Source organism: Anabas testudineus, chromosome 11, assembly GCF_900324465.2.
Source record: "Anabas testudineus chromosome 11, fAnaTes1.2, whole genome shotgun sequence".
NCBI lineage: Eukaryota > Metazoa > Chordata > Actinopteri > Anabantiformes > Anabantidae > Anabas > Anabas testudineus.
Genome location: NC_046620.1, coordinates 2,145,847 through 2,249,707, shown reverse-complemented (window position 1 = coordinate 2,249,707; position 103,861 = coordinate 2,145,847). Strand labels below are relative to the sequence as shown.

The window sequence follows — 103,861 nt, the reverse complement described above, 5'->3', positions numbered from 1 at the left end:
GCCTCGATGGGTCAACGCTGTTTGGCAGCGTGAGGGGGACTTAGACTCTGTGCAGGTGGTTTTCATGAATATAAATGGACTATAAAGACATGCCACGAGGTCCAGCTGGAACTGTAAGCAGATCATCTGCAGCCGCCCCCCTGTAGATCCACCCTGGTCCAATACCACAACTGTAATCACCACATACACAGAAACACACACAAAGTCCAGAGCACTTACCCTTTGAAAAAGGCTGTGTTTTATTGAAGTACAGCAGACATCAACAGGTTGTTTTGCTGACCTGGGCGACAGAAACAGAGCTTGAATACTTTTCAAACAAAGAAAAACAAAACCAACGGCTTTTTTTTTTGTCATTTGTCCAAAAACTCCAGAGACACTTTCAACCTGGGGCCCAAACTGAGGAAACGCAGCCTCATCCTCGGCACCAAGCTTTGTCGTGTCGGAAACGTTACGAAAACAAGCCCAGTCATAACCCACGCGTCCCACTTCGGGTTATGAGTCGAGAGTCAAAAATGCTGGTTTTTAAAGTTCAAAATCAGAATGCACCTCGAGTACTGGAGCGAGGGTTTGAAACAGTGCTCAGGCCTGTTTTTGTGCCCAGGGCTGGTTGTTTGATAGTAGCAGTAGTAGAAGAAGCAGAACCTCAGTTATGAAGCAGGGCTGGCCTCAACTCCCCATAAAAAGACACACAGCACACCTGGTTTCCCCAAAAATAAAAACCCTTAAGTTGTCCTCCTACACACAGAAACATCCACGAACTCTTAGCAGCTAAACATTATTTAAATTTCTGCTGCCTGTGTGCATAAAGACTTGTTTTTCTTCTTCTGTTTTCCTACTGTTAATATTCATGAGACCTTTGGAACAGTCGGAGCTGTCTGATAGAACTTTTTGTGCATTTCGGTCGGGCTATTTGTCTATGATAATTATAATTTGGCTAAATATTATACTTCAGTTATCTCTATTGTTTTGCTTCTTTTCTCAATCGAGCTGAGATAGTTTGATTTGAAAGTGCAGCTTGTGAGAACCCTGTCAGTACCTACAGCATTTTGATTTGCATTGCAGACACTTTGTGTTTAGCTTGACAGCCTAAACGCAGAGTCTCCTCTCTAATGAGGGAAAACTTCTGCGTAAGTCACATCTTGATTGTCTCGATCTATTAAAATCCAATTTCAGGCTTTTAAAATGACTGAAAATGTTGAAATCCCCAAACGATCAGAGCTTTCACCTGCTTGGTCTACGGGGCTTTTCCACATTTAAACGTTTAAGTGCCAAAGTGCGATTAAAAACTGACAACAGCTGAAGACTGAGGACGGATAAAGACCCTTGAAGTTTACTCAACGACTGAGATTGATGCTGTTTTACATTAGAGTAGTAGTAGAAAGTATATACGGTATTACTGTGTTATTTGGAATATACTGTGAGCTTATTGTTTGGGCTATTAGTAGTACAAGACTTTCCCACAGGAGTCCAGTATAAAACAACTGTTGCATCACGTAAAGTGAAGTCTAATGTTTTGCTCATCGTGGCCTCACCCGGACGTCTTTGTGCTTAAATCCCAACCAAATAATGTGATGCAGTTCAGGAAGCAGCGGTTTTTATTGCAAACTTTCACTTTTACAGGTTTATTCTGAGCCTAAACCTAACCAAGGTGTGTTTGTTCCTAGTCTTAACCAGTCTGCTTTGTTTGCACAGATGCTGTCCAGCACTTATGACAGTTTGGGACAAATGAACTGTTACACCTGCCTGACTTTGCAGACTTAAACTAAAAGGGGTGAAGTTTTAACAAACACTCAACAAATGTTCAAAAATTCTTACAGCTGGAAATGACCAATCACCTACTCTCAGTCCCTTGGGTGTTGACCACTGTACAATCAGAATCACTTTCAGGGTATCATCATGGTTCAGTCATCACTCAGTTTGTCGGGATCTGATCAATTCTGGATCCCGTTGGTCTTTCAAACCTTTCAAATTGCATATAGGGATTTTGGAGAAACCAGGTGCACGGAACACATGTCAACATGAGCAAACAGAGCAAGTTTAAACGGAAATAAGGAAGGAATCGTGCACACTAGTCATTCTGTGTATTCAGTTTCACTGTAGTGTGAGTAAACCTGCAGGTTTCATTTACCCAAAACCTGCGACTTCGAGTCATTTTAGTGTCTTGCTGGTCTCCAATCGTGCTGGTGTGACCTTTAAAAGATGAACCATCTTCTAAAATATGAGCTGTTTCAAAGTGAAAGACTAAAGACAGCTTACATGTCGCAGTTTTGGACGGTTGCTATTTTTCAGACCTTCCAGAAAAAAGGTTGAACATTCACTTTCCATGTTCGTCGTTCGTCAACGTCTGACGAAGACTCTGACAGATGTTTCCTCCACCTCACTGGTACCAGTGTGCTCGACTCCATCCTCTTCAAACATTCAAGCAGTAAACCCACAACACTGAACTCCCCAAAGCAAATACATTCAATCATTCATCAGAAAAATATTCAGTTAAAACTATACACTTGCAAAAATAAAAGTCTCTTGGAAGCTTTCTAAGTAGGAGCCTCTCTTTACAGCGCTGCTGTCTTTTTCGGGTTTCTGCAGAAGGACGTGAAGCAGCGCGGCGGAGAGCTTTGACGACGCTGAACGCTACAAGTTTAAAAAACTATCAAGACTTTAAGCAAAGACACAGAAGCATTTCGGTCGAGTCGTTCCAGCAGCCAGAGTTTCACTTACAACCTCCGACTGCTACCGATCAGTAGCCCAGTGGACGGAGTCAACATCCCTCCCCATGTGGTTGTAGTTTGTTTGTTGAGGCCAGCCCTGGTATGCATTTGTAAATACAGTATTTCAGATATATGTAGTCTTATCATCTTTAAATCTGACCAGGACACTACAGCGGCAGAAGCAATACATAAAGAAGCTCATATTTTCTTTTTACTATTATTCTTTTTTCGTCGGAATGGAACTAGTTTCAACTAAGCCTACCAAGCCAACATGTAGTTATGTATTGAATAAAAGGCTATTTATCTTTTTTTGTTTGTTTTTCTTTATCACAGGCGTGTATGATGGTGTGCAGGACGACGATACGAGAGAACAAAAAAGATGGGAAGAAGACAAGAACAGGGAAGAAAGGCGAGAGAGAGAGAGAGAGAGAGAGAGAGACAGACGGAGAAAGGATGAAAAGGACGAGTAAGGACGAAGTGACAGAAGCGAGGAAGAAATAAAAAAAACTAGATTAAAGTATGATTCAGGCAGCATGATTCTGGATTGTGGGTTTTCACTGTCAAGAGTGTGTGTTGTGAGATCGTTACCGTTGAATCCTTCTGCGTTTGCCACCGTTTTGACAGAATCTCAACTGCTTTTTTTGTAGTTTTTTCATCATGTTTGTTCCTTATCGGTTTTAAACAAAGATCCACGACAGTCACTTTGTCATACAAGCATGTTCGTCGGAACAAGAAGTGCAGATTGGCTTAAGTTTCTTTTTTTCTGTGTTTTTTTCCTTTGCTTTTCTTCAAAAAAGGGTTCCAGACAGAGTGGCTACAATAATAATATTAATAATAATAGAATAATAATAGAATAATAGCACTTGACTTCACTTCAGCACAGTAAAAAAAAAGAAAAAAGGTCCAAAGGTGCTTTTTTTGTGTTTTGTTTTTTAAATCAGATTTGATGTGAAGTGAAGTCCCCCCTCTTCCTCCCTCTTTACCCTCCTCCTCCTCCTCTTCCCACCTCTCCTCTCCTCTCAGCGGGGAAGTGGCGGGCGGAAGTCCAGTGCCGGTGAGATGAAGAAGAACTGACTGAAGTATTGCCAACTGGTCCGTCTATTTTTTTTTCTTCTTGTGTGTGTGTGTTTTTGTTTTTTTGTAGTGTTTCCACTCTGGTTCAGTACAAAAAGAGAAAGAGAGACGGAGAATGAAAGAAAGAAAGACAAAAAAAAAAAAAAAAAAAACGTTGCACGCACACACACATACCACTGCTGGCACCGTTTTCTTTTCCCCAAGAAAGTCCATCAACAGAAAAACCAGAAAAACCGAACGAGCTGAGAGGAACCGAGAAGAGGTTTAAAAAAACGAAACAAAAGGAGGTTTCAGGGGGGACGAGTTGCTCCCATTTTACAAAATGTAACAAAATGTTTCCGCAAAATTTTACAAATCTGTAGCAATACAGGAAAACAAAACGAAACAAACATATATATCATATTTACAACAAGAAGAAGAAGAACCCTTTTTTTAAAAGTGTAGTGAGAATGCAGCAGATCCCAGCTTTGGCACTCGGCGATTTGTGTTTTTTTCTTGTTTGTTTGTTTGTTTTAAATCCACCCTGTCGGTCGGTCGGTCGGTCGTGGGTGTGTACAGTCAGACTGCTGCTGCAGGCACACATTCAGTGCTCCGGTTCACCCTCCGTCTCCTCATCCTCACGTCTCCACGGCAACACAGGTCACGCACAACATCACCTCAGCCACAAGCCTCCATCCGTCCATCCGAGTTCACAACCCGTTAATCTCCCTCTCACGAGACGGGCTCTGCTTCCTTCAGAGTGCCTTAAAGGAGAAGTTCAGGGGGGTTTACGGTAAAGTGCTCATCATCAAACGAGTTTCTTCTTAAGAAAAGGAAAGTTCAAAATGTTAAGAAACAGATCTTATTGATCATTAAAGTTCAGGGTGTTAACAAAGCCGAGCTTCTTGCTGAGGGGGAGCTTTAGAAAAGGTACAAATCTTTTTGATCATCAATCTAACTCCTACTTAAAGGGCACGTTTGGGCCGTTAAAGGGAAGGTTTACGATGTTATGTTGTCTTCAACCAGACTGCAACATATTTAAAATTTAGTTTCACCAAAGTTGCACTCATTAAACATTGGATTCAAGACGTCTGGCTGAGTTCAGGGACTGTAAGGACCAGAGCTACTGATTAAAATCCAATCCACATCTCTATAAATCAAAAACCTAATTCAACCTCAAATCAGCCTGAACATGCTGAGAATCCTGTCGAACCAGTGATTGTTTACAGCATTTTGGAAACCAGCCTCGCCCATACACTGCACCTCTGATGGCGTGCGAGCACTGAGCCTTGTCTCTGAATATACAGGGGGAGGATTTGCTCCTGTATTGTATTGTAATACTATTGTACGACTCACATCACTGTGTAAAATGAAAAGAAAGCAGCAATTTGAGCTTCACTGTAAGGGAGGGCAATTTCAATTATCTTTACAGATCGTGACCCTGAATTTCTCCTTGCACTCTTCACTCTTCAGATTTCAATTTGGGAGCGTGTTTACACCTCGCCAAAATAAAATCTGCCACCAAAGAACCCCCGTCTTATTTAAACCCATCCTTTTGTTGGGAACATCACATCTGTGGAGGGGTCACTTCAGGTCACAAACGCTGATGGGATTACCTCCAACATGACGGAGGAGGATGGTGTGCGTGATCTGGGATGTGACAATCAAAAGAAAAAAAAAATCAGTAAAAAATAAAAGGAAAAAATACAATATCTAATAATTAAAAACTCTTCTTTTGTAGCTCCATTCTTCATTTTCCTTCCTCCTCTATGTTTTCAGCAGCAGCGGTGGCAGCGATGGCGAGAAATCTTATTCGCACCTGAAATGGACAGAATACAGGAGACAGAGAGAGAGAAAGACATTAAAAACTGTTTCATAGCACAAGAGAAATGTCAGTTTCACAAGAACTCAGATGATTCCCACTCAAAATACGAGGAAAATGAGGAAAAAAACAAAACAGAGGGGGATTAAAAAGCAATTGTTGTGCCAGGAGCCGGTGTTCCTGGTCGCCTGGTGCTGCTGGGAACTGGGACACGTTGTGAAATAACGGCTTTCTCATCGACGGCAGACCTGACCGGCTCCGCGCTCTCCTAATCCACGAAAGAGGGAAACTGTGTTAAAGTTGTGTTTTGTATGGAGGTGATTAAACGAGGCCTTGCAGTTGCTGTGATTACAGAACAGTACAATGGACAGTAACACACACACACACACACACACATAAAAACACACGGATTCATCCTTTACACAAAAGCGACAGTGAATTCCTGAGAACTGCAGAACAAACGTGCATTTACTCCTCATTCCCTCTGATTCTAATGTACATTTGAACATATTTTAACACAAAGAACAGAAACTGCTGCGTCTCTTTGGAACATGAGGAACATACATATTGCTCCGAGTCTTTTCATGAAAACAAAATTTGAACAGAACTGAGATAATAAGTTTCCACAAGAAGAGAAGAGAGTCCTGAAAGAGAAAAACACGACGTTCCCGATAACTAAACCTACCCTAAGTATCCCCTCCACGTTTGGGTAAATGTGAAAAGGTTAAAAGTTAATCCACAGTTTTTCGTCTCTGGACAAAACTTCTTTTCTGTTGTGTTCACGTAATTTGCTGTTAATGCAAACTCAACATTTCAAGAAGACGCGACCATCTTACTCCTCACAGTTTTACAGAGCTCACATGGTTTTAGCTCGCTGGCCTCAAGGAGCCTAACGGATCAGAACAGTTCAAATCACGTCTTACTCGACGGTCATCTGATCTGATCGAGGGTTTATAAGCCTGCGTTTGCTGCCTAACCACGACCTGGATGACTGAGAATCTTCACTTAGCTTCCACTCTGCTGCCGCTCCTATGAGTTCCTGTACATTATAGGAAAGTCTCTGCCGTGATGTAGTGAGCATGTGGTCACAGCATCAAGAAAGCCGTTGACCACTCCCTGCAGCAGCTGCAAACAGCAGTACGGCACAATTAGAGCCAAGCTGCTGAACAAAGTGCAGCATTTAGCAGCTGAAGAGCCAGATATTTCCCCGAGGAGTTGGTGGAAACCAAAAACAGCGAAGACAGAGCAAATATTGGACGATCATTCCTCAGGTGGACACAAACACGGCTCTGAATGAACGACTGTGCTTCTCACATCAATTTAAAGTAAAGTTGCTGCAACAAGCTGAAATGTGATGTAATGTTACGTCCAAAGCACTAATTCGATTAGTTAGACAGACTCGTGTCAAACTTATCCCCTAGTTTCTATTTCCCAACAGAAATATTGTTTCTACTTTGCTGCTTTTTCAGTCGCTGTCAATACACCTCATCACTTCCTGCAGATGTTTCCAATCAAAGCCTGTCAGGAAAAGGACTCATTATGGCCTTTCAGTCAGCGCAGGGCTTTGAAGGACGTGTTTAGTTGCACACTGTAATAAACTCAATACGGAGGAATTCATCCATGTCTTCCTGCTCCAATCACCTCGTTCTCACGCTGTCAGAGTCTCTGCCTTCTGATGTGACCATATCTGACCAATGATCTCTGAGCCCGCATCCTCGAGTCAAGTTTATCTGCAGCTAGTTTCTGTCTTCACACAGTGTTGATGTTTTGAAACCCAACGCTGTGCTGACATCATCACCGCCAAGTTAAAAGGAAGAATGAAAGAAGTGTTTCAGCTGGAGAACCAGTAAATCCTACGTTCAGTCAGCAACAGAAGGTTCATTTCAACATCGTCCGGATCTGATCTGATCCTCATGTGTTGATGGTTGTGACGTACAGAACATATCGCTCAACGCCAAACTGCAGATCTAACAGAAATGTGAGGACCAGCTGATACTCTGACCACGTGTCCGCTACGGATCCATGACCTGAATTTGCACAAACCAGCTGCTGGTTTCATACATCAAGTGTATTTGACACTGAAGCAGGTAGAACAGGCTAAAGAGAAGCACCAGGTAAAAAAGAAAACGTGCAACAAACACAATGAACAAAAAGAAGATAAAAAACACATCTCACTAGAACAACCTCAATTAGTCCGAACAGGAAGACGCTGCTAACAGAAACTTCATTTAACAATTTCAGCCAGTTTATTTTATTTTTCCTTCTTCACTTAATTTGCCTGAAAATTACACAAAAATCACAATAAAAATACACAATGCATTAAAAACTAATTAGCGTGCTACTATTAGCTAGCAGCATTTGCTGCAGTGCCACCTAACGTGAAGCTAAAGGTCAGTTAGGAAATCTGAATCCGTCCCAAATTAAAGTTGGAGATACAAAGAACCTGGCAGCAACATTTCTCCGGGAGCAGAGAGGTTCTGCAGAATAACAAGTCGATTTGTTGAACTAATTAGGACGCAATTATCTGTTCAGTCCAGATTTCAACAAGAACTTTGGACGAGTGTTTGGTGCAGCAGGTTTTTTAAAGCCGCACAGGGACATTGGATATTTTTAAATATCACATATGACAATTTTCTACTGAGCTGATTTGTCTGTGATGCAAATAAAGAAAGAAAGGAAATGTTTAGATTTGAGAACAGGTTGAAGGACGAAGCGACGCTGGATCAAACATCAGAGTGTGTTTTTTGATTAACAGCAATTTACAACGGCTCAAAAAACAGATTTATTAACATTTATTACATTTGGAGCGCTGTGCAACCTTGTACCAAGTATGAGCTCTTTACACTTTACATGGTGATTATCTTCCTGCACTACATTTATATTTACATTACAAGAAAATAAAGGCTTGATGTGACATTAGGACTGTAGATTTGTGTGATTGCGCCCTGGAAATTAGTTTCCAGGCTCAAATCAAAGATCCTTCACTGGGGAACAGCCTTAAAAACCTCCCTTTTTATTACAGCAGAGATTAAGTAAAATTAAAACAAATTATGATTTTCATTTTATGACCGCAGTTACCTGGAAACAGGTAACTTTCAGTGTCTGCTGCCTCTGTGTTTTACATTATGATAATGACAGGCAGAAAAGAAGCACTGCAGCATTTTGGCAATTAAGCCTTCATCTATGTATAAGCTACGACTGTTGATAAGTTATTATGGGACGCTGCGGCGCGCTCTGCTGATTAAATGAAGCCCCGAGCTGCAGTGATTAGTGAGACAGGACAATGGATGGCACACACACACAAACCATTAACACGCACAGACGAGCTGGAGACATCCGGCGCCGCAGGAATTTGTTTTTTCTCCATCAATCGTTACAACTCCTTAATCTGGGTGAAGCGGTCACTCTTCATCGGACCCGTCCAACGTGCAACAGCAGCTTCTCTACACTGAGGTGACATTTCACAGAGAAACCAAACAACGCTGGTTATTTTATGACTTTTTTCTCAAATCACCGAGTTGCTCTTTCCTTTCTCTTCATTTTTAAAATGTATGAACATTTTTTTGTTGGCAAATCTTGGTAATTAGTTTCACAGCTGTTATTCTTAATGTTCTCGGCAGATATTTGTCTCTTTTATCCCTCGTTTACCTTGGCCTTCTCACGAAAAGAACAAAATTATGATTAATTCAGAATAACACTGAGGGATGTATATTTAATTTGGATGTTTCGCTTAATGGTTGAATAACTTTTTCATCTAGATGACTTTAATTCATATTATGACAGCTGAATATGAGATGATCTTTCCCTTTGTATTGTGACAGGAGACGCAGATTGATTTCTGACTAAATCCGCTTTTAATTTCTCACTCGTTAATGTTTTTGACAGTTTGTGATGCCTGCTTCGCTTCATTTGGGTTTTTTATTGTATTTTATCTAGATGTATTTTCTATATTTTGACTTCTGTCTGTTCATTTCAGGATGTGAACTGGTCTCGCGTTGTTGTGATTTGACCTCTTGTGTTAGTTGGCTCTTGCTTGTTGTTGGTGTTTGCAGATGCTGCCAAGTGTTAAAGCTGCACTAATTCATATTTTTATATTAACAATTGATCAAATGATAGTTTGTATTGTGAAAGACATCTTTCTTAGCGACAAAGCCACAGAGAATTTTCTTTTTTCCAGCACGTTCATGTCTTTCAGCTCATTAATTTGGTTTTCTGGTCGACAAACTCTTTTCTTCAACCTCATTTCCAACAACAACAGGCAACTGTTTTCAAGTGTACACTACCTTCTCCAGATAGCAGACCAAAAACAGAACAACATGGGAAAAAGACCAACTATTGGACTGTGGGATGGAAACAAACAAAACTCATATCGCTCCATAAGTGCTGGATGTGCTTTGAACTTTATACAATGATGACATTTGCATTTCGATGTTAGATTTGTGCTAAATAGGGGGGTGAGGGTTTTTAGTCAGTGTTTATCAGCACAAGAGACCCTGCTTCGTGCAACACACATATCTAGGATTCTGCTAGACAGGAAACTGGACTGGACCAAACTGGATCAAACTGATCACTGTCAAGTCCTCGAAAAAACCTGATCACAACGTCCTGGTCTCCTTATGTATGTTTGTTTAGTATTTATTCTGTTTAATTATTTATTCTGTCATTCTGTCATTATCTTTTATGCACATTTGGGAACCAAACACTGAAACACATTCTTTGTTTGTGTGCACAGATTCTGAATCTGATGACCACCATGTGGAAACTTCCAGTCTCAACTCCACAGTGGGGTCCATACTTTACAGGTCACCAGTCTATCACAGGGCCACTATATAGAGACAGACACACATTCGCACTCTCATTCACTCTTATGGGCAATAAGAGTCCCCAGTCAACTAAATGCATGTCTTTGGACTGTGGGAAGAAGCTGGAGTATAGTTAATTTTGATTTGATTTACTACTGTTCCCTATGTTGTAGCATGAAAAAGCAGAAACAAACTCTCTGAGCGTCCATGTGAAGTCAGAAAGGGTTAAATGTAACTAGAAACTAAACACACACACACATTCTCGTGTTTTTCTTTTTAGTGGTGCAGGGAGATGCACAAGTTAAAAAAATGCATTTTATGTTTAAAAGAGAAAGAGCAGAGCTGAAAAGAGTTTAGTGAGAAACATCTTTTTCATCTTTCCACAAATTTGATCTTGGTTGTGGCAAAAGATGAGGTTGGTGTAGCAATCTGAGGTCACACACACACACAAACATACAGAAAAAATTCATTTAATCACATCTAAATACAAAAATGCGTCACATTTCACCTCTGATGCTGGAATCTCAGCCGAGTGTGAGGTGAATAGAAGTTCAGAATACCTGATGTTTGAGTTATTCTCCCTGGTGTATCACCGGGGTGGGGCTCAACAACATCAGAGCTGATAGACACACAAGCAGGAATGAAAAACATACTTTAAAATACACTAACTGACCTCCGTATCTTCAGATACCGACACAAAGTGTGACAAACCCCATTAAACTGGCAGGAGAAGAGAGTTTAAAACAAACCTGAGTCAAGTGATAGAGAAACTCAGAAACCAGGAACCAGGTTTGATTAATTAGTTTTTTATTGTTTAACAAAGAAACATCATTTATGTCAGAGTTATCAGCAGTAAAAGAATGTTTAAACAAAATGCTAATTTACAGCTGTTCTTTAAATTTTACGTCATAATTTAATAATGTTGTCTAAAGTTGCGTTGTGTGGAGCTCATTTATAGACGTGTCAGTGTATTTCATCTATAACTGTAGTAGGAATAGAAACACCAAGTATCTGTCTCAGGGTAAACAGCCACCATTACAGTGGAGTTGACTGGTTAATGTGGTGACATTAACCAGTCATTAACATATTAGGTCCAGATCTGTACAGATCACTGTTATCCATCCAGCATGAACTCCCTATGCTGACTTATACTACATCAACTGATCTGCTGCTTACATAACTCGACTGCTAAAGGTTGTTCTAGACTGCAGCCAGGACAGTTAATCCTACGCAGCTTCTGGCCTACTGGTCGGACTGATACTACCCATTAATTGCCACACCTACAGCCACAATGGTTATATATTTGATTAATATGTACCGAAAATGTAGAAACCATGTGGTTATAAAGGATCACATTCAACAAAACGTTGCTCCGACTCCTGAGATAATTAGCTTGATGGTAGATGTAAATGTAATCTAATGGAATTTGTTAAAGGACCTCTTTCTGATTAGGAAAAAAAACCCACATATTGCAATTTCACAGAGTTCAAGTGTGACTTCTAACTGGAGCAGATTTTCCATCAACAGTTTTTGATGGATTCCAACATTCACCTGCCACAGTCAGTAATCTGTGAGCCAAACTGATTTGGAGAGCAGGATTCAGCCTCCGATAATAACTGGCACTTGAACTGAGCGTCTGGCAGAGCAGACGAGTGTGTGGCCGCAGTCACAAACTGCCAGAGTTTAGATAGCAGCCCATGTTAATTTATCATCCAGCTCCCAAACTGAATCTCACATCTACCAAAACACCTCACTGAGCCTTTCTGCTGTTCAGTATTATCAAGCTATCTCTCTGCTGCTACGGCAAACGCATGGATAAAAGTGACAGTTTGATTCCGACTTTAACATGTTTGACATTAAAAGTTAAATTCTCTGATTTCTGTATAAGAATGGCCTCTATGCAAATCCACCACACTGATGTTGTGTTTGGTGTTTTTCAGTCTGATGTGTGGGTTGGAGCACAGAGGTGGAAAGTGGAGGAGTTTATGAGAGCAGCTGCTGCCGACTGAAGAAAACCTCCACAAAACAGCAGCACATAAATATACTCAGCTTTTGTGTGGTTGTTTGGTAGTAAAGGATAATTTTTATATATTATATTAAGATTATTATGTACTCTTTTTTATCTCTCTGAACTCAGAGAAAACAACCCTAATGACAATTCATCTGAATGCCAGATGAAGTGGATCCTACAGGACGGGGTGGAGGACACAGCCATGGAGAAGGACTTCTGGGCTTCGTAACTCAGCTTGTTGTCGTGTGACTTGGACCAGCATGATCAATGGAAAATGGACGGATGAATAGAATGCTAAATAATACTGGGGTGCTGATTTAATCATTCTGCATTTAAATCTGAAATTGCACTTCCTTCCCATAGGTTTGGTATTAATAAACCTTTTTTTGTCTTTACGTGTGTGATAGAACTGGTTTGTTTATTTATTTTGGGAATTCAACTGAACAACAAACATCAATTTTAGATTTTACTCACATGAAGCTTTTTTATTCACAAATCGAGGTTATTTAAAACACTGCATAGTGATTATTGATTTTAGCTGTCAAGTGTTGATTATGAAGACGTCCAAAAGTACAGTAGTGACAATCTTTCAAAAGTGACAATGTAAGAAGTTGATTCTGCGCCTTGTGTACAGCTGTTTATCTTCAGGAAATCATTTGAACAGATTCTATTTTGATAAGTAAAAGCCATGAGGAGACATTAAAACTTTCAATCTTCTGTCAGAACAGACAGAACAGGGAAGAGGCAGCAGACTCTGTCGTCACACTTTGCCCCAGGCAGAGCCTTTTATCTATCAAACTTTACCACACCAGGGGGTCTGCTGCTATTTTAGGCGTCCAATAATGCTTTTTTCCCCCTAAATTTTCCTGAAGTTACTGTTTGTTGCTGAGCAGTTGTAGCCAAAACTCACACAGCTACACACACAGACGGCGACTGGCTGGAGTAGTTCTGTTTGTTGCCTGGGATCGAGGTGTTGGCTTCAACATTAACAGACTGGGGAGTGGAAGAGGGGGCCCTGGGGACCAACGGGGGCCTTGCTGAGTTAAATTACTTCACTTCACTGAACCTGCGGCCTCAGATCCAGCAGGGCCGCATTCATACAGACATTTGCCCTGCGTAAAAACAACGCAGGTGGCCGGGGGCGGGGGTTAGTGTGTTGTTTCGTTGAACCAGTAAGACAAAGAAATATGATGCATGGCGTCCAGTTGGAGAACTGGAGTGTGTGTTTAAATAGGTGATTAGATGCCAAAACACAGCACATAGCAGTCAAACAAACAGGATTCTACAAATCTGGAAAGTTGTTCGAACCATTTCATCTTTGGTCGTAACAACCTTGATAAGCAGCAGAAATACTTTTACGTGTTTATGTACTCCACCAGTAATGTGCACTTGCATGTACATGATTACATATGCAAGTACATGAGGTTCCAGGGCGTTGCACCTTGCAGAGAACAGTTGAACCAGATCCAGCCCTTTCTCTGCACGAAGCTGCATTGTTTTGACAGGACCCCCTGTAGTGCTGGTCCCCGCTGCATTAATCGCACTTCCCCATTCAAATGAATAAGGTGCGTGTGCTTTTTCATGCTAAGTGAAACTCTTTGTGAACGTGTCCTAAACTTGTTATTGCACTATGTGAAGCGTCCCCATTTGTACGTGCACACTGCTGATGAGATCCACAGTTCTGCCAATAGATTCTGGGGTACTACTGGGGAAACCATGAATGTGCCACAGAACGTAGAAACTATGGTAACGTTTGGCTGGTGTAATCTACAAGACTTTCATTTAAGTGGATGGGCACTGTCCTGGAGTCCAGTGTCTAGTTCTGATATTACCTCGAGGACCTCAAGGATAAACACATTGTAAAAACTGAATGTCAACAAGAAAATTCCACAGCGCACTTTTTAAAATCATGCTTTTTTCACTGAAAAATGCAATTCATGCTTTCCTTATCTGCTTGAGAGGAGGTTGTTTGTCAATGTTGACATTTTCTGGAATATGTGATCAATCATTTAACTAAGAAATAATTAACACTTGTATTGACTGAGAATGTAATTCAGTTGCAGGTCTAAATAAAAGACATTGCCCTTTTAACATAGACAAAATATTTCATTCTTGACATGAATGTAGCTTTTTAAGGAGCTGTCTGTGTTCATTGAACTCAGGGCTTTCTCTCAAAAGACTTAAACTACAAAAAATGTAAAACATCAAACTTATCAAAGAAGTAGAGGAAACCAAACCAAGGACGGCTGTCGGTAACCAGACAATGCACCAAGATGGCATCCATCAAACAATGATGGCTATTCTCTCACCGTTTATCCAGTCAGCCTCCCAGACGTGTCCTCCGCTATCTTCCTCTCTCTGTCCAGGAGCAGGTCCCGTCCTCTCCTTGAGTGTCCTTCCTCCAGCCAGCTCCCGAACATGTCCCGCGCTCCTCCCATGACTCCCCCGTTCTGTCCCCCATTCTTTAACTCCGCCATGTTTTGCTGCCTCAGTCTGTTTAGGTTAAAAAAGGTTACTTAGACTAAACTGCATTTTCAGGTATACTGACAACTCATTACTGGTGTTTGCAAAAAATCTTCAAAGCAAATTTGTCATGACTTTAAGACTTTGTTGGCAAAAAATTATCACATTTCACGTGAAATAAAAACAGATCCAGTCTGAACCCTACTGCAAAAAAATGACCACAGCTTTGCATCACCGTATCAATCATCTTGGAATTTACCATATGTTTGCACCACTGTGCCATTATTTCTCCCATTGTCTGTACATTGTGCGAGTTTAAAAAGACAATAAGAACCAGAAGGATTTCAAAGTGCAGTAAGGGCAGGTTCATACTGTGGTGCTTTTCAAAAATTGAGCCTGAGCCCAGAGATGACTCATGGGAAGAATAAAACTCTTGCCCAAATTATTGTGGAGATATTGGTTTTCACCCTAATGGCTCCATTATTTGACCAAAGATGTCCCAAGCTCCTGGAATGGAAGGCAGACTAAATAAAGTCCTCTAAATTTGGAGGTTAATGCCCTGAAAACAATGATAATATAGAAGCTACAAAACAACACCATAAACTCATTGAAGCGAAGCAGAAATTTATTTTGGCTGTATAGGTCACCACAAAGGTGCAAAGGATTAGAAAATGATGCTGAGACCACCAGTGAAGATTCCCCATTGTTCACCAGTGAACAGTGAACGCACAAAACAATGGGAAGATGCTGCTTTCAGCATTTAGTACTTAGATGTGCAGGAACAGCAGCAAACTTTAGAAGTAATATTCCACTGATTTTTGTGGGTTCAAACATTCACGTTAACTCTAATCACAGCAGACAGCTCAGTCTGTCCAGATGAGGTCTACTGCACTTAAGCACATGCCCATTATAAACTATCTAACTAGTGTTAATTTGAAAGAAATTTTAACAATTAATCCTGCTCCTGATAAGCATTCTGAATAGCTGTGGGTAACACCTTACAAAAAGTAGACATGACAAAAAGTACTGTAGGCAATTCATTTTATAGAATTTAAAAAATATTGTATGAATTCAGTACCTGCTAGCGAACCGGTCATGGAGATCATCATGCTGTTGACTGTTGAGGCTGTTGGCGCGCTGCTCCATTAGCCAGCCCAACTCAACCTCCAGCACCTTACTGTTGTTGTTGTTTGTTATGGCTCCTTCCTGACAGCGCTGGATAATGCTAGATGCATTTTCAGGGGAGCACACTGGTGGCCCCTGACCTCCATTGACTCCATTGTTGTGAAAAAGTTCTGTTAGTTCCATGGTACCGCTCTGAAGCCGGCTGTCGTTGAACCAACGGGTAAGGTCGGTACGAGCCAGTCCTGTCCGACACTCCAGTTGGCTGAACTCCTCAGGGGAAGGCCACCGTGTTTGAGCAAAATCGTCCTTGAGGAGCACCAGGGATCGGCTGTCAGGAGGCACTGAGCAGGAGTTTGGGTTAGGGACGGAGGGTGCAATGGTGCCGGGAGCAAGAATGGGTAGAGTGAGCGTAGGGGGTGGAGGGCTTTTAAGATGACCCACCCCGATGCTTGGCTTGTGAATCCCATTCAGCTGCAGAATTTGATGTTGCTGATGTAGTCGTTTGTCAGTGATGGCAGAGATGCCACTCACACCAATCCTCTTAGTGCCCATGGAGTTGAGAAGGGCTTGTTCCAGGTTGTCACGCAGTGCTCGGCGCTCCACAAACCAGCTGTCGATTTCCTGGTGAGACAGGTGGGTAGTGGTTGACAGATTGTCCACATCACTGGGCGTGGGGAAGCTATTTCTCAAGAAGTTCTCCTCCAAGATCTTCAGCTGCTCTGCTGTCTTTCCTTTCATCCTCTCCAGGAGGGGGAATTGTGTCAGCACTGAAGATTTTTGCTGAAAATCCGGTTTCTGAGCTGCTGGTGGCTCCCCACCATCCAAATGTATGACTCCGTTGTTATGAACAGGGGAGGTCTGATTTTGGGGCCACTTACCATCTGTGCGAGAGGTCCCATTGGACTCTGCCAGAGGAGTAAGTACCTTGTCTCCTCTGGGATAGCTGGTTTTCAGATCTACTCCTTGCTGTTCTTTTAGCTTCTTGCCATCTAAGGGGAATCCTGGAATCTGGGATTGGGCTTTAGCTGGAGTGCGAATGGACTGAATAATGGTTGGCCTTTTTATCGGTGGGCTAATGAGTGGAGGGGAATTCTGAAGCTTCAAATCAGCAGCTGGCATAGTAAAGGTACTGGGGTGCTTTTCTTTGGAAGGGATGGTCTTGCGAGGAATAAGTAATGAGTTTTTAAATGGCGGGGCACAGATTGGCGGGGGCGCTATCATTGGTCTAGTTAATGACTCTGGAAAGACTATGGAGGGCAATGACACCACTGGCTTTGTTTTGGGAATTCCTAATGTTGACAGAATCTTCCCTTTGGATGACAGAGATGGTGATGATGACAATGATGGCGGTGGCATTAAAGGCACAGCAGTGGATGGTCTCTTCATCTCAGTGGTGACTAGAGGAACTGCTACAGATCTCTTCATCTCCATGGGAACAGGAGGTGGAGCCATTGGGAGGCGATCTTTGTGGGGAGGAGGGGGTGGAGGAGGCGCCATGAGACCCCTGTCTTTAGGATCACCAGAATGGGGGGCAACTGCCATGATGGGCCTTTTGGACTCTGGGCCAAACACAGTCGTCAGGTGTGTTGGCAGGGATCGTTTAAGGGTGTGGCTGGACCTTGTGGTGGTGACTATACTTAACCCATTTGAAGCAGCTGTCCGAACATGACCTGGATGCTCAACTGTGGTGTGAACGGTGGGTTGCTGGGAGACTTTGGCAGGTGACTGAGACATAGGGCTTGTAGGCAGGACAGTGAACGTATGATGGGCAGGAGGGATGGAACCATTAAACATTTTCTTCCTAGCTTCCTCCACCTCCTCTGGGGACCAGGTGATGCCTTGCTTCAGCCGCTGGGTGGTGAACCAGACTTTGATCTGTTCCTCCGGGTGCTTGGAGGCAGCTGTGAGCCACGACAGCTCAGCATGTGTTGGGTAAGGAAACTTGTTGAAGGATGCAATCAATGTCAGGTTGTCATCTAAAGAAGGGTTATATTTGGTGGTGTTCAAAGGAACAGCTATTTTTGGTACAGAATTAAAGTTGGGAGGGCGCTGGAGCATGGGAGTGACATGGGAGAGCCCTTGGAGGATGGTGGGTTCGGGGATGATGACTGTTCCATTGATGTTCACTGCTGTGATTTGATCCTTTTGGATCAGGCCGTCCAGCTGGCTTTTTAGTTCACTCCCTTGGAAGAGTGACTGTATGCTGTCCGGGGTTTTTACTGTGGTAGATATGCAAGGTGGAAACACACAAGTGCTGTTGCCTTCACCTTGTTCATTTGTCACTTCGCATTCAACTGAATTGTCCTTGCCTTCGATTGTCTGCTCTAAGATAGTCTGATTGTTCCTTTTTATTCTCTTAAACTTAAAGTTTGTTTCGCCTGGGTGCTGATTCTCATTGTGCTCTGTGAGCAAGTCAAACTTCTTTGTATTGAAGTTACAGACAGCACATAGGTACAAAGGATTAAGTATAACATTAGGGTGGCTGGAGTCCACATGCACTTTAAAGTCATTTAGGTTTTGTGTTGAAAATGGGCAGTATTTGCATTCGTAGCCTTTGGGCTGCTTTTTCATGGATGCAGGGTCAGATTTGGGCTTTTCACTGTCCTTCTCCTCTCCGGCTTCTACATCTTCAAAGACAGGAGCTTGGTTGTCTTTACCCAGCTGCTCCTTTTGTACTAATGGCTCAGGATTCAGGTTTTCCATTTGTTTCGGAAACGTCTGCTGCTCCAAATTCTCGGAATTCTCTTTCTGGGTGTCTTGACTCTTTTCTGCAGATTCTGACTGTTCTTTGCCTGTCACATTATTGTCTGCCAAGATTTCTATGTCCATCACCTCTTCTGGATCATCTTGCTCTTCAGGTAGGTCGCTGATGACCCGAACCATACATGGAGTGGAGGACTTTCTACGACTGGACATGATGGCTTCTGCTGGTGGTGGTAATAATGATGGTGCTGGTGTTGCTGATTACGCTGAAGATATTCTGGTTTTTGGCTGCTGCTGCTGGTGCTGGCCGAGGACGTCAGTGTGTCAGTTTTTGAGGGAGGATTACTGGGGTGTATTGGAGCTGACGGTTGTGGATACTGGCAGGTGAGTGGAGGTGGAGTCTCCAGCATGCGAGAGGGAGGGAAAGAACCGGCTGGAGGTGCTGGCCCAGGACCGGTTGTGCAGTGGCGTCTCCCGCTCACTGGCAGTGTCAGCTATCGACCTGGGCGTCATGGGAGGGCATCACAGACAGCAGCGGCGCTCAAGCTGCGTAGATACAAACAGACACAGAGAAAATTACATGTTAATATTGTTTGTGTTCAGTGAGCTGTGTTTCAACCACTTGGGGAAATAGTAAAAGCAGAGAAAAATACATGTTAGAAAAACAGAGCAAAGCCATGTTGATTTGTTTGTGTGTGTGATGTGATGTCCTGCATTTACCCAGAATAAGACACTGAACGAGCACGATGGGCAGAAGGAGAGAAAATGGATAATTTACACTTTCATAAACAAGCAAACTATGTTTTTGGTGGAAACACCCTGTTTATTTGAGAGACATGAGAGATCAGCACAGTTCCAGAGCTAAAACACGGCAACATTAACAGAGATATTTAAATTCTCTCTGAGGTCACATGTACAAAAAAAAAAAAAAAAAAAAGCACTGTGTTGCATTTAAGAAAAGATGAAACTGCACAGTCTTGTAGCTCCAATGCATTACAATAGGTTTGTCAATGAGATTTAATGGCTTGTGGGAGCCTCTAAATCTGACTCAACAGTGGCTTTTAGAGGCCGATACCAATGTAACAATTAGCAAACAACAGCAAATGAATAAATAAATTAAAAATTTCCTCAGTTAATCAATAAAGAATCGAGACATATATATTATCAAAATGTCACTTGGAGTAATAAAAAAAAAATTCTGAAATTTTATTGATGTTGAAGATGATTTTCTTTGTGTTTTATTGCTTCACCAACAGCAACTTAAGGTTATCAGAGTACCATATATCTTTTATGATAGAATGTTTCTGTCATCTTGCCTGTTGACTTTACAACACAATTCAGTTAAACCAGTAAATTATAATAAGAACATTATTATAAAAGTAACAAGAAATTTACAGCAACACAACAAAATCAATCTAAATATACAGTAAATCTGTACACTACATTGTAAATATAATACTGATGAGCCAATATCACTCTAAAATACTGACCTGCGGCTGTATCAGTCAGACTATAATCAACAAATAGTTCGTATTCACTGAAACATGGTTTAATCATTCCATTTTGAAGGCCACAAATTGAAATAGCTTTTTTGACATCTCTAAGTAAGATATGTAACACATGTCTGCGAGAGAACGTCAGAGAAAAACCTTCTCTCTAAGACAAATATTGATAAATTTATTGTCCATAATAACATCACTCAGCACTGTGGGGTTGTTCTGGTCATTATGCGGCTCCACATCAAAGACAGGAGGTTCCAGTCATGATATGCAACATGACATTTTGCTCTCTTGCCTGCCCTCCCTATCCTTTAAAGTCCAAGCCGGATTTGTGCATCTGCACTCTTCCTAAACACAGCAGGAGCTTCATCAGGTCGAGTTTGATCAGATGCTGGCAGATGACAGCATTGCTGACAAAGCCAAGGTCTGGAGTTAAAGATGAGCCTGAGAACTCGGAGCGAGACGCCACGCCCAAAAATTACGATGAATCCGAGTACCACTTAATTAGGACACGCTGTTCCAGGCCAATCACATGTAAATGCAATAAATTGAAGAGTCCACTGCAACTACAAAAGACAAAAAAAGTCTCCAAACTCCAAATCCCATTAAAAAGACATTAAGCGTCTTTCATAGATTCGGGCAAAGACAACTTCACAGGATAATTACCCTGTAATCATGTAATAAGAGAGACTCAGTGATTAGATCTCCTGACAGCTATCATCCACACAATGGAAGTGAGAGAGCGAGGTAAAAACAGATGGAGAGTGGAAAAGAGAGAGAGAGAGAGAGAGAGGACAGACAGGTATGAATAAATATGGAAAGAGAGGGTGTAAAGGGTAAAAATAAAAAGAGGACAAAAGGAGGAGGCAGGTAAAAGGGATAGAGAGGAGAAGAGTGACATAAAAAGAGAATGAAGTGGCGAAGAAGCACAGAGATAAAGAGAAAGGGAAAGAGGGGAGAGTCTAAAAACTTCCGAGCTGATGAAAGAGAGCAGAAAGCAGAAGACATTTTAACTAGGCCATGGCCTGGCAGACAGAGAGAGAGAGCGAGAAAAGAGTGAACGGAAGAAGAGGAGGACGAGGGAGAGAAGAGCGTAGATAAACATAAAGAGAGAGAGGAGGAGAACGGGACAACAGTGTTTAAAGAGGCAGCAAAAAAAGGAGACAGAGAGAGGGGAAAGATAACACAAGGCAAAGGAAGAGACGACAAGAGACAATCGAAAGCAGATGAAGAGGACGGGGGAGACGAAAACATTTCCATGTGACAGGAAATTTTTACGTAAAACTGAAATATTACAAAAATGATGAAGTGAGGTTTGGTGAATTTTCTATCAGAGGAGTGGAAGCTTTGAAAATGTGTCCCAATCATTGGGGACATAAAAAAATAAAAAAATAAATAAAAAAAAACACACACACACACACACACACACACACACACACACACTTGCCAGAAAAATTGAGAGTATTTCAACACATAATTAGTATTGGGCAAGCTGTTATTTGTCCCAAGTGTCACTTAATGTTGGACATATTTCATACTCTCACAGCCTTGATCAGCCTCTCACTGCCTGCACAGGAGACATATTTTATAGTTGCAGAGTTTCCAGAGTCCTGTTTGAATCGTTGCATTGTGCAGTGAGACTGAACTAATCCTACGTTATTATAAAGTTCATGCATTTACATTCACAGTGCTGTTTGCTTCAACTAATGAAGTAGACGTGTAGAACGTCTATGATTCTAGAGCTGAAGACAGTACAGCTCATTAACCTCTGTTTAAAAGATGTAGATGTGTGCAGTAGTTGAACATTTTACACTCAAACTTCATTGAGACTGCGATGAACAAAGCCAGTTGTAACTGCATTCAGGACAATGACACCGATCCGTCTTGTAGTTGACCCAGAGACAGAAGACCAGCACCGGCATCGAGTAATAAGCAGCCATAGTGGAAATGAGCAGCAATACATGTAATTTTTACCCGCAGTCATACAACACCACCCCACCCAAACTGATTAAACTGAATATAATTTTGGACCTGGTCCAACAAAGGTCCTGGGTCAGGCCTCTGTTACCAGGAAACAAGAGAACGAGTGGAGACCTCTAGTTGGTAGCTGGCACTGAAAACTTGGTCAGATTCTTGGTGTTTGTAATTTTTATTTTTCAACCAGATATGCACTGGTCTAAATGAGTAACCTTTTCTAACCTTAGATTTAATTTTATTTTAGCAAACTTCTTTTTTAAAGAAATACTCCAGTGATTCTGATCTAGTACTGCATTTCCATAAAGCTGGAGGACTCACATGTGACAGATTAAAATGGAATGAAAACTGCGCAGCTGCTGCTAAAATATTCACATTTCTGTTCCCAGACCCAAACTTCAACAATGATATATAAAGCAGCTCAGCATGAGGAGATTTATATTCCCCAAACTATACTGTTCTGATAGTTTGATTCTTAAGTTTTATGGTACTTTCTGACTTCTCCCTACAAGCCAAAACTTCAAGCAGTCTCGAGTCCTACCATGTCAATAACAGCAGGGCTTTGTTTTAAAGTGTTAATCGAATGTTTCGTAGCTTTCAGCTGTTAGTCTGGTTAAAAAAGAATCTAACACTACTGTATATAAACTTTTCTTTCTTCCTTAGTAAATTCTCCAAACTATTATACTATCACTGGATCATGGTTATGGTTTGTAGGTCGTTCTCTATATGCAACGCTACAGCATTTCTTTAACTTAATCTGAAAAAAGCTATTAACACAAATAGACGTCTGTGAAGAACCTGTCTTCTGTCTTGTACTGCACCCACCTGATGAAACAGATTTTTAAATCTGTCAAAGAGCAGACATCAACCAAAACAAGTTTTAACCTTCACATTGCAGAAAATGGCTCTGCAGCCGCATGACCGAATGTGACCACTGTATACATCCCATTAACATTTCTATTTCTGTAGATTTGCTTAGAAAAGACTTTTCCTCAGACCCAGCTGCTGCCAGAGGTGAAGTGTGAAAAAGACAGAAAAGGAAAAAGAAGTGACTGTAGGAAGAGACAAGAGCTCAGAGTGCATGTAAAGGAAGACATGGAAAGAGACAAGTGTGTAGGACAGAAGAAGTAAGTCCTGCAAATCAGCAGTAAAGAGAGACGAGGACGAGTGTAGGAAGGGAGAGAAGTTGAACAGAGAAGAGAAAGAAGAGAAAACCAAGGGGTGAGAAAGTTTAAGTGAACAAAGGAGCTATAAGAAAACAGACTGGATGAGGAAAAGTAAAAATCCGTCAGACGGAGCTGCAGGCTGAAGAATTTCACTCGAGCAGCGGCGACGGCCTCGCTTCATGTCGACGAGCAACCGAGCCGCCGCTGAGAACTGAGAAAAAAGGAGAAGGAAAAAAGAGAAAAACACAACAGTGTCATGTTTTGCCGCATCACTGGATCGGCCTCGAGGACTCCGGGCCAACTTCTGACGAGGGGAGTCATATGCCACTTGGCTGCGTCCCATTTTGTTGGGCTCAGCTCATCTCCACGCATCCTTGTAATTACTTGTACAGTATTTGTGTACAGGGGATTGTTCGGAGCACGGCAGCGCTCCGTAATTATGGAGAAAATAATAAAACTGCAGCAATGACAACAGTGATTTGCAAATTGCAGGAAGCAGCAAATTTTCCTTTTGAGAGGCAGGTGACTTCAGTTTTCCTCAACCAAAACCAAACAAACCTCTTTCCCTTCCTTTCACTGACAGATGGAAACATCAGTATCTTTAATTTGTGTGATTGTGTGCCAAAGACAGTTCTCCCTCCAGATCCTCCCCCTTCTAAAACCCACAGAAACCAAACTCAGACCAGCATCGGACACCTAAACTCTCCTGAAAGTGAAACCAAAGAAACCTGAGTGGATCAGCCGGGTGAAGCAGGGGTCACTGCATGGTTTATGAGGAAAAAAACATCAGAGTTTCACCTCCATCAAGGACAAAGCAAACCATCAATCTAACCACAAACTGTAACCATCCATCTACTGTATCTGGCTGCAGTGAAGCCAATTCAGCTGCATGTCAAAGAGAACAAGGACATACCAGAGAAAAAAGAGTGTCGAGGAAGCCATAAAACAACTCAGAGACGAAAAAGGCGGTAATGAGGAGGTATCTTGGGAAATGAAATGACAAATTAGGAGGATGAAAGGCAAATCGTGAGGAGCCAAGTGTGCTAACAGGAGGGGTTAAAGACCTTTTACTGGAACAAGGGCAAGGAGGGAGACGATGTACATGTCTGATTGGAAAAGGATCCATTCAGAACTAATTTCACTAAAGCTTGTCTTGTGGGTTACCAAGGGATCAGAGTTAAGCTGGTCTGTTGCTTCATAAGTCATCTAGCAACCAAAAGCTCTGACTTTAGGGATGCACTGATCTCATCCACAACACCCAGACCCTAACCCTACTGAAAACTGATCCAACATCAGTGCTCATTTTGTTCTGAAATGCAAACTCTGTAAACTTCTCTGCACGTTTAAAGATCATTCCTAGGCTAGTGAGGCCGAACCATGAATTAAAGTGACTGTGGGATGTTAATGCACTATTCTTTAAGCTTCACCAATCTGCTCTGTTTTGCCTCCTGAACCAATCTGCAATCGAGCCCCTTTGTCACTTTGCTTTTAATGAGATGTCTCGTTCTCCAATCTGCTCTTCTTTACCAAGCTTTTTAATTATGTAATACAACATGCGATGTTTCCTGACGTAAACAGGCTGCCGTGCAAAGAGAAGACATCGAGTGGCTGTAGGAGGTATGACGGGAGGGAAAATCAAAATAAGATACGTTTTTTAAAAGTTTACACAGAGGCAGGATGTTTGATGGATGGATGAGACAACTGAACATTTAACATTACAGGAGAAACCACTAACAGGACCACTATGGTTCCCTAACCCTAACTAGGTGTTTCATTATTAAATATATTAGAAGTACACAAGTACTAAATTACAAGTACTCTACTGAGAAAAAAAATAAAAAATAAATAAACAATGTTGATTTTGATGTTGAGAAAATTTAATCAACAAACTATCAAAGGTTAAAATTTTGCCAAACAAAATGTCACATAATTATTTAAAAATAAAGAGCGAAGTTGGTGCAGATAGATAATGAGGTAATATGTAGTGTAGTAAAAGTAAAAATGGTATAAAATAAAAATACTACAGTACAGTACAAGTACCTCAAAACGGAACTTAAGTAGAATTCTTGTCTTAGGTTTTTTATGACAGGTGTTACCAAATCTTCACAAGTTGCCATTTTAAGCCATATGATGTTTTTTCTCATAACAGCACATTTGTTCTTTTATTATTTATTTTAATAATAATAATTATCATATACTTTAATGATCACCTTAGGGACATTGTTATTGGTCGTCTGCCAGACAGTTCATGTTGGCACTACTACAGGGTTTCAGTGTGTTGTCCAAGGACACCTCAACACTTCTACTGTGCAAACAACATATTTCCTCCTTTAATTTGGAAAAATTGTTGGACAAAAGGTGCAAAAAATTTCCAGTTTTCTTTTAGTTTCTGAGAGATTTTCTCTGTAGAAAAACTGTAGAGAATTTCAGCTAATAGTTAATAGTGCTCTCATCACTGACTCTTTTAAAATGCATATGTCTGGAAACGTGTATATGACATGGTGAAATCTTACATGTAGTTTTACAAATCATGTGCTCACCTCAGAAACTGAACAGAGGAAAACTGTATTACATGTGGAACAGTCTGTTCTGATATCTGATTTTCTTAATGAAGTCAGTATCAGCACAGATACCAATCCAAAAGACTGGATACTATCACGTTTCAGTGCTGAAACACTCAATGAGCCGCGATGAAGGACTGTACTCTGCCACTCCGAGTCCTCCTGGGTAAAGTGACTAAAAGCCTGTACAGTGCCATGTAAATGAATGAACAGGAGGAGCCACCAGGGAGCAAAAGAATGACAATGGAAAGTGGTGAGGCCACTTTCTTTTAGGGCAATGTCGCTTGGAAACCAAAAGCGTCCTGGTTTTGGAGTCCATGTGACCACCATCCTTGGGTACACAGTCATCATGCAGCAAAAAGAAAAAAAAAGATATCTGTGTGTGTGTGTGTTTCCATTTAAGTGTGTGTGGGGATACTAAATGATTGATCAAAGGGTGCCTTTGTGTGGGCACCTCGTGGTGCTAATGCATCATTAACACAGCTGGTAGTATGACCCAGCTCTTCTGAGTGTCAGGCTATTTCCAGAAGCTTCCTCTTCAGCTTATAGAGAACCAAATCTCACTCGTGTTATATAAGAGTGCTGCGAAACTTACAGAAAGGACGTCATGACTAGTTGTACCTCAGGATATTTTAGCTGGCCTTTTTTCAGGAGGGAGAAGAAGCCTGAATTTTTTACTGGTAACAGCAGTCTGAAGGAATTACTGACACAGGACTGAAATCACGACCAAACACCATCTGCAGGAGATAAACCCTGTCTGTTTTAAAAGTCTTAACATCTTTCTTCTAGTTCCACCTTTAAGACCAAGTGTTCCTCTTCACACACAATATCTGATAACCTGAAAAGTAGATATTTTGAAATTAACCGAGCACATTTATGTTCTATATTGGACCTTTCTGTCTTAATCAGGACAGAGAACAGCGCCCACTCTGGTGACCGACGAGTGTATGTGTAGGTACTGAAACTGTGATCACGGTGAAAATCACTCCCTACTGATTGGTTAGGGCAAAACTGAAAGCTGTGAACCTCACACAGAAATAAACAGGATGTCAAACTCAACAAAAAAGTTAAATTTAATTCCAGCTGAGTTTGATTCTCAGTATTCTGGAGCAGATTTAAATACGATATCTACATGTCACAAACTGGGCAAAAAACTGTAGTTCTTCACAGCCAAAAGAAAACAATAAGAAGCAGTATCATTTATTTCAATGAGGACCCTATGGAAGCCCTAGAGGACCCTGAGTGGGCCTAGGTGCCCCATGTTGGGAACCACAACATTAGGCCAAATGGCAGTTTAGGCATTAGATAACTTGGACGTGTTAAATAGCAGCGCCGAGCAGCAGAGCTACATGACTGATGGATCTTGTGAGGCAGTTTGATGTGCCGATGAGAACAAAGCTGGCTTTTCATTGGCACAGAACCTTGAGAGAGTTTTAGGTTTCGGGTGATTGGGTGGATAATTGGAGCGATGCTCTCAGCCTCGCACGAGTATGACGTGCGTTGAGTTGCCAAACTCTTGTATCGTCGAGCATCTCAAGGTCGAGCCTGCAGAGCGGAGTATGAATGACATCAATCAATCTGTTCATCCCTCCATCACTCCCACCATCAGTAATGTCTCATCATCCACCCACTTTTCTTCCATCAGTCCCGACTTCACTGAAGACTCTGTGCAGGAAGATCAGGTTTTACAGAACTGCACTGGATCACATTTAGAGCCAGTGAGTGATTTTAGATAGTTTCATTCTGAAACTTTTTGGTAACTGTGGGATTTTGTGTGTGTGTATATATATACCAAACACCATATATATATATATATATATATATATATATATATATATATATATATATATATATATATATATATATATATATATATATATATATATAAAATATGTGTTCATGTGTCTGTCATTTACTGTGAAAACACTTGAACATTCCTCCATTGTAATTGCAATAAAGTTAAGCAATTAACCTTAAACACAAACTTTATATTTGATCTAAAACGACTGACAGAACAATAATTTGCAAAGATTAAGAGGAAAAAAGCAAAAGATTTTCGGGCTCAGCCTTTTAAATATGACGATCTGATGCTTTTCTGTATTTTAAATCTTTGTGCATTTGTGATTTTTGGGTTGTAGATACAAGAAGTCGGACAAAATAAAACATCCTTCATCCGCCTTCAGCTCTTTTTATTATCAATTTACAGAAAATACAAGAAAAGGTTAATTATTCTTAAATTAGGTCATTTGGTAATGACAATAATTATCAGCTGCACCGCTTCATTCATATTAATATTGTTTCTTTTCATAACATGTATTTTTTATTTCTATTTATTTCTGGTTCTGATGAAATCAGTTTGTACAGATTTGCTTATAGGATCATCATTAAGCATATTTCTATTTAGTTATGTTACTGTTAACTGTGCTGATACAGATACCTACAATGTTGTGTTAATTGTGATTTAGGTCTATATTCCACCACAATACAATAAAAGTGGGTTTTTATGTCTTGTGATGTCTTGAAATGCACAAAATCTCCTGCAGATTTGAGCGTGGGAACTCTTTTTTTGTGATTAAAAAAATATTTTATGTATTAGGAAGTAAAATTTGTTCAAAGTCACGTGAATAAAAACCAACAGCTACCTAAAACTGCATTTTTCTTACAATCGTACAATAAGCTTTAGAGAACAGGTTGTGGAAATTACGTTTGTGTGAATTGTAGTAAAAAAAAAAGAAAAAGAAAAAAGGTGATTTAACTCCATTCAATGTAGGTTTTGTTGTTTTACTTTTTGTTTAATTCTTTCTAAAACCCCGTATGCCATTTTGAAATTTTTTTAAAGTTTAATAAACCAATTACTACAATTTCCAAACTAATCTTTCCCGTATCTATGTGAGAAAGAAATCAGATTATTTCTCCTCGCTGTTAAAAACTTCCTCATGTCACTGTTTTCGGATGAGAACTCTGTCTTTCCTCTCTCTAAAATGTCAACTTTTAAAAGTAAAGAACTGATATTCAAACAACCACATTATGTGCATTTGACATTATAAAAATGATGAAGTATTGATGTCTGGATGTTATTTTAATTTTGGTTTCACATTAGCTTTCATTTCAGCTGACATTTAAATAAATAAAAGCCGACAGAGACACAAAAACACAGGCAGGAGACAAAACACTAATGCATATTTTACATAGATCCTGATAATAAAATGAAGCTACAGCGATAATTCGTGCTCGTCCTCCTGCCAACCATCACCCTAAACTTTACCCTAACCCTAACCAAAACCCAACTCTAACCCTAAAACTTGGTCTTAACCCCAAAAATTGCTGTTTAAACACCCTTCTCATTGTGAGGACCGGCTAAAATGTCCTCACTTTGTGCAAATGTCCTCCCTCCAAAGGTTAGAAATTCAAGCTAGCAATACAAACGCACACACGCTGACATTTTATCAGTTCTCCTCGACAAACTGTCTGCACCCTGCGACCATGAAGTATGAATGAAACACAATTAGCAGCTTTAAAGAACTTCATCAAGGTCACGGCCTCTGACCAAAACACCCCGAAAACCCAGCACACACACACACACACACACACACACACACACACACACACACACACACACACACACACACAAACTCAAGCAAGCAAATTAATATTAATATAATGATTTTAAAATGTCCTGGACATGGTGACCAGTCGTCGTGCATCTTTACAAACACCGACTTCTATAATACAAACTTTTTTCCACCCTTTAAATTTTCTGCCGTGTGTTGCCTCTCCACCCCCCCCCACCCCCCGCCATCCTTCCATCCTAAAATTTAATGGATGCAGTGACTCATTAAAAAGTGAAGGTGGGGGAGACAGTGGAGGGGTTGGAGGGGGGGTAAAAAGAAAAAATTAGGAAAGAGACGGAGAGAGATAGAGACAGAGGAGAGCGGTGCTTCATTTCCATGGTATTACCATGGCAACAGCAGCGCAGGAGAGACGGCGAGGTGCCCTTCTGCCGTCGAAGCGCCTCGCCGCCGAATATTAACCAGGCCTGTACGCTCAGGTGCTAATTAGGAGAAGAGGAGTGGGGAGGAGGGGGAAGGTGAAGAGGAGGGAGGTCAGGAGGGAGTAGAGGAGGAGGGAAAAAAAACACAAGAGGTGACAAGAGAGAGGAGGAGGATAAGAGGAGACGGGGGAGAGGTGGAGAAAGGAAGTCAGGACGAGAAGTGGGATCAAGGAAAAAGGAACAGGTGGCGAATGGAGGAAGAATAAGAGGAGGACCGAGGAAAAAAGAGAGTGAGAGGAGAGAGGAGGTCAGGAGGGAGGAGAGGAGGGGGAAAAAACATGAAAGGTGACAAGAGAGGAGGAGGATGAGCTGAGAACAGAGGGGGAGAGGTGGAGGTCAGGAGGAGAAGTGGGAGCAAGGAAAGAGAAAGGAAGGGAAAGAAGGAGAGGCGGCAATGTCAGGAGGGAGGAGAGGAGGAGGAGAAGGAGGGAGGAGTAGGAGGGAGGAAAGAGAAAGGGAGGGAAAGAAGGAGAGACAGCAATGTCAGGAGGGAGGAGAAGGAGCAAGGAAAAGAGGTGAGGAGATAAAAATGAGGAGAGAAAAGGAGAGGTCACAAAGGGAGGAGCAGAAGGAAAAAACAACAGAGGTGATGTGGTGATAAGAAGAAAGGGGCTAAAGGTGGGTAGAGGAGGTCAGGAGGGGGCAGGATGAGAAGCAGAGGAGGAGGAGAAGAGGGAGAAAAGAGAACCTGTAGTGACTGAAGGAAAATGAGGAGAGGAGAGGAGAAGTGAGTGGAGAGGTCAGGAAGAGGAGACGAGACAGAGAAGGAGGATAAGAAACGAGGAGAGAGGAGGTGAGGGGAGGATAAGAAACGAGGAGAGAGGAGGTGAGGGGAGGATAAGAAACGAGGAGAGGCCAGGAAGAGAAATGGGAGCAAGGAAAGAAGAACTGGTGGAAAACAGAGAAAGAAAAAGAGGAGGAGAGTGAGTGAGTGAAAGGAGACAGGAGACAGGAGACAGGAGAACTCAGGAGGGAGTAGACGAGGAGGGAAACCCAAGAGAGAGAGAAGAGGTCAGGAAAGGAAAAAGGATGAATGGGAACAGAAAAGGAGAAGGAGATATCTGGATAGGAGAGGAAGAAGACAAGAAAGGAAGATAGGAAGGAGGGATAAGGAGGAAGGAAACGAGGAGAAAATTGGACAGATAGAAGAGGAGGTATGGATAAAAGAAGTGAGGAAGGTGAAGAAGGAGGAGAAACAAGGAAAGTGAGATAAGGAGAAACAAAGGGAGGAAGGGAGTAAGAGGAAAAGAGTGAGGAGGAAGTGATAAGGAGAAAGGAGGTAAGGAAGGAGAGGGAGTTGAGGAAGACATTAGGAGAAGGAGATAATAAAAGGAAAGGAGGCCAGGAGAAGAAGGAGGGTTAAGAAAGGAGAAGAGGAAAGAGACACGAGGAGACACGATAAGAGGAAGAAGGAGACGAAGTAGAGTTATGGGAGTTTCCTGTTCTCCTGAGCTCGTCAGGTTTGAACGCTGAGAGGAGGAGAAACAGGAGGCGAACGAAGGAGAAGAAGAAATAAACCAAAACAAAGGCGAGGAGACGAAAAGAGAGGAGGAAACGAAAAGAGAGGAGGAGACGAAAAGAGAGGAGGAGACGAAAAGAGAGGAGGAGACGAAAAGAGAGGAGGAGCGAGGGATGAGAGGAGGTGCAGAAAGAGCGGCTCAATAAAACATGCATGAGACAGTCGCTGTGTGTCCATCTGTACGTGTGCGTGTCCTCCTCTGTCTTCACACGCGTGTTCAGTGTTTTCACATGCGTGTGCGTCTTCCTACACACACACACACACACACGTAGCATGTGTCTGACTTTACCTCTCGTGCACATGCGTGTCCTCGCATCACGTGTCAGCATGTCCCTGCGTGCATGTCTCCATATGTGGACGTGTGTGTGTGTGTGTGTGTGTGTGTGTGTGTGTTCAGTGTCCTCGGCTCACACGGCTCCGTCTCCATCCAGCCATGAGCTGCTATCAGCCTGGGAGACTCCAGCTCAGACTTACATTCAGCCGTATATAGGTCACTGCAGCCCGTCCACGCTAACAGTCAGCGCGCCGCCTCACGGCCTCGGCTTCACGTCATTTAACAGCGGATGAAAAAAGAAAACGTGCATTAAAGGAACAGAGTTAGGGAAGTTTTAAGGAGACATATATCCTAAATGCATCGTGTTCTTGGCGTGTCGTTGTTGGACGCTGAGTGACTGTTGAACACTGTGAGCTTCAGCATTTCAAATAAAAACATCATGTTTCATCAAAACTGAGCTGAGGAGACTTCACTCCAGTTTAGTTTTATCCTTTCTACGTATGATTGTTAACGTCAGTGGCGTCGTTAGCGCCCTCACGGTGGTTACGTCCACATTCTGCGGTAAGAAGACGAGTGACGAGGCGACACGGCCGTTCAACACTTTGACTGTTACTGTGCTGGACGTGGCTCTAACAACACGCATGATAAGCGACCTGACCTCCTCACGTCCCCTGGACTCCCTGCTGGTTTAGCTGTTAGCACTACAGCTAATGGACGACTGCAATAAACGACTGCAGACGACCTGCTTTAAATTCACAAATGAAAATCAAACAAAGTCTAAACTCAAAGATATAAGTTGGATCGCTTCAGCTCGGCATTTAGCCGTGCAGTTCTCTCTGCTGCTTCTGTGTTACAGTGGGCGGATGTGGCCGAGGAGGGTTGTCCGCTAATGAGAGGGTTGTCTGACCTGTCAGGCTCAAGTGTCCTTGAGTAAGATACTGAGCCCAAAATTGCACCTTGCATGATCGCTCCCTGGCATCAGCGTGTGAGAAAGACGGGGTCCTGTGAGGCGCTTCGGATAAGGCTCTACCAAATGGCATCTTTTAATGGCACGTTAAATCCTTTATGGGGATTTAGTGAAAGTACTTTTATTTTTTGCAGCGGGCGGTTTATTCTGATGAAAGATGATTCTCAAGGTGGTTTTATGTGGTGAGCTCAGCTGCACAAGACGTCTTAATTACCAGTACCAATTACTGTACCGATCCAAATGACCAAAAACCAAAGTAGCTCTACTTATTCATCCACTTGGCATATTTCTTCCACATGTGTATTCCGGTGCCATGGTGAGTTCTGCTGTTTATTACAGTTGACATCAGTCTCTCAGTGTGTTAACATGTGGAACAGCTCTGTGGGAAATCCACTGATCATACGTGTCCATGTGGGATGTGTTACATGTTTTATACTGGATTCTGTGAGACTTTATTTATTTATTGCTATTTACTTTGACATATTTGTTTCCCAGGTACCCTGGAAGCCTAATATATGACGCAGCTTGTTTTGTTCTTTAGGCTTTGAATAAGGCACACCGGTGCCAAAGCTTCATCTCAGGGATTAAAGTCGCTGCTACATTAGCATCAAATTGCTCCTGCTGGTTTGCAAGTTTCGCCTGTTTGCTGCCTACAATTATTGAGCAGTTATTTCACTCCACTTTACACAGTTTGCAGTGGAGACCTGTTAACGGAGCTGGTTTCATTCACACTGAGCTGAACCATCAAATGAGTCGAGTTCTTCATTCAATCTCTGTTTTCTGCATTGAAATGTAAAATACTGTCATGTACTTTTTGAAATCTGCTCTGACTGATGTTTGAAAAGTCACAATATTGAGCTGTCACATGAGCTGAAACCAGTAATCACCACTGTTCACCGTCACCTCAACATGTTGCTGCACTAACAGAAGTTTCCATAACACACCCTCCAGACTAACTTATGGTTTTGGCTTTAACATCTCAATTCCATAGCGTACTATCCTGTTTACAATAGACTCAAACAGCAGTTCTTCGTCTTCACTATCTGAAAGAACCATCTCTCTGTCCGTCGTCTGTGTTTTTATCCCAGTGAGTTCCCTCTGACACGCTCACTCGAGGATTACAGGAATATCACTTACAGCTTCCTTCCTGCTGCTTACTTGTACTATCGCTGTTTGAGGAATTCAGGCTTCATCTACCACTGCTCTATTCGTGGCGCGCTCTGGCTTCAACAGTCTAAAATGCAAATGTAAATGTAAATAACCGTCCAGCGATGGTACTTGAGTGTATAAAAGCGCTGCTGGGGGTGTATTGCATTCTTCTGCTGTGAGTAGGGGGGAAAGAAAACGCTTCCTGCTCTCCCTCTGAATGGGATAGGCCACCATGCCGAAGAGAATTCCATTAGTATTGGTTTCTGTGAAGGGTTTTACTGTCACATAGGCTGTAATGCTGCCTCAGAGGGCCTTTCCAGCCTGCCAAGAAAAATTTCTGGAGCTAGGCGTGGAGGGAGCCCTGCTGAGGCAAAAAAATGCTCAGGACTCCACAAAAGGACTTCTAATAAACTTTTATCAGTCACAGTGCTTTGCTCCAGTCCAGATTTATTCTTTCATGTTCCTCTATTTCCATTCTGTCTTTTATAAGCACTTTACAGCGCTGTGGGTGTGGATCTGAAGCAGGTCGCGGCCGCACTGCTTATAGATGATCTCCACAAGACGAAAGGAGGAATGTGAAATAAATTAACTGGAGATGTTTTCCATGTTTTTGTTCTGATTTAAAACCAGATTCTGCTGTAATGACTGATGTTGAGGCTCTTTGAGAAACTGTGCAGGTTATAAAATGTTATCTAGGTGCATTAGGATTCAAGCATCTGACCTCCTGATGAATCCTTACACCGGGCATGTTTTTAATATTCATCATGGGAATTTGGAAACATCTGAACAAAATGTAATTTGAACCAGTTAACATTGTGTATATCAAACTGACCCTCTTCTACTCAGATCAGTTGAACATGTGATGTCAAGTCTTTATAGGTGGCTCCAGTATTTAAGTGTTCTTGTGTGATCCTGGCTTTTTCCATCCACCTGTTGAGGTGGGGGCTTTTAACCACTCCACACACGTGTCAACTGCTGATATTCACATTATTCATTATTCACATTCATTTAAAACATTAAAGTTCCAAACATTTCAAGACTGAACAACAATTTCAGAAGAAGCTGAATCACTTTACACCGTAGCCTGTGAGTCATCTGTGCCCGTGTTCACTCACACATGCAAATCTAAATTATTACCTGAGACATTCAGATACTTTTGATTTGATTGGCTGCATGTAAACACATTATCTCATTGGCAATAACTTGGACAAGCTCTTATCTCACTTATGAGAAACCTGAGAGAGATGCGTGCCAGAGATTAGCCGGGATGCCGAAGCACGCACACACCTTATCTTGTTTAGTGCAGTCTACCTAAGCTCTGTTTCCATGGTGATATTAGGATTATGCCATGATGAAATATTCTGAACGTTGTTTATTTGTGCATGAATCAATCGGATATTGCCGATGCTCTGATTGCATTAATTTCTGAAAAGCTTCATGCATCTGTATCTTCCGTCTTGGGTTTCCTGACTATTCTTGCCGCCTTGTTCTGTCTCCTTTGGCTTTTATTTCTCATTTTGTTCTGTATTCATTCTTATAAAAACTGTGTCTATCACTCACCCTGTAGCCAAATGCACTGCTGCTTTTCTGCCTCCTCTTAAAACCATGTACACAAAGAGGAAAACATTCTTCTTTTGCTAACCCCGGTCATGCACAAGGAGATCAGAGGTCAAAGTAGGTATTCACCGCGTTGCTAAAGGGCCCTTGATCAAGGAGGCTGCCCATACAGGGGGCCTGAGCCAGAGTTCTTTAATGGAAGACCCTCTCCCTGCTCCCCACTCAATCCTAAACAACTAACCATGGGAAATCAAAGTTAAATAAAGCAAATGAAAGGAGAATAAGTAATCACCGGTGAGCCGGGCACGGAGCTGCATCTCAACAAGTCTTATTTTGATTTCAAAGTGGGAGCTGGGACCGAGAGAAGAGAGGACGGGAGGTTGGGGAGAAAACAGCAGAGAGGGGAGTGATTAGGGAGCAGAGAGAGGGGGGAGAAGGCTGAATAAAACAGGGAGGAGCAGGCGAAGGAGAAGACAAATTGAGAAACACAAGGTCAGTGACACAACACACATACATTTGCTCTTTTCCACTCAGTTTTATCCCCATTACATGTTAATGGGGAAAAACAGGCTGCTCCTCCTGCTCATAGCAAACACCTGCAGCACCATCTGACAACAGGAGGAGAGACTCCGGAGCGAGGAGCTGAACCCTCCTGCTGAGGAGCTACGTTCACAAACTGTCATACTCCATATTCTGCTTAAAGTGTTTACCTGTGATGACTGGGGTTATTAGGTATGACATTATGCTGGTCTCCATCTCAGTGTGTACATCCTCTAATAATCATCCTGGATGATACCAATAGGAAAATGATTCAGACAGAACTACTTCTGAGAAGACAGGAGCACCACAGATCCTGATAGATAGCGGATGTTGTTGTGAAAACTGTATCAGCACGTTTTTATATGTGGACATGGACAACTCAGACTTTTCCATCTTTAGAAAACGACTTCACCAAACCAACAGCACAGACCTTTATCAGGTCTAATTGTGCTTTCTCCAAACAGCGGACGTCATTATAACCGAACTCCACTCAACCAAATTAGAACCAGAGTTTTAAAACCTTGTTATGTCGATCACCTATAGAGCAAACAACCCGCTGCAGCTGTGGAACGCCACATTGTGGATTTTTAAGGCGGAACAGGAAACTCTGCTTATCATTAAAGGGCCAATCAGAGATTTTTTTATGCCCTTGAAAACAAACTGAACATCACACATGTGCAGGGTGCACATGATCAATACACGGCTTATTTTTCTGAACAAAAAAGCTCACCTTCAAAATGTTTGTGGTTGTATTTTTAGTTTTTATTTGTGGACCAACACCAAAACACCAGCTCTTAACTTGTATATCCTGTATGTGTATGTGCTGTATATCTGTGCTTTTCATTATTGACATTTTCCATCTCTTTGAAAACATGTTGCACGTCTTTGTGCTGTGTTGTTGCTGCTACGCCGCTCTTTGTAGCTCCTTCTGTCTCTCTCTGGTCATCATTTTTATCTGTCTGTGGTTGTTTTGTGTCTTCTTAAGGACACCTTGTAATATTTTGCACCTGTTTTGATGTTGCTTGCTTTCGTATTTTGGTTGTGGTTTGTTTGCAGGTTGAGACCAAGGCTCCCCGGGCCTCTGCCCTGTAGGCCAAATCATTAATCTATCCATGACCTGTAGAAAGATGAGCTGCATTATGTGCCTGTATACTTTCTGTGCAACTACAGGATTAAAAAGTCATTTAGAAAAGCAGCAAATCAGGGCAGCATGCACGACAGACACAGAAATATATTTTTTAAAATGTCTGATTGTGCACGACATAAAGTAAACATGCAACAATTGAGGAGGTTACTACATTGTTAACTAACAAAACAATCACACCACGAGATCCAATTAGTAGCTGTTTTGGCGCTTTTCATCACAGCACACGATCTTGCTCAGCAGATGGAGGTGCCCAGTCGTCAAGGCGCTGTAGATGTTCAGTTTTCCATTCCACCTACGCACTTTGAGAACTTCTCACGTGTGTTGCCAACACAAGCGGCATTCATTTTTATCGAGGACTCGTGCGACCGGTGCTCCGTATCAACACAGGCTACGTGAATGTGTATTAGAAAGTAACAATATAAGCACTTTTGGTTCTCTGTGTCGCTCTTCATAGCTGAAGGAAGCCAAGTGCTTCTGAGCCAGTCTAGCACACGGTCATAGCCCCTGAAAACACCCCACAGCCTTTTGCCAGATTTTCAAATGTGCATTAGAAACAAGGGCGCGTTGAAGGGCAGCCTTTCATTACAGTTTGAGTTAAAGTGCTGTCATCATTGGTAAAGGAATTTCACAAGTATTGCATCCTGTTAAATTTCCCTTTAAGTAGCTCCACAATGACATCAACAAGATAGCATGTCTTTTTACAGGATGTAAAAATAAGATTATAATCGCGCAGGTACTCAACTCAGTAAACATGGTGTTTTTCGTGGCTCCACTGCCACATGATGCTGATACATATAATGATGCGGTGCATCATTTCTAAACAGTTTCCTTAGGATCCTCACAAAACAAAGGTAAAATTTAGCAGAAGTCTAATTGTCATGACTCCTGCCAATTGGTCCATGGGGTTCGGGTTAATGATGTTAATGTTCTCTGAAAGTGCTGTTTGTTTTCTTGTTTCAGCAGCGCAGCAGTACCTGGCGTTCTCCTGCTAAGTAATGAGACAGTTAACCTGCTCTAGAAAATGTTTGATTTCCAGGTGTTTGTGCTGATGAGCTGGTTCTGATGCTGACATTCTGGCACTCCAGCCAGTCGGGGTGGCAGGTTTGTGAGGGTTTCCTCGCGTGTGCTCTTGTGATGTGGGCTTGCTGCAGCTATTTTAATCAAAATAAAGTGATTATAAATATGCAAATCGAGTCATTTACTAATTGTCGCAGCCAATCCCTCTACGTCTGTGGCTCTGAATTTTAGGAAACTCATTTTGAGCAAAGAATGAACGTTGATACACTGATGATTGAGGGTCAAAGGGTCAACGGCTGCTATAAGCAGCGTGGCTGTTCCTGCAGAACGCCCTTAAACAAGAACCCTCTCCAGTTTCTCTACAGGCCTGTGACTTCTGAACCCTCCGCTAAAACAAAAACAGCAAAGGTGGATTGCCACAAGCCAAATTTAAATCATTTGAAATATTTTCACTGAAGCTTCTGAGTAAAAAAAAAACAAAAACTACTACTTAACCTGCTGAGTCTCTTCCAACATGAAGCGTCGTCTCCAACTGTTACCGACACTCACTGACTGTATTTGACTTTATTTACAGAGAGGTTTGTGTAATTTTGGCCGAAAGCTGCAGGCAGCACACAACAGAGGACGGCCCTGAACGGTGGCTGGTTTTACTCGCACACACACGGGGAGGCATTGAGAAACACAGGCATGTACACATTAATATGCATGCAAGAGCAACGGGAAGCATGCAGGGATGCTCACACACACATTAAAGCTTCTCATTCTAATAGGCTAAGCTTTACTCCATTTGGTTAAATGTTTTGTTAAAGACGAGCTACACCAGTGGAAGGAAGGAAGGAAGAAAAGAAGGGTGGATTGGGTAGTCGATGGGGGGGGGGGGAGTGTTAATGGAAGAGAAAAAGAGGGAGGCAAGGTGGAAAGGTGGAAAGGAAGGCAGAGAGGGGATGATTCCACTAAAAGGAGAAGTGATGAAAAGAACAGAGAATAAGAAGAAGATGATGGTTTGAGAGGGCGGAGAAGTAGGAAATAGGATTTAAGAGAGAGGGAATGAAGGAAGGAGCAAAGGAAGAGAAAGGATGGAGCATTTAGGCAGAGAAGGAGAAAGAGAAGAAGAGAGAAATAGAGAAAACAGAAAGAGCAGATGACTGGTGTGAAGAGAGATGGAAAGAATGAGGAATGAAAGAACACATGTAGGAGATGAATGGAGGAAAGGAGAAGAAAGGAAGGAACTGAAGAAGGGAAAGGGAATGAGGAGGTGAAGAAGTAAAGTGACAGCAGGAATTATGGAAAGAGGGATGAAAGAGGGAAGGAAAGATGGAGAGAAGACATGTAAGAAAGAAAGAAGCAAGAGATGAAGGAGGGAGGGAGGGAGGACATGATTCAGATAGAGGAGAGAAACTGAGGCAAACAGGAAGGAAGGAATGGAGGGAGAAGGAAAGGAAGGAGGAAGACTGGATCAAACTGGAGTGATAGAAGAAATGAAGGAAGTGAGGATAGGTTAAGAAGAGAAGGAGACGAGGAAGAAAAAGAGGAGGAACAGATAAAGGAAAATATTCTGGGAGAAGTAAAGTAAAAGAAAGCATGAAGATAAAGGAGAAGGGACGGAGGTTTGGAACAAGAAGGAGTAAAAGAGAAATAAAAATAAGAGGAAGAAAGAAGAGAAGGATTCAAGGGTGAAATGAAGGAGGGAAGAGGAAGAAGAGAGATACAGGAGAAAATAGGAAGGAGGCAGGGAAGGAGATGAGGAACAGGGATTAAAGGGAGAAACGAAGGAGGGAAGAAGGAGACGGGGGAGAAAAGGGAGAGAAAGAAGGATGGAAGGAGGGATGGAAGGAGGGAGCAGTGTTGGGCTGGAAGGCCAAATAATGGAGCAGCTCATCTCATGCTGAATTTGAATGGAGGCTGAATTAATTTAAATCTCATCACGGCCCGCCCTCTAATACCTTATCAGTTCTGCACGGAGACAAGGGACGTAATCGCATTAGACCCGCCACTCTGCTCTACTGCGCTCTGCTACACACACACACACACACACACACACACACACACACACACACACTAATCCACACACACACACACACACGTACAGTTCACAGTACATACCTGCGCTGCATGTGCTGCTGAGGACACACACACACACACACACTCAGCGTGAAGAGATGCCCCCGTGACTACAAACCAGCAAGACGACAGCGTGCGTGTAAAACACACACACATTTGTGTTTCTATCTTTGTGGGGACACTCAAACACGACACATTTCACTGTCCAACCCCCCGAATCCGAACCTCAACCACGACCGAACGCTTTAACAACGTCTTGACCCTTGAACAACCCTTTGAAGTTGTGAGGACCAGACAAAATGTCCTCACAGAGATGGTATTGATCTGAATAGGAAGATGCACACACAGGGAAACAAATGACGGACTAAAACACACACAGCAGGAAAACACACACCTATTGGTGCCTCTACACAGTGTTCACACACACCCAGCATGAATACACACTGACGAATGGGTGAAACACACACACACACACACACACAGAGTTGTGGAGCTGGAGAAGCGAAGCAGCCTTCCAGTTACCTTCTAGGGGAAAAGGCTCATGGGAAGTTATGTGCTCGGCTGTTGACACTGGCTGCAGCACAACGAGCAGCTTTACAGCGCAGACTCCTCGTAGTCACGCTGAAATGTACACACACACACACACACACACACACACCAACCACAGCCAAAAACTCTCACACACACACACATTCTCCAAACAAGATGGCGGGTGAGTTATAGGCTCCACATTTTAAAACTGGACAGCAGAGAAAACGTCGTTTCAGACAGAGACTCTGACTGGAGGTTCCTTCTGTTTTACTCCGGTTCTATGTGACTAAATTCTTCTTCGTCTTAGAGACATTACGTTGAAGTTCTGCGTGATGCTGGTTGTTCTTGGTGTGTTAGATAAGCAGAATGGTAAAGGATGTAACTTCTTCTGTCCGGTGACACCGTGCTCTAAACGCACCAGTTCAGCCTTTGTCTGACTTCTACTGAAGATTCACTGAATAAATGCATTGTGGGAAATGTATGAAACTCACAGTTGCAGTACAAACAAACAAGAGATGAGATTATGTAGCTCAGCTGGTAGAGCAGCTGTCTATAAACGCCAGGATCGATGTTAAGGTGTCCTCGGACGAGACACCAAGAAACAGAAATCTGTAAAAGCCCAGATTCTGTTGAAAACTCTGGAGGAATCCCATCACTCGTTGGCTACTTGTTGTGGTTTGAGGAATGTTTCTACATGAAATGGATCAAAACCACCTCAACTTTTCTGAAACTTAGTGATTCTGAAGATTAACAAAATGCCAAAAGTTAAAAGACGAATTCTCGGGAATTTAAACAAAGAAGAAGAAATGACTTACACAGATTTAGTGTGTACTACTTTAACTTTGTGACTGGATCAGCTATAACAACAGGTTTGTAGCACCAACGTGTTGTCTAATAGGAGGTGTGTTCGTCCAGAAGTGGGACAAAAGGCAAGGTCAAACCTGAACCCTTCAACGCTTCCAACCTTTTTCACAAACTAAATTGTACAGCACACTTAATTGTTTGTTTAGAAATGTCAAGTCCAGACAAAATGGCAAGCAGCTGGCCCTGAAACAAATTACTTTAATACTGAAGAGAGAAAATAATCATTTCATTAGGAGCAAGAGGGAAGTTAATATAATACAATTAGTCTGATGTTGACTGTCTTTATATCGGAGCAGAATGTAAAAGCCTTTCAAGGTCACTTCACAAGTCGCCAATTTACCTTTGGAGCTCTTATCCAGAGTAACTAAATGTGACTTAAGTGCAACAGCAGGATAAAAAAAACCCTTCACCTACGTCCAACAAAAGGAGGTCAAAGGTCGCAGCCTCAGTGCACTTATAATGCACGGAATAAACACTGCAGAGACTCCAGAGAGGTTCTGTAAGCTGCAGGAGCACTCGGCAATGAAACAACAAAAAGAATGCTAATTACGTTTTAAATTTAAGGTAAAACTTTAATGCTAAATTCTAAAACAAATAAATACATTTGATTTGAATCACTGAGCTGAGCTTAGATAGATCATTAAAAGACAAAAGATTACTAGTTCATGTTTGCAGTGCACAAACGGACCGTCACTGGATTAAAAAACGTGATGATCCTCAGGCAAATTCTGGGAAATATGGATGACTCGTGTCCTCTATTATTCTGAGCAGATTTCTAGATGTTTATTCATGATGGGAGACAACAATATCCTCTGAATTGTAGGTCACACTGAATCTACAAGCTTCAGTATCATGTCTGTGTTCACACTGGAGTTGGGGAGTGAGTATCTCAACACAAATGGCTGAAAACTAGTAAGTAAGAGGATTAAAGTACCTAAATCTGTTTCATGGGCCATGTCTCAGCCACTAAATGGGACAAATCAACAGTAAAATCAACAGGGCAAATAAAAAAGAAGTTCTGATCTTCACAGCCAGGCCTTCCATACAACACATAATTTGTCTCCACTGATGTCTTGAAGCTGGGGATTGTTGTTGACAACCAACTTGCTCAAGTGTTTGTCGGGGGATTGGTGGGTTTCTCACTTCACATTTTGACCTCAAAATGTGAAGTGCCTTGAGATGATTCTACTGTGATTTAAGGTTTTATATATAACATTTAATTAAACTGAATTGAACTCAGCTTCGGTGTTCAGTTCTTCTCCATCTCTTGGGCAAACAGAAGATCAAACAGTGTCGTTCTGAATATGCTCCTTGTACAGTCATCTTTTTCCTCAACTTCTACAACAAGACTTACAACTACAACTAAACCTCTACAGATGACCCATAATGCTGCAGCTGTGTTCTGTTTATCTGCCTTCATCAGGTTCAGAGTTGTCAACTCTACTAAACCTTCTAGTTGTACAATATCACTCACCCACTGCGCTGCAGGGCCAAATTACACAGACTTATAGTTTAGGAAAAACTATATAACTTGCGATTTGAAACCAGTACTACTACACAATGTGTCCACTAACCCCAACCGGTCGAGGCAGATGGCCGCCCATCCTGACCCTGGTTTATTTGTTAAAGGAAATTCTTCCCTTCCACTGTTGCGTACTGCTTGCTCAAGGGAGATACGTTGGGTTTTCCATATAATTATTTTAGTTTTTCCATATAATTCTGTAAGGTCTTTAGCTTAATTAATTATCTCGTGATGACTTCTTCGTGACTTGGCACTATACTGTATAAATAAACCCAACTGAATTGAAATGTCTTACCTGCAGGCTACAGGCTGGAAAACTGGGTAAACACAGTTATTAAAATGAATTCACCAAACCATCATTAAATACAAAACTAACTAGCTAAAAAATAGAATATGAATGAAGTATTTCCTTCACAGCAGTATCTTGGGTTATTTGTTATCATTCCATGAATCCTTGTCAACAGTTTGGATTGGCATCCTGTCTTTGGCTCAGTGCCACCGCCTCCGTCAGTTTGTTCCTGTGTTTACTTCTTTTATCGTAGTGAGACCCACTGGCAAACAAAACCCCTCCGAATCAAAGGAGTTTGTTACTGTTATTGCTCTAACATCTGCCATGATCTCCTCCTCACCGTGGTGATGTTTGTACTTAGGTCATGGAACAAATTCGTTTCATGTTTCCACCCTTTGTTGGTTCAGGTTTCCGATACAACTTGCAAATCACAGATGCTTGATTCTCATCTGATTTGTTGCCAAAACATTTTCAAATTTATTTTTCAGAATAAATTCGTTCAAAATGCAAGCTCAGCCTTCCACCATGCCTGTTGTGGTGGTTGGCTCGTGTGTGATGCCAACGTTACAGAGCACATACAGACGTGGACGAAATAGTTGATTATTTTCTGTTAAAGAAAGAAAATCCCACAAAGGTCACTGAAATAACTTGAAACTGACAAAAGTAATAATAAATAAAAATGTATTAAAACTTAACTCCTGAAAATCAGACATTGTATTTGAGTTGTGTTCAACAGAGGTTTTTTAGAAAAAAAACTGTCATGTGTCCTGTAATTAGCATCACAGGTGTCTTCAAACTTGTAATCAGTCGATTTTGACCATTTAAAGAGTGAAATGTGGTCACTGTGCTGTTTGGTATCATGGTTCAAGGTACGTCAGTGTCTGATCGCACCATCATTCACTGTTTGACCCAAAGTGGACTTAATGAAAGACGACTGAGGAGGATTGTTCAAAGCAAATTATAAAAAAACAAGAAAACACATACTGACAAGCTGCAAAGCGTACTGGACCTGAATCAGGTGTGTTCAGTAGAAGCTGGAAGAAACCATCTTAAGCTGTTTTCAGACATGCACTGGAACCACGAAGTTCTCTTGATCCCAGAGAAGCTGTTTGTGAGAACAAAACGTTTGAGTCATTTAACGAACATTAGCCTACCAGTCCCCAAAACAACGCCTGAGAAATGTCCAAGTGGGGTCTTCTAGCTTCTGACTGACTGAACAGAGTGGTACTGAAGGACAGGGGTAGCCCATCCCTGGTCTATATGTTTGTCTGTATTATATTTCTCTTGAATGGTGACTTCATGCAGTAGCAGTAATAATAAAACACCACCAGCTGTACTTATTATACTGTTCCATTTTAGTATTTCACTCAATCGTAGCCTTTTCTCAGTTTTTAATGCGGGGAATTTGTCATTATCTTAGTCAATCCTGTAAATGTCTTTGACCTTTATATGTTATACTGAGTTGCACAATTACAATTGATTTCCAACCTTGACAGGCTCGTTTTTCTCTGACTTCAGCTGTGACCTACTGTAACATCACGCTACTGAAATAGAATTTGATGTTCTCAAAAACTGTTGCACTTGGAACTTAGTAGTAAAAGCAGGCGATGGCATCATTTAAAACGCATAAGTCAACACATATTTCAGGATTACTGCACTGGCTCGAGTGTAAAAAAAAGCAACACTTTCCAAGACGGAGCGAGAATAAAAAGCACCAAGCTCAAAGCTGGCAGGTGAGGATATTCTGAGGTTGAACATTTTTCATCGAAACCAGATGAACTTTTGAAGGTCTTGTGCAATGAGACTGACTTCTATTTACTGTATGTGGGAGTGTAAAAACCACAAATTCTTCCTTGACGAGCACACAAACACAGCGAAACACATGTGCATGACCTAATGAACCAGCCAATAACGAGTGTGTACAAGCTCATCAAACTGTGTGGTTTACACTGTGGTTTATTCTCCATCCAAAAAGCTGCTGGCAGGCATCTGTGCATTTAACCGGTGGACAGCACGCCTGATGTGCCTAAATTAAACGTTTTCCAGAAACCTTATCATTTTCTAAGGATACGCTGCAGCTGAGGCAAGGCGAGCTTTCCCTAAGTTCATGGCTCTGTGTAAAAGAAATATTTTAAGCAGAATATGTCTTTGTGTGGAAATAAATACTCCATCAAAGATCTCAATTTTTCTGTGAATACCACAAATTATTGAAGATTCATTTAATGATCTTCCCCCTGAAAAAGGCCACTGTCCATTTGATTCGTAATTTGGCCACAAGCAAGGCATGTATGTCAATGAAATGACTTGATTTGGCTCAGATATATTATTAAATGTCAGCTCAGTTATTTTTAATTGGAGGAAAAAAAAATCTGATCTTTTGATTTCTTTCTGTCTAGACAACCGTCCACCAACTGTCTCATAAAAAAATTTATTTATAAAACATAAAATAAATAAAAAAAACAAGTTTACATCATTATGAAACTAAAAGCAAGGTTGACACTCACTTTTCTAACTTATATAATAATAAATGTACATTATTCCAGTTTAATGAAATGTAACTCCAGATGTTCTGTCAGCGTCGCTGGAGGTTAAACAGATAGAAAATGATGTTATGGCTCTGACTGATGATTGACAAGTGGACTTAAGGTCAATATAATTATTCCTAACAGACACCTGGTTAACACACACACACGTTGAGGAATGTGTGTGTGCAGAGCTGATTTAATAAGAAGAAAAAGGTAAAATTTGCTGCATATGTGATTTTTAATGGACTCGAGAGATTGAGGGACTTATGAATACACAAGTCGAGTCTATTCCATCCTTTGTTTTGTACAGATCCATCAATTTGATTCTACTTTGAATAATAACACTTTAGATTTTTAGAGAATAAGGTCAAGTTTTTTTCTTAACAGTGATCATGTGTCAGGATGCCATTTTTTCTATTAAATTAGATTCAGTTTAATCCAACTATGACTGTCTGCAAGTATAAGAGAAGGGAAGGATATTAAAAATATAAAAGACGACAATGTGAAGAAATCTTCCGTACTGTGTAAGTAGTTTGTTTTATGCTTCATTATCTATAGGTATCTAGAAGTTTTTCGGTCTTTTTGGTCGTTTTTTTGTCTGTTTGTAGCCATTTTCTTTGTCTTTGGGTTGATTTGTGTTATTATTTTTTTTATCTTTCAATTCCACTTTTCCTTTTTTCAATTTTGTATGATTATTTTGGTTTCTTTCGGTCATTTACATGTATTTGTGGTAATTTCTGTTTTTTTCTGGTTGTTTGGTTCATCTCTGGTCATTGCTTGTCTTATTTCTTTGTTATTCTTTTCATTCAGTCTTTGGTGCTGTGTGATTTTTAAACAATAATACATACAACACATTTAATATTATGTCTGAAAAGGTCAGTTGTTTTCTGCTTGACTGGTAAGTTCTTTTGCTCCTTATGAAATGACTATAAATTAGGTTGTTATGTTGGTTTTTGGATTTCTCTTCTCTCTTTTTGGTTGTTCTTTGTCGTCCTATTTTTGTGGAGCAGCTTATAGTTTATGTTGCAGCTTAAAGCTGAAATCAGCCGACAGCATTGTCACATACGGGTAAAGAGGCTAGTTTTTTATAAGACTCCTCTTACTAATACTTCAAATCACACCTTTTTTATTAAAACCCATGTCGAAGTTGTTCAGTTCAGGCTTCAAAGACACACAGAGACATTTTAATGAATCGTTCAAGCACATAATTACTAAACCCGCAGCTGGATGAACCTTCTCCAGAAGACATCTTTGATATTTGACAGACAGAATGATAAACCTGCATCCTTAGCTTTACAGATGCATCTTCCTGAGTCCCCCAGATTTAAGGACAGCAAGCGTCACACACACACGCACGCACACACACACACACACACACACACACACACACACACACACACACACACACACACACACACACACACACTTCATTCTTTTGTAATAAAGCATCAGTTAATAAGAGATGGATTTTTGTTGGCTAAGCCAGTCGGAGACGGAGGAAGACGCTCTGGCTGCCAAATCAGTGTTTTCACAGCCTGAATCACAGCTTACCACTGATACTGGCCCAGGGAGGAGCGCACACACACACACACACACACCAGGACATACAGAGAAACAAATTACACTGGATACCAAAGGAGTGATACATGTGCATGTGAACAATCGCCCACATACACGCATATGTTGTACTATGCACGTATAGCTACACACACACTTACGCAGTAGTTTACTATGTGTGCAACTGGTAGAAACACACACACACACACACACACAAACACACTCTGGCATAACAGTATGTATACACACACTTCCTGTATAAGTAGAAATACATACACATGCTGTTAAATATGCACAGACAGGACACACAACTTTGCACCAAACCACACAGACATAACCACACACCTGTGTTTCTTTCTGTCCCTGCTCTGTCTAGCCTCATTCTTCAACCCAACACACACACACACACACACACACACACACACACACTGAACTGTTCACACTGAGTGGAGAAGAACAACAGCCGCCATCAGAAGGCCTTCTTCTTCAAGCTAAAATATATCGTTCTCTCTCTTTCGTCCTGTCTCCGTCTACCTCTCTCTCCCTCTTTCTCTCTCTCTCCCTCTCAATCACTCCTCCGGTGCAGTTTGGGCTGTTTCCATGGCAACGCGCCGAGTCCCATGGTCGCTGGAGGGAGAGAGTGCTACCCCGCTCGTCCTGCCCAAAAAAACTGGAAATAAAAAAAAAGAAAATAACAGCTAAACACTCCTTCAAACTGTGGACGACAATCTCTGCATGCGTGTGTGTTATTGCTGTGTGGGTTTATGTGTTACTACGCTGCGTGTGTGTGTGTGTGTGTGTTATCACTGTGTGTATTTTTGTGTTATTTTTCCCAAATGATTGGAGTGGCTACCAAAAAACACCAATTTCAGTCGGTGTCTGCCTCAGTCTTTGTCTTTACGCAGCACAGAAACAGACTCTTCTCCACCGCTTCACATGTTGATGATTATAGATTATTGATTTACGCCTGTTCTGGGTTATTACAGATATTATTCCTTTAATTTAAATGTATTGATTGCAGGTGACAGGCTGATTAAATCTACATTTTAAGCAACTGAACTGATCAGATTTATGCATGAGTGTGTGTATTAGCAGCGGTTTGTTTCCTGCTCTGTGTCCCATGACAGTTTTCACACCCTGACAAGGAGAAAATTATAAAAAAATAATCAATGTTAATTATTTTTTAGACTGAAAATGGTCAAATTTTAAAATGCAATGAGAAATAAAAGGATACATTTTGGCTACGGGCAAACGAGTGCTGCTAAAATGTTCACGAGCATCCTTTTACCACGTGTTCAAATATTTGCTAGAATTTTATCGCTCTCCTTTAAGAAAAGAACGAACGGCTGCAGATCGTCGGTTTCATTTTTATTCCTTCTTTCATTCAACAGGCAGCCTGAGACAAGAGGTTGGAAAAAATACGACTGAAACAAGAAGATGGAGAGAAGGCATAAAAGAGAAAGAACGAGAGACGATGGTGACGAGGGAAGAGAGAGGAGGAAGAAAGAGGTGAGGAGAGGAGAAAGGCAAGGAAGGAAGTCAAGGATGAAGGAGGTAAAAAAGGATGGAAGTGGATGAGAAAGAGGAAGGAAGGAGACGAGTGAGTGAAGTGGAAGAAGAACGAATGGGAGGAGGCGAAGTGATGAAGAATAAGATAAAGAAAGTGGATTCAAAAAAGAAAAGGAGACGAGATGGAGAGAAAGAGGAGGAGATACGAGGAGGAAGGAGAAGCACAGATAAAGGAGAAAAGGAAACACAGTTCTTTATCATCCTGTTTCCGCTCTTACTCCTTTTTCTCCTTCTTTTTTACTTCTCCTGCTTCCTTTCTAATGTTCCTCGTTCGTATTAGAGTCAAACTTTCTCCTCTCCCTCTTTACCTCCTCCTCTCCTTCTTTACCTCCTCCTCTCCTTCTTTACCTCCTCCTCTCCTTCTTTACCTCCTCCTCTCCCTCTTTACCTCCTCCTCTCCTTCTTTACCTCCTCCTCTCCCTCTTTACCTCCTCCTCTCCTTCTTTACCTCCTCCTCTCCTTCTTTACCTCCTCCTCTCCTTCTTTACCTCCTCCTCTCCCTCTTTACTTCCTCCTCTCCCTCTTTACCTCTTCTCCTTCTTTACCTCCTCCTCTCCTTCTTTACCTCCTCCTCTCCTTCTTTACCTCCTCCTCTCCTTCTTTACCTCCTCCTCTCCTTCTTTACCTCCTCCTCTCCTACTTTTGTCTCCTAATCTTCACCCATTTCTTTTCCTCCCTCCTCCTTCTCTCCCTTTTCTCTCCCGCCCTCCTCTTTGATTCTTTTTTCAAAGCCTCCCAAACTCCCGCGTCCTCCTGCAGTGTCTATTTGTTTGTACATCAATAATTCCTGGTGACAAACGGCGGCCTTTTCATCGCTCACATGCCAACCTGAAGCCTGACACGCTCACTTTCTTATTTCTTTTCATATTCGCATCTTGTTTTTTGTGGAGCGAGCGGTCGCTTCGACAGGTAGATGTCAAGTTTCTTTTTCTGCTGTCTGTTGAGATAAATACTCTTCCATACAGAAAAAATCTGACAAAGAAGCATTTTGAAAAATAAAACCTAGACTAGTCCAAAAAAATGAAACATAAATCAATACACAACTGTAATGAAATAAAATGTTTACAAGAAAACCTCCCAAAAGTCGTCTTTGAAATAATCACGAAGCTTAGGAAGAGGCTGCGTGTTTCCAAGAAACTGAAAGAGCAAATATCTACAGGCGGTTTTACTCCGAGTGAGTTGTCTTTGGATAAACTGAGATATCACGGAAAAAGACAAAAGATAATCAAAGTAAATCTGTTCTATACGTGCATGTTCGAGTGTTAAATGGAAACACAACGTTCATACAGACAAGACCAAACACATTAAATAACAGTGCAGACGGTGTAGACTCAGCCTTCTCAGCCAAAATGGCGACTGGTTCAATACAATGGCACCAAAATGGCGGCTGGTGTAACACTTCACCCTACAAAGAGGATTTCGTTGGGATTAGGGACTAAACCCACTGGTTAGAGTCGGTAAAAATGTCTTTAACTGCTTCCTCTTCTTCACGTGACGTCTACATGACGGACGTTTGTCTGGTGACAACAACAGCAACAGATGATTGTTTTCACCGGACTCGAACGCCGGCGTCCTGAAGGGGGAATTCTAATTAAAATTTCACAACAGGAACTCTGAAATCCCGACTTTCCAGGTCAAACGGAACAAACAGCTCAAGAGAAGACGAGTCAAGGAGTCGCAGCGGGTTCAGACTGTGATGTTCAAGTTCCTGGAGAGCAGAGATTATAGCTGGAACGTTGTGAATTAGAAGAGGGTGTTGGTGTGTTATAAATAGAGAAAACTACGGGTCTCATGTGCTTGTAGGGATCATTTCATGTTGTATTATGTTGCTTTTCTTTAGTATATAAGTTCTTTTAACTGTTCATTTTATTAAGATCTGTGTTTATTGTCTGTTTCAAAAGAAACGTGCGTCACAGCGCGTCTCGGTATTGTCATCTTGGAATATGCTCGTGTCATCCAGTGATGGAAAAACCTGGTCATACCGTGATTCAGGTGGTCAGCTGACCTCACTGTGTTTCCAGCTGAAACGTATTAAACACTGCAGTAATTATCCAAAGAAGCCTCAAACCTATTTGCTTAGTGAAATCCAGGTGGTGACTGTTTTAATGAGGCAGTGTAGAAAATATAAAAGCTTATATTTTTAAAATGGTGACATTAAATAAAAAGTTAATGTTTCCTTTCCTGTGTCATATGTAGATATTTAAGTGCTTTCATTGGTCAGTTTGGATAAACACAGTCACACTAGCTGTTTAACACTAACCGTGTGTTTGGTTTGGTTTTACAGGTAGATAACCATGAGCTGTGCTGAAGGTGATTCCAGGTGATTCCAGGTGATTCCAGGTGTGTCTGATTTGTGAGACTGAAAACTCTTCAAGAAAACGTGTCAGTGTTGATTTTTGCTTTTGGCCTTTAGATCGTGTGAATACAGTACGTGTGACTGTAGACACAGGACGCATGTGTGTGTGTGTGTGTGTTATGTATCATTAACTGTAAGTGTGTGTGTGCATGTTCCTCTCACTTGTTATAGTAAAGAGAACAAGTGACATCCCATCAGCACCCTTCACTTCAACCCGCCCCCCCTTCCCAAATATCCAACACACACACACTCTCTCACTGAGAAACTGCAGCCAAGCAGAAAAAATAGTTTGGCTGCACATCGTGTACTGCTTGTTTAAGCTCCACACTGAGAAACACCAAACTCTCTCTCCCTGTTTCTTTGTCTCACTGTCTCTTTTTCACTCTATTTTGTTCTTTGTCCCTCTTTCTTTCACACACTTTACTTTCTCACACACACACACTGGTCTCTGTGTGGACAAAGCCTTCATTCAGAGGAGGTTTTGGTCAAGCGGCTCGGTCTGCTGGTGAAACTCAACAATGAGACCGAGGAGCTGATCCAGATCTGACTGTCTGGCTGACTGCTTTCTACCTGCTTTACAGGATGTTTTGGAGTTGGTTTGATAGTTTGTTTTTTTAAACTTGGTGAGGATTAGCTGCTGTTTAACCAAATGTTTTGACTGACCTGTTTTTAGCCTGGGCTGACGGGTTTTAATGACTCGTAGCCGGTTTGGTTTTTAGACGTGGTGAAGTCTGAGAACCCGCCGCTCCGAACTCTTATCAGTTACTGACTGGTTGTAACTCACTCAGGTTTACCAGTTTATGGTAAACCTGAGTGAGTTAGGTTTATGGTTTATAGTTTCAGGGTCACATTTCATTTTCTTCATCATCAGTTTTAGATTTAGGACAACTGGAGTTCTCTCTGTAGATGTTTTGATCAGTTTTAGATACAGTACAGTGGCTCAGGTGTTGGTTATTTCTGGTTGGCTGACTGCCTGTGGTGAATGTCTTCTTTTAAATAAATAAATACACACTGAACTAGTTCGATTGACCCCTTCAGAGGAGATCAACCACTGGGTTTAACCACTGAGGACAGAGCGCCCCCATGGCAGCAGGAATGAAAACCAAAATGTGGGTGGTGTAACACAAATTTCCAACGTTTTGGTCACATTTAGAATATGAGTTCGGTTTAGACACAAAAACAAACAACGTTGTGGCTTCGCTCCAAACTTAACGACACAATGTTATCACCTGGTGGTTAAAATAACAACAGCAGACAGGTGAATCACACTGGAGTCGATCTCTGGCAAAGCCATGTTTAAAGAATGCGTTTGGTTTGTTTCATGTTTACTATGTAAGATTTGTGGTTGAACAGCTTTTAGGTGTGACCGACCTTTCTCGACTGACCAGTTCATTTTAACATCGAACAGTGGGTTTGCTGATCATGTCCCATGTTTAATTGGTCAACTGACCATTTTTCCGATTTACTGACTGGTTTTTGTTTCTGACAAACCGATATTCACATTTTAAAGGTTGATTTTAAAATGTGTTTGATGACAGCGTGGATGTAAAATGTTGGATGGTCAGTGAATCGTTTTCAAACACATTCATGGGTTTTGAACGGTCGACCTTTAGGTTTCACCTGACTCGCTGCCTTTTCTTTAGAGTGGCTCGATGCTTTTTCCAGTCTAACAAATACAAATTGTGTCATTATAATTCTTTATGTTTTGAGCGTCTGTCTTTCAGGTTTAACTTAATTTTTCTGTTTGGCACTTTTGGTGACTGAGTTTCAGATTTGCAGGGTTCTGTTTGGTGAATCATTTTCCCAGATTTACTGAGAGGCTGGATGCATTTTCCGCCTGTTTCTCTCTCAGTGATGAAAGTTTAGCGAACAATACAGGACGTTTACTGCCAGTTTGTGATGCAATCTGTGTGTAAGTACGTGTTTGTGTAGATACAGCCTCTTAATATGATGCAATTATGAATTAAATGTGTGTACAACTGTGTCTCTATAGAATGTGTCTGTGCATACATACAGCGTTTGTGTATATATGTGTGTGTGTGTGTGTGTGTGCAGTATGATGCAACGAGCATGCAGAGCAGCCAGCAGAAAGCAGCTACGCACTCCAATAAACAGATATACTGGCACTGGGGATGTGTGTGTGGGAGACAGAGCGAGAGAGTGAGTACTGTACTACTGCAAATGTGTGTACTGTTGGTGCGTGAGCGAGTGTGTAAACAAGTGTGAAAGAGAAAGACAGTGTGTGATTTAGTACTATTACACATGCAAAAAGGAAAGAATCTTAGCAGGAGGTGTGTTCGAGCAGCAGGGGAGATGAATGCATGTTTGTGTGGATGTGTGTGTACATGTCTTTATGTAGTAGATCAATTTTAGTCAGATGCCATTGTTATGAGGACATTTTGGCTGCTTCACACAACGTCAAAGGAATTTGTGGGTGTAACGATGTGGTTTTAAAGCTCAGGTTAGGGTTAAGAATGGGCTTAGGCATTGATGGTTACGTTTGGGGTATGGGGTGGGGATGGGGATGGGTAAGCATGTGTGTTTTACGTGAGCGTGTTGACCAGTTGGTGTTCCACATGTGGAAACGTCCTGCGGAGCCAGAAACTCCAGCAGAGAGTCCAACTCTTAAAGTGGATCCCTGCCCAGAGAGAGTGTGTTAGTATGGTGTATGTGTGTATGAGTTCACAATGCATCTGTGTATTTGAGAGGCTGCCAGTTAGTGGGTGTGTTATGAATGTGTAATGTAAGTATGAGTCAGTTTATTTTTGTATGTGTTTATTAAACCACTCAGTGTCAATACAGTGAATCACAGTACAGTACACAGTATACCATTGTAAGTTCTTCGTACTAATACAGTGAGTTGGAATGAGAGTCAGTAATCAGACTGGAGACAAACCAGATCTGTGAAGTCTCCCATCGGTTTGCATTGGAACTGATTTGAATCCCTGAGTTGGGGCTCGTGGTCGGCGTCGTCTTTTGTGCATAGGTGACGTTCCAAATACAGAGTTGGGGGTTTCATCTTTGCACCACTGCCTCGGACTGAATGCTAGCTTACTGTAAACACTAACTGTACTTACCATCTGTCATCTGCAGAACTAACAAATGTTACGCCACACACTACCAACTGATGTCAGATACTTAGAAAATGTAAAGAGAAAAAGTTGGACTCTGTTTTCCCTCTGTTTTACTGCACTGTACTATTGCTATTGTTCCTTAAAATGATTAACAACACTTGCAGCAGGCAGCGCAGGAACATTAATCTGTGACAAAGTTGTTGATTAAAGTGTTCTCTGTAGCCAGTGTATATATCTAGCCAAAGATTGTGAGCGATGATGTTCCCATATGTAACTCTGTTGTGTACAAAGAGTCCGAACATGATTTAATATCTATACAGTGAAACAGAATGAGTCTGTATCAATACAGTGAGTCAGAATGAGATCCAGGATCAATACAGTGTCTGAATAGGTCTGCATCAAGACAGTGAGTCAATACTGAGACTGACTCAGTGATTCATAACATCATTTCATTTCAATACACTGAGTCTAAAAACTGCACAATTCACTGCAATTCAGTCACAATATGTTTTAATAAATACACATGAAGAATGCTGCATCAATACAGTGAGTTAGAATTAGTCGATACATCCAGTGTCAATACAGAGTCTCAAATATTAATAATTTCAGTGAGTCATACTAGGATTTTGCAAAACTACAGTGAGCTAGATTATCTTCTACGGAGTGTAATGTGTATTTCTACTGTTCATGATGCAGTAACTCTGCAGTACTTCTGCGGGATAAATACAGTACATGTTATAGGAAACACACATTCATACATGAACCATCATTTGTGATAAAGCATCTGCTGTCAGGGCGCTGTGGTGCCGGCCAACACACTGCATACACTTAATATTGGCTGCATGTAAGGTCGGATTTCTACCAAGTGTGTGTCTGACCGTGTGTCTACGCACTGTGAGTACGTGTGTGTGTGTGTGTGTGTGTGTGTGTCCACAGGCAGGGCAGTGAAGGGGAGCTAATCCAGTAAAGTAACAGAGAACAGACAGAGTCAGAGGTCATTATCATTCACACACCGCCGAACACAACACACACAACGCTTAATCTGCAACACATCCCACACAACACGCACGTGCACACACACACACACACACACACACACACACACACATAATACTGTTGCACTAACACACACACACACACACACACACACACACACAGTCTGATATCCATCTTGCTGCATCTTTCGCTCTCATTTACACACAAAAAAATACTTTTGCCAATTCTATTCTTCTTGTTCACCCCCTCCCAAACAAACCAAACCTACAACCCACCCACCCACAAACACGCAAAACACACAATACACACACACACACCAGATGGGTCTTAATCTCCTGTTGCCATAAACAAACACAAACCGTTCGAAAGAAACAGACAGAGAGACCACTGTGTGTCGGTGTAACTTCTTGTCATCTAACATCCTGTTAATTCCTGCGACAGCGTCAAACAAAACTCCTCTGAGTCCCCCCCACACACACAAATACAGGCACTGGCCTCAGACAGACATGAGCAGAAAACAGGATAATGCTGCACAGATGGAGGCCTTTGGTCTCAACGCTATAGTGATACTGTAGCTGAACATTCATTGATTATAAATGATCAGATATTGGCCCTAAGTCAGATCACAATCAGTAGATCCAGCCTCTGATTTGATGAAGGATTTCCTCGCTCTGAAAGTCTGCAGACACCAGTTTTTACCAGCCATGCATTCTGCCAGTTCAGGTCTAGTTAGGGCCACAACTAGACCTGAACTGGCTCCCTCACATGAATTAGCGTCTGTTCCACTAGCATCTGCACCTCAATAGCGTCTCTCATTTGCTTCTTCATTTGGTCTTTTTGTTACACATCAAACACAAATAGTCTGTTCCAACTGTACTCCACAGTGAAGTCTAGCTGCTTTCATTTCAGATCCCATGAGACTTTCACAGGGTTTACTGCTAAAAGTTAATGCTCCATTCACACCATCTCAGCAGGATGGGGAAGACAGCACACCTTCCTGCTATTCTAAATTTGGAGTTGATGCATTTTTGGGAGCCAACGTGGAGGGCTGTGTTCAGAAATCCTATTCAGATTCCTAAAGTCACTAATAACCAAAAACCTGCATCAACAGCATGTTGTTGACTTTTAGGGTGTGTCATAACTACAAAGCATGAAGATAGTTTTTAGTCAGAATTCAGGTGTGTCGCAGCCTTTAAGGATCACTAAATGTCACAACCCAACAAAGACGATTGAACAAAACCATGTGAAGATGATTCAAGCACCTCATCAACAACACTTTTATTTTCTGGAAGCTGCAGATTTTCATATGCTCAAAACTAAAATCTATTTTTTTTTTTAATCTAGTCAAATTCATGCCAATGAAAAACACTGAACAGGGACTGCGTTGATTCATCTGTTGACTATCTTCTCCATTAACTGATTAGACTGGTTGGTCTTCGAAGACCTGCAACTGTTGCAGCCACAGCTTTTGTGACGTCAATGATGAGTTGAAAAACCACACATATGGAGTTAGGGTTAACTCCAGTGTTTGACTTCTTTAGCAACACATGACCTGGCTAATAAGCAAGACAATGACTTTTAAGTTACATAATTATCTCTTACATTTCTGCTCCACTACCAAAGGGGTGAGACTGAACCCACCGACCTGGGAGGAAGTGCTTTGGAAGATATCAAAGTTTCTGTACATGCACCACTACTCTGCTGTAACTCTTCATGCCCCCCAGGGAAGAATTACTGGGAAAGAATCAAGATGTTGTTACAGAGAAAACAGGCTCTGGCCTCTCAGAGAAGATTAACAAGTGTAATGCTGTGCAGATGTAGGATCTGTACAACTCCCACTCTCTGCTCACTGCACTGCTGCTATGGTGAAGGAGGAGAATGTGGCAGAATGAATGCAACATACATACAAACAACCGAGAACAAACTCGTTTACGCAATCAGATTGGCTTACATTGTTTAGAAGCATTGTTCCATGTGAGGACTTGACTTGCATATACAGTGTTATTATTTATTGGTTTGGTAAATCTGCTAACCCTATTGAGATACTGCTTTGGCCAAAATCCTGTTTGGCAACTCTAAAGAATACTTCGTGAAGGTATTCCCTTCAGTTGAGGGAAACATTTCTCACCACTAAACACTGGATTTTGAAAGTGAACTGATAAAGTACGAGTCTCCACCCTCCACAGCAGTGAAATGTGTTCATATGAATCTAAAAGCTTGATTGCTGGAAGAAAATCATTGAATGTAATCAACAGATTATGTAAAGGTCAAACAATACGAGTATATGTGGTCACTACTTTTGATACCTGTTTTCTACATTTTGTTTGCAATGAAGGGAAATGAATATTACAGCATACACCAAACAGTATTATTCCAACTTTCAGTCGAATGTTCTTTTTGTCTCTGTACTGTTTCTGCACGACGATGCCCTTTTGCACAAAGTCAGCTCCATGAAGAAATTATTTTTCCAGTTCGGTGTAGAAGAAACGCACTGGTCTACACAGAGCCCCGACCTCAACTCCATGCAGCACTGATTTTAATCACCCAACATCAGAGCTGGACCTCACTAATGCCACGTTTAACATGTGGCTGAAAGACACAAAGCAGAAGAGTGGAGTTGATGATATCACTACATCAATGTCCATGACATTACTTGATCATCACTATATAAAGTGTTAAAATACACCCAATCCAAAACTGATGATAGTGATGATCACATTCATCCAATAATACATTCATTGATGTGAAATCATTCACTCTGCATAAAGAGTACTTTTACTTTTAGTACTTTAAGTATTCTACTTTCTGACTTTTACCTAACTAACATTTTAAATGCACAGTATTTCTACACTTTTACTTAACTAACTTACTTAACTACTGTACTTCTACAACTGTAAAACCTTTATCTACAATCTCAATTGAAAAAGGAAGCTAAAGTTCTGTTGTTTAATGTCACCTTCATACAAGCAAATTTAGAGCTACACTGATGATCCTTGTTTAATGTGCTGTTAGTCCTTTGCAACACGCTATAACAGCTACAGCCATGCAGAGGAGTGGCTCCACAAGACCTGTGAAAAAACTACACAACACTGCGGCATCTGGAACAAAGATGTTAGCAGCAGATATTTTGTTTGTTTAAATTTTCTTCTACTGTGAGTTATTTTATTTCAGATTTTAAAAAATGTTTCAAAACCATTTTGTGTCAGTGTTGGTGTTTTGCATATGCTCCAACCCCCGAGGGCTTGGTCCTCGTCAAACTGGACGTCCATGTCTTCACACCTGTTCAGTTCCACAAGTAAATCATATTGTTATTATAAGAGAATCAACATTAATCACTTGACTCGAGTGATCATGATGTTTTGGTTCATTCAATTTTCAGTCTCTATCTAATGGACGTTCATAGCAAACGTAAGGGTTCGGATCCTCTGGTAAAGAATGTTTGGTTGCTACCAAAAACATTCTGAGGTTCAATACTGAGCACTAGACATCAAATACGTTTGGCCACAACATGAATAAATATGTCAAACTGCTACATGGCCCCAAATGTGAAGCATGCAGCCATCAGTTGAGTAACAATGTTCAGGGTGGATTTCGCCTAAAGGCATGCACACAGATTAGGCCCAGGTCCGACTGTTTCTGTTGTTTTGACCCTTGAGGAGGATTTTTGTGGAAGAATCATGCTGCACTAATGCAAAATAGACGCTCAGAAATCAAGCTTACAAAGTGTAATATTGTACAGATGGAGCCATATTCCAAGTCCCATTTCTCTGCGCTCATTTTGTTTGGTACATCAAGAGAAAAACTAGGCGAGCAGGAGGTGGTTAAGTCGATCCAGACAAGCTACAATCTTAAAATGATTATACAACAGAAAAAAACCTACAAACACTGCCTTAAAAGAAAGCAAGGTACTCATCAACAACAGACACAAAAATCATTACAAGAAAAATCAACCGTTGCTCTGATACAAGACAGATTGTATGGGCTCCACTGCTGTTTCTGTCTCTTTCTCTCAGTTACACCACCTCTATCACTGGGGAATTGTCGGAAAAGCCTGCAGTACAAATGGATTGCTGGAGAACTCTTTTCAAATCACACTGTCTCTGGTCCTCCCATCCTATTTCTCCCATCTCTCCATCCATCCTCGGCATCCTCAACCCTTTTCCCTCCATCCCTGTGTCCAGTCTCTCAGCGGGACATCTCAGGTTTCAAATTTAACCTTTTTTGGACATCACTTGGAGTCAAACTACAGAAACACAGAGGCACAAACTGAATTTCCACAGATGATACTGTAAACTGTACCAAAAATGGTATTTAGGAACATTTGTCATAGTGCATCATCGCTCCTCGAGCAGTGGGAAACATACATTTTGTGCAAAATCCTGTTGGTATAATGAGCTAAACTTGCAAATGGCAGACAGCAAAGTACAACAAAGTGCTCCAGCTGTGCTGCAACACTCTGAACGAACTTAACCTACAAAATGTGAACCAATCATGTTACCTCAAATCATTGATTGCAGATTAATGAAATCAGCGGATTCAAGCTCATGTATTCACTGTTTTCTGTGTTGAATGGCAGACAACAGGACAGAATAACTAATTATAAGACCTACTATTGTACTGAGCAATTTAAATTTACATTTAGAAGACGATTTTAAACAGGGTATCTTACAAGCAAGGTACAAAGCAAGCAACAAATCTAAGTTAGGGAGAAACAAAGTGAGATTAACTTTGTTTTCTGAGACATAAGAGCCAGATAAGGCTCTGTTGAGTCTTGGGAGTGAGGCTGCAGAGTCAGGTAGCTCATTTCACACTGTGGGACCACTGAGCTGAAAAGCTCAGTTGGTGTTGGAACCACCAGATGCTGTTTGTTGGTAATGTGCAGTGGGCGAGAGAGATTTTAGACGTGGATTACAGCACTCAGGTCGGCAGGTGCTGTTGAGTTGACCACTTTGTAGGCGAGCATTGAACCTGATGCAGACAGCCACTGGAAATCAGTGCAGAGTTAGGAACAGTGGTGTGTCTGACCGCAACTTCTGTCTTAAAGAGGTTTAGACTGGAACCAGAAACGATTAAAAATAATAAGATGACTGTACATACGTTCCGTTGGTGATTTATTAAATACACTGTTTAGAACAGAAGAGTCCTGCAATAAATCCTCCTTCTCATAGGTGATAATATCTGTTTTGCTTTATACGTTATATTGTCCCTTTATATAATCAAGTCTAGGTTAAATAATAGAGATCTGTCTCTGTATACTGCTGTGGCAACACAAGATAAAGCTGCCAAAATGATCATACATGAATCAACACCTCGGTTTTAACAAAAAACTGGACATTGTTACCTTCACGAATGAGGATTTATCACAGGACTGTTGAATTAGTTTTAGCTAGACATACATAATAAACTGCAAACTGAGTGTTTAATTCACAAATTCAGAAAAGCAGATTCAGTACATTGACATACTGTACAACGCTTCAGTGCTTCTTGTCTATGAACTCTATGAACACCATTCTTTAATAAGACATTCCCCCATTTAGTGTTTTAACAATGGTGGTGGTCTGGTGACTGTGAAGGGCACTGCATGTGATTCACACCGTTTTCATCAAAACAGCAAGCCTTTTGTCCTTCATAGAAGCATCTCCAATCATTTATTCAAGGCTCTGCTACCTGTGTGTGTGCCCAGAAATACATTATATTATAAATTACATAATGAATGTTCCCGTTCACGCTATTTCCTGCAGTTTTGAAACCATAAATGAGCAGAATAAGGAATAAGGGCACCAGGAAATTAAATATTTGGGGACAAAAAGCCCATCTGTGTTCAGTAAAGCAGACAGGAAGCAGATTGTGCTTGTAACTCTGTTCTGGATTCATCAAAGTGGACATAAAGAGAAAAGAACCCTGTTATAACATGGTAAAGAAAGGTACATGGAAGAGCCTGTGTGAATATAGACACTGAAGGCCATTGCATGTGTTAAAAGCACCTGTAGGTGTTTTGTAAGTGCTGCAAAGCAGAGATGCTGCAGCTCGATTTGGAGTGTAAATGCAGATTGGGGAATCCTCCATAATGTTTGCCGATTTTACCGACTTGGCTGACGGCTGTGTTTTCTTATCCTCTAACAGAGAGGGTGATTTGACTGATGCTCGTAACAGATTGCATCACAGCAGGAGACGAACTAAAACGGTTTACGCACCGCGGCTCTCCCTAAACTGTCTAACAGTGGCAGCGCTCCACCTTGTAAATTTGGAATAGTAATTTTAGAAATTTCCCAGCAGTCTATCTCCAATTGGCCTTCACTGGGAGTACTGTTTGATATCAGTGAAGTATCACAGCATACCACCTCTGAGCAGCACAAATATGATCTCAGCTCTGTGAAACTAACACTCTCACTACATTTTTCAGGAAAACACCTGAGAAACATTAAAATCTGTTTTTATTCATAACCAAGTTCCCACTCCAAGAATTTTATTCTTCAGAAAATGTTGATAACACTTTAACATATTTTCATATGTTCATTATTAAATGTGTGACATGTGATCCACCACTGACATAAAGGTGTTTCTGTAAATACTAAAATGCAAACAAGCCACAATAGACACAAAATATTGCATATTACTGACACTACAACTTTTAACACGACTTTCTCACTAAAAATCTCTAATTATCAATGTCGAGCTGCTAAAACATATTGAATTCTAATACAGTTGTCATCAGCGTGCAGCAGTGAGTGATCTGTCCTTTCTTTACCCTAGGTTTTGACTCTCAGGCTACATTCAGGATGCCTTATCTCACTTAGCTGTAGGCATCCACATTACCTTTTAGGTAAAACAAACAATTAGACACATTTAGAGAGGCCTAGTGGGGGTTTAATGTGCTGATGATTGAACTCTAAACTTTCAGTTTTTGTTGGGACCTGTTTTAGGCAGTAGGCAGTGCAGAGTGCACCTTAATAAACAGATTTATTTTTGTTGGGATTCCTTTAATATACAACAGCTTTATTTATACAGATGCAGGAAACACACGAGGAAATGTCGCTCAAACCTACGTCCCTAAAAACTTCCTTCCAGAGGCACTGCCAAACTTCTGTCTGCTAATTTCTACAATTATCTGCCAATTTGCACCCATTTCAAACCAGATTTCATCCACAGGCTGCTAGATTTTCTGACAAATGCATGTAAAAAGTGTGAGTACTTTGTTGGTAATTAGTACAAGGTCTAAATGTGGGTCATCGGGTGCTTTCTTCTGCTGCAATTAGCTTGTTTCCCTACTCCATTTTGAACACAGCAACCACATTTTCTTTAACTGTAATTGGATTAGTTACCTTTAAAATCTCCATTTCTGCTTTTACTTCAGCTCTTAAAATCGTGTAACACCTGCCCCTTTCTAAAAAAAAAATCAATTTATCAATGTTTTTTTTATTTTTCATTTTTGAGGAGTATCTCTTGAGTGGCACTTAACAAAATTGAACAAATGTGTTGGTGGATGAATGGGTGGATGTGTGACTGGGGGGAGCTGTGAGGGGGATATACATTCCAGTCTAAAACAGTCTAACATTCATTACTACGGAAAACACTTGACTTCATCATGGCCTCAATTATGTGCTGCTGGATAAACTCCAGTGTTACTGAGCTGCTAACGCAGATGGACGGGGGACTGGGGCTCGAAATCCTTCAATGCTGACCTCCTTATCTTTAACGGACGTGTATCCAAGTGTCTTCAAGCCAGGGAGATAACTACAAAGAGACCTCAAGTTTGAGAGATTAAAGTTTGAAACTCTCTCCTCTTTACTTACCTCCCTCCTGTTTCAATAAACAACTCAGATATCGGGCAAAATGATAAAGAAACACAGGGAATTAAGTTTTCATCCAAGTGTAGTTCACGTTTTAGCCTAATCTTCAGAAAATGAGCTAAAATAAACTCCAAACTACATGTAAATCTGTAAGTGTTCTTGTTTTAGTGTAAAGTAAAGCTAAATTATAGGAATTCCACTTTGTTAGGTTGACAGGAAACGCCTGAAATTCAATTAAATTTAAAAAAACCTAACAATCCTCTTGACCATATATAGTCCCAAGAAAAAGTAATAGCACTATTTATAGTGCTGTTACTTTTTTTTTATATGTTTGGACATTAACAAAAGTCACAAATATGAAGAAATTATATTTCTAAGCTGATGAAAGAAAAGCAGTCATGAGCTTTCATGTCTTTCCTAAACACACATTAAACATCAAGAGTGATGGTGGAAAAAGTAAGTGAAACCGTGTTAACCGTGCTGCTTGTGAACAGCACACTAATGCTCTTTCGATGTTTTTTAGTCAACGTCTCCTCTAAAGCACACCTTCATTCCTGGTTCACTGGACTCAGAGTTTGCTAACACCTGACTTCTGGTCTAGTGCTTCACTTACTTTTTACACCATCAGTCTTAAGTAGTGTGTCCAGTAAAGACATGAAAGTTCATTGTTCATTGTTTTATCAGAAACAAAAATGTGTTAATATTAGTGACTTTGGAGAAAATCTGATTACATTTTAAAACAGATTTTATATAAAAATGACTTCACATATGTCAACTGAACTTTTATTTTATGTATGTAAATCTAAATGTGCAGCATTTTTCAAAACTAAAACAGAAACACAAAAGTCTTTGTTCTATTAGTGCTTGCTGTGAGAAAGATATGATAATGGGTCATGCTGACTGAGTTATATTTGGATTTCCTGCAATAGTTTTGCTAACACAAAGACAACCCACTGTAAATTACTCAAATGCATACAGGGGGTGATGGTTAATTTGGGTTTTGGAGGAAAGATGCACAAATATATATAAACTTTCATATAAGATTATATAAATGTAAACTAGTTACGACTAGGCTTAAAAAACAGTAAATACAGAAATGTGTTGTCAAACTATTTATGTGGTTCAGGTTTTAATTAATATGCAGTAAAGTAAAAACTATCTCATTTCCTTTGATATAATTTACTTTATATTCGCTTTTGAACAAGCGGTTTTAATCAGTGGTGAGGCAACATTTGTATAGCTAACAATGCCACAGTAAGGGAGTTAATTTTTAAGTGAAGTGTTAAAATTTAATTGCAAAAATAGTCAATAATTACTCTATTACAGAGTTCAAACTGGAACTTCAGTTTTGGAAATTGGCAAGAAGTTTAATTAAGGCTCTAATTAACGTGATCTGATAGAGACACTTTAAATGTGCTGAAAACAAGTCTGGATCTATTTGTTGACTTTACAGCACACATTTGTAGAGATTAAGGACCTGCACAAAACTTTGTCAAAGACAAATATTTCACATATTTGAGATGACACATTTCCTAACTCAGAACACCCATAACCACACAACAGCAGAGAGAAGGAGAAAAACAACAACCTAAAAGTTAAAAACTTAACACCTAAGACCTCAGAGGAAGAGCTGAAATCACACACGACCACCAAGCAAAACAACTGAATCAACAACAAGCGAAATGTTTCCTGTTACAAGCTGCCACCACAGCAGCTACGGCGCAGGTGTGTTGGTGGAACACACAACAGAAATACACACAAAAAACAGACAAAAGGCAAAGAAACTGAGTGTTGTGGTGGTGAAGTTCAGCAGCAGCAGCAGCGGCAGCGAGGCAACACTTTCATACAACAGCTCAGTGAAAGAGGCGAGCAGCAATCTGCCCGGCCACACTGCCTGCCCACACAAACCTCCTCCACAGGTGTGTATGCATGTGTGTGGATTTTTAGGGTGAATCATACTCTCCCACGTAGTCGATATCTCCACCAGCGGTTGTGGAGATCCCATCAGCCCTCACAGAGTACCTGCAGCGCTCCTCATACTCCCACCGCTGGTCTAGATCCCTGCTCGGTTCCTGCTACAACTCCGCCGTCACTCTGATTATAAGAATACAGCAGCAGTAGCATTTGGAGGTAACAGATGGCGACTTCGTCAACAACAGTATGATCAGAGGGTGACACAACATTAGGGCATCACATTAATCGTGCAGCCTTTGTTTTCCACAATTAATAATGAGACATACCAGGAATATTCAAACATTTAGATCTGCTGGAACAAAATGTTGATGAGATGTGCAGTTAAATATTTTCATTCTTTGCATAATTAACACTAATAATCTCATTCACAATAGGTATTGAAGTAGCTGCAGGCATCACTGTGCAGTCATACATACAGTAATATACCACCGTGAGGATAAAACCACATATCTACAAAAATTGGTTTTTCAGGAAACGTGCAAACAGCCTTATCGTCTCTCAATGCCCATTCATTTTTCTAATGATACAGTGGGTTTTTAATCAAGTTTCAAAGGCCTGAGGGTCATGAAACTCACTCAGCATGTAAACTGAGGAAAGTCTCTATGGAAGTAAGAAAACAGACCAAATAATCAGGTGCAGTCGTTTCTGCAAACCAAGCAATACGCCATGTGGTGGATGCATTCACTCGAAATGCTTCATACTGTAGCACCTTTGATGCAAATATTTTTAGCAGGGATGACCCATGTGCAAACTGCACCCATCACCCTGGCAGTGTTACCACGGTGCTCCACCCCTTGAGCTTCACAGGGCCCATTCAATAAAGCAGAAGGGCCATGAAAATAAACCTTCCCGAGCACCCAGTGGGCCTGGCACCGGCCTGCAGGCTGGCTGGAGCCCAGGAAAACACTGAAAAAGCTGACTGGACAGCAGCCAAATGCTGGTAAATTTTGGCTTTGGTTGGTCAGGTTTTCTGCACTAGCGAGCCCTTAGACTGGTGACTATGATTTGGCACTGGTGCTGCAGTGGAAAAATCTCATATACTAGCAGAAATGGTATGGATACAGCATTTTCAACCCTGTGTCTACTTTTAGAAACAGCTCACTGCTTTGTTTCAGCAGTTATGTTGAAAAACCTCCACCTGAAATGCACAACCCATAAAATCCTACACACTAACTCACTGGGGTGTTTAGTTTTAGTCAAATCTGATCTTTTTGTGTCGATCGCTCTCCAACGTCTGCTTCAGACTCAAGCACGAGGGCCATGCTAGAAAAGCACTGCACAAAATGAACTGCATCAGGTTTAGGTTGGGTCCAGCCACCACACTCTCAGATTTGGGTCAAGTATGTACAGCGTGTGACCTAATGATGCCTGCCATCCCAAACTCCATAACACTGAAGCATTCTTTAAGTATAAAATGTAAAAACCTCGTAACCAGATGTTTTCAGTTTGGAAGAGGACTTTTAGTGACGCATCATGTGAACACTCAATTTTTATTCAACATCAAACCTATGGTAGCTAGAAGCAGTTAACGTCGATTTAAGAGTACATATAAGTCAAGTTAGTATTACAGTACAGCTACGTCAAACTCATTTGTCATTGTTTTTATAAATGTTGGTTGGTATCTAAGTAGCTATGCAGGAGGATGACTCTGCCATTCCTATCCCATTAATCTCATCGATGATGAACTGTGGTGTTGTGTCCATCTCATCCACACATTTAGTAGCAGTTTTGTTTTTCTTTAGGAAAGTGGTCTGTGGTGATTGAGAACAACATCACACTTATTGGAAATGTTGAACAAATTGGAGCAATTCAAAGGTGTGAAAACAAGTCATAAAAAGCAAGAAGTAAATGCTGAGGACATGGAAAATAGTGAAAAGCATGCTGGTGAATCAACAAGCCACAATTAGGGAAACAACCCCCAAGTATGTAGGTCCCATATGGTTACAGTTTCTCCACAACATATGTACATCTACGTTTTAATGTACTGCTGCCTCCCCGCTGCTCTAAAGCTGCAGCAGAATAATAAACACACCTGACACACGGCACAAAAAGAATCAACATCTTAGCAGCAGTTTATGCTGCACTGTGTGTAGAAGTTAAACTCTGTGTGTTTGAATTCGTTGTACTTGCTTGTACGTTTTTTTCTCCAGGTACTTTTCTGTTTGTCTCCTGTTTGTCATACTTTTATCCATATAACAAATATTCAGCACAGGACCTCCATGGTGGTTCCAGATGTGGTTAGCAAAACTTTTTAACACAAACTGCAGAGCCTCTACTCAAAAAAGCTTTGTTGAAAAGTTTCCCAAATCTGTGCCGTCCCAAATTACACAACAGTCTGACATAGCTGCAGCCTCCATGGCAGCTTGGACTACAAAGCTGGTGTAGTTTTGTGCCGCGGGGGCACCGGAGGCTGTGGACGCTGCCATGTTTAAACTGTTACCGCATGAACCTGCTGAACCAAGCGAGCTGCTTCCAGCTGAGAAGGGATCAACACCGTTTCCCAAACTGGCACAAACGTTTCTACCTGATTCTAAAACCATCTCTTCCTTCAATCACACATCCTGCCTCTTACTGTGTTTACAGTTTGAAGTACGTGTCTCTTCCATTAGTCCTGCTGGATCAAATTGGGTCATTTGATACTTTGCTCTCAAATATTATTTTCCTACTTCCTCGTATTTGCCTCTGTGCAGCTCTCCCCCACTCCGTCTGCACTGTGCAACTACAAAAGACCAATCTGCAGAAAACTGCACCTCTGTTTTCAGTTTGGAAATGAAATGTCACATCTTTTAAAGTGTCCCTCTGACTTTTTCCTGGAGCCACTTTCTGTACAAAGAAGGTGTCTTGGCCTTCTCTAACTCATCCAAAAATCTCTCAGCCTTCCAGATGTGCCTCTCCAATCTTTGTCCATCACTCACACTCATATTTCGTCTCTTCACCTTTACAATGTCGCTTCTCTTTGTCGTACTTCAAATTAAACTCCTGAACTTCCGGCAAATTAGGCAAATCCACCCTGTTTTTAATTTAACAAAGCAAATTAAAGATTTGAAACTAACACAACAGAATAAAAAATGGGAAATTAATTGCTGAATAATGTGAGCTTGCATTTGTTAAACCAAAAAAACAAGCATAACTTATACAAAAACTCGAGGAGCAAAGTGACAAAGTTAGACCTAAGTAAATACCTCGAAAGGTTTTGAATTATGCAGCACTGTGTTTTTCTGGTTTTTCTCCTCTCATACTTTCTGGAGGACTGAAGGACACTGAAGGAACAAAAGATCCCAAATGTGAGACTGGATTTGATTTCACTTTTAAATTTTCTCTTCCTGATGGGCGAGAAGCGTCTGAAACCGACACCAGTGAATCGTTTTGGTAAAAACAGGCTGAACACCTGTGCAGTGTCAGGTGGTGAAGATGATACGATCCTCTCGGCTCCCACACTGAACTTTCAAATCCATTTTAAACACGTTTACATAAGGAACCATGAATACAGCTCGAGTCAATCTGAGCTGACATCAACAGTTTCCTCTCAGTTTTTGATCTTCTCTCCTCAGTCGTTTACTGTTCCTTCTGAATTTTCTACACTGAGTCTCAGAACCTCCTTCTGACTTGTAGTCGACCAGGACTCAACAAATCTGTGGGATTTCCACCATTTTCACTGACTACACAATGAGGAGACTTGCAGACTGTTTTGTTTTAGTATTTTAGTATTATTTTGTTTTATATTACTCTCTTATCTCACCTGAGGATATCACGTACAGCTGAGTTAAGACCATCTTAAAATCTAATATATTTTAGTGATTCTAACTATAGACAGTTATACTTCAACCTAGTAACACCTAGCTGTGCAATTTCCACGTGTGTTTGTCCAGGCAGCTCAGGTCTGACGGAGTTTGAGGGTTTGCAAACTGTTTATTTTGAGGTGATGTGTCTGACTGTGTCGGCTAATTAATGCAGGAGCAGGACTCGTGGTTAATTTCTGACATTTTCAGACACAAATATGTTAAAGTTGCAACACTAAAAAACAGGACTAACTCAGGACTTAAGAATGAATCATTACTGTGATCTTGTAGCTGGCTGACAATATAAGATAAATTATTAGTAAAGATAAACATCATCGTTCCCAAGACAGAATCTAAAAAGTAAAGCCCAACACTGACGGGGTTTCCACACAATAAATGTGTATGTTTAGTTTATTTACACAACATTTGATAAATGTGCAATGTGAAACCAATGAAATCCAACAAATGAACTGTGCAGAATAAAAAACAAACTATACCATAACCGATATCAGTCGATACAAAACAGCATCACCTGCAACTGCTCGACAATAAGAACCAACTGATATATCGGTCAAAATGACTATTTACAATGATATCAATCAGGAGAACAGCAGCATGGTTAGTAGTGGTCTCAGTGATCAGTGTCATCGAAAGCCGCCGATTGGAAGGACGATGAAGACACAAATGAATCAGTCTCCGACTCAAACAACTGCTTTTCCACGTCGACAGTACGACCAAGACCCCGATATCAGTGCATGTCATCTATCAAAAACAAAACATCCAGATGTTTCTAAAGCCAGCGGGTTAAAGCAGCGGGCGACACCACTAAGGATCATGTCGCTTCTTCTGTTGAGGAACCGAGAGCTTTTTTCTGAAAACCTACAGCGATACAATCGTCTCTGCTGAGTTCCATTAAAAGCAGCTGTGGATCTTGAAGCTGCCGCCCATCCATCCATTATGTAAACGGCTTATCCTGCTAAGGGTTGCAGGGCCGCTGGAGCCAATCCCAGCTGTCACTGGGTAAAAAAGCTGCTATTATACTTAAATTACATTTGAGACCTGCACACAAAGTTGCCTTTTTGTTCAAAGAAAGTAAAACAGGACTTCAGGTTTCACAGCTGTAAAAAGCTGACACCTGCCGAACTCTCACATAAAGTTGTTCTCCGCCATCACCTGCAGGTGCTCGACAACGTCATTTACTTGTTGAATTGAGAAACACGCCAGTTACATCTCCTCCTGCTCAAACCACACATCCCAGAATCTTAGATCCCGCAAAGCCGCCATTAAACAAACAGGGCCCGAGACCTGGTGGCAAACGCTGAATGCCAAAATGGCATTTACTTGTTTTTCAAGCAAAGTTCAGCAACCTCTGTAAAAGTTCACCTCTCAGCCCACCAGGACGGAGCTTTTAGGCTTTTTTTTCTAGTGGTTGAAGTAAAGGTGACTCAAGGTTGTATGTGCAGACTTTCAATGCTATATGGATACAGGTTCACAATGAAACTTTTCTTTTATTATCCTCAAAAGCCCAAGTTGCCAAAGGTCAGGTCAATGCACCGGCAACATTTCAACAACTAAACAGCTGACAATCCTTATGATGAACTAGATGTTGAATTAACCTGCTGCATGAACAGGATGTACAGGTGTTTCTAAACGAACGTGTGCATCAAAAAAAAGATAAAAAGCTGGTACTTACTGCACTTCCTCAGAGGGGAGGGTCTTCACTAGAGGGGGCGGGTCTCTTGCTGACGCTGCACCTCCTTCTCTAATCGCCGCTCGTCCCCCTCGTTCTCTCCCTCTCTTCTGAGCGATCCTACGGCCAGCGGCACTATGGGTAATCTCCTGTGGGATTTGAGAGGAGAGAGGGGCGTCAGCGAAGGAGTGAAAGTGTGTGTGAGAACAGACAAATCAAATCCACTGTACATGCGTGTAGGTGTGACTGACTGCTGGTGTGTGTGTGTGTGCAGATGCAGGCCGAGTACGTAGAGGTGTTGATGACGATGTGTGTGAGGCAGGAGGTGTTAGTCGTGGGTGTGTGTGACGGCATGATGTGTGTGTGTGTGTGTGTGTGTGTGTGTGTAAATGAAGCAGCAGTTTGAACCCAGTGTGGGCCTTACAAAACTGCACCACCACAACTTGGTCCAAAAAAGAGGCAGTTGTTACCGTGGCAACATGTGCCAACACGGAGAAAGGGAGGAAGCGACAAAGAGAGAGAGAGACAGAAAAACAAAGAGCGAGACAGACAGCTCGAGAGTAAGACAATGAGACAAAGACTCCACATACGATCAGCTGCATTAGCGGGACTCATTTTTTCTTAAGGAGGGAGTAAAAACGCCAGAAGCTGCAGCTGCACCACCTTTGGGCATGGTGCTGAACTTTTATCAGATTTAACTTTGCCCATGTTTGTTAATGATCTTTAGAGCATGGGAAATGAATGCACTCTGCTCAGCCCAGCCCTCCCTCGTCCTGCTCTACTATGCTCTTCTACTGCCTGCTGCGCTCTGCCACGCGATGCCCGGCCCTTCAGGTCTTATTTGTTATCAAATCACAATAAAGCTAAAAACTCTTCAAGCACAAATTGTTGAAATCCTCAGTTTCTGGTTTGTTTTAAACATTTTTCTACTAAGTAAATAAATGTTAAATATTTTGGTTTCAAATGTACAACTGATAACGTAACCTGAAGGTGAAGGATCCACTATTGAACAAGTGACAATCTTCACACTGTAAATCCTAAGATTTAAACCACTAAGGAGATCTGCTAGTGTTTGCATTCACACGAAAACACGACTTGAACACCGAAAACCAGTCGAGCTGCAGTTTGTCTGATCAGTTCGTTCATCAGTGACCTTGACCTTTGACCTATTCTGATTAGTTCATCCTTGAGACCTCTTGAGTTTATCTGCGGTGACTTGTGGCCAAAGAGATTGTAGAATTTATATCACCTACATCGTTACAGCAAAAACACTCTAATACAGTACGTGGTGATTAAGATTAAAGTATTTATCACCTCCACTGATAAAAAAAAATAATTTTAGGAGGTTTGTGTCGCTCAGACAAATATTTTACATCTTCAGTGATCGTCTATGGAAAAAATACCTAATGGTCGAACATGTGATGGTCGTGATAACATGGAAACTCTACTGCACACCTACACAGTGTGGAGGTTAACCACTTGTTTTCCACTAAAGAATAAAGAAAAAGAGCAAATGACAGATACACATGGGAGAAAAAGAAACTAGGAAGGTGAGTGGAACACCTGAGTGTCAGAGAGAGAGGTACCTGTTCTCTTATCAAACAAATCATCATGCCACACTGACGGCTGGAGATCTGATTAATTGCTCACATGACAGCGTGTGTGTCTGCACACATGATCACACACGCTGCTCTTACATGCTTGACCCTGCCGTTTATGGGTGTGTGTGTGTGTGTGTGTGTGATTGCGTACCGGTGACTCACGCTCTGTCCTTGATAGTGTGTGTTTGTGCTTGTGACACCTTTGTATTTACCCGCTCTGCATTATTTTACTGCTGGACTCAGGTTTCCATTGACTTCAATTAATTCTCAACTTTAACCTGAAGTGAATGTCTCACTTTAGAGGACACACACACACACACACACACACACCCACCCACACACACACACACACACACACACACACACACACACACACACACACACACACCTCACCTAACAAAACACTACTGCTCTAATAAAACACCATAAAAACTAAGGAACAGTAATGTTTTATTTTGAAAGGTCCACAGTGTTGATGTAAAACGACTTGCAGTCCAACTTGGCAGCGTCTGCGTCTTGCTTCATACCTTTGAGCCGATTTCATCAGATCCGTGACATTTTGGTTTGTTTGTTTTTGACGTACAACAGAGAAAATGTGAAATAAATGTTAAGTTGATGACAAACTATCAACATAGGGAAAGAAATTATTTCATTATTGGCAACAATTGTGTGTTTGTGTGATTTCCAGAGGCCAAGATTCATGTTGAATTAGCTGAGACAAACTTACAACTATCACTGGAAAACTTGTGATGCCCCCTTTATAGTCTAAGGTACAAAAGAAACCCACCCTCATCAATGTTTAGCTTCCCAATAAAAGAAAAAGTAGCACTCGCTACGATCACTGTATTTAATCATATGAACAATAACATTATAAACTGCAGCCACAGACTAACATAAAAAGGAAGCCGTGACAAAAACTAAAACCAGAGGAAAACCCCCGACACAGGAACAGGAAACAGGCTAAATAAGACTATTTTGAAAAACTGTGTGTGAAATACATATTCTCATCCCGTCACCGTAGGTAGAACCCAGCTCCACATTCATGTTCAAGATCTCGTGATAATAATTGTTTATTTGGAACCAGAATCATTGTGGTCAATGATCAACAAGCTCCTTTAAGAGGGAATCACCAGCAGTGTTTTCCCCAGGATGTGATGAGTGTGTGTGGTGTGTAGACGAGTGTGTGTGTGTGTGTGTGTGTGTGTGTGGGTTACCGAGGCTCTGAGTGAGTGGATGAGATCATCAGAGGACTGCAACACAGCAGGGAGAGAGAAACAGAGAGAGAGAGAACAACAGGACTTTTCCAGAGACTCTGGATCCCCCTCAGGACTGATCTCATCCTCCATCCATCAACAACCTGATACGAACCAGCTCTGTTCTGCTGTGTGTGTGTGTGTGTGTGTGTGTGTGTGTGTGTGTGTGTGTGTCTTAGAGGTGTTCATCTCTACACAGCTATTGTAGTGTATGTCTGTATTTTACTGTACATTACTGAGAGGCTGTGTTAGGAGACAGTTTACTTATCTAACGCCGCTGTCTGTCTGTACAGTTAAATACTTTTTCTTTTACACTACTTTGAGAAACACATGCTGCTTTATGCTACTTTTACTACAGTCGATGAAAAACTGTGTAAAATTTGCAAAATATTTTATTTAAATTAGAAACTTTTAAAAAATCTAGAGGTTCAATCGTCAGCTGTAGTTGTTGTATGTTGTATGTGACACTTCATTTATTAATTAAACCACCATTAAGAAAAATAAGCAAGTGATAGTAGGTGAACTGACCCTTTAGTTTAGTTCTGAGCAAAACTCACAGCAGCAAAGAAAATATTTTTGGGCCAGTGTTGTGGATCAAAGGGACCAAATCTGCCGTCACGGACTTGAACATCTTATCTGTTCGGTGCACTGTGTCCTTTCCTGCCTATATGTTACTGCGTGTTGCAGGTCTTGCAGTCCCTTTGCATCATATGCGAGGTCCAGCTGCGCCTGCACTGTCGCTGTCACTACAAGCTGTATTAATATGTAAGTGCCAAAGTCACCGAGACGAATTCCTGCACGTCCTGCACTTCCTGCCTCAGATTAATGTGACGGCGGAGGACGTGGCCTTAATCTATTTTCCTGTCCATACCTCTTCCCAGATGAGTCACTTAAAATATATTTAGGCTGCACTGTTCATCTGGATATTTTGCATATCTTAATTAGTGCTTACAAAACATGCAAATGAGCCAGGCGTCCGTAATTAATTAGATTTGAGGGTTTCCTCCTTAAGTGGCTGCAGTGTGTCTGTGTGTCCATGAATTTAATCAATCAGGTCAATTTAAGGCAGGATTCCTGTTTACAGTGTGCGTCAGCAGAAACATATTTGATTTGTTTGAGTCTGAATGTTCTTTTTATCATTACAGCTCCATTTGTAGATAACATAATCAAATGGCTCTGAATAATGTGAACATCTGAGAACCAGCAACAACGCTGCTCTACTCTTTCAGCCTCTTTTAGCTCCTGCTTTTGGTTTCGCTGCACAGTAACGCAGCACAGCCACACTATCATTTCTGCCTATTGTGCCGAGCACACAGAAATGTACAAGAAGTGGCACATGTGCGGTTATTTTCCACACAAATACAAAAAGACGCCAGCCTGTTAGTCACATAATTACCCAGGAGGAACGAGGCCGACCAACCGCAGAAAGGGTCCAACTGCAGTGATTGGTTTGGGATGAAGAAGTAGGAATTAATTCCTGGCAGACTGTGGACAGGTTGTATTATTAAAAACCACTTGACACCACCAGCAGTCACAACAGGTGTAGATGATTACTACAACACCAAACATGCACTTTTTTCCACATTTAGTTCACATTCAATTTAAATTCCATGGGCGTGGCTTTAAAAAAAATTCCAGTATGTCAAAAATCACCAGTGCTGGGTGATAACATTTCACATCTTAAGGAACTGAAAAAAAAACCTGCTTGTTTCTGACTTAATGACAACACATTACAGAAACTGTGGGGATTTCCACACAACAGCAGCGAGACAACGAGCTCTGAATTCATAAGTGAACTGTGAGTGAAACTGTGTGCTGATGCTAGATAGAAGACACCAAGGGTAACGAGGCCTCGTCCAATTAACTCCGCAGTGAGAAATTCTCCTTTTTTTTACCCATTTGACATTTTTGTGAATGAAAATACGGCACAAGTGAAGCAGAGCAGCAAACCTAATCTAACAAAGAGGTCTTCCATGAGGTCCAGGGTTTGAACCGGGCCCTGTGCTGCTCTGCTGTCACATCCAAATCTCAGCCTGCTGTTGATTTCTTCACTAATGACTGGAACCAGCTGGAACTCAAATTTAATCAGTTCACTATTCAGCAGAAGACGCAAGAAGGCGAATGAAAACAACATCCAAGTGCGTATTTAAGTACCTGCGATCGAGCTGCGTCCACATGGTGGCGATACAGGTACTGTACCACTGAGGTGTTTCCTCAGAATATGTACTGCGGACTACTTACTGCACACCCAGCTATTTTCCTGTCAGAACGAAAACATGTCGACATATCATAAATATGTCTATATGACTACATTTGTTGTGGTTTCATGTTGTAGCATGCTACAGTGAGGTAACCTTCACCTCCAAACAGCAGCACTGTTGATTCATATATGTAGTCAGGGACTTTCCTGTATTTCGTTACTGAAATACTGCAGTGCAACAGTATTTTTTTTTCTTCTGTTGATATGTGATCTAAATATTTGTTGCATGTAACAGATGGAAAATTAAAAAGGCCTGTGCAGCAGTTTTATTGAGTGTCCAGTGTTTGTTGCCTCACAGGCCTCCACACAAGTCATGTGAAAACTATGAGTAGTTTATGTTCAAGAAAAGCACCGACGTTCTCAAAGATAAGCTGGGACCATATATTTAGCTTGATAGATACCTGCTAACCAATTGATCCAACTTATTATTATAAATGCAGCTGAATTCAGAATTTTTTTAATTAATAAATGTGCTAACTTTAAACAGTTGGTCATTAAAACACCAAACACAGTTTCCTGCAGCCGAAGGGGACGTGATGATATTCAACGTATTATAATGTTAAGAACAGGAAAAGCAGCAAATTACAGGTGTGAATATGTGGAACTGTGTGGGTGTGATTGGGGCGGTCCTGCAAAAACAAATGTGACCTTTCAGTTAAACTGAATACAGGTGTCCTCACATTTAACATCCTCAGTTTGTAAAATCTTGGTGAATTTATTTCATTCAGTTATGAAAATAATTAATTTCTTGTCGGCTAATTCATGTTTAAACTTGTTGTTTAGACTTAACTTTAACAGATTCAGATTTAAATTGATGTGTTTTTTATTTGGTGCATGGAAAATGTCTGTAAACCTCCATCCTATCCTGAATGCAAAGTCCTTCACTGACATGTTGTGACAATTAGAGCTCCTAGCAGAGTTCAATCTGCGCCTCCTGACATCACATCACAACAGTGACCGCAGCTGAATAACAAAGACACCGCAGATTTCATTACTGATGTGGACGGCAGTAAATTCCACCCCAGTTATTGATGCAGGACCAGAAATCTCGTGTCGGTGAGGACTCAATATGTCACGATGACCGGTGCTCGACCGAGCTAATAACAAGACGGGACAAAGAGGCGACGAGCTGAATAGAGGCTGACAGAAAATACCTCCCCCACCTGCTGAGAAAGTAATAAAAAACAGACACAACAGCTGTGACAGATCTGGAAACATCGGGTTTACCCCCTTACACGCAGACACAGAGTAAAAACATCTAATAAGATTTCATCGATTATATTACGGCTGTCCAAGTGTGCACGAGCTCTTACACATGCACTCAGTGCAGCATGAACAGTTCCTCTGTAAAAAGGTATCCACGCCAATAAGAACCCTTTTCTTTAATAATAAAAGGTTAGGTGAAGGATGATATACTGCTCTATTAGAGTAAGAAACAAACAAAGAGTGTTTTATTCTGACTTTTAGTTTAAATTAACTCAGTGATTTTAAAGCTTCAACAAAGTTTGTTGTTTAAATGCATTTCTGGCATTTAAAAAACAAACTCATCAGTGGCCATTAAGAATATACTGAATTAAATACAAGCAAGTGCTGTTTACAGTGTGCCTATGACACTGGGTTCACTGTAAACAGGACACAACTGTCACTGAAATCCTGAAACTGTTCCCAGGCAGGTTCTGAAGTTGGAACAAGCACCTTGTTCTAAACAGACTTACTATTATTTATTCTGATGTTTTCTTCATAGATGGTTACATCCTCGTCGAGTGGGAGTCACAGTGAATATAAAAAGACGTGTATCATGTCTGCATTTGTTATGGCTCAGAGACGTGCATGGTTGATGCAAAGTGTGGCAATCGGCCACAACTGCCAAACCACACAACAATAATCCAGCCTCGACAACAACAGCAGACACAGAGTTCATTGTGATGGAATTCAAGAGGCTCAAGTATGTGTAAGCTGACTTTTAAACAGTTACCAAAATGAAACCCATGACTGCCCACAGACTAGCAAAAAATGTAAAAATAAGATCCAAGGATGAAACTAGTGATTATTTTCATGATTAATTATGACTCATGATTTGTTATTCATGTATGCATGCTTTAGTTTGTAAATGTCAAAGCTCAGTGTCCTAGAGCACAGTGATGTGTTTTCTAATGTCCGAAATCCTAAAAAACTGAAATGAGTGTGCTGAGGGAGCCTAAAACAGTGTTTTAGCATTTTTATTAATAAATGACACGTGTTTAACTAAGTGACCTCCTGAAGACTAAACCAACGCAGTCTGAACAACGTTCAGCAGTGATGGATAAGATCTGGACTCACTGGGCTTCAATGTAAAAACCTTAGTATGGGACGGACTTCAGGAAGTAAAGACACAAAAACAAAAGTCCTGCTGTGTTTCAGACTGGGTGTCGGTACTGAACCCGATCTGACCTGATCATACAGAGAAAAACACACCTTCAACATCTTCCACGTGTTATATTTACTTTACTTAAGGCCTTAAACGTAGAGGATTTATTATTTGTCGTTACCTTTTTAAACACAGCGTCTAAATACCTGGAGGCTCACGACAAACTGAGTTTACCACCCCGTCAGTTGTCGACACATATTTTTGCGTCAGCGCTGCAAATTCCCGCACATTTTACTGCTGTTCTTTTGGTGATTAAAGCGGCCGTGGCAGGGTTCAAACTCCAGCTCAGGTTTGCTAATGAGCGAACAAACAGCCTCTAATAGGGCTGTGAATGCGTAAACAGACTAATGCGGCTGGGTGAAGTCCGCCTGGTGCAACATGGTGCTGCCCAAGCCTGTTACCAACCAATTACAGGACCGGCATGGCAGAGCCGAGGACTGGGCGAGGAGGGGAGGGGAGGAAGATGAGAGACTCTTCACTATCAGCGCACATGCTCAGTGTGGCTCTGGTGAAGGGGGTGTGGTGCGGTTGGTGTGTGTGTGTGTGCATGCAGAGAGGGGAAATGAAGCGAGGGAGTGGGTGGGTGTTTGACTCCATTTCTCCTCCTTCGTCCTCGGGGGAATCACACGTTGTTTGTACTGTATTTTTGCACCACATGACTTGCAGATTTTTTTTCCTTTTTATACATTTTTACTCCCGCTTTGCTCCTTCTCCCCCCCCCCGCCCCCTCTACTTGCTGCGCGAGTGCTGCTCTTGCCAGGGAGGAAAGGCAAAACAGCTGTGGCAGTGCCGAGCAGTTCCCCATTAACCAAGGAATTATGCAAGCAGGAAATTCAAATAAGATGCAGATGAGTGGAAGAGCCAGGCTCCAACCAAATACCTCTCCCTCCACCAGAAAAAAGAAACCTGACGGGAGCCTCCAGACTGCAGGGCCGGGTTAGGCTGTAGTCCAGTGACTTCTCACCATTTCAACAGTTTGTTTCCCTGAATTTAAATCTCCTACATTACTAAAATAAATAGCATTAATGAATCTACTGTGAGTGACAAAACGCCTCCTGGCACCGAGAGAAGGCAAAGAGTGTGGCTGGTTAAATACAGAATGTGTAATGTTTTCACACCGTTTAATCATCAACACATTAATCTTGAGACATTAATTAGCTAAACACACGAAACCATCAGCAGCAAGGCTGTCAGCCTCCACCAGTCTGTGCTCTGCTGTTTAGATGACGATCTGACAGGAAGTCTGCTGGATTATTACTGTGACGGCAGTAAAGGAAGGTGAAGGGAGGACAAGGAGGAAAAGGGGGGAGGTGGCACTTTTATAGAAAGGTTGGAATGGAAATACACAACAAACCTAAATGAGAGGGGTGTGTTCACACAAGCCAATAAGCTGCGACCAAAACCACGTGGTGCAGTGGCTTTCACTGCTGCAGAGCGCTCGCTCGCTGCTCAACCACAGGAAAACTGAGCAACTCAGTCCTTTTCAATGCCACATAAAGACAAGGTAAAGAAAATCTGGGAGAGAATAGCAGGAGGGGGTGTTGAGGAGCATTTAACCAAAGTCAAAATCCAAAAGGCACAGAAACAGAAGTTCACACCCACATGAATGAGATGTTTCCTGTTTTGTTTACTGCAAACTGTCACACATCAGTGCAAAGGGGGGAAAAGATGCACAGATGTTGCGGCCCAGCCTTCGTCAGTGTGCAATCACCGAAATACTCTCGGTTTTTGTGCTTTGAATAACACTAAAAAATAAAAAATAATAACACAGCTTCCATGGTTCTTTACTATATTTGCTTCTGACTTAAAACCAAAACCACTTTTTCACTTTCTTCTTTTTCTGATTCAAGGACAGGAAGCCACAAAGCTGCCTACTTGGTGAATGTAGACAAATGTGGGGGTCAAAGAGAAATCTCAAGTCTGCTCGGATGACTAGCAAAGAATGCCAAAGACAATTATCTAATATTTAAATTAATTTGGTTATTTAATATTATTTTGTGAATGAATTTGTGCTTCTAAAAAATTAATTAAACAAGAAAAAAATACATTAGAGCGACATTTTCCAAATGTCTGGGGAGTGTGGGACTAAGAGGTTATACTGTTTGGGCCTAAAAATCTCAGAGACACTATGTCTAATCACGTTCTCACCATTGATGACTTAGTTCTGGCCTCAAGTAATACTGTAAGAAATCTCTCAGTTATCTTTGACCAGGATATCTCCTTCACTTCATACATCAAAGAAATCTCTAGAACTGCCTTTTTTCACTTGAGAAACATTAAAGTTAAAATCAGGAGCATCCTGTCCCAAAGTGATGCTGAAAAACTAGTCCATGCATTTGTTACTTCCAGACTGGACTATTGTAATTCATTAATAATAGGATGTCCCAATAACTCATTAAAAAGCCAGGCAGACACCCTCTCTACATTTAAGACTAGACTTAAAACTTTCCTTTTTTATAAAGCTTATAGTTAGAGATGGATCAGGTGACTCTGAACCATCTCTTAGTGCTACTGCTATACATTAGTCTGCTGGGGGAACTCTACTGATACACTGAGCTCCTCTCCTCTCTCCTTTCCCCTGTATCAATGCAAATGCCACCATTGCATGTCATTAACTTTGTGTCTTCTCTCTCCTGTAGTTGTGTTTCCTCCTCTCTGTCTCCCTCTCTCTGTACTTTTCTGCAGGTATCCTCCTCCTTGGAGCTGTACATCTCCAGAATCCAGTTCATCTGCCCAACGTTATTGGTGCTTGTTGTTGTCTTTATTTCCTGCTGTTCTTTTCTCTCTTCTCTTTCCACTCACCCCAACCGGTCGAGGCAGATGGCCGCCCACCCTGAACCTGGTTCTGTTGGAGGTTTCTTCCACTAGAGAGAGTTTTTCTTCTCCACTGTCTCCTGGTGCTGCTCAGTGGGGTTGTTGGGTTTTGAATACCAAGGCAAAAACCTTGTTAACATTAATGACCTTGAATTCCTCAGAGCCACAAAGCTGGTATAGCTTCAAACAGAAGAAATTACCACTGTCAGATATTCTAGACAACAAAAATCTTTGGTTACATCACACTAAATGTGCCACCTTCATCTATTCTTATTCAGTTTGGGCTGAATATTTTATTGGTTATTTACTGATTTATCCAACTGTTTAACTGCACAATTCAGCATCTATACTCAGTCGTCCTTTACCTCATTCACAACGTCAATATGTTGTCTCTCTTCACGAGCTTCTTTATTTTTTAAGAGCTCTTATGAGAATGTTCATTATGTTTTCTAGCAAACAGATGTAGGGTGGCAGGAGTGGAAGACTGATAGAAAATTAACATTTAACATGTTTAACATGCGAATGTCTCTAACAAAAAGCAGTGGTGGAGGTTTAATTTATGCTGAAGCCAACGTTTTTTATCAATATGAATGAAATCTTGAAAATATTGATAGCAGATGCTTCACCGATGCTGCTAGTGGTGTTCAAACTTCAGCCAAAACCAGCCAATCATATGACTTGTGCACCTTTCCAAAGCCCACAGCCCATAATTGAACATACTGGTAGACCTTCCACATTCTTAATCATCTTTTATATTTCTCGGCAACAACAGAGCTCCAAATCCTGGTTGGTCACCAACCAAAATGCCTGGTGAAGCAGGCAGATTTGGCTGCTGCCTGAGCATCATTTCCCTCTCATTTTCATTTTACACGTGTGGCATTTAGCCGACACTCTTACCCAGAACAGCAGGGGGTTTAGCGTCACACTCAAAGGCTCTGCTAGAGTGCATCTGGTGACGTTTCTCCAAATAACAAAACACCAGAACTGCCTGGTTTGGAATAACACACATCAATTTTATTTTACAATAAGGTGTTGATATTTCATGAGGAAATAAATAAGATTCAATCCAGGGCTCTGCATTATGGCTGACACCATATAACAGCATTAAGTATGATATTTTTCTCATACTGTTGCCATAATATGACCATAAGATGCATGTTAATATGTGAAAGTTACATATGTACTGTAACTTGCATTAGATCAAACAGGTTTAAGTCAAACTAGAATTACTGCCCGCAGGTCGTATGCCTCCTGGGCCTAATAGCTTGTTTACAGCACTCTGGCATCTGCTCGTCAAAATATTTCTAAACTGTTTTTTTTTACATCGCTTGAGTGCAAATCACTCTCTGTGCTGCCAAGTTAGGTTGTGAACTCTCTGCCATGTTACTACATTGTTATATTTGAATTATTCACTCATAATTAATTTTGACCTACACTTTGTTTTCAATCAATGACAGTGACATGTGACTCCTGTCCGTCAGTCTTTTGACATTGGACTAAAATAGTGTATTCTTAATCAAAAAACTGCTATTGAAGAATGTCTTGAATTAATGTAGAAATCAAATAAAACTTTAAATGGTAACACTGAAAGATTTAATTTTTGGACATATTGCCAAGCCCCAGCATAGAACTTAGAAAGAAAAGAAAAGAAAAGGTTTCTATGACAGTACATTCTTAAAATGTCTATTTTTATTTAAAGTTTACCAGAAGTCTTTTGTCATTTTTGTAAAATGATGCAGATCGACTGTAAATCACGATCACATTAATGGATTACTGAGACAAGATTAGCATGGTATGAACACAACATACAATTGGACATAATGAGCTGTTTATATGACGTTTAAATGGTACTTTGGCTGGAGCTTTTCCTATTTCCCACAACACTACAGCTGAGCAAAATGTGATCCTCATTTTCCAGATGGTTTTCATCACAAAGGTTATAGACCATCTGATTCCTATCCAGCCTTTATATCCTCCGTGATACTTTAGGGATTCTGTTGTTGAGAAACATGTTACGAATAACCTCTCTGTAATTTCTGTTTTCATGCAATAAAGAAATTGGAATTTAAATTGGAGAAGACAGCCCAGCCCTAATCCAGTCTCTCAACAACTCTGCCAACGCAAACATGCATGTAAGATAAACTCCAAGACAGAATATTCTGCCTTTCACACTTGCTGTCGGGACACTTTCTCTCCAGCCTTTGACCTCCACTCATTATATGGCATGTTGTTGACTAGCCCAGCTTATTCTTCTGCTGCAAGCTTTGTAAGAGTCTCTGCATTGTGACATTAAAAAACAGCCAACGTCCCAGCTGACACAGCCGACTGACCTGACTTATCTTTATCATTCTCCCCTGTAGGATGAAGTGGAGTCTAATAATAGCAGCATGGCCTATAGCCATGCATTCGGCCTGGTTACGACGCTGCGCTACACACAGCAGTGGAAGAGAAAGCATCACCATATTTCCTGCCTCATATACTTTATCGTCGCTTTTTTTCACGGTGGTAATAATGCAGCAGCGTTAATGTGTGTGTGTGACAGATTTAATGTGGCTGCACAGAAGCTAACAAGAGCTAATATGGAACAATGCCACAAGCTCCAGAAACCAGGCAAGACTCAAGACGGTGCTGTCGGTAAGGATCACAGTGATGACACACACACAAACACGCACACACATACTTTAACAGCATGAGAGGGCTCTGATAGGCGTGAGAGCAGCAGGGAGTGAAGACAGAAAAGCAGCCAATCGGGACGGTGGATCTGTGGTCAGCCTACGGCGGTCAGCCAATGAAAACAAAGCTCTGGCTCCCAGGAGGTGGAGTGCTCGAGTTCTGCCTTCCTTGTTTTGTGTTTTTGGCTCGAACTGGGAGCCACATTCCTGCCGTTCCCCCTGCTCCATTCCTGGGCTGGTGGCTGGGTTCAATAGGTGAAGCAGGGAACTGTGGGAAACTAAGAAGGAGGAGTGGAGTGGAGGATGGAGGGGGGGAGGATGAGGGAGCAGTGGCACGGACATGCACGTTTGAAAACCTCAGGGAAAGGTAGGCAGGCGAAGATTAAAGCCAGAGAAGGAAAAACAAAGACAGAGGGGTTCCTAAGAGAGTGCTTCTTAATTTCACACACCAAGATTACAATCAGACAACGTTTAATACTCTTCCTATGACTTTCCAAGACCTTTCAATGACCTTCAAAGTCTAAACTGAAGCTCACTTAAAATCTTCCGTCCATCACAGGTTTCTCCACACATGGTCGAGGCTCTCTGGCTAGTTTGATTGCAGTAATTCTGTTTTATAAATCTATAAAAAGCTGGCTTTTACTTTTCAAAACCATCCAACTTCTAATGATGAAGTTTGATAAAAGCAAAGAGAAGTTTTAGGCGGCATTCAGACCAACATTTGCAATAGGAAAAAAACAGCCTTCACATTTATTTGACTTGAAACAGCCATTCAGTGCAGGGAGCAAAAGCCAAATAGCAGTTGTCGAACAAAACCAACTCATGCCGCAACACAATGTCATCGAGCAGGGAGCTGCATTATCCAGTCAAATATGTACCTTGTTTCACAAATGTGAAGGTGTACCTTTCTGTGTTGGATAAACCTTTAACTACCTTCAACTCCACTTCCTCAATCATGTTTTGATTGATAATAATAAAATAGTGGGGACCAGAGGCAGCCTTGCAGCCCATGTGAAGCAAACAGCTACACTACAGGGGAGTGACGGCCAGGTGAGGGCTAATCACCATCATCCTGAGTCCACCAGTTTCTGGATCTGATTCCAGCATGTGAAGGAATTTTAAACACTGAGGAAAAGGTGCTCACTGCGTTTTTGGCTTCCCAGTTCTTCACTACGAGTCTGTAACATGTTACATAACGTAGGAAAAACAAGAACAGCTCGTAAAACATTACCACTGCGGGTCAGGAATAACTGTCCAGTCAGAACAGAGGATGTAAATTATGTGCTACATGCAACAAACCTCGAGAACAATAGGTTCATGAGAGGCCACGTACTGACAACGAGTTTGAATCCATGTACGTGAACATACGCTCACTCTGTCAACTCAACAACAAGTGAAGAGTAAATAGTTTTCAGGTATGAAAGAAATAGGCAAACAAACTTTTAGAATGACACCTGAATCCCAAAGTGTGTCCCTGCTCTCAGACTCTTCACAGCTCAGCTGTACATTTAAAGACTGAGCAGATGAACTACATAGTTGGTAAAATGACCAGTAACACAGTTGACGAGCAATGGTCATCCAAACATCACACTGAGCCTCCCTTAAGCAACATCTTGGTCTTTGGCTCCTTGTAAATTACTCAAACATGCAACAAAAAGTGGCACAATCTCAAACTGCAATACATAGTTACAAAAACCCACAAATGTCTAAACATCTTTCTGCAGTGAAACCAATTCACATATTTGCACATGCTTCTTCTTCTATTTTACTTATTTTACTCCTTTAGGGCGTCGACTACATTACCCCCAGAGTTCTGTTGCATTTTTATTTACGATGTAAGGGAGATGACTGAAGCCTGATTTGATACCAACTATTGGTAAGTACCTGTATGATGCCTGAATGTCTCCCAAATACAATTATAGTTTGCAAACACTACTTTCTTCACATGAAGGAACTAGTTGATTAAACTGTCTCTGTAGCCAGCTTCTGTTAGTTCTCTAAGATTGTTTGTTAGGGCAGTTGCGTCACTCTGTTGTGAAGGACTTTTGTCATTACAAGTGGAGTGAGGGATACTGTAGCTGATAGGTCTTCGTTCCAGAGGATCTCGTCATCTCAGTTTCAACAAACCCATTGTCCCAGTTATTATTTCATTCACATCGATAATTCAAGGTGATAAACTTTTTTACCTGCAGTATTTGGGTTAAGTATATCCTGTGTCAGATGTGAGACACAGAAGAAATGAACATTTACTGGAGGTACATTTCAAAGGTCCAAAAGGTTCACATATGTTTTCTTGCATGTTTCTAAACCTTCTGTGATAAGTGAGAGTGGTTTGAAAATGGTACAAACACAGTTTGTGTACAGTTTTTATCCACAGTCCTTTAGTTTTTTCTTTTTCATCATATACAGATGTCTGCCATCTGTTGGCATGGAGCCCTCACACACAGACACTAAACGTATATGCTTGTTGGCCTTTAGCTGAGTCTTTGTGGTGTGTTCGAGTGCCACTTTTTAGCTCAGACAAAGGCACGTGAGGCGATGAAGAAGTCAGCCTTCAACACCGCTAGTTCTTTGATGACCACTTAGAGTGTGTCTGACCTTAAAGACTCTTCATTCATTAATATCAAGAACAGAGAACAAAGACACATTTCCAGTAATTTACAGCCTGACCGTGAGTACAGCCAGTCCATAAAGACGTGTTACAGCGCCATAGGTAGTATATCTGAGCCGAAGAGAGGAGACTGTAGGGTGGAAGACACAAGGAGGAAACTGGAGAAGGGAGGATGATAGAGGTACTTCTTGAACAGATGAGTTTTCAGCCTCCAACACTCAGAGGAGAGTGACTGTGCTGTTCTGAGTGGAGTGGGAAGGTCATTTCAGTTTTGAGGAGCACAGAGGATGAAGACAGGTCAAATGATGAGGAAAAGCCGAGCTTCATAAGGTGGTCGTAGACTGATTAGACCTCAGTCAGACCTTCACCACTCTGCTAGGACATTGCTCTGACTCACTCATTTTTATTTTCTAGAGATGTTAAAAAAGATTCAGAGAACAAAGAATGCTTCTTTGAGCACAGTATTAAAAGGACCATGACTAGCAGTTATTTTTATTATTGGTGAATTGTTTTGTCTACAAATTATCAGAATATACTAAAACTATACTGAATTATAACATCCTCCGAACCCTATTGGTGGCTTCTATCGCTTGCTTTGTCTATTCACCAGTCCAAAACCCCAAAGTATTTTGTTTACAGTTTTATAAGAGAAGGAAAAAGCTGGAACTGGACTGTTTGGCTTAATTATCAAAATAGTTAGAGATTAATCCATGTTTTGTTCCAGCTCTGATTGGTTTCATCGTTGATTAATCGGTGGATTATTTTCTTGATTAATTTATTGTTGCATGTTTAAATTGTCCGAAAAAAGTGACAAATACCCATAGCAGGCCCCAGTTGACATCTTCAAATTACTTCTTTTGTCCAACAGCGAAAAACCCAGCTATGACCAGTTAACTGTCATTCTTGACAAACAAAACAGGCAAATATTCAAATAAAAGGAGCTGTAACCGGTGAATTTGTGGCATTCTTGATTGTGTCCAATATACTATTAACTGTTGTTTTCAGTTCTCAGTTCTGAATATTTGAATTAGCTTCATAAATTCAGCTTCAGCCGAGCCTGGGGACAACAATGCAACTAAAACTATGGCATTCAAGTTCAAATGAAACTAAAGTGTATTTTGATTTTCCATGCAAATTAGTGCTGAGCAGGAAGTGAGACCAGAAGTCGACACAGTTTGGTTTGGATCAGTCAGATTTCTTTAGTGATTCTATCATTCTGGCGTGAAGCCAACCACTGGAAAACAGAAAAAATGATTTAAATGAAATAAATTTGCCTAGTAAAAGATGAAGGAGTGGCTTGTAAATTTGGAAAACCATTTGTGACTGGTAAAGAAAGGCAGAAGTTCACTTCCTGTGGTGGTGATGAGTCAGAGAAGAAATGGCAGGATGGCGCAAGCCATAGTCCGCCAACGCCTAAAAATAGTCCCCGTGGTTTACGCCTTGTCTACACTTCACCAAAACGTGGAATTTTCTACCACATTAAAAGGTAAAGAAGGAAACTAACAAGCCTGAAGCCTGTAACAAGTTTGGCTGCTATTTCCCCAAGTTTATGCCTCCCTGGGATCTCTGTATACTGTCTGACAATTCACAACACCACAGACATGACTGGAACAAAAGACCGTAAAGGCAAAAAATGCAGTTATGTTTGTGTTGGACTTGTTTTCTTTCCAAGTTTACATTCTGCTTCCTCTCCCATCTTTCCTGTAACCTCTCCACTGTATATACACTGTCTAATGACACAGAAATGCTTTTAAAAAACAAAGAAAAGCAGGCTGTAAGGCAAAAAATGCAGCTAAAAATACCACAGTGTTTCAAGTTGTTTTAAGCCAGACTTTTCCTGTTCCATCTACACTGGATATATTATGAAGTTCTTGCAAAATTCCTTGTAGAATTATTTAAAACATGCTTCATAAGACACCAATTATGTGTTTCGGTATGTTCTGTACTGTCTTACAACAGAGAACTCCCTTAAAAATCTTAGGGGCAGTTTTAATGGCAACAACACTACTTTATTTTAAAGAGCATTCTTTTGCTCTGGTTGATAAAGGTGACAGCGTCCTGCTCTGGAATAAAGTGTGTTTTATTGGTTCTTTATCCAGAGTCACAGACACTGTAGTGCACAAACTCAGTGTGAAATATTAATGTGAATGTTAGGTAGCAAACAGCAGGGACTCGGCTCTTTACACACACCCAGAGTCTGTCTGTTCAGATTCCTGTAACAGCAGCTCTGCACACGGAGAAAGAGGTCACTATGACAAATACCTGCAACTGCGCTGACCTGCATCCAGTAGTGCTCTGCAGGGTGGAAACTGAAAAAAATAACAATAGTCTGCCACTGATTTCAAACACGGCTCTACACACAGGCCGTGGAATAACAGACAAATGTCAAAAAATGTTTTTCATCAAAAATAAAAAGGTATCATTGTAGTGTATGCACATCCTAACACATCTCAGCTGCACCGGCCGTAGGCAAAACAGTCTCAGGAACAGAGAACGCCCGCACACTGAACAAATGATGCCAAAAAAGGTGAATTATTGAACACAAACACTACTTTCGACTCTACATCTTCATTGGGTAATTCATCAAAAATGAAAGAAAGCAGGTGGTTTAACAAACTTAACCACGTCTAATTCTCAAACACTCCTCTCCCTAACGACAGAGTGAAGTAAAAACTTTTATACATTTTTATTTGCTTCACATAGGCACAAAGGATTTTTCTGTCTTTGAGGATTCTGGATATAGTGGGTCTTATTGACCCTCTGTTTATTCATATCATGTTTTACTGTTTTGTGTTACGGGTTTGTGAACAGTGACAGGCTGAAGGTTGTCCATCTTGAACAATCTGGATCTAAAAACTAGGAGTCGGAGTGTTGACCGAAAAATGACATCTGACAACAATAAGACGATGACTTTGGAAAAAATGTGAAACCTTCTGCAATTTATGTGCCAGAGTTTGGCAACATAAACCATACAATTTAGGCACAGTTGCTATATATTTTCAGCCAAACACTGCATCTTGAGTCTAAATTTGAAAGTTGTTTCAAACCATCTCTTTCAATGACTTGAACTGGCTCCACGTCTTTTGCAATGTCATTAGTGTGTCGGTGTCTGTTGTGCCGTACTATCTGTTGTTTTTCTTGTCAAAGTTTATTTTTCAGTGACTGAAGTTTGCTGAGTGCGTTTTTGTGTTGTGCTGGTTCAGGCCTGTTGTGGACAGATTTTCATATTCTTCATATTTTGTGTGGCGGTTGCTTCACATTTGGTGAAACAAATTCTCATCTCGTCTTCTCAAAGCCAAACCAGCTCCATGCGAGTGAGGATGATTCGTGTCTAGCAATTATGACGTAGTAGAGTGTGAGGCGGGTGCGTCTATATTTTGCCTCCCGCCGCTGTTTGTTCTGTCATTTTTAGGTTTAAGTTCAAATGCAGTGGATGGTCTAGGCCAACCGTTTACCTCGCAGTCCGCAAACCTCAACTATAATGTAGAAATGTTCAAAGTCTCAGACATAAAGCCAATTTAGAATTTAAAATATCAGGTCACTTGGCCTCATGCAAGAACAGATTCATTCTGAACCGGCAATGTTTGAGCGATTTAAGAGAATTTGAGGCACTTGTTGATTTTCTCATATAACTATAAAGTATCTCTTGTAATTTTATTTAAGTACAAACAAAATTCACGAGGGGCCCAGAGGTGTCATGGACAGACTACCTACTATTGTTTTCTAGAGAGGGAGTCGTTTGATTTAATAATCACTATGTTGATATGATGCATTTATTTTATAAACAGCTGTACACAAACATGAATATTCCTTTCACCTTATCGTTAACATTATGTTTTGCTAATTTACTGATTTAGCGATTTTATTGACATGTTTCAGCAGAGCAGCTTCAACATTTCTTCAGGAAAACTGTGAAAGTTCTTTTGGTGCCTCACAGTAAAACATTACCTTCAGTAGCAGGAATCTTCTGTACCAATTTAGCAGGGACTGTCGTCCCCTTGACTTCCTCACATTTTAGTCATGTAGTTTTGCGTTAAGAGTTTTTTCTTCACGCAGCCACAACCAGTCACTCTTTATTTCTGCTCTGATCACATGCAACCTATGATTCTGTTAAGTTCTGTTTTTGTTTGCGAGGTCCTGACAGCAGACTTGAAGTGTCTTCTTTTAATTAGTTTGACATTTTTGTAAAGAAAACTTTGTGTCAAACGCGCTGGAACAGGAGTATTATGTGGTCAATTTGGGGGTGTTGATTATGTTAATTATCAAATCTCAGGAATGCTCAGCTGCTCTTGAACGGGTGGTATTCATCAGTCTGAAACAAGCAATTTACTACAAGTTTATGCAGCTGTGAGAGTTTGCTGAATCTGATGTGGCACGCTCATATGATCAAGACTTCCACAGAAATTTAAAGGAATTTGTAGAGAAAAATACGTCCAGAGAAATCTCCCTGCACAAATAACAGAACATTTTTTTTATTATCACTACTGACTGCTTCCTGAGATTCAAACCAGCAGTTTTCTGATCACAGTAAAGTCACATTTAATTCAGACAGATCTAATCAGGGATCCTATGGCTTAAATGTACTCAGATGAAACCGATCTGGTTGTGTGATTGATTCTGAAACTTCCGCATCGGTTTTCATCCAAACTGTGATGTATAAAAAGAGAGAAAGGTACAAGGGACAGTTTGGTAAGTAGAGTAACGCCTTCACCTCCTGCATCCAAAACGGATTCTTTCATTTGAGATGAATAAGCCTCCATCGGGGAGTATCACATTTGGTACGACGATGGCCTCAGCAGAAACAGGGCTTTGTTGAGAGTGAAGGGACAGTGTGAGAAATGTCTGCCCTGATGACTCGGAGGCGACACATATACATATCTTCTCATACAACATCTCTTCATTATCTGGTTTTAAAAGAAAGAACAGGATGGATGGATTTCAAGAAATTCTGTGACATGTTTTCCCTCAACAGCTATTTTCCCGAGTGAATCTCCTGACCAGTGAGCAATTTTAAAAGGCCGAAACTGCGACACAAATCACATGCTCTCCTCTACACCCAACCTACTGCCACCCTATTGCAAATATCCAATTTCTCTCATGCTGTAGTCTCCTGTGTCTCCCCGATTTGCCAAAAACTCAATACAATATTCCAGGAATCTCACTTTTCCTAAAAGTGGACCTAACACTCGCCTCTGTCCGTGGGCTTTATGTTACTACTGCACTGTAACCTATTGCCATCTCATCTGCGCCTGTTGACCATTTCTCTGTTGCTGTTTTTGTGGCGCAGATGATGTCCCCATGATTGGTGGACTGATTTTCCAAACCAGCAATAATAATTCAAGGTTACGTGTAGTGTTAGTTCAGGCTGCAAGCCTCACCTAAAATAAAGAGTACCCCTGCTTGTGTCAGAAGACATACAATTCACTTGAAGTAAAAATACATGTATTAAACTTCAGCAGAAATAAGCAGTGACCGTACTTTTATTAAGTAAGGCAGCTGCTTTAACCATGCGGGGGTTTGACATCTCACAGGTCTTTGGAGCCATTTTTCTGTGAGTGCATCCTTGTTTAGTCTTGTTCACATTCCTGCCAAAGGTTCCACATCATACTGCCAATGTAGCTATTGCAGTAACGCACCAAAGAATGCTGCAGACTACCTACAAAGGCAGGGAATAGGAAGACTGCAAGCAAGGAACTTGGCTCACACCTTAAAGATGAGATAAGTAATCTGATGAGTTTGATTCAGCAGCAGAGGCCTGGACCTCAAACCAGTCTTAGAAAAGCAGGTTATCCAGCTAAGCTTGGGCTTAACTTAACTATGGCTTTGACTTTGCTGCATGTCTAACCTGCTCCGGAACAGGTTAACTTCAGAGGATCACATCAAACCCCGTGAACAGCCCGAATCCTGAGCAGGTCACTGAAGAAAATGGATGTGATGGGGACAAAAAGTGATTGCAATAAGAAGCGGAACAATAAAGAACTGTTTCAGGCTTCCCGGGAGTCATTTACTGCTGATTTTCTTGTAATATGCATGTTTGGAAAACTGTTCCTCGATGGTGACATGTAACACCTGCTCACAATGTTGGTAGAAGGTTTGAGGCTCTTGGTGCTGCTCTGTGAGATTTCCTACTTCCCTGCTGCATGTTTCTTTCTTTCCATTCAGCCAACTTGAATGTGACAGTATATATTTTCATTTTTTGGAAATGCTGCCTAAATAAAAATCTTCCCTTGGTTTGAAAGAGCTGTTTTGGGTCTCAGAAGGCTGAAGCCAAGAAACAATTTCCTATTTACACTGGGTGTGTGTGTAGATGGAGCCTGTGTGTATCATGCTCCAGTTTCCTGCGACTCCTGAATTTGGAGAGTAGCAGCATGGCAGGATGAGGCTAATTCAATCAGTTCAAAATGAAAATAGACACTCTGATTGTTTTTCCAAAACAATATGAGAAAACATCTTTTGAAAGTCTGGAACTTTTCTTTTATTGTTTACTTTTGTTTATTGATTAAGATAAAATCATCTTTCTGTCATTCATCTTTTTTTCCAATGGACGTCTGAGGAGAATTCAGAAGGTGGAGTCGAGGAAAAAACATCTGTTCACCTGCTTCGCATAGAACAGCTGTTCCTGATGTGTATCATGTTATTTCATCTGATAAGGTTAGCTGAGTAATAATATGTAGTTGTAATGTTATTACAGAAATAGATGTCACATTAGACACCAAAAAGGACATTTGTGTGCAGACTGTGCTCTGCACTCAAGCTAGAAATTAATGAAAGAGCAGAATTCAGTCCATCTTGCACAGATTTATTATCAATATCTAGAAGTTTCATTTCAATTTCCCAGTCAAAACATAGTGAGCGCCAGCTGACCCACAACCTGGCAGCCAATGAGTGAAATTGCAAATAAATCAGACAAACAAACCCAACACTAAGAAATAAATCTCATTGGTAATTTACTTACAATAAAAGCAAATAACTCAGTTATAACTGAGCTATAATATGAAAACTTGGCTGGGTCAGGCTCAGTTAGATACAAAGTTTGTTCCGGGAATCGAACTGAATGATTATTTTGATTTTGATTATTTTTGTGAATTTCAAACCTGTAAAACTTAACTCTTTGCTGCTCTCTGGACAGCGTTCTGACTAACGTCTTTTCATTATCATTCATTATTGCTATTTCTTTCTGCAGAGAATAGTGAAACGATGCCCTTTCACAGTTTCAGAGCGCTACAGATGACATCTTTAAAACTGTTGTGAATAATATTCTAAAGTCTATCCTGGTGGACGCGTCTCCTATAATTTACATTTCTAAACACCACAGATATGTGCTAAGGACCATAAATAAAACCAGACTGTGGTTTTATTAACATAATGAGAATATGTTGACAAATCATTAAAATGTTCATGTTTATTTTCTGTTTAAATATTGTTATCATCCATTATTAGTAAGACAGCTTTATTAATGTCTTTTATGGTTGTATGTACCACATGTTTCTCTAACCTTAACCAAACTAAATATCTGACAGCTGAACTTGGGTCTTTGACATCGGTGTGATACCTCTTAGTCAATACACAACTAATATTAATTAAACTTTTAATCTGAAAATGTGAATATTATGCTCATGACAACTTGGTGCTGATATACTGATGAGCAGATATTTTCAGCCAATTTAGTTTTCTTACAACTGAAACACGGCAAATGATGTTGATGGTTGATGTATAATATTAATTAAATTACAATTAATTACATTAATTAATTATTTACAAAAATTTAACAGAAACAAAAGCGATAAATAAAAAAAACATCTGAGGCAGGTTCAGATAAATGAGTGTTGCCTGCAACCAGCTGGGATATTACTGGAAATACTGGGAACCACTATTGTGACTAACATCACGACAGAGGTGAAGTTCTCTTGAGCAAGGCAGCGCTCCCCCCACCCCCCGTAGGGACTTTATGACAAGACAGGCCTGTGGTGTTGCTGGGCCCCCAGGTGTGAACACGAGGAAACATATGAATATCAATGAGGACGCTGATGAAAAAATAGGGGTGAACCGTGCTCAGTGAGCTTTTTCTGGATAAATGAGGGTTTGAAACAAGGTTCAAATTAACGATCCAGACGAGAAAAGGAGGGGGTTCTTCACCAAATCACAGCTCAGGGGGAGAGGAGGATAATCTAAGACGTTTTTTGTCTGATGAGCCCATCAATGCTGCTGGTCACTCATGTGTTGAGTAATCGAGAAACACACACTGCAGGCTTTAATGAGAAAATAACCACATTCTTTCTCTGTTCATGAATAAATATGACTTCTCGGAGATTTAAGAAAAGAAAAATCTAAATAATATAAGCAGCAATAACAAACACAGCATCTGTTTTTGAAGTCCTTCCCTCTAAATATAAGATCTCTGGGAAAAAAGTGACACCTACTTCCACTGGATGATTGATGGCATAAAACAGAAACAAATTTGGAGACTTTTTTAAAGGACGTTCAGTAAATTATATCAAAATGACACATTTCACAGAATGGGGCCTGCATGTATTTTAGGAAGGAAATGCAGACGATCATTTTCATCCTCTGAAAGAGACCTGCAGCGTTTTGGAAATGATCTTTCTTTGGTTGAATCGTGCAAGTGTGATCCGCTGCGTACCATTACAGCTGTGACACGGCAGCCGTCCTCCACCCAATTCTCCACCACAAAATGAAGAAGAGAATATTGATAGTAGTCCGCTGCATATTACAGGTCCCACAGCATACAGTTAGCCAAACTATAAATCATCACTATTGTTATTTTGTGTTACAAGTTTCTTTTTTGTTGTCAAAACAGACCAACAGGAAAGTTCAAACCGTTTTTAGTGCTGACTGTACACACTGTTTTCCACCTGTCCCGTCTCTGGATTATCATTTTGAGCAAGGTCACATATATTTTTTAAGGTCTTCATTCAAATTTTAAGCTCTGGACCAGGGGTGGGTAAACCTGGTCCTTGAGAGTTTTCCAACTATCCCTGCCTTACCCACTGCTCATTACCTGGATCAGGTGTGTTCAGCCAATCAGAAAATATAAGTGCAAGAAGGCTCAAAACAAACCTCAGACCCAGACACTGCAAAAGGCTTTTACCCACAGCATCATATAGCAAAGAACCAGAATGGTTGAAGAAAAAACCAGCTGCAGGTGAACATGGACCTCTACGCAGCCAGGTTGGTGCTAAGACTCCATCTGAATCATTATCTAGACATTAAATGCTCAAAATCAGGATATGAAATGATGATGATATTGCACGGTCCTACTTAGTACTCGAAAGTCAGACTTGGGTCTGTGGTGTGACGGTGTGCTTTATACACCTGCCGTCCACTCCAACCACCTTGTTCTGAATCTGAGTGAAGTTCCTTTAATAAATGCAGCGCTTCATTCGAAACAATGCTTTGCACAGGAATCAAATCCACTCACTGATTGTACTTTCTACTAAAACAGCTGCATAGGAATGTAATTATTAGGGGACAAGATTAGATGTGACCCACCAGCATTTTCTTTTTTTTATTAAAGTTATATTTCAAGCAATTTTAAGATGCCAACTTGGGCTTTAGGCAATCCTTGACTATTTAACCTAAGTTAATCATGAGAATAGATAATCAGCAAATTAGTCAGAACTGAAAGTAACCGTTAGTACAAGCCCTTAACAATATGATTATTTTTAAATTAAGTTATTTTGATGTGTCCGGCACTAAATCTGAGCTCCAGTGAACTGATCTGCTTAAATGAGATTTAAATGAAATTCTTCAAAGTTAAGCTGTGGTGAAACAAAGAGGTGATCACCTCATTTCTAATCCACGGTTTAGTAACAGGTAAAAATCCTAAGTTCTTAATGTAATCAAAAACCATATTAGCTCAATTTAATATGTACAATAAAAACTGATTTGTCTCCTGCTTTATTCTTCCTGCTGGTCTCCCACAATGTGACCTCTCTCTGCAAACCCAACACTAAGAAATAACTCTTCCTCTGAAACCATTTCTCCCTCTGATGAGGCCGTGGGCGGGTCTGAACTTCAGATCGATGTTAAACTGATTGGCCCAGAGGGGAAACTACAGTTACAGCTCAAAAACAAGGCGACATATTTGTCAGTGATTGGTGCGGACAGAGACTTCATCATGTGAGAGACGACATGTTTACTGTTTACCAGACACACGGCTCCCTGCAGCGCTGGATAAAGACGAGCTTTCTATACCACAGACGACAGAAGTGAAGTCTTACTGTTTTATTTGCATGTTCCATTAATATTAATTACTTTACAGAGCTCTCAGCTGACAAGCACGCAACCACAATCCAGCTCGTTTTATCTCATCTGCAAAAATAACTCATTTGCATTTCTCCTCGATTTTATTCTGTCACTGGATTTAAGTTTGATTTTGTCCTGACACAAATGATATTTTAAGAACATGTCATTCAGACCTACAGTGAGTTTAAGTGTGAAATTATCTTCTCTGTTTTCTGGTTTGACCCATGCAGGTTTTCGAAGAAGTCGACGCTGATATTTTTGGACAGAATCTGCTTTTTTGTGCCAGTGTTCAATATTCAAAAATGTGGCCTCCTGCTGCCAAAAATTTCAAACAATTACATGTATTCAGTGTTTCCCGCAGTTATTCTTGGCAGTGTGGAAAAGCCTCTGAAGCTGCATGTAGACCACTCAAACTACATTAACATTAATATGATGGGTGAATATACAATTTTTCACAGTGATTTGATCAAGATCAATATTTTTCCACCAGGACAGAGTCAGGTAATATTTCCCATACAAAGAAAAACAGTATCATGTAGATAAACGATCCAACAGAAGCAGTCACGTAGTATCACATCAGATATGGATGCTTTTAAATCAAACCAAAACCAAATCTAAAGCCAAATAAATTCATTGATATTGTTTTACCTGTCAGGTCTCTACCACAAAAGTGTTGGAGACAGTTTCCGTCCAGCTCCAAACTGTATCCAGAGAAATTGTCTCAGTGAAAGCTAATAAATCAACAGGAACAAGTTATCTTCCAGTGTGTGGAGTATTAATATGCACATATCAAACTCAGATCTGAGCGCTGGGTGACTAATCAATATGACTGTCACTGACTTTGAGCTGATAGCCTTTTCCCCAGTTGGAAACACACCAAGAGAAAACCAGAGCTTTTCAGATTAGCAACAAGAACGTCATCTTCTGGTGCAAGGGCTAAAAAAAACAGTTACAGCAAACGGCCACAAGACAACACAAGTGAAAGTGTGGATGAGATGGACGCAGCTGGACGAATATTTCTATTCATGATCAACCTGCTGATTATTTTCTTAATTAACTGTTTCAGAAAACAGTGAACATCCTCAACGTGATGTCTTCAAATGGTCTCCAAAGACACTCAGTAAATATTCAGCTGACAAAGAATCATGTTTGACGAAGAGAAGCAGCAAATCCTCACATTAGAGAGGCTGGAACCAGTGATTGTTTGGCTTTTTCCAAAAAAAAAAAGATGAATCATCGCAGCTTTTCTTTATTCAGTTTTAACAGAAAAGATAGAATTCTTTATGCAGAACAAGTAGAGGTTTGAATGCTTTTATTCTGATTAAAAGTGTTCATGAGAGCAGAAATAAACACACATGGGTTCCACTTTGGCACTCTATCCTGACAATACACCCGAGGTCAACAACGCAGCGACGCTGACTCGGTGTATTATGTTTAGAGGACGTTTTCATTTCTGCGACCAGTCTTCTCAACTTCAAGAACACTTCATGGTTCCCTCGATTTAGCACACATTGAAGTCTTTTTATATTTCTTCGATACACAATAAAACACAATAACATAATAAAACTGCTAAGACTCACTAAACCGACCGGTGCGGACAAATGGGCGACAAGTTTCGAGTCATTCATCTGGAGATTTAGGGATATTTGGGAGTTGAGACGTGGATAATGATTATTATTAAATCATCTGCTCACTATTTTCTTAGACCATCAATCAGACTCACAGACCAGTCTGCCAGAGCTGATGTATTACTGAGATAAAGGTTTTGGGGCGAGGCTTGCCCTTCTAACCAATCAGCTGCTTGATTAGTGGGTATTGCAGCTTCTCATTTGTCTTAATTTGATATTGATTAATACCTTAAGAGTTCATAGCACCGCAGAACGTAGCAGACAGTAGAAGAGCACAGTTTAGTGAAGCAGAGAGGACTGATGTGTTAAGCTAAAGTTGCATACTGTAGCTATCTTTTTTATTAAACAAAGACAGATTCCACATATTATCTAGAATACTATTATAGTAACAAACATACGTTGCAGGACCTTTCATAGTAGAAAAGCTGTCAGCATTCTCTGGTGGACAGACTTTGTAATGAGTCACTGTTTTAAAATGACGTCAAACCTCGTTTGCAATTTCTCGTTACTTATCAACCAAAATCAATACTAATATATCCACAATAAGCTCTTATCTGTCAGCATATCAGCCAGGTCAATTTATCAATCTGCGTCTAGTAACAAAAAGTGGAATGTCACCTCGTGGTTGGCAGTTTAATCAGGTGTAAAGGTGTAAAAGCTGAATGTGGAAAGATAAAACGGGCAAATCTGGAAAGAAGGGCACCGCTGGAAAACAACTAATTACATTTGAAATAAGTAACCAAGAGTTTAGAGGAATATATTAATATATTGGAGTAGAAAGTCCAAGTTGGGTAGAGTCGTTTTCAAAGCAGGAACAAATATTGGAAAAGATTATTTCCACATAACTTAAAAAAAATTTATTTCACTGTGTGAAACGATAAGTTCCACACAAATGTTGGGCAGCACCATTTTAATTTCTACATGCAAAAAGAAATTCAACAAGGAATCCAAATGAGTGCCAAAATAAAAGCTCTTTTCATGTCCGGGAGTGACAGAGTTAAATCTGGTCAAACGGGGATCCCTGGTGTTCGTGTTCACACACACTTCGCCCCCAAACCTTGAAATCTCCCAGCCGACGTGGAACATGGGTTTGGTCCAACAGCAGCCGTGCAGCTCCAATACAATACAGCAAGTCTGTGTGTGTGTGTGTGTGTGTGTGTGTGTGTGTGGCTTCCCCATGAAGAGCTCCAGCAGCGAGGGAGGGTGGACACCATGACACACACACACACACACATCAGACCATGCTCTCCAGTGACTCACCACACACACAAATCACGGCCACTTCACTCACTCACTCACAACCTGGCACGCTCATACCCTCATTCCAAAACACACACCCACACACACACACACACACACACACACACACACACACACACACACACACACACACACACACACACACACACGCTCACTACAGTATTTCATAAAGCACCAATAGCACAGAAAATGCAAAGTGTGTGTGTGTGTGTGTGTGTGTGTGTGAGTGGGGTTAAAATTGAATTGAATATGTGAATCTGTGTGTGCACGATGCAGCTGTCGTGCATGCTTTCTGCATGTGTGTGAAATAAATAGCAGATTGATAGAGCAACAAAGAGTGTGCCTGATGTTAGTGTGTGTGTGTGTGCTCATTCCGGCTTGTGTAGCTGTCATAAACCCTCATGAATGAATGCCATTGAGGGCAACACAAACCCAGAAAGGGGTCCATTTCAATCGCCACAAATATTTTTTTTTTAAAAAGCATGCACTGAGTTGCAATTTTCAGTAATAAAAACCAATGATGTGAACAAATGGTGAAATAAAAGCTAACTACGGCTGCAGAGAGAGAGAGTGTGTGTGTGTGTGTGTGTGTGTGTGTGTGGAGGGGGGCTGTGGATTGGGGATGACAGGTCAGGTGGCGAACAGCAAATCACAGCTGCACTTCCCTAGGAACCGGCAAAATGTGTGTGTCAAAGAAATAGCAGCGTGTCAGAGCAGGAAGAGGAAAAGCAGGAGTGTGTGTGAGTGTGTGCAGAAGTCTCCATGCGAGGAAGAGAAAGAGCGCGAGAGGATTGTGTGTGTGTGTGTGTGTGTGTGTGTGTGTGTGTGTTGGCGTTTGTGACAAATAAATAGCAGCCAGAGAGCAAGTGAGCGCGCTCTGATTCGGAGACTGGCAGCATGACTGACTGATCCCTGCATCCATATCATAGGATTAAAAAGCCTGACACGGTGGCAATACAATAGCGGCAAAATATGAGACAAAAAAAAGTCGGTCAATGGGAAAGGAAATGTGATTATGAACCAGAACAGGCACGAGGAAGATAATATTTAAAAAAAATAATAATCTGACACACTTTCAAACAAGAGCCATACAGTGCAGCGTCCGGGAGGAGGTGGATGTTAACGCTGTCACCGGGCAGTATAGAGGAAGGAGGAAGAGGAGGAGCGGAGCTGCTGCCAAATCTGAGCTTCTCCAATGATTTCTGAGAGCCAAGACACACTTCAGTCACACTGTCAGGGACGTGACGGAGGGAAAAGCCTGCCCAAATGTAGTTTACACACCTGTTCTCCTAAGCCTGACAGAAACCTTCCTCCTGTACGTCCTTCAGACTAAACATCAAACAGCAGTGAGTCACACGTGGACGCAGACGAAAGCTCAAAACAAAACTGTACGTTTTTATTTATATTTCCTCTGCCTGAGGTCACAGGTCACCAGGCTTCTCCTTTTCTTTTCATTCGATATGACATCAGTACGAATAGCTCGAACCATCTTGAGAGGCGCACCTAATTATTCATGATTTTACGTAACAAGATTTGGGCAGAGAATTAGGTTAGAGAACATGCTGAACTGGATGAACTTGGGGAAGGTAAAAGTTTAATTATAAGCAGAAACATGAGGAAAAAAAAACTCAACTAAAAAATCATTTACTGACAATCCCAGTCTATAAAAATACAACATACCAGTAAAAACACAATCTGGGTCAACTGGGTAAAAACCAGCAAATAACAAAGCATACAGCACTGGTTTTATTATAGAAACGTATAATTATTAAATATGAATCAGTGTGTTTGTGCTAAATAAAAAGTGAAATGAAAACAAACCAGTTTTTCCTCATAAACCATTTTAAAACCACACAGTTCATCTGTTTCCTGATAAAACTGTTTCAAAACTGACTATAATCCACACTGACACTGGTTTTCACATGTAAAACCCTCTAAAAGCAGAACAGACCTCTAGACATCTATGAGAACCAGTAAAGAACCAGTAGAGAACCAGTAAAACAAACAGCAGAGAACCAGTAGAGACCCAGTAGAGAACCAGTAGAAACCAGTAGAGAACCAGTATAAAAACCAATAAAACAAACAGTAGAGAACCAGTAGAAACCCAGTAGAGAACCAGTAGAGAACCAGTATAATAACCAATAAAACAAACAGTAGAAACCCAGTAGAGAACCAGTAGAGAACCAGTATAATAACCAATAAAACAAACAGTAGAGAACCAGTAGAGAACCAGTAGAGAACCAGTAGAGAACCAGTCTGCCATTTACTGGCATCTAACCAGCGTCTGTTCACCAAACAGGCAACCAGTGCGTATCTGTGCCAAACCAACAGTCACCATTAAACCAGTTCAACAACATCTCTCAACTAACTCCTGCGACTCATCTGAACCAGTTCAAGTCGTGAAATGTGGAAATTAAAAGTGTTTTTCTCGGTGAAACTGTTTCATATTCGTCCAGTCTGCGCCTCGTCTGCAGCGCACGCAGCTCCGCACGCAGCTCCGCACGCAGCTCCGCACGCAGCTCCGCCGCGTTTGTGGAGAAACCCGGGCTAAAAAAACGCTCTAACGTTAAAGACACTTCTTTAAAAAGCACAAATCAGGTCCAAGAAGAGCCTGTGGGTGAAACCAGGCTCGGTTTGTGCATTAAAACCAGTTGAAAACAGCCCGTCCGTGTGTTTCCACACAGCCCGCTGACGGCGGCTTCACCTCAGATGACCCAGGCAGCCAGACTGGCTGTCTGCTAGCTAGCCCCGTTTGAACCGACACGCAGCGGGCACAACAACACGGGCAGCGCCGCTGTCCGCGGACACACGGACGGGACAGAACGCACCGGGATCACGTTGTGCCTGGCTCGGTGGAGTGACGCTGACTCGGAGGGAAACAAGGGGGGAGAGGGAGCCAGCCAAAACAAACCCCCTTCCCGACATGAAAGCAGCACATCCAGAGACGGGCAGCCACGTTTCGTGCTGCTGCGAGCGGGGACAGGCTAAAGCTAAAGCGGCTAGCCGCGCCGGGCTGCCCGTCATTAGCGGGGCTAACGGGCTAACGGCTAGCTCCGGGCTAATAAATTATAATGTGCACTTTCACCGGGGGTGGAGGAGGTGGAGGAGGTGGAGGGGGGACGGTAAAAGTTGGCTACCACAAAAAAAAAAAAAAAAAAAAAAAAAAAAGAGAGAGGACCGAGAGAACCGGATGACATTCACTTGTCTCCAACTAATAGAACCACAGAACTAAAGTTGTCTGACAGCCGGTGTCCGACCGCTGTCATCCCGGTTCGCTGCTCCGGAGGTTTGCGGGGTGGTAGCGAGGTGATTCCCACTCTGGGAGCCGGTGATGGACGCACGGACGGACGGACGGTCGCTAGCAGCCGCCGCCGCCGCCGCCGCCGCCGCCGCCGCAGCAGCCTGGGCAGACACACAGCCAGGCGGCTAGTCTGGCTGCAACCAAGCCGCTTTAATAACTTCACTTTTGCGGTCACTTTGGTTCAAATTTCTGTCCAGGAGTTAAAAAAATAAGAAGTTTCCCGTGTGTCCTACCTGTGTGGAGGCTCCGGCTGCAGTGTGCGACAGGCTGGAAGTTGATTATTCCCAGATATGATCCAGAGTGGTGCGGTGCGGGGCGCATATAGCTAGCGCTGGGTACAGTAAAGATTGTAGCATAGCTAACCTAAAGACAACAGTAGAGGAGAAAAAAAGCCTCCTCGTTGCTCATAGGGGGGATCGACGACAAAAACCACATGATCTTTTACGTCAGCATATATTTGCATAGGATGCCAAATTTATGTTTGGCGTCCAGGTGACGTGAAAATGTACAGAAAAGTTGGAGCACGGCTCCGCCGGACGCTGGCACGGACACCGGGGCTGTGGTGGAGAGGCGCAGGCATGTTGCAGCCATGCACCCCTGCGCTCGTCCTGCAGCCGCGATCCGCTCCGGTGTGCGGTTTCACGACTTCCAGCGTGTGTGGCTTCGACCAAACCTCACCGTAACTGCGTTGTGCATGGACGGTGGAACTTGTTGGACACCTGTGGTGCTTTATATGGACTTTATCATCACTTTAGAGCATGCACGGCCACTTTTATCTGCAGCTGCTCCTGCACTGTGCTGCCACTGAAGCAGACCTGAAGGCATTTTCTGTTTTGCTCTAATGTAAACTTCATTGTTTTTCATGTCGTTTTTACAGCAGCATGACTGTGAAGCATCATTTACTGAGAAACACACGTTTGCACAGATCAGTCAGTCACAGGTGATGTCAGTAAAAGTAAAAGTTGTGATGACGAACAGTGTAAAATGTTCATTTCTACTAACACCTGTTTGATTGTGTCCTGACCTGAGAAGCAGCAGCAACAGTTCTGCTGCTGCAGCATCGCAGCCTGTGAGCAGCCCACCTCCAGTCCGCCTCCAAACAA

The 103,861-nt window shown here is 41.3% G+C and overlaps 1 protein-coding gene across 2 annotated transcripts; it reads right to left on the bottom strand.

Moving 5' to 3' along the window:
- Nucleotides 1–205: 205 nt before the first annotated feature.
- LOC113153474 (zinc fingers and homeoboxes protein 2-like) lies at nt 206–103,591 on the bottom strand. 2 transcript variants are annotated; one of them, XM_026347121.2, is made up of 6 exons: nt 102,992–103,591; nt 70,689–70,834; nt 44,385–44,480; nt 15,938–19,233; nt 14,706–14,889; nt 206–5,580 (listed from the first exon to the last, which is right to left on the bottom strand). In XM_026347121.2, the coding sequence occupies exons 4-5, from the start codon at nt 18,898–18,900 to the stop codon at nt 14,709–14,711; spliced, it is 3,144 nt and encodes a 1,047-aa protein (XP_026202906.1). In that variant the 5' UTR covers nt 18,901–19,233; nt 44,385–44,480; nt 70,689–70,834; nt 102,992–103,591; the 3' UTR covers nt 206–5,580; nt 14,706–14,708. The 2 variants fall into 2 exon arrangements, with proteins under 2 accessions (XP_026202906.1, XP_026202905.1); XM_026347120.2 differs by lacking the exon at nt 44,385–44,480.
- Nucleotides 103,592–103,861: the final 270 nt, after the last annotated feature.

Bases quoted from the DNA above. Each gene is read 5' to 3' on its own strand.
- LOC113153474 (XM_026347121.2), bottom strand. From the start codon at position 18,900: ATGTCCAGTCGTAGAAAGTCCTCCACTCCATGTATGGTTCGGGTCATC. The intron at 14,890-15,937 runs GTACTGAATTCA...TAACCTAAACAG, and splicing joins CATGACCGGTTCGCTAGCAG to ACTGAGGCAGCAAAACATGG.